Here is a 144,179-nt window from a genome sequence, read left to right as displayed (position 1 = left end):
AAATAAACAAATGAAATTCAGTATTTATCAAAGGAATATCAAGATCTATATAAATATACTACATGTATACATAAGCACATCGCCACGATGCATTTGGGCAGTACATATACATGTAACGCAGGCAGTAAACACACGTGGGCCTTTTTTTAGCGGCTATATCTATAGGAAAGCTTGGTCCCTGTGGGAGCTATAACTGTTTTTTTACAGCAGCTACTAGCGGTAGTTGTACAGAGCTAAATCATCATTATACACACACGATGTATAGTTACATAAATAATCAAATTATCCGTGACGAGGATTTACACTCCTGAATGAAATAAAGGCATTCAATTGAGCAATTTCCATAGATTAAACGTAAACGATTTCGAACTCCCGTGGCAACGTCTCGTATATTTCCGCTTTGAGTTCAACAATGATCGTAATTCCACGAAGGACGTTTTACAATGGATGTGTGCCGTTAACACATAGGCCTACCTAATCTTCAGTTTTATCGCTAACAACGAGTAAAGTCTTCGTGAACATTCTTCAGATAGAGTTATTTAATGGACATTGTTTTCTTTTTGTTTTTTTAACAAGTGTTATCTGAAACAACCGATGTGGTATTGATTTTATTAAGTAACTACAATTGTAATTTATGTATAGGATGTGTTAAATCATTCATCGTTAACAGCTATTCCAGAAAACATTGGCAGAGAAATCGATTTCGAGGACGGACAGTATGTTTGTAGCAATGACATTGTGTTGTATTATTCTAAATTAATAGTTTATGGAACACATACTTGTCTCGATCACAGGGACCTGAGAATTTGTTAACGTCCACATGTATTTGGATCTTACCTCGTGTGTATAGCACATTTTGAGACGCGTTGGGGACTTGATTAAAATTGACAACCCCTGAATATTTTTGTGTTTTGTTATTGTTGTTGTTTTTTTTTACCGAATTTTAATCTAACATACCGAAACGTCCCAAAATGTGCTATACACACGAGGGAAGGTCCAAATACATGTAGACTATTAACAAATTCTCAGGTCCCCGTGTTCTCGATCGTCCATTTAACCAATGGAGTATCAGTTAAGCCTACTGAGGAAATACTCTAATATAAAACAGGATAAAACGTAGGCCCAAGTACGTCAAAATTTGTTTATAATTCGGATATTTACATCAAACAAATCGTTTATGATACAATACGAAGAAAATAAAAGCCAGTGGGTGTTGCGACGTTGGCAACTACGGCAACAACTTTGTTGTTTTTGTTTGATACCTTTTACGTTTTTAATTAATTGATATATTCACAATCCACAATTTCCATCTCGGATTAACTATGGTTGTCAAGCACAGTGTGTATTGACACGGATTTAGTAGTGACGTGTTCAAATTTTCTCTTGGAAATGTAAGCTTCAGCATTTCGTTGTTAACTTACCTCATGGAGAAGTTAACTATGCACTCATTTCCGCAAGATTCAGTTTAGTTCTTAACAGAATACTCACTTGACGTCAGCTTTTTGTGTAGAGATCATCGGGTAAGAGGAGAACACGCTAAAATTGCATTGATCAGTTCCTTCAAAATGGCGCCGTCTAGTCGACGTTCCGGTAACGTCACAAATAGGCGACGTCATCATTATTTACCGATTCCCGCGCTTATATATCCGCCGAGCCCTTTTTCACTGCGTATACTCTAATTTATTCGAAGTCAGAGTTTACTAAGCTGAAGAAGTGAGAGATGTAAATATATTGTAATGTTGGATGTAGAGTACGTGAAAGTAATAACGAAATATGACATCATTGCATAAAAATCGCTTTTAACGTCATCTGACCCGAAAGGTCAGGTTCAGATCAGAGTTTACTAAGGTAAAGAAGGGAGAGATGTAAATATATACTTAAGTTCATCGGACAATACAATATACAACCTATGACGCGTTGTACTTATTTATAATATGGAATCGTTCGTTATTTACAGATGTGCGTAGAATTATTCTTCATAGGTAGACGAAGCGCGAATCAACCTAAAGAAGAATTAACTGTGAGATGAATATGGTTCTTGTAGAGAATGTCTATATAGAACATAAGTTTTTGTTATACATATATATATATATATTTCTCTCGGTACAACTACGACAGGAAATTCAAATCTATATCTTCGGATCACCAACACATAGTGTATATGATACACTGTGCTAATAAATAGATATATAACTTAGAAACACAAATGACGAAGGGAGACAATATATATATATAATTAATGTAGAAATATTTATAATAGATGTACAATTCGTATCCATGTATGTGAATACGTTGAGATCCTGGTATTCATATCATCTAATAGACGACTTCCACAATGATCATGTATGCAGGGTATCGGGCCGACCATCACTGCGCCAATGAGACGTTTTTTAAAGAAGCTGTGGGTATTTCTGGCTAGGCGATTGGGTGCCGTAGATCGTGAGTTCAAGGCCCGGTCAGGACACGAGTCAAAAAGTTGTCGTCCTTCGTCATTTGTGTTACTATATTATTTATCAGAAACAATAATCTACTCTGTAGGTAATACGCCTTCTAACTACACTAGTATACAGAAAGAAAGGTTGATTTCTGGTTTATGTAGACATTACCTTCCAGATGTAAAGAAATAAATCTCGCTTCCTTGACTAATCGATAAAATGAAACAGTTCTATTCAACACCGTTATAACAAGCTCAATGCTTTTATTTTAAATTGCATAAATTGAAAACAAGACTGTTTACCAATAAACGGAAATTAAATGAGATGTGTTGCGTTCACCTCTGTAAACTATGTGAACTATTTTGGAAATGTCTGCTATGTGAATGGGGCCGATTAATTTATGTTTACATGTACCAAATGAACCTATCAATTAGGCTGTTATTGTGCGACTGGTTGGAACCACGGGCATACCTAAGTAGTGTACCATATACATGTATTTTGGACGTATTTATCTGTATATCTAAGTAGAGTACTATATACATGTATTTTTTGACGTATCTATATATCTGTATATCCAAGTAGTGTACCATGTATATGTATTTTGACGTACTTACCCGTATATCCAAGTAGTGTACCATATACATGTATTTTGGACTTATTTATGTATCTGTATATCTAAGTTATGTACCATATATATGTAATGTCGGAACTAGGAAATATCTTAAGTAAAACAACGATTCACTTTTATCTTTTTTTCTTATTATTAGTTCTTGAATCTATTTTTCAATATCGCATTGATTTTCATGTTGACCAGTCAGACGCGCGAAATTTACCAGAAACAAGCCACTTTACGTTGCTAGCATTCCAATTAAATGACATCGACGGTCACAAACGATTTGTATTTTAGCAAACTATTAAAAATGAACCCCATACACACATGCACAAAACAAGGGAAGATAATTTTGTGACTCGTGCCCCGACAGGGCCTCGGACTCCGATCTACGACACTAATCGCCTAGCCAGAAATACATGTAGCTTAAAAAAGTTTCGCTATAAAACCCTTTTATTTATAAATATAGATCCCTTATTCTATATTGGTGTGGATGTCATCAACAGGTACATGTCCTAAATACTGGTGGTTATCTCTTACAACCCAACCACACAGATAGGTATGGCTGATGACTAGGTACCTTGAAAATATACCACAGGCACAAATGGGTGGCCGACAGACCAAAAGGAGTATATAATACAACTCTCACTATCCCTGTTACGGATTATATAATACAACTCTCACTATCCCTGTTACGGAGTATATAATACAAATCTCACTATCCCTGTTACGGATTATATAATACAACTCTCACTATCCCTGTTCCGGAGTATATAATACAACTCTCACTATCCCTGTTACGGAGTATATAATACAACTCTCACTATCTCTGTTACGGAGTATATAATACAACTCTCACTAGCCCTGTTACGGAGTATATAATACAACTCTCACTATCCCTGTTACGGAGTATACAATACAACTCTCACTATCCCTGTTACGGAGTATATAATACAACTCTCACTATCCATGTTACGGAGTAGATAATACAACTCTCACTATCCCTGTTACGGAGTATATAATACAACTCTCACTAGCCCTGTTCCGGAGTAGATAATACAACTCTCACTATCCCTGTTACGGTGTATATAATAAAATCTTACCAAAACTTACGTGGCGTTATATGTATGAAAACAAGGGCCCAATGGGCCCGAATAAACATAATTAATAATAGGTGTATCAGAGACCATCTATAAGATCCAAGGCCAATTTAACTCTTTTAAACTTAAATTATGATCAAGGTCATTCATTTGAACAAACTTACAAGGCTTCATCCAAGAAGGCTAAACCCCAAATATAAGGTCTCCGGACCTTTCAGTTATTGAAAATAAGTCATGGAAATATTTTTGCTTATTTGACTAATCTCACCTTGAAAGGTCACAATTGAAAAAACTTGGTAGCCCTTCATCCCAGCATGCTACAGACCCAATATCAACTCCCTGGGACTTTTGGTTATTGAGAAGAAGTCGTTTAAAGATTTCAGCCTATTTGATCCCTGTGAAGGTATTCATTTGAACAAATTTGGTAGCCCTTCATCCCAGCATGCTACAGACCAAATATCAACTCCTTGTGATTCTTGGTTATTGAGAAGTCGTTGTTTAAATATTTCAGCCTATTTGATCCCTGTGACCTTCAATGAAGGTCAAGGTCATTTATTTGAACAAACTTGGTAGTACTTCACCCCAGCATGTAACAGACCCAATATCAACTCCTTGTGACTCTTGGTTATTGAGAAGGCGTTTAAAGATTTCAGTCTATTTGATTCCTGTGACCTTGGATGAAGGTCAATTTCATTCATTTGAACAAACTTGGTAGCCCTTCACCGCAGCATGCTACAGGCCCAGTATTAGGTCTCTGGGCCTCTTGGTTATTGAGATGAAGTTGTTTAAATGGAAAAGTTTACACCGGACGGACGCACCCCGCACCACGGCATAAGCTCACTTGCCCTTCGGGCAGGTGAGCTAAAAATAAGGCAAACAGAAATGCATCTTGAGAAAGCCTCAGTTTATATTGCAACAACTACATTAGACAATCATGACACACACTCAGGCAGCCGTGAAACTGTAACTTTCTGTACTCCAAGTAGGTTCTTCAATGAATGAAATGTTACAAGATGAAGTTGTTCATTTCTTACGTGGAAACCTGGTGAAGTTATTTTTCTTTTGCACAGGTTCAAAAATTAAGTAATCGCAAAAGTAAGCCAAATTCCAACAACCTATTGTTCATTTCCTGGTCATTCTAATACTACACACATATGGTAATAATCAACTGTTCTTCAAACAACGTGTTACAATTTATAGACCTGGACTATGATTTTTGTTATTTTGAATTATTTTGCATGATCTTATTCATTAGCTGTTGTTACATATGGTTAAAATTTTATTTCATTTTGATATAATTCAAAATCCATGGAGCTTCATGGATGATAGTATGTGTGGCACTATAGCCCCACCTTTAAGGTAGCATCAATTTTACCAGAAAGCATTTGCCCATCTTCAACTTCTACACTTTATAAATTCAAAGTAAATAACTATTTTATTTCATCTTATACATAATGTGATATGTAATTCCTCCCAAGTGTTGTTCATTAAGAGATCAATATGACATAACACTTATCATCCGTGTGTTATGTGTAAGTTTTTCAGTCCAATATCACTAGTAGTAAGTATTTACAGAAAGATAAAAGATCCTTCTCTGTATCACATAAGATAACAATAATGCGTTCTTGGTATCCAGCGATGTAGTATTACTGGAAATCCTAAGGTTTTTTATCTGTAATGTGCCAGATTGAAACTTTTCAATATTAGCACACATTGAGAATTTTAAACAAGTTTTAAATAGATGTTAAAATGTTATAACTCCAGTTATAGATTTGATATTGTAATAATAATCCATGTTGACCTGCCATAATTGACCTTGATTTCATTACATTTTTAACAAAAAATTACATATATGGTGCTTATAATTAAAACAAATGTATGTACAGTTTACGATTCCTAGAGGTAGGTTACACAGTATAAATCAAACATTCATCTTCGTTGTTATATCAAGTAGTAAAAAAAAAAGTATAAAAACAATTGATAATAAAATAATAAGCTAGGCATTTGCTGAACACATCATTGAGATCAAAAATAAGATTACTACCAGTACATTATAAATCTCCACATACACCATACACCACACTGTGTCGTCACACTCACCAATCATTTCCTATCCATGTGGGAAAATGTTTGTTAATTTAGGGCATATCAAAAAAAATTATATCTTTCTGTCGAATTTCTCATTTGTACTTTACTAAATATGAGAAACGTATTCTGGTATGTGGCCAAATAAAAAGGGGAGTATTGGATCTCTGAAGTAATCATTTAACTGGGGACATATCTTATCTCGAGTGATCATAGTTATAACAATATTTTCATATATAATATGATCAACATATATTTGTATTTGGAAAATTTATAATTTCTATTTAATTAACAAGGCGAGGTGAAAATTTTGGTAAAAAATGTTTCTGAAACAAAGTACACTGCCAATAGTTAACATATCCTTGTCAATAAAAGTTTGAGATGTTATCATTAATATTAAAGAGGCTAGCCCGCAGAGAGATCAGAAAAATTGGCTAATAGAAAAAGATTTTTTACACATGACAGATCGTTGGAATTGTTGAGTTTTTCATTTTATTTTCCTTATAAAACGCTGAAAAGTGATATTAAAACCTCATTTTTTAAATATTATTTATTTAATCGCAACCCGCAATAAGTCCCCGCTATAAAGTGGAGTCTAATTTGATTGATACATCAAAGAAACAAGCACGTGCACAGTGCCGCAGTGATAACTTCAAAGGCAGGGGCAATTTTTCCGTTATATTCCATAAATTTCCCTCTCAGGTTGAGTTTTAAAACGTCTTTTAAATACATATTCTGTAATTGTTTTCAAGAAATGAAGTCGGAAAGCCTGTAATTTTGTCACATAGAAACGTGTACTGAAGTTTATTTAGTGATCGGAGATGTGCCGTTTACCGGTCCGTCTGCGGGTAAGCCTCTTTAAATCACAAACACCAGTATACTGTGTCAATACACAATCAATTAAAGTTTGAGTTGTTATCATAAATATTAAATCACAAACACCAGTATACTGTGTCAATACACAATCAATTCAAATATCAATTGTGTTGATACACAATTATTTTTTTTAAATCCCAATTGTGTTAATAATACACAATCACACAATCAGTTATTTCAAATCTCCATTCTTTTAATACACTTAATTTTTTTGTCCCCAATCATGTTAATACACTATCATTTTATATCCCAATTGTGTTAATACACAATCATTTTATATCCCAATTGTGTTGATAGACAATCAATTATCTCACATTTTTTTGTATATCCCAACATTTAAGTGGGGTGTGTACACAATTAGGTACAAGTGTTTGAATCAATATCAGAATTTATATGATGCATATACATGTTGAATTCATGTATTTCAAGTGTTTTTATCTTGTATTTATTCTTCAATAATCACACAGCTCTGTGGGAGTTATACGTTTTATAGTGTCTAATCCCTTTTCTACAATTTGCAAAGCTTATAACTTAAACACATTTTGTTCCAATTTTGTTGTCGTACATTTTCTAAACATCCACATATATCTTATGACATTTCTTTGCCTCCTTTTACACCGTTCTTTCATCCAGGAAAATAATCATAGCCTACTATATTACTAACAAGTCACTCAGAACAGTTTTTTTTTGGAAGAGTATCAACGCTAATCAACGATAATGAAACATAAGTCCGAATTCATTTACATGCTAAATATATATGGCAGATTTTTTTCAGCGAGATAATCTTTCAGAAAGTTTGGTAGCACTACAAAACTTGGAGTTGTCATTATTTTACATTTTTCTTCCAAATTATGTCGTCATCCAGAACTTGTCTCTCACAGCATTCTGATTGCAGAATGAGTTACAGACTTCGAAGTGCTACATCATTTAAAAACAACATACAGACTTCATTATACTGTCAAATCACACACACTTAAGCACAGGAGTGCAATGGAAGGCATTCTTCTATAAGAGTTCAAGCTTTATCTGTTGAACAGTTCAAAATCAAACAAGCACAAATGCCATCCCATCAAATTATTTTTGTTTTGAATTGCTGATGGTTGTCAAGACAGCAAAAACAAATTACTGACACACAAGGCCAAGAGTAGTAGAACAACGTTACAGAATGGAATGTAAACAGAAATCAGCCCTTATATTTTTTATATTTGCTCAATCAGGATAGCAGAATTGACACATTACTAACAAATGGTCCATAAGGTATATATGCATGAAAATTAGTGGGGAATTTTGTATACCCTTTGGTCAGAAATGGCCAATCTGAAAGCTTTCTACTATGGTTTACGTAAAATCACTCTTAAATTACATGCTCAACTTTTCATTCATTATCATCAGGTAATGACTGTCTGTGGGTGTGTTAACAAATCTTTCGAAACTGACACACATTCAATGAACACGTATATTGAGGACAATAAAACTCCTAACTACAAAGTAACACCAATAGTCTGATGGACTTTAGATAACAAAAACATCCGTCCTGATGACCAATTTGTAAGGGAGATAAACAGTTACTAGTTTTTCTATCTGATGAGTGCCGACACCCTTAAAAGCCTGTGGTCATTGAAGAATTGGTTTAAAACCCAATAAACATGAGAGTAAAGCTTTTCAGAGATTTTTTCGGGAGTAATAATGAGCTTAAATCCCAAATGAATGATTAAAAAAAACTACATTTTTGTAGAGGATTTTGACAGAGAAACATCAGATATGGAAGGCGTGGAAGTTGGGAGGCATTCAGATATACCATCTGACATCGCCTTTTACCACAATCTCTAAATAAACCATGAATACTGTAAATTGTTATACAACCCCAGTAGATAGCGTCTTACTAAGTCTACCACACCCACACAATACCATTGCACAGCAACTATGCACTTTCCTCTCAAACTTACTTTACAGTTAAAAATATATAAAACTATAATGAGCAAATATACATCGAATACTAAAGTATTAACATACAACAAAAATATGTTAACATGTCAAAGACCTACACAGCATAGTTTTACTGAATAATTTCCATACAACCCTTCAAACAAGGGGAGGTAATTCAAATAATCCTGCTCACATAAATCAAGTACAATGGCCATTCAGATTCTGCCTTATGATTAACAAAACAAGTCCCTTAACATGCCTACATAAATGTCATTTCTATATTATAACATCTTTAAAATAACATCATCTTAATGCACCAAATTCAACATAACTACAACCTGGGTTTCACAAAGCTTCCTAACTTACAAATTTGCGTAACTTGCGTAACTTTTGCATATTAAATAAAGTCAAATTTACGAAATACTAAGCCTTTCACAAATCTTTAAAACTTACAACCATCCCTAACTATGTCAAATTCACCATCTTAACTTACAAAATCAAAATAATATTGTATGAAATCAGATAATGATGTACACAAATACAAACTTTTATAAGAGACCTACTCTGCCTTATACCTCTGTGTTGTCTGTTTTTTTCAGGTGACACAAAAAATGTGTTGTTACCGTTTGTTTACTGCATGATAAACAATACCCAATTGGAATTTTACAGAAAATTTGATTTACGATTATGAAAAATGATTTGGTCTCAAGGTACAAAACACCTTTTTAAAAAGGACTTGCGAAATGTACAAATTTTGCGTAACATTTTCATAAATATTTAAGTTATGAAGTTTTGTGAAATGTGCAACAAACAACACTACCAAATGCATCCATTGATTCTACCTAATGTATGTATATTAAACAAATTAAAAGTCTTAATTATATTCTCCAACATTGGCGGAACTAGCAAATAGTATCCTGATGTAATTTCGATTTGGTACAATGTTCATGAAATGTTAACAAGGAACTTATAAAGTAATATGTTGAGAAGTTCTATGTTACACACACTACTACCAAACAGGTGGGGTTCATATTAAAAAGGATATGTTCACACCCAATGATTTATTTCTGCTATACAGACATCATTGCTTCAATTCTTCTGGAAAACAATACTTCAAAGAGTTTTTTCTTTCAATTTAATGATAATGACACTAGCTGATATTAGCAGAAACATATTTCTAAGGTCGAAGATCTTTTTGTTTTGAAAACAGATGATTGTATACAAAAGAAATATATCCACACTGATTCCTTTACACAAAACCAGTAGAACTCGCTCACAAGGATTTGACCCAAACATTTGAAGATAAGAAAGCAGGGAATTTATCAGTTATGCTAATGCTACCCTTCATGATGTCTATGGTGGTCATAATTTTCTCTGTATACAGTAGAAAAGTGGTGGGACACTCTACCTTAACAGGAAAATAACTTATGAAGGCCTGTATACAATAGAAAAGTGCTGGGACACTCTACCTTAACAGGAAAATAACTTATGAAGGCCTGTATACAGTAGAAAAGTGCTGGGACACTCTACCTTAACAGGACAATAACTTATGAAGGCCTGTATACAATAGAAAAGTGCTGGGACACTCTACCTTAACAGGAAAATAACTTATGAAGGCCTGTATACAGTAGAAAAGTGGTGGGACACTCCACCTTAACAGGACAATAACTTATGAAGGCCTGTATACAATAGAAAAGTGCTGGGACACTCCACCTTAACAGGAAAGTAACTTTGTATGAAGGCCTATATGCAAGGGAAAGTGGTGTGATAAAGTGTCTTAACACAATAATTACTAATGAACGCCGGTATACAGGAGGAAATATACATATATACTTGGCATATACCAAGAGCTGCATACAGTTGACAAGTATTACTCTACCTTAATTACCAATACAAAATACTGGCTTTTATATCATTAGACACTATGACACGCCTGTGCCTCACACAAATGTTTTAGACTGTCTCCATTGAGGCAAATCCGTTTTACACAAATTTTATATAACTATCATATGACTGAATAGCACGACACCTGAATGGAAAATCTGGCTATTGTTGAGTATAGATAACTACAAGGAATGGAAAAGTATGGATAATCATGTTAGATTCATCTGATTAGAGCATGGAACAGGTGTCATACATTGTATTCATCATGAGGATATACCTTATTGCATATTAATTACCTAATTAAAAGATGGCTTAACGACATATATATTACCTAGTAAAATCACTGCATGATGACAACAGAGTTACACAGGAAACAAGAGAACACTACACTGTATATTCCATCATCAATTATAAAACATTCAGTTTTCTTGATAGCACAGTACCTCACTACTTTGAAAAACAAATAGGAAATTCTTGACAAAACACTTAAGCAAGCACAACTATATTAGATTAAGTTCTTACTGTCACAAATGAAAGAGCTACAAATATTATAAAACCATATTAATTTATTGTTTTTATCATGATTTCATCAATCCATATGATAACTAATACTGGTAAGATACATACAGCTATGTAAATAAAACTTCTTACATTATGGGTTTATTCCATAGTATCCCAACTTGCAGTGTTTATTTATAAGCTTATCTTTGGAAAATAAATACTTGTAATTTATAACTATAGAAAACATGGTAATTTCTGTCCATATCTTGCCAAGTAAACAAAATTCCACAATTGATAAGTATACTTCTAGTATATTTCTACTTTGACAAGCCAGATTATCAGAAAAGAGCAAAACACCAATATTTGGTTTCTGAATGACAATGATTCTACAGAAAGTTCTTATATTAAATAACATATATGACCATTAACCATAAAATTTATTTGAGCATGTCAGGTTATTAACATAAAATGAACTTATCACCGGTAAAAACATGCTACAGGAACATCGGTCATAGCTATGGCTTTTAAAATGGAACAAATCACATATCAATTATAAAAAGAAAAGATAAAAATTTTAACTATTCAGAGGATCGTGGTCAACTGTCCTCCAAATCAAAACCAGAGGTCTGTAGCTTCATCACATGTTGGTACATCTTGAGGGCAGGGACCTAATTTGATTGACAAGCCTGTTAGTACATCGCTCCTCTTCATCAACAGTAGGGACTGTCCATCAATCTCCTGTACATAAATGTGTAATTGTCCAGTCATAGTTTACTCATCAATTATTGGTGAAATAATAAATCTACTTAACAAGCAAAAACAATGCAACTTTCTTGTCATAACTATAGACATTTACACTTAAACTAGCAACATTTTTGTTTTAATATTATGTCAATTTTCTTCAAATCTACTGCAACATGACCTACTGTATTGTTTCTGTTATCAAAGCCGTTAGGTAATACTCTTGTTTTCAAGGTCCAAACTATTATGACTTTCCCTTTACTGTACAACAATACCTGTTTAATACTTATTATTGTCTTCAGTTTAAAACAATTATATGCATTTTTAATACCAAATTAGGTTTGATTACATATGAACTTTAACACACATCATCATATGGTTTTAACCAGTATATATCAGCATTGCCACATGTTAACAACTACTTATACTAACCTGTTCTTTAAGAGCCTCTGCCTGCTCCCGAAATCCTACATTCACAAAAAAGTGCACAACATCTTCCACTTTCCACTTTGAGGCATCTGGATACTGGCCATTATCAATACTGGTGTTTGTTTTCTCATTTTTATCACCCTTTTTTCCCTCTAGATCCAAAGATTTCTTCCTTCCCTCTGCTGTTTTACGTTTCCTTGGAAGAGGTTCAATTCTATGAAAAAAATAATGTAATGATCTGTGAAAATGCTCAAGGAACAGTCAAATATCTACTTTGATGCACACATAAAATATTTTCATATCGATTCTGCAGTTTACAGAAATCTGATTTTTTTTCACAAAATGTCCAAAATGGACAGACGATTTTATTTCCTTACTTTTCTTCTTCCTCGTCTTCCTCCGAGGCTGGAGAATCACAGGGTGTGGGTAAACAGGAGGCACCTCCCCCATCTGTAACACCCAAAAACAGGAGGGTCAAAACATAGTAGTGGGGAATTTTGTCATAAATGAGCAAGTTTTCTACTATAGTTTTACATACCAAACAATTTCAGGCCTTATGTTGTACATACAAATTACACACTCTGATGTGGTGTCAAACATCTCATTAGCTGGATGTTAATCTCACAAAATCTGGCGATATTTCTATATCAAAATCTAATAGTTATAATTAAAACAACAGCACATGTATGAATGAATATTTAACCTATTTCATACTATGACCTTGGCAATACAATACCATAGTTACCACACAATGTGCCCATCAATATATATATATATATTGCTGCTAACTAGAATTACCAACAAATGCTGTTTCACTGTCCTGTATTAAGTCCCGAGTTAGAGGTTGTGTTGGTCTCCTGGGCTTAATGCAGGAGAAACACAAAAATTATACTTGATCTTGACCACCTATGTCTAAATCTAAAGTTTTTAAATAAAGTCTGATTTGTGGAACTATTTTATGAAAATGAATTACGTAGTATGAAAATGTAACAGCTTTGACATAATATTAATCCCCTGAGTTCTACCTTCTGCCACAGAAAGAGACAACACAACCAGCTCTCTTGGTCCTTTTGATGCCTTTCACACCATTCACCAAAAATAATTCATTCCAAACCCGGTAAGTAATAGTTAACCTCACAGTAAGCCTGAAACCAAATATTAGAACTCTAGTACAATTATAAAGGAGTTTACTGATGCCTTTCAACACCTGCATCAAAACCTCAACCTTTGGAAACCGATGCTAATGCAGATGCCGACACTTGTGTGACAACATATAAGCTCCCCCTCTCTTCCAGAGGCAAGCTAAAAATTGAACAAAAAGTATTGTTTCATAATTTCATCTGGATGCTCATGCCTGAAAACTTTACCTGTGACTTGACTGTCATCCATGACATTGGATTCTTGCAAGTCTTCTCCCTCTGAAGATGTTTCCATGTTTTTTTCCAGCACACATTTACTACAGACCCAGTTACCTAGACAAACAATAACACAATACAACAGATTTGGAACAAAATATATCTCAATGTTGATATGATCCTATTTACCTGTAATAAACAGAGTACAATTTGAGGTGTGTTTTTATCAAATTATGAGAAAAGATACTTCACAATTGACCTGAATCCACATAATCTGGTCATATTCTTAATAACTTAATTCCAAACAGTGCACAATATTTACCTAAAGGTTTCTTCTCCAGTGGAGGGTTATGGCAGTTCATGTGGTATCCCTTGTCACAGGCATCACAAAATAACATCATTTCCTGAAATCAAGAAACCAATTTGTCCGGAAATCATCACTTAAATCACGAATCATTTCACTTTCTGGGAGTTATTTGAAAAAGAAAAGTAAATGATATATTTAGACAACAGACATTTCCAAGCTGTATGGTGTAGTGTCCTAGTACAGTCAGCTTAAAATCATTAATCAGAATATTGTTTAGAGAGCTTTTCAATACTGTAAGATTTTTGTTATCTCATGAAATTAAAATTATCTCCCTTTGACCAGGACTACACCAATGTATGTTTTTAGTTGGAACAAAATAATGTTTGGTTCATCACTTACAGGGTCACCCGAATCCTCGCACACGAAGCAGGTCTTGCAGTCGATGCATTGCCATGGCGATTCCAGTGCACGCCTAGCCAGACTTTCACAGTAACCCATACAGGAGGGATGGGCTGTTAAGATATCAAAGATATTCAGGTTATTTTATACACGAGGTTCTCTTGTCTCATCCTTTTAATACTACTGGTTTAATATTGAATCTAGAAGGACAGATGCTACTAATCTCCTCATAGACCAAATAATTCTTTAACAATTATCTCTTGACAAAACCATTGAGACTACAATGAGGAATCACAATTTATACAAACTTGAACAGGTTTTTATCATAACAGTGACCATTTGGACCTCAGACATGTCAGAATCAACAGAAAGCCAGTAAATAAACAAGTCTGACTACAAATTAATCAAATGCTACAGGTTTGCTTAAACAGATTGTGGAAATCGAAAATTTAATAAATAAATGATTCCATTAAGTATTCTTAAGACTTATTTACAACTTACAGTTATCCATTTGTACATCAGGACTGTTTGGAATAATCTGTGTTAGTGTTAGGTTCAAAAATATTTCTAGTAAAATTTGGAGCAGGCTGACACTTTGCTGTCTATGATAAATGCTGTCCTATAAACACAGGTCAGAAGACTGATGTATCACACTACAAAACTGTTCTCCAACGTACGAGGTATTTACCTGTCGCTTTGCACTCCTTGCATGTTAATAGTCCTTCAGAAAAGGAGGCACTGCTTGTAGCCTTCAAACAATAGTCACAAATGGAGGCCTCTTCATCATCAGAGTTGTTTTTTTTCTTGACAGATTGAGTCTCAAAGTCTGGTCCATGCGTCTTCCTGAACTTCTGAAAAAATTAAAATTGGTTAACATATGACTTTTCTTGATAAAGTCTTGAATACAAAATTTAATTTCAATAACATAAATGAAGTGATTTACTTTCATTATGTAATGCGAGAATCTAAACATGACAGAATTCAACATTCATACAAGATCTCAGCACACAGCATCCCTTAATCATCATTTTTAGTTAAATAACTAAATAACTAAATAACTTAATTGCATAAACTACAAGACATGATTGGAGTCTTGTAACTCATATGAAACAAAAACTTGTTTATATCTTTGTCTTGATAAACTCCTGTATACATATTATATATAATCACATGTGTCTGATGGTTAACAGGAATGGGATGATATAGGTAAACATTTTTTATGACATTTTTTTTAGAAATAAATTGCAATCTCTATTAATCTGCATGGCAAGCACGTTTGATTTAAATATTCTGAGAAAAAATCTAAAGGTAACTAGTAATAAACAATAACATGTTGCAATATTCTAATGAAGAAATGTTGATTATCCATGAAAGCCCATTTCAGATAATCTATGCACGTAGATACACTGAATTGACTGATATGGTATAAAATATTAAGTTATGTGCTAAAATTTATGAAAGTTTCTGTCCAAATAACAACTGCCTCATTGCCTCATGTTCATCCCTATGAGAAGGGTTGGGGTTCTTGACCCTGTCCCAGACACATCAGAATCCATTAAAATGACACCAGAAGATTTTAGAACCAAGATTTGTCTGGTGCAGGATTTATTTGCGTAAATTTCATTGAGAAAATAGTACATATAAAATTTCGAAATGGGATCAACTCCATTTTCATAATAAATAAATATTATATAATTATTGATCAACTTGGTTTTATATACATGTTTGTCAACTAAATATTTTTTTCACAATTTAATTAAAAGGACAATGCAGTAAATAAGTCACCCAACAGATTTGAAATTTGTCAAAAATACAAAGAATTAATCCATAAAATAATTGGACATCAAATGTTTGAAAGACCAACTGTATTTGACAACTGAATAGTTGCATTTATTTGGTTGCATAAATGCAAGTGAATTCAGAAATACTAGTTTTATTAAGCAATATCAGAAGTTCAGTGCAAATGAACCAATGCAGCATGCCCCAAGTAAGGTAAATCATGCCTTGAACGACGAGTTTCAGTGAACAAAGCTCCGACAAACTTATTCTTTAATGCAGATCAAAGGTCAAAATGTAGGTCAGTGACCTTACTGACCTACTTTTGGTATACGCATGCCCCAACGTGAAGTTTCAGTGAAAAGTAGGGATGAGTTCGAGTCATGACAATTTTTCCAATGATATAGCTACAAAGGTCAAAATGAAGGAGTGACTTACCTATGCCCCAGTTACAGTGATAAGAAGTATTATTATAAGAGACCAGACAAACTTTTTGTTTGATGTAGGTCAAAGGTCAAAATAAAGGTCAGAGTGACCTACTTTTGAAACATGACACAACACTTTCTCCTAATTGAACCCATGACTTAAGTATGAAGTAACAGCGACAAGTATATGAGATAGAAACTGGAAAAGATTAAGTGCAGAAAGACGGACACAAGTCAAAACAAAACTGTAAGTCCGAAGTGAGAATAATCATATCCAGAAAGGTCAGGTCTCTAAATTTGATTCATTCACCGAACAATTAGATTAAAACTTCCATAGAAATTTGGAATGGTCTTAAACTAGATGATCAAATTCTTATTTGATGAGATTTGTTGCTGTTGATCACTCCAACTGAAAGCTATAGGAGATTGAGGGGCTAGGCTTCCTTGGAGATTAAGAACTTGGATTATGGTTGTACTGAAGGAAAGAGACATGTAAAAGTAGAGAGTATATGTATAAGGTCACCTTTCTAGCTCAGACTAGCAGGAATTTCCATTTAACCTAATGGTAGGATGTTTGCCTTGAGAGCGAAAGGTCGCTAGTTCAAAGCCTAGCACCAGCAGGGTATTTTTCATTCCTCCTTCCTATTACAGATTTGGTGCTGTTGACCACACCAAGTGAAAGCTATATATAGGAGATTGAAAGGCTTCATTGTAGCAGAACTGGGCTGGGATGAACGCTGGCGAGCAGGTAGCTCAATTGGTACAGCATCTGGCTAGTGTTCTGAGGTCTCGGTTTGAACCCCGGTCTGGCCATGCATTTTTCCTCTCCCATTACATATAGCGCCCAAATAAATACCCACGGCGGTGGTAAAGGGTCTCGTGTCTTCGGGGGCAAAGACTTTGCTGAAGGAGGAAAGGAATATAGCTGAACTGGGCTGGAATGAACACTGGCGAGCAGGTAGCTCAATTGGTAGATTTTGGTTTGTTTTTGTTTAACGTCCTATTAACTGCCAGGGTCATTTAAGGACGTGCCAGGTTTTGGAGGTGGAGGAAAGCCAGAGTACCCGGAGAAAAACCACCGGCCTACGGTCAGTACCTGGCAACTGCACCCAATTGGTAGAGCACGCAGCTAGTGCTCATAGGTCACGGGTTCAACCCTGGTCTGGCCGTGCATATTTTTGCTCTCCTTTTAGGATGTATACTTATGTGTTACTTGTTGTATTCTCTATCGAAAACCAGACAGTCAATAATTGTGTTAAACAAATGTTATAATTTGAAATTAAAACCTGCAAGGACACAGGAAAGAAGAAGTTATTAAGTGGTGACCATGTTGCAGTGTTTTGGGCCTCCTTTGATAGTTTGTAGGCTCTGGGTTCAAATCCCTTCTTGACTGTCGAACATTTTCCCCATTTCAGTTACCGAATTTTTTTTCCTGACATAAATTGAAATGTGCTTTTTTTGCAAATATCAAAATGTTGTTTACAAAATGTGTTTATCTATAAAAAAAAAAGGTAAATAATATACATTGTTTTCTGTTTGTTCAATCAACACAAACAACCCGTTTTATAATAATGTACCCCGCAGATACAAAACAAGTGATCAATTATTCTTTTACGATTACTCAAACTAATTAACATATACCATCATTAAAATAACAATTATACCTAATCCTATTTTACTCAGATCATTCTATGATGAGCACAAAAGTTCTAATGGCGCTACAATCAGCTTAATGTGTATGTTATCATTGACCATACAAATGACGTCAAAGTGCGTAATGCATATTAAAATTGACGCCATTTGCCTCATGGCACTTCTATTAGATCTATCATCTGCAAAAAGTAAATTGTCACTTGCACAGAAAATCATTATTATAACACGCCAATTAAGTACATTAAGTTACAAATCTAAACATATTAATTATTAACCTTGCGCTTTGACGGAGGACGTCCGCGTTTAAATTTCGGACTTGTAACTGAATTCGCCGTCTCAGTTTTCTCCGTTTTGTCGGGCTTACTGGACGTCGCTGTCGCAACTTGCTGTTTTTTCCGTGCTGCGGTTTTAGACTTGTTTTCACCTCCCTTATTTAACACGTAGTTTCCATTCGACAATTTTTTCAAGCTTCCGTTGTCAACTTCCCTCCCAATCGCAATGAGAAGTTGATTTTTCGTCAGGTGACTCTCCGTTTCGGCCGTGAGCCATTTCTCAATATCTTTCGCTGACGCACCTAAGTCTTCGCTCCCCAGTTCCAATAAAGCTTTGATTGCCATTCGAATGTTTTTGTTCGTACAGTTGGAATTAAGAAGTTTTCTTCCAAAAGGCTTCTTTTTCCATTTAGAAGCATTCCTGTAACTTACATTGCTTTTATAATCTACTTTAACTACAATACCCAAATCGACGAGCTTCTCCAACTGAGCTTCCGTATCCAAGTGTTTAGTGCCATATCTGCGTAAAGCCATGTGGCAGATTCGATTCAAATCTGGCCGTGCTTTTCGCATCCGCAGCTGATCTATTATTTGCAAAATCGTGTCCCGATCTTTTACAGACGTCATTTTGTCTTCGGATTCCTTTTCCGTCGATGTATTGGCGTTTGTATCGATGTTTTCAAAGTGATCGGTGTCTTTCTTCGCCTGAACTTCCATCGTGCGCATGCGTACAAATGAAAGCACAAAGAATTATGGGATACTATGAGGCCTAAAATGGGAGTCTTATTAAAATAATAGCGTACCCCTAATCAATATGTTACGACACTTAAATCGTTTATACCATGTCATTTTAATCAAAACAATGTCTTTGTCATATTTCTATATTTATTTAACATATAATATTGATCAATTTGTGGTAAATTACTACATAAAATAATTTGTTAAAGAAAAAAAGGTAAATTTATTTACAATTGAATTTCATTTATTTCCCTTGCAATGCCCCATGGTTTAACAGTATGAAGTAGGCGTGGCCTATTTCTAAATTGAAAGTATGTACTGAAAGGTGTACAGTATATGTCGCGACAGTACTGTATATTTTATGTGTCGTTATGCTTCATATCGGAGTTTGATCTCCTTCGAAGAGACGTTCATACTCAAGATACACATATGATACATTGGCCAATACTACGTGTACTATTGCGTCAAGTATAAATAAATTAAGTGACTGTTTAAACAGGAACGGGATTATGTTTCAATCACTGGTCCTGCATTAACGTTGTTATCAATGCACGGCAGGCACACCAGGATCATTTATATATGTGACGGGTTTTCTACCAACACGTATAGTCCAATACGCGACATGTTTAAGCTACGATATTTCACAGAGCTGTGCATTATTAAATTAATGTCTATTTAGCCGGCATTCAAAAGGTAGCGAGGCGCGACGTTTACTATAACTTTAACCTTCAACCATTGCGACATCACCGATAAGTCGCCGTTCCCACTCGTTGGTCATCTATCGCGTACCATCTTGGCGTCGACTACTAAACTATCGCACAGCTAAATGTGCGTAGATGGAAAGTTATTAATGTGTAAACGGAATTGCGTCGCTAACTTAAATATCCAGATTCAGCGCACCATCCACGTGCAATGGTGCACAAGGTTTCGCAACTGTATGTCTTTTGTATATAGCGGTATCGCTTTCGTAACTATAGGCATACCGGGAATGCGCCGAAAGTTTACCAGTATACGTAAGCGCCTGTGCAACGGTATAGCTATAGGTTTACACACGTATAGCGCGATCACACTGAAACGCGATTTAAACAGCGGATAGCGCGTTCATCACATTCCACGCGGGCTAGCAACTAGATTGCGATCTGGGATAAAATTATACGCAAAGCATACGGATAATACATTTCAAGCGTAATTAACGCGCGTATCATTTTCGCAAAGTTAACGTAAACAAAAATCTTATCGATAGCAGAGACGAAGCGTATCGCGCTCGTGTACGCATGTTCATACGTACTCATTAAAGAGGAGATGCTCATCTCGTCGCCTCCGATTTCATTTCATTCGAAGCAATCTTCTTAATTGCTTATACAAATCGCGCCAGCGCTCGATCACATTGGGGGTCAAAGGTGAATCGTATCGCCTCTCGGCGATTAATTACAATTCATCAAAACTACCAATGCGTAGGAAACGATCGGACATCGCGTCCGTACCAACAGCCAAACTAAATACGAATGTTCATCGTGCAATGCCCCCGCTTATGCATAATACACGTGACGTCATCTGCCGGATAAAAATAGCAATGCATAGTAGACATGAAACACGCATTACAGAGATAAACGTGCTTCGGGTACACACATCATAGTGAACGCTCGACATGGTCAAAATACCAAATGCATCAGAGACGGGACATGTCGATCGCATTTGCGTACGACCACATCCGTCCACAAATGAGTTAATTATGGTGGCTCGTTAGGGCCAAATATCAAATCTCGCATTAATTCTTGCGTTTTCGACGCGAGAATGCGAAAACGCGACGGCTAGGGAGCGAAAACGCAAAATGTGAAAGAGAGGAAACGCGAGAATGCGAAAACGCGAGATTAATCTCGCACTTTAGCCGTCGCGATTCCGCTCCCTCACTGTCGCGTTTTCGCTCTTTCGCATTCTCGCGTTTACGCTTCTTCGCCATCGCGTTTTCGATCTAAAGTCGAGAGAGCGAGAATGCGAGATTTAATATTTGGCCCTAACGAGCCACCAAAGTTAATACACATTGCAACTATACGCATACGCAACGTTGTGAAAATGCTGCATATCGCATACTACGCATCGCGTCTGTTTACATGCATGCTTACTACCGCATAAAATGGATGAGGTGCGTAGCGTCGCGTGCACATGTACTCAACGGATAACGCGCTTCCCGTTTGTACCCGTGTACACACATTAAATGGAAACGCGCTTCGCGTGCACGTATAATATTTGTGTACATGTTTCAGAGACGAGACGAGACGCATGGACCGCCACATTGATCAGAAGTTACTAAGCTTAGCGTCCGTACTACCATTTAATCCATTAATTATATCCTGGGTGAGACGCATAGCTTTGGCGCATAACACACTGACGACTTAAAGGGGCATTCCTTCGTTTGAATAAAGTTTAGGTCGTCAAAATCAAACTTACTGGAAAATACGTATTTTTTTCCAAGTAGTAAAGGTTATAATTTTTACATTAATACGTCATTTTTATTCTCAAGATAAACCAAAGTTCTTCGAGTATTAAGTCCTAAACATTCTTAATCCGAAGTATCACTATTACCGCACAGACATACGGTATTTGTCAACAATACTCCTTTTCCTGCACATTTCGGCGTTAATTCCATTACTTGTAGACAAAAACCCTCATATAATCATCGTTCGGACATACCTTTCATCAATAGAAATTGTGCATGTTTCTAATGTCCGAAAGAAAGGAATGCCCCTTAAATAACAACCACTGCCAAAACACCAATTAACGCTTGTAGCAAAGACACGACGCTTCGCGTCCACGTACAAACACATTTTGGAGTGTTTACACCGGACTTGTCTGTACATAAAAAGACGCATCTCACTTGACAATGAACACATCCACAGGCCCATCAAATTCGAGTCGACAATGCGCGTTACAGAAATGAAACGCGCCGAAACGGGAGCCTATCAGTTCACCACCTTACAGCCAACACTTCCCTACGAGATGAAACACGAACGTGTTCAATCAGGTTTTAGTAAATATTATCCGTCCATAGTAGTACAAACGCGCTTGCTAATTGTTGGCCGAATTTTCTAGTATTTGGGCCGATAATAGGCGTTCATCTATTTCTTACAAAAGGATGCACCATTAAATTATTCGATTGTATCTTCCCTCCCCTATGGTGTTCCGTTTGGGCCAAACCAATATCGCTCCTTCGCTCCTTCGACCTAAACGCAAAGGAGCGAAAACACGATGGCGAAGGAGCGAAGTTCGATCGCTCCTTCGCCATCGTGTTTTCGCTCCTTCGCGTTTAGGTCGAATTAAAGGAGCGATATTTGAATCCCCAGAGCGCTAAGTATCTTCGTCAGCCAAGGTTTCTGAATGCGTTACACCCCACGAACGTGAACGTGGAGAGGCAGAGAACGAAATGTCAAAATGATAATCAGCAATTTTCGTCAGACATAAATACCAGGTTCTTGAATTTCATCGCCCGGATATCACTCGCGCCTGTCTGGTGGGGTACTACAGTTCACTTAGGCTAGAAAATGAAACTTAGGTTTCATATCAGTTGGATATATAGAGGATATCTAACAGTGTCTTCAGTAATACCAAATATATTTCACGAGTGGGGCTCATATTTTGATATTTTTCACGAGTGCGCAGCACGAGTGAAAAATATCTAAATATTAGCCACACGAGTGAAATATATTTGGTATTACTGAAGACACTGTTAGATATTCTGTTTATTACATTTTTTATCAACGGAAAACCTACCCCGTATGCTAACTAGGCCTACAGCGATAATTTGTAAACAAAAAATGTAGTTCCCCCTGTCCAGGTGCTGAGATATATGTCGGGCTTTCTGATTGGTCAATTATTTTGGTATTTTCTAATCATTAATTTGATTGGTCAAATCAGCAAAAGTGATAAATATCACTTTTATAGACTGAATAATTTTTGATATTTCACTGGTAAAAATGTAATAAAATTCAAACTTACAAGCATTTATGACGATTTTATAATTAAAAATCCTGAGTTACCCCCAGTCGATGAGGGGTGGAGTTCAAATGGATCAAAGTGTCTAAAATAATAATTAAAAAAAATGTTACAAGATATACATGCCACATTGCTTACTGCCTACACTGCTTACTGCCCACACTGCTTACTGCCTACACTCCTTATTATCTAAAGTGCTTACTGCCCACACTACTTACTGCCCACACTGCTTACTGCCTACACTCCTTATTATCTAAAGTGCTTACTGCCCACACTGCTTACTGCCCACAATGCTTACTGCCCACACTGCTTACTGCCTACACTGCTTACTGCCTACATTGCTTACTGCCCACACTGCTTACTGCCCACAATGCTTACCGCCCACACTGCTTACTGCCTACACTCCTTATTATCTAAAGTGCTTACTGCCCACACTGCTTACTGCCCACACTGCTTACTGCCCACAATGCTTACTGCCCACAATGCTTACTGCACACAATGCTTACTGCCCACACTGCTTACTGCCCACAATGCTTACAGCCCACACTGCTTACTGCCTACACTCCTTATTATCTAAACTGCTTACTGCCCACACTGCTTACAGCCCACACTGCTTACTGCCCACAATGCTTACTGCCCACACTGCTTACTGCCCACAATGCTTACTGCCCTCACTGCTTACTGCCTACACTGCTTACTGAACGCACTGCTTACTGCCTACACTGCTTACTGCCCTCACTGCTTACTGCCTACACTGCATACTGCCCCCACTTCTTACTGCCCTCACTTCTTACTGCCCACACTGCTTACTGCCTACACTGCATACTGCCTACACTGCTTACTGCCCCCACTTCTTACTGCCCTCACTTCTTACTGCCCTCACTGCTTACTGCCCTCACTGCTTACTGCCTACACTCCTTATTATCTAAAGTGCTTACTGCCCTCACTGCTTACTGCCTACACTGCATACTGCCTACACTGCTTACTGCCCTCACTGCTTACTGCCTACACTGCATACTGCCCTCACTGCTTACTGCCCTCACTGCATACTGCTTATTATCTAAAGTGCTTACTGTCAACTGCCTATTGTCGACACTCACGCTGTACTCCTTATTGTCTACTACGTACTTACTAGTTACAACGAATTGCCTACAATGTTGCAAGATAACACGACCACAGCCACGTGACACAGAAAGTCTGCACCTATACTCGCCACTAGGAGAGTGGACAAAAATATTATTAGTAGACAGTAGGCTGAAGCATGCAGTACGCAGTAGGCAAGGAGCAGTAGGCAATGGACAGTAGGTATTAAGCAGTAGGCAATGAGCAGTAGGCATTAAGCAGTAGGTATTAAGCAGTAGGCATTAAGCAGTAGGCAATGAGCAGTAGGCAATGAACAGTAGGTATTAAGCAGTAGGCAATGAGCAGTAGGCATTAAGCAGTAGGCAATGAGCAGTAGGCATTAAGCAGTAGGCAATGAGCAGTAGGCAATGAACAGTAGGTATTAAGCAGTAGGCAATGAGCAGTAGGCATTAAGCAGTAGGCAATGAGCAGTAGGCAATGAGCAGTAGGCAATGAGCAGTAGGTATTAAGCAGTAGGCAATGAGCAGTAGGCAATGAACAGTAGGTATTAAGCAGTAGGCAATGAGCAGTAGGCATTAAGCAGTAGGTATTAAGCAGTAGGCAATGAGCAGTAGGCATTAAGCAGTAGGCAATGAGCAGTAGGCAATGAGCAGTAGGCATTAAGCAGTAGGCAATGAGCAGTAGGCATTAAGCAGTAGGCAATGAGCAGTAGGCATTAAGCAGTAGGTATTAAGCAGTAGGCAATGAGCAGTAGGCAATGAGCAGTAGGCAATGAGCAGTAGGCATTAAGCAGTAGGCAATGAGCAGTAGGCAATGAGCAGTAGGCAATGAGCAGTAGGCATTAAGCAGTAGGTATTAAGCAGTAGGCATTAAGCAGTAGGCAATGAGCAGTAGGCAATGAACAGTAGGTATTAAGCAGTAGGCAATGAGCAGTAGGCATTAAGCAGTAGGCAATGAGCAGTAGGCATTAAGCAGTAGGTATTAAGCAGTAGGCAATGAGCAGTAGGCAATGAGCAGTAGGCAATGAGCAGTAGGTATTAAGCAGTAGGCATTAAGCAGTAGGCAATGAGCAGTAGGCAATGAACAGTAGGTATTAAGCAGTAGGCAATGAGCAGTAGGCAATGAACAGTAGGCATTAACAGTAGGCAATGAGCAGTAGGCAATGAACAGTAGGTATTAAGCAGTAAGGCATTAAGCAGTAGGCAATGAACAGTAGGCATTAAGCAGTAGGCAATGAGCAGTAGGCAATGAACAGTAGGTATTAAGCAGTAGGTATTAAGCAGTAGGCAATGAGCAGTAGGCAATGAGCAGTAGGTATTAAGCAGTAGGCATTAAGCAGTAGGCATTAAGCAGTAGGCAATGAGCAGTAGGCAATGAACAGTAGGTATTAAGCAGTAGGCATTAAGCAGTAGGCATTAAGCAGTAGGCAATGAACAGTAGGCATTAAGCAGTAGGCAATGAGCAGTAGGCATTAAGCAGTAGGCAATGAGCAGTAGGCAATGAACAGTAGGTATTAAGCAGTAGGCATTAAGCAGTAGGCATTAAGCAGTAGGCAATGAGCAGTAGGCAATGAACAGTAGGTATTAAGCAGTAGGCAATGAGCAGTAGGCATTAAGCAGTAGGCAATGAACAGTAGGCATTAAGCAGTAGGCAATGAACAGTAGGTATTAAGCAGTAGGCAATGAACAGTAGGCATTAAGCAGTAGGCAATGAGCAGTAGGCATTAAGCAGTAGGCAATGAGCAGTAGGCATTAAGCAGTAGGCAATGGACAGTAGGTATTAAGCAGTAGGCATTAAGCAGTAGGCATTAAGCAGTAGGCAATGAGCAGTAGGCAATGAACAGTAGGCATTAAGCAGTAGGTATTAAGCAGTAGGCATTAAGCAGTAGGCAATGAGCAGTAGGCAATGAACAGTAGGTATTAAGCAGTAGGCATTAAGCAGTAGGCATTAAGCAGTAGGCAATGAGCAGTAGGCAATGAACAGTAGGCATTAAGCAGTAGGCAATGAGCAGTAGGCATTAAGCAGTAGGCAATGAACAGTAGGCATTAAGCAGTAGGCAATGAACAGTAGGCATTAACAGTAGGCAATAATCAGTACCCAGTACGCTGTAGGCAGCTGGCTGTAAGCAGTACGAGTAGTCGAGACGTTATTGCTTATGAAATTCCATATACACGTATATGCTACAATCAAACTCTCTTCAACTTTAAATCGTACATAAGATATATTATTTGACAGGTTTTGACAGTTTACAGCAGTATAGAATAGTGTGTTTTGCCAATTTGTTGACAAATTCATAGTTGCTGTATACATCAGAACACGAGAGACCCTTAAGACCCGTGTACATCTTGTCTGTTCGTGTTTGATTTGTCCTCCCTTCAGCAAACAATTTGTTTAAAAAGTGAAATAACAAAGGATTGCCATTGCCTTGTCGTCGCATACGTCACAGGGAGATGTGTGATTGCTATGGAGAAGATAACTCTTTCTATCAATCGTGGGAGGCGACTAATGTGGACCCCTATCCTATAGACGCATGGCAGACTCTTCTATGTCTGCTTCTTTGATATGAAACACAAAGAAAGCATAATAGATCTTTAGTGCAAGTTACAACGCTGGAATTAATGTTTTCGTTGATGAAACTATGACTGTTTACCAAATGGTGCTATGGTCCTTTATTCATAACACGACATTTACTTTACAAGCACTGTTGGAATTCACGTTGTCAGATATAACGATACATATGTTATAGGGTCAAGTCTCCGTTATGATTACGTCATTTTATTAAGTTCCTTGAAAATCGTGGTTGTTATACTGAGATCGGTGACATCTTTAAATCGTCACATCAGATCAAATAGCAATCTGCATTGCAATGGGTAGGAGCACGTATATATAGATAAAATGAACACCGAGGGTGTCATTTTACCGAATTCTTATCTAACCCCCACCCCTAGCCCGAGTTTCCTCTGGTCCTGACACCATGTCTGGTGTCTGTCAGGACAAGAGGAAACTCAACCCCACCCCATCCCACCCCAGCCCGCATAAAAAGGGGGGGGGGGGGGAGTGCTAAACACACCAGGGAAGGTCCAAATACACGTAGACGGTAACAAAACCTGAGATCCCTATGGAGTATTTGGCTTGGTTTTATCGATTATGAGTTATGACGGTATCGTTATGTTATTGTTATGTTGTCAAGACAACATAATACAAATGTCAATTACGTAACCGTTGTAGTCTTTTAAATTATGATCTTCATAAAGTCTGAGAATGCGGTCACCACAGAGAAAACTCCTCTCATTTCCTATTACACTGGAAAAACTATATAATATCAAACCCATAATATCAAACCCGTAGCATAATGCTTCAATCGCTTAACTGGTACAACGGGATTATAGTGAAACATCTTCTTTTTGGGGACACAAATCTCGATACTAACCGTAATATTCTTATTTCACAGGCATGTACAAATGTTAATTTCAGGTTCTAAAATATGTTTAATATAAGTTTTCCAATATAATATCTAGGTAGCTAATTCTATTCTCTTCCTTTTCTATTTTTCTCTCCCTGCCACTCTCCTCCTAGCCAATCTAAACCCCTCATTCCAACACCAATTGTGTATTAGTACCAGTAAACTGTATCATTTATCGTATATATATCAGTAAATTTCAGGTCGTATTGAGTGTACCTGGTTTCACTGGTCTTGTCGGCGGAAGCTAAGGATATGTATTGGAAGCGAGACCAAAGGATTATGAGTCAATATTGAGAACGAACATCAGAAAGCAGAGAGATTTGTGTGATGGAAAAGCAGTCTACTTACGTCGACAAGACCAGATAAACCACATACATATTCTTCATCTTACAAAACTCTGTACAATTCCACATTCTATTTCTTGTTGGTATTCCTTTTATTCTGCTCCTTTCTCTCTTTATCCCTGTCTTCGTTAACATTTATATTAGTATAAATAAGCTGTTACGTGACCCATTTTGTAGATATATACGCCCTTGTTACGGAAAGGACGTAAGTAATTTGTATAACTTTTGTCCAATCCATTTGCTTTTACATGCAATACAATTGATTAAACTAACCTGCTGGAACCATTGAATTATTGATAAATTCATTTTTTTCTATTGTTATGTTTACTTGTGAACGGGTAGTCCAGTCAATTTACTCAAAATATAGCCCCAAATATCTACATTATCACGCTGTACATACAAGTAATACACTCGCGGGTTTGTAAGGTAATGTGCGGTAGAGGTACAGCGGTCGAAAAATCAGTATGGCCGCAACAAAAAAGGTTAGCACTAATTCATTAATTTATGCATATTTTTGACATTTTAGACTATACACTTTTATCTATGTACATACAGACATACTCTTCTTATAGAATTTAATATGAAAAAGTGGTTTGAAACCAAAGAAAGCCTAATTAGCGTTCTTGTCTTTGACTGTTGCCAGATTTGGGCACTGCTTTGGCGATTTTCACATCATTAAAGGTAATAATGAGCAGAGACTGTTGTGTATACAGAAACATACATTGTAAGTGGTAACATGTATTAATGGGCAGTAATTCAAGTAAAGTGATCGATCAAGCATCAATTCATTACCAAGATACTGCTCTGCGATGTGGATATTTGTTTGGGAGAGAAAACAGGCAGATTTCAGTACCAATCGAAACTTCACTGTGGGATGATACCAAGAGATATCTATGACAGAGGGAAACGATTGGTCATAGACGCTAATGATGATATCTTAATCACTGCGCGTGTTGGAGCTGTTGTTTACTTGTGCTTATTTCTGGGAGAATCGAGAACAAAAACTGCGCGTTGTTACCTTAGCAATAATGGAAATCAAGTTTAAAGAACAACGTTTCCCCGCATGCTCCGTATAGTTGCCGTTAGTTTAGAAATAATTAATTGTGAAACCTTCATATTTCGATTTACAACTTTGATGTGCAGTTTGTGATCATCTAAAAACCGCATAACACCTTAATAAAAAAAAACGGCAAGTTACTTTACTAATTGTATTTTCAACCGCAATTAACTTTACTATAAAACTTTCACAATAACTTTAATAAAACAATCGATTAACATAAATTATGTTCAGAATCCTAAAAGCTATGTAACTGTTACCGTTTCAAAACAAATAGTTGAGCCTGCAGTCGGTATGTTTATACGAAGAAACCAAAATTTTGCATGAAAAACTCTTAATTGACGCAAAAACCTAATTGTTTGAATTTCAGATTATGCATATGTATATATAGTATTTTCAAGTGTTACTCTTACAAGTTTCAAAGCAATACGACTCCCAATAACAAACAAGGATAACGATTTTCTCGTACCTCTTGAGGATGGCTGTACCTCAATTTCCATCCGTTACATAAATACACTAGAAATTGTCATGGACAATTTGACGGGCTTTTCACAACTTAGCATAAATGGCCTTAGGGCTTGGTATTTCCAAACATAAAAAAACTATTTTAGAACACTTGATAGGTCATCCACATTCTAGTTAGGGCTTTTCACCAAATGGTGAAAAGACCTATTGTTTTTGTTCTGTTTATTATTATTATTCTGCACTCGATTTTGTGTCACGATAAACTCCAAAATGGAAGGAGGTATATCAGTAACATTTATCTTGTATTATAAAGCATATGTTGAAGGGGTGTAGTCATCTATTATTAAGTAGGTCAAAAAGGCAATATGGCCGCTATGACGTCATACCTTAAAAGTTAAAAATGGCCATAACTCAAAAAGTATTTAAGATACAAGGTTCATTCTATGATATTATATTACATTCATTAAGGGGCTAACTTTTATATATCAACAAATAAGGAGTTGGACGAGGGGAGATAACAAGGCTGTACGAGTTATCTCCCCTCGTCCAATTCCTTTGTTGAAATGTCATATCTCAGATGCCAGATTAAATCAAAACTAGAAATTGTTGGCTAACAATTTGACGGGCTTTTCACCTTCTTAGCATAAATGACCTAAAGGCTTGGTATTTCAAAAGGTAAGAAAAAAACTATTTAAAAACACTTGATAGGTCATCAACATTCTAGTTTTGAATTAATCTGGCATCTGAAATGAAACGTTTCAACAAATGGTGGACGAGGGGAGGTAACTCGTACAGCACATTGTACGAGTTATCTCCCCTCGTCCAACTAACGTTATATCTCAGATGCCAGATTAATTCAAAATTTCGTACCGCGTTAATGGCAAATGTTACCGAAACACTAAAAATATCAAAATCATCAGAATAACATTTTGCATCATACTTAAATTTCTTTTTTTGGAAAAAGATTGAAAAATGAAGATTTTCTAAAAATAGACTTATTTGACCCCATAGCGAACGCTTTTATTTGATCTCTGACCCTAAAACTTTTGGTGAGTAAAAGCTAGAGCCAGGCATTAACTACAAATAACATAATTACATGACCCCTGTAAAATGAACACTTTTTGAATTATGGACATTTTAAGCTTTTTAATACATGACGTCATGGCGGCCATCTTGGATTTCAAACCAAGTTAAAAAATAACATAACTTGGCCAGGACAATCCAAGGATTATTTCAGCTAAGATTGACCTGAATGCCACTGGTGGAACTTGAGAAGAAGTTTGACATGTAACACACTTTTCTATATTGAAATATATAGGGGGGAATTAAAAATGGTGTACAACTGAAACCGTGTGTCACAAAAAACGTCAAATTCTTCAGAATGACATGCTGCATCATATTTCGAAAGCAGTTTTGAAAAAGAAGGGAAAATAAGGATTTTCTAAAAATAGACTAACTTGACCCCCAGGCGAGCTTTTTTATTTGACCTCTGACCTTAAACTTGTAATTTTATAAAAGTTGGCCCAGATTTTGTTTACAATAATATCATAACATGACTCTTGTATCTTAAATACTTTTTGAGTTATGTTGATTTTAAACATTTTAAGTATGGCCTCATGGCGGCCATTTTGAATTTTCTGCCCTACTTAATTTTGCTTTATCACCATCTCAAGACCTTGCTATAAAACATACCTACATCACTTTAAACATAACATATACCATATTTGCTGAACCTCTTTCACAAAATCGAATGCAGAAGAAGAAAAATAATAATAAACATAACAGAAACAATAGGTCTTTTCACCACTTTTGGTGAAAAGCCCTAATTACTTAACCACACATTGCCTTACAAAACCACAATAAGTGTATTACTCGGATGTAAAGCGTTACTATCCCCTGTCCAATGAAGTTGGCGGGGAATACAAATGGGTTCCGTCCGGCCGTCCGTATCCGCTTTCCGCATGATATCTTTTGATGGAATGATCGGATTTTGATGCTTGGTAGACTTATTACCTAATTAAATGCCTTGCTCAAGTTCGGTTATCGGCATATTCTGCACATATTTAATGAGGCTGCTGGGATCTGATTGGCTGATAGCTTTCCGCACGATATATCTTTTGAAGGAACGATCGATTTTTGATGAAACTTTCACAGGAACTTGATGACGGAACACTAATACATGTAGTGATTCTGAAATACTAACGGATGTCTTCCTCACACCAGTCCTCATACACTGGCTGTGGCAAGGACGTTAAAACCAAAAGAACAAAACAAACATAACTGTTTGATAACCTAATTCCCATTAATAATAAGGAGTCTAATATCATGGAGTAATCCACATCAAAATATTAAGGATAGTCTGAATCACATGGATAGAAGGGAATGATGGAATTCAACAGTAGAAGCACTTAAGATTTCAGATCAATTTCTCAAAATCTAAAGTTTTAAGCCCGAAAATACAACAAAAAAATTAAATTCATGTATCTGTAGGGTGTAAGATGTCCATACTATGGCAATGCAAGTATACTCAAGGTTTTTTTTTACAGAGACGTATATACTAAATATTAGTATATAGGTCTCTGAATTAACATCGATACTTTTAAAGATTCTGAGCTAAACACAGCATCCCATTATTTCCAGTCACTGGACAATAAGTTCAGGGCAGTATTCTGTAAATGAAGATCTAACTATATAACAAGTTTGGTTAAAATTCACCTTATGTCTTTTTAGCAATGGATATAAATGTAAAACTTTATAAAACACTGTCACAGAAACACTACAGTCTCACTTTGTGACTTCCTCCTACCAACAAGAGGCATTACCACAGGGTGCTCAACTTGTTTATAATGGTGTCAAAGCTGGATATTTATTTTTAGAGTAGGTGTTGTAAACCAATTATCAGATATTTCTCAATGACCAGATGGCTACTGTAAAGTGTACACCAATTCAAAAACAGTTGTATTAAAACTAAAGGTATAAAAACAAGAAGCGTGTATGTTTGTAAACTATAGTTTATTCATTAATATGATTCCAGAAATTATTTACACCTTGCATAATAAAATAGACAAGATACTACTAGTAGTACCATATACTATGAAGTAACCCTGGTAAGTGTTTCAAGAAGGAAGGTATGAAAATAACAGATACTCGACCAATCACACTGTATCTTTACTGGCAAAGTCTGTCACAACAAATCAACTGTCGACTATAAAATCATGACAAATTTCTTGCATTTTCAAAAGTTTTTTAAAACAGATGTCAATCATGGATAGGTTATAGCTTTTCTGAAAGCTAAACAATATTTGTCATGTATTAGTATTTAAGGTAACAACTGGGTGGAACAATGGCTGTAGGTGGAGATATCCTGGACAAGAATCAAATACTGAAAATTAATAATCAAAAAGCTTCAGAAAAAAACAACACAACTTTACTATGATTATCATAACAACCAAGTTGAAAAAAATTAGATCTCCGGACCAATAAAAGACAGGCGACCCCATACTTTCATACTCCTGTAAAATTTTGAGAGGCATATAAAAAGAATAGTCATAATGACTACAGTATGCTTTGTTACACTCAATTCCATGAAACAATTAATCCCATATATCATAATTAAAGTAAAGTTTTCAACAGAAAATTGCAGATCTCCGAAGATGAATTACCGAAATAAACAATGGGCCATAACTACTTAGATGAAAAGCAAACAAGCTTGATACTGTCTTGTTTCATTTGAACATTAGATCTGAAACAATATACAATTTTACATATGCATTGTTCATATACATTTGTAATCTGTTCGTTAGTTAGTACCAGTATCAATAAGTAACACATTAACAGATTTCTGTCTTTCTTATAACTTTTCTATTCATACCCTTTAGCATATTTTCAACTATTATAAGACTTTTGGTTATAAAACGGAAATCTAACCAGTCTCTTAAATTGTTAGTAAGTACTATCTAATATGTGAACCTAAACACTAGTTATCATTCAACAAACAAAACCAGTAAAAATATTTCGACTTGCCAAACATCGAGATACTTTTCATGTGATCAATGATTGTCGAAACGTATTTGTTATTATTTAATATCTTATGTTAGTAGCAACACTTTCAAGATATGTAATGATAAATAATAAAATAATGAATGTTTGACATTCTCTTTCAAAATAAATATTGTATCACCAATAAATTAAAGCCTTCCTGGTATCATTTGATGTTTTAAATTATTTCAAACAGATTAATGTATTTCTGTTATGGGTATAAATTATAGGTCCGAGAACCTATGGCACAATGTACTACTTAACTGACTAGTTTCACATCAAGACTGAGAACAATAGTCAAGCATTAACCTCGATATGAATTCGGAGAAAATCCAAACAATTTTTTACAAAGTTCCCTCTTTTGAATAATTATGGACCAAGCATGTAATTTAAATGACCTTGAACTTCAGCAAGGCTTTCAGCTTACCTTTGGCATTTAACAAATTCAGATTTTTGCATAACTCTCAAAACACACACTTTGACAGGCTTTTAGGTCAAAGCATGGAGGACACAATTATGACATAACACCAATGTCCAGTTAAACGATTTCTGATTGGTTCAGCAGAAGATCAAAGAAAACACCAGTGACCAAAGCAAATATATAATATGCGAATTCAATGGTTTACACCCCAATTATGCGATATACATGTATACAAATATCATATGCAGCAATTTATCAAAATACCCTCAGCAATTATAAATGTACCGAGTTGTGGTTGGACAGACAGATAATTCATGATGTTATCAATTTGGGTTTTAAGTGACCAGAGCCGATCTTAACTACCTATTGTCAGAATAAGGAATTGGACCCCGTGTCCTCATTATTTTAGGAATGCATGTTGGGGATTTCCTACATTCTTATACCCTAAAAATTGTTTACATGCAACCAAATCCTTTAAACTACCTGGTACATTAAAGTTATTCACTCCTACAATTTCACAGGTAATGCAACTGTAAAGTGGTACCAAGCAAATCATTAATGTCGGCCTACCATGTCCAGAACTGATAACACATGACAATTGACAACATCATTTCAGCACCATCTGTAAATACAAGCCCTGAGGTTTTCTTTCTGGTCTTCAAGAAGGTATAATAGATGTACCTGGATATCTTAAGTGTAAGTAATTTTTTAGCTCATCAAGAAAATGTTAAAATTCAGAATATAAGCAATATTGTGACTGTTTTCATTAACATGTGTTAATAATACTACTAAAAAAATAAAGGTATGGAAATATCAGATCATAAGTGGCACTTCTTGAAAAAGAAAGAAAAAGAATGGTTTGATAAAGGAAGTATTCAATAAAGGTACATGACACTGTATGTAAAAAGAAACTGTGTGTTTAGTTTTCACATTTTCACATCTTTTACACATGTGAAGCTGTGAGACTCTGGAAATACAATCTGCTGCATTAGACAAAACATAAAAAGCATGTAACATACATATGTATATATGTTTACATTATAAGCAAAATATGTAATGATGGTTTTAAAATGATTTCAAAACAAAAATAAAATAGAAAGCAGGGGATTAATCATAGAATATACAATATTCTCATTTAGCACAATACTTTTAGAAACAAAAAGATACGTTCCAACCCAAAACCAACGAAAAAAATGTATATCCTAAAATAGAAACCAAATTAATAGTCTAATCCGCTAATCATTTACCCATTGGGAGAAAACAAAGGTAAAACAGGTATCATCTAGGAAATTGATATCTTGATTGATAACTTTGAATGGTTTAATAAACTTCCAAACAATATATATTTTATGGAATGGTCCCACAACATCATTTGATGAAGATCTAAAGCCCTGTAGTTTGATTGAAGATATGCTAATCACAACAGTCACAATATCTGGTACCAGCCCCCTCCCCATATTATTATGACAACTCAGATTCCTCTAATCAGCACTTTGGCACTAGGACTTAAATCCATTTGGGTTTTGTGACTGCCATCGCCATAGATCTTCACCTGTAAAACATGAAACATAAAAACAGGTAAACAGCATCATAAGTAATGAACATTCAGGTAAACAAAATCAATATACAGGTAAACAAAATGAACATACAGGTAAACAGTGTCAACATACAGGTAAACAGTGTCAATATACAGGTAAACAGTGTCAATATACAGGTAAACAGTGTCAATATACAGGTAAACAGTGTCAATATACAGGAAAATTAGTTTAAACTTTATTTCTTTTCTTGATACAGAACATGATATTCAAGTAAGATAGAAAAAGAAATAGGATTCAGATACAATTATAGCCACTGTTTATTTATTTATTTACTTTACCAACTGTACACCACCTAATATGTTTTCTAATTAATTATAATAGGCCCTCAGTGAATTAATTATCAACCGAGGGGATCGTTTTCACGAAGATAACGATATTTTTAGTTGTTTACCTACTAAATTTGCGCAACTGTTCCATGTTCTATGTCTATATGTGATCATTTGTAATTTACTTGTGTCTTGATAAAAGGGCAGATTGCCTCAAAAATTTGACAATTTACTTGTCTACTGTCGTTATTGCTACATGATCAATTATCTATTTCCAGTAATACGCATCAAGCGAACATCTGTTTGGTAGGATCCAGTACCTATGTTGGAACATACCGTCGTTATAACGAATAAATCTTGCCTTAGTTGATATGATGGGATGACAAAATGAATTAGCCTTAAAACAAAAGTTAACTGCAAAGAATTTGTTTCAAGACTTATTCAATTAATCATCGCATGGACAAACATACAATCAAATATGCAAGCATGCACTCCTTATCTTTTAATATCAACCATACCTGTTTGTGTCCAAAGTGCATGTTCACAACTGTGAAACTACTAAGTACTTACACATTTCATCAAGACCCCTTGTGGCCTTCCATCCAAGTTCTTTCTCAGCTAGTTCTGCATTTGCATAACAAGAACCTACATCACCAGGTCGTCGAGGGCAGATTTTGTGAGGCACCTGGAGGATAAATATCTTAATTTACTAACTGATAATAAACTCAATACTAAAATCAAGATTAATATTAACACAAACTATTTTATATTAAAACGTAGAGGTCAGTCAGGAATATCACTCTGAAGGATCAATACATCAATGATTTGTAAATGACTTTGTGTCTATTCTCCAACTCTGCTTCTGAGCTTACACAAGTTCAGGACATCACAGTATCAATGCTTAAATTCGACAGAAATACTTTTTAAAAATTCCATTTGACTGTTTAGATTTGAAAAAAACAACTTAAATACAAATTAAAACTCTTAGGAATTTAATATTTACACATCTACTGAGTTTTCCACATGTATCCTCTTTTAGGGTATGTATCCCCTTTTAGGAGATACCCTTATGATCATTATGCAGATATGAACCATACAGGAGGTTTGTTGCATGATATTCAAACCAATAAGAGTGTACATGCACATCACGGGACAGTCAGGGATCTCATCTTCCTGAGAATCATAAACCGCCCTGATTCGGGATTGAACCACACATCTCAGATCTTCACACGAGATTGTGTTGGTCCAATGCTTTACATGTCTCAACTCTATAGTAAAGATATACTAACTTGTCTCTACTGAGTGACCCATCACAGCCCTCATGTCTCAACTCTACAGTAAAGATATACTTACTTGTCTCCACTGAGTGACCCATCAGAGCCCTCATGTCTCAACTCTACAGTAAAGATATACTAACTCTACTGAGTGACCCATCACAGTCCCTCATGTCTGAACTCTACAGTAAAGATATACAAACTTGTCTCTACTGAGTGACCCATCAGAGCCCTCATGTCTCAACTCTACAGTAAAGATATACCTAACTCTACTGAGTGACCCATCACAGTCCCTCATGTCTCAACTCTACAGTAAAGATATACAAACTTGTCTCTACTGAGTGACCCATCACAGCCCTCATGTCCCAACTCTACAGTAAAGATGTACAAACTTGTCTCTACTGAGTGACCCATCACAGTCCCTCATGTCCCAACTCTACAGTAAAGATATACTAACTCTACTGAGTGACCCATCACAGCCCTCATGTCTGAACTCTACAGTAAAGATATACTAACTCTACTGAGTGACCCATCACAGTCCCTCATGTCCCAACTCTACGTAGATACATTCTCTACTGAGTACCAAGCCTCATGTCAACTACGTAAAGACTTAGTACTCTACTGAGTGACCCATCACAGCCCTCATGTCCCAACTCTACAGTAAAGATATACTAACTCTACTGAGTGACCCATCACAGCCCTCATGTCCCAACTCTACAGTAAAGATATACTAACTCTACTGAGTGACCCATCACAGCCCTCATGTCCCAACTCTACAGTAAAGATATACCTAACTCTACTGAGTGACCCATCACAGCCCTCATGTCCCAACTCTACAGTAAAGATATACTAACTCTACTGAGTGACCCATCACAGCCCTCATGTCCCAACTCTACAGTAAAGATATACCTAACTCTACTGAGTGACCCATCACAGTCCCTCATGTCCCAACTCTACAGTAAAGATATACCTAACTCTACTGAGTGACCCATCACAGTCCCTCATGTCTCAACTCTACAGGTAAAAGATAGTACTAACTCTACTGAGTGACCCATCACAGTCCCTCATGTCCAACTCTACAGTAAAGATATACCTAAACTCTACTGAGTGACCCATCACAGTCCCCTCATGTCTCAACTCTACAGTAAAGATATACCTAACCTACTGAGTGACCATCACAAGTCCCTCATGTCCCCAACTCTACAAGTAAAGATATACCTAACTCTACTGAGTGGACCCATCACAGTCCCTCATGTCTCCAAACTCTACAGTAAAGATATACCTAACTCTACTGAGTGACCCATCACAGTCCCTCATGTCTGAACTCTACAGTAAAGATGTACAAACTTGTCTCTACTGAGTGACCCATCACAGTCCCTCATGTCTCAACTCTACAGTAAAGATATACCTAACTCTACTGAGTGACCCATCACAGTCCCTCATGTCTCAACTCTACAGTAAAGATATACCTACTCTACTGAGTGACCCATCACAGTCCCTCATGTCTGAACTCTACAGTAAAGATGTACAAACTTGTCTCTACTGAGTGACCCATCACAGTCCCTCATGTCCCAACTCTACAGTAAAGATATACTAACTCTACTGAGTGACCCATCACAGCCCTCATGTCTCAACTCTACAGTAAAGATATACTTACTTTTTTACCAGAAGCTTTTTCGAAGGCTTTCACCATATCTAACACAGATAAACCATTTCCTGTTCCTAGGTTGTAGAGCTGAAAATGAATAAACAGCTTTTTGTTACAAGAATACAGATATGGTTTTAATTTCCTTTTGACAAAGTATTATAATTACTCCATGTAATGAATATAATTTCCCTTTGACAAAGTATTATAATTACTCCATGTAATGAATATAATTTCCCTTTGACAAAGTATTATAATTACTCCATGTAATGAATATAAATCCTATCAAGCTTTCAAAAGAAATCATTGAGGAGGTAGACATCATTAACGTTACCATATCATGTCATATTTCCATACCTTACATCCACAATTCTCCTCAAGTTTCTTTTGAGCGGCTACATGTCCCAAAGCCAAGTCCACAACATGGATGTAGTCTCTCACCCCTTGAAACAAACAGAAAATAAAATGTTACCTAAAAGTATTGTAAGGAATACTAAATGAGTGGAAATTAGGCAGCCTCACTAGTCAAATACATATATATGGACTGACACATCAGTTTTTTATCTAAACAAGAGGCACATTGGCCTTAACGGTCACCTGCATTTTACTCAAATGACATAAGAATGTTTGCTATATTTTTTGTGGCAACTTTGAACAGAAAAATTATCTTCTTGTGCAACTTTTTTCTGCAAAACCACCGCAAATCACACTTCTGAAATGATACAGATGCACAAGAAAAGGTCTTGGAATATCTTAAATACCTGTTCCATCGGGTGTGTCATAGTCACTGCCATAAACACTCAACTCCTTTCGTTTGCCCACAGCTGTCTGTGCTATGTAGGGCATGAGGTTGTTGGGGGGTCCTTGTGGATCTTCTCCAATGGTGCCAGACTTGTGGGCTCCCACAGGATTAAAATAGCGTAGCAATACAATGTTCCATGTCTGAAGTAGATCATGTCAGGATTTATATGCCTTAGCAAAAACACTGAACACCACACCCAATTGTTGTTTTAATAACCGTTCTTTATTAAATCTGAATCTCTCTAAACTTGTTTTAAATGATTGTTTGATCAATATATAATTTATTGACTGTTATTTAGTTACTTCTTATATTTGTAGATATTTATGCAAAAATCAGTCATTTCAGATTAATTTTATCATTAATCTTATCTCAAATGAGGTTCTAATGTTGTGATTGGTCAGATTTAGTCACATGAAACAATATTGAAACCTGGAATGACCATGAGTCTAACAAGCAATGTTATTGGAAGATCAACATAAACAGCTACAGTAGTCATGTCAGGCTACCTAAAGTTGCTCTCTGAATCATAAATTCCTTCCCAATAATCTGATGTTCAACTTCTACTGACTTATGGTATCTCTACTGACCTTTAACTTTTATTATTGTAATTTGTAGTGAGAGTTCTTACATCTAATGATTCTTAATCAGCACAATCTAATAAAGTAATGACATACAGTCATGCATAGAATTCAGCTTAATCCTTAGACATAAACTGACTTGAGCTGTCAACCTCGTGGATTTATTTTTTAGCCATTTATTTATTCACAGGGTCAAAATTGATAAATTCATGCTGGAAACTTCTTTTCTTTATTACAAACCGGGGTATGATGATTTTTAACACAGGAATCAAATGCAGTATTCTATCAACTTACAGGGTCTGACGTTGAAAGGTCGCGGAGAATTTCTTCAATGAAAAACTTGGTTTTGCCATATGGATTTGTACATCCTCCTACAGGGTGTTTTTCATCAAGAGGAAGATACTGTGGTGTGCCATATACTGTCGCTGAACTTGAGAATATCAGATTCTTCAGATTGTTCTCTTTCATTACCTGACAAAATCAATTGTTTCCATTAATATCTGGTCATGGACAAATGAAATAATAAAATCCACAAATATTTCAAACTAAAAACATTTGAATTATAACAAACTTGAATATTTTGGTATTGGGTACAGAATTCAAATTGAAGGCTTTTGCATAGGTGACACTTTGACCATTAATGTTTGCACCAGTCATCAGCTACAATATGATATGAAAGCAGAACAGGTTTGTGCAATGTTAAAACTGTACTATTGTGCTTTAAATTCACCAGGAAAAAGTATTCTTGTTACTGGCACTTACCTCAAGGAGATTCATTGTACCTCCAACATTAGTTTTATAGTACAACAATGGCAGCTCACAGGATTCACCTACAGCCTTGAGGCCCGCAAAATGGATGACACTGGTGAATTTATGCTACATGAAAGAGAAAACAGCATAGGGTATATAAAATCAATTTTGGATCACTGATCATAAAATAATCATGAAGTTAAGTAAACTGTATATGTATATAATCATGAAGTTAAGTAAACTGTATATGTATGTAAATAAAAATAAAACATGTTACATCCTATTACAATGACCAAAGGGTGATAACTCTATATACTGGGTGTCTTACACCTGATCATAGTACATGATATTCTGTCACCCTAAGAAATTGTGTTTAGACTTTTGGCGGTTGAAATTTACTTGAAAGAGTATCTTCAGCATTGTGACTTAGAATCTGATGCATGGAAGGAGTGCTAATCTCCAGTCCCGATATCATACCTTTTTGAAGAGATCACGGAGAGCCTCCTTGTCCAGCAAGTCGACGGTGTAGGCTGGTATCACCTTACCAGTGATCGCCTCCACTCGCTTCATACTCTCTACATAAATCAATAATGATCGATGAGGCCATAACAATAGCATGACATGTACATATTCATGCATTTATTATGTCACAAAAAGCCAATCATTTGCTTAAATTGTTTTAGGAAATGGCCATTTGCATCACAAATGACCTCTGTTATATAATCTATAAATTATACTAGCACAGATTCATATACAATAGTCTAATGTCACAAAAGTGATACTGACTTCATGTGTATATCATTATCACAAAATATTAACCAGACACATGAAGGCTCTTGTCAAATTTCAAATTTAAAATTCCACCTACCCATGCTAGCATTGACAAGGTTGTCCAAAGCAACCACAGAATAGCCAGCAGCAACCAGCTCAACCACAGAGTGTGATCCCACAAACCCCGCCCCTCCTGTCACTAGTACACAGTTAGCCATGTCCTGAAAAACAAAAGATCAAATTCTACGATATGTATATACTGACAAACCAAATTTAATCCAGACTTTTGTTAGGAACGGTAGGTCCCCAAGCTTACAGTGCAACTATGAACTGTAGAGAAAACTGGTGTAGTGTATCTCACCAGTCTTCTCTAGAAGACTAATGAAGTGCTTCCGTATCAAAAAACCCAGCAGTGCAGCGATTACTCACTTTTTGTGGCTTTACATTGTGGGGTTCAGGATCAAACAGTCTGCTCTCTGACTCTCCGCAGAATGATTATGAGTTTCAACCAAGGGAGATAACTCCCCTGATTTTCACTACAATACAGCAGGAACAAGACCCAGGGCCTGGTCGTTTATGTGGACAAACCAATTTGTATGTATTAAATGTAATATTTAAGGCATATATCTTGATTGACCTACAGATGTTCATGTAGGCCTTGAGCTTCTTTGTCAAAGCTCGTCTGAAAACAACAAATATCACCAGGCCTGTCCTTATTTCATAACCGAACAACTGTGGTCCAAATGTCCAAAAGGTCCAATTGTTTGGACCATGATAAACGATAACATCCACATATTTTGTATAGATGTCACACAGATCCTCCGTATTTTGAAAATGTCACACTGATCCTTAATGCAATGTACATAAATACACAATAAATATACAAAATGTAGCAATAATATGGGTACTTCCTCATAAAGGGCAATAACTCTGTATAATAGAGAGCTTGAGGCAGTGATTTGTGTTAAGTAACCAAAAATATAAAACCGCCCATGTATCTGATATTACAGGGCCGGGCTTAAGAACGACGGTTGCGCATATATTGAACTAATTTAGATTGTCTCCACTGTCTTATCATTTATGCTAAATTTAGTAACACATTCTAAAACACGTGTATGCAGACGTGCATGCGCGTGTGCATGAGCAATAATATCACAGGTGTTTGGCGCGAAGGTCAATGTCTCTCTGGCGTTGTTAAGGCCAATACTACGTTAACATACACATACAACACAGATATATACTTTTCTTTAAATACTTTTCTTCTTGGTAAAGCAGGACGTTGAAAGGACTTGTGATTACATTCCACGTTGACCGGCTTACTCTGAATACGAAACTATTCACAAAAAGTGTCCGTGAAAGTCTTCCATCGGAAAAATATTCATATTTGAATCATTATATATTCCTTTATTATCTATCATTTTTTCATCGTCATTTGCTATCTTTGAGTGTGCTATTTTTCTTAAAAAAATAATACTAAACAGTGGCTATTTGTAAACAAACTAGTCCGAGTCTTTAAAATGTTTTAAATTCAATGGACAGTTCATTGGAGAAAAGCGTCTGCATTACTACGACTCGACGTAGAATTCACACAAATTGGTTTACATCCTGACATCTGTATTTTATCTTTATTTTACCTCATAGTCTTGAAATCTTGTGTAAAAGTAGGATGGGATGCGACGGAGGTACCATTCCTAGGCGAGACGAATTAGTCAGGGTTAAGAAGAAAGCCGAACAGGTAATCACTATACTGTTTTCGAGCGATCGCGACAAGAAAGCCAAAAAGATCAAAAAGGTTCCAAGATCATCTGCCACATAATTTTTATTATTTGTCGAACTTTGAACAAATAACAAAAATGTAAATATCCGATATTAGACGTAAAAAATCACGATATGTTAATATCCGATAATAAACGTAAAAAAAACACACGATAATACGGATATGACTAACAAAGTATATTGATAAAACAATAAAAAAGTATGTAAGTTCATGAAATGTAACACCACTTAAACAATATTTTCCCCTGACACACTACTTACAATTATAAACCATATCTTACGCTAGTTACTCATTATTAAAATGTTGAATATTGCTAATGTATTGAATATAATATGTAGCATCTTAATTATAAGGGGATAGGTTTTAATTATAGAGAGCTCGAGTGTTCATGCTGATAAGGTTGCCTTCTAGCTTCAAACTAGGGGAATTTCCCTTAAGCTCAGTCAGCAGATTGGTATACCAGTAAGTGGAGGGTTGCGGGGTTGATCCCCAATGCACAAAATAGCTACTCACAGTAACTTGTTTTATCTGTTACATTTTGGTGCCATTGATCCACTCCAATTGCAAGCTATAGGAGAATGAAATGCTTTGTTGGAGATAGAACTTTAAATTGTGGATTTAAATTTGAAAAAGGTAGGGGAGTAGTATGGCATGTTTTGATTGTAAATAGTGTACATAGTGATAAGGTCACCTTTAGCTCAGTAGGTAGAGTGGTGGACCAGAAAGCTGAGGGTTACGGTTCGATTCATGGTAGAGGCACATGTACACTACTCGCTTTCTTGTTACACATGTATATTAAAGTAACAGTAACATATCATAATGTGACTTGTTTTAATTGATAAACATAAAATCTCAAATGCTTTTAAATATGTTTGAAAGTACTGCAGCATTCAACATATCAAAATTTAAATGTAAATGGGGTGTGTTCACATGTTACCTTAGCAGATACGTACATGTATTATATTTCCAGTACACGACATGTACATGTACCGTATGAAATATAAAAGCTATGTATCTAGATAATAAAAAAAACCATTATTCTAGTATTTAGAATTCAGTGTTCTGAAAAATGGTAAGAAGTGTATACTCTTAATCACCTCTTTCAGAAAGATAAAGTTGCTGAACTTGATGCCAAGTGGAAACGCTGTGCAATTACACAAGAACCATTGCGTCAACCTATCATGGCTTGTGAGCTTGGAAAGTAAGTGGCCTTGTCATTAGTATCTCAGAATTAATCAACTTAAAAACTTAACTGGGAGAGTATCAAGAAATGGCATAGTGCCATCTTTTTCTTCTTCACAGGTGAACTTGATGCTGTACCCTTGTTTGATTCTACTTTATCTTTACTATTTCGTCACACTATTTTTGAACTTGGTGTCAATATAGGATCATGATTAAGACGAAACATCCTTCAGAGTAGATCAAATCTTTAACCCTCTCTGACACTACATAAGACATTGCTAGTACGCTTCACATCATTGGTCATAATTAGTCTGATGAAGGTGACACGTGTAGTCATCAAAACGTCACACTCTTAAATACAAAAAATGTATCATATTGGTTGTGTCATAAACCTTCTACATATCAACTTAAATACATTGTAATGCATATATCAACTTACTTGTTTTCCAAAACCATGAAATTTACATTCTCACATGAAAGTCAGTGCATGGTAAGCTTTTACAAAATCATTCAGGATAATGATTTACAATGTACAATTCAGTATTTTTAATAGGGTTTAAATCTGAATGTTATTTAAAGAATGGAATGGTTGCATTGTATCTCTTCTTCACCAGGTTGTACAATAAAGAATGTGTTTTGGAACTTTTGCTTGACCGAACCAAGTTTGAATGTGCATCCAGCTTTTCTCATCTTCGAGGATTCAAGGTAATGAAGTTAATGACTAAGAATTTATCATCAAATTAAGCTATTACATGTAAGTATGATACATAGATGGTGAAAGTGTACTACCTGTATAACTCATTTGTTGTGAGATATATTGTTCTTTAAGTGTAAAATAAATTAACATTGTACGTATACATTATTGAAAAATGTATTCTGGAAATGTCAAGAACTACCAGCTAGTTGCATTTGTTTTCTTAAAAAAAATATTCTTGGCCTGATCAGAGCACCTCTGTAACTGTGATATTGAATTAACTGTAATGTGATTGGATAGCATGATATACAATGTATATTACATATATCATGTTCAATGATAGAGCCATTGACATGAGAGTTATATGCCATATTTAATGTTCTGTACATGTTGATACATAGGATCTTAAAGAGCTGAATTTGACAGAAAATCCAGCATATGAGAAACCTAAGAATGAGAAGGGAGATGGCTACATTGATACAAACATTGCTCCTTACATCTGTCCAGTTGTTGGTATAGAGATGAACGGTAAACACAGGTGAGTGTGATCACATCTGGCCCAGAAACATTCTTAAGACTCTTTATGTAGAAAAGTAATAACATTGAAAATGTTTTGCTTGCTTTAGGTACCTTCAATCTTGACAGTTATTTTGTTTCATGGCCATTGTTTCCCTGGTGATAAAAAAAGAATTACCTGTATGTGTTTCCTAGAAAAAAAAGATTTCCAGGTAAAGTGTGATGAAAAATATCACTAAATTCAAGACATTGTTGGTAGCATTGCTCAATTCATTATTATGGAAAAAAAACTCCCCCTATACAAGTCAGTGTTAAATTTTAGCAAAAACAGCTATTTCAGTATTTCAAGAATAAGACACTTTCACCTATGTTTCATGTATATTCAAATTGTTAAAAAGGAAAAAAAGGAAACAATTTGGTACCTGTGTCTATATACTGTTTGGAAATACACCAACTCAAGTAAGATAAACTTGAAAGCCAATCACCCCTCATTGAAATACCTCAATTAAAGCACTAGCTAAAGCAAGCAGTATTGGTTAATGGTCTTCCAATATTTTTATGTTGATAAACAATTGCAAGTACTGAATTTTTAGCTCACCTGCCCGAAGGGCAAGTGAGCTTATGCCGTGGCGCGGCGTCCGTCGTCCGTCCGGCGTCAACTTTCCATTCAAGCAACTTCTTCTCAATAACCAAAAGGCCTAGAGACCTAATATTGGGCCTGTAGCATGCTGGGGTGAAGGGCTACCAAGTTTGTTCAAATGAATGACCTTGACCTTCATTCAAGGTCACAGGAGTCAAAAAGGCTAAAATCTTCAAACGACTTCTTCTCAACAACCAACAGTCCCAGGGAGTTGATATTGGGTCTGTAGCATGCTGGGGTAAAGGGCTACCAAGTTTGTTCAAATGAATGACGTTGACTTTCATTCAAGGTCACAGGAGTCAAAAAGGCTAAAAAAAAATTAGACGACTTCTTCTAAATAGCCAAAAGACCCAGGGACTTGATATTGGGTCTGTAGCATGCTGGGGTGAAGGGCTACCAAGTTTGTTCAAATGAATGACCTTGACCTTCATTCAAGGTCACAGGAGTCAAAAAGGCTAAAATCTTTAAACGACTTCTTCTCAATAACCAAGAGTCCAAGAGGCCTAATATTTGGCCTGTAGCATGCTGGGGTGAAGGGCTCCCAAGTTTGTTCAAATGAATGACCTTGACTTTCATTCAAGGTCACAGGAGTCAAAAAGGCTAAAATCTTTAAACGACTTCTCAATAACCAAGAGTCCCAGAGACCTAATATTTGGCCTGTAGCATGCTGGGGTGAAGGGCTCCCAAGTTTGTTCAAATGAATGACCTTGACTTTCATTCAAGGTCACAGGAGTCAAAAAGGCTAAAATCTTTTAAACGACTTCTTCTCAATAACCAAGAGTCTCAGGGAGTTGATATTGGGTCTGTAGCATGCTGGGGTAAAGGGCTACCAAGTTTGTTCAAATGAATGACCTTGACTTTCATTCAAGGTCACAGGAGTCAAAAAGGCTAAAATCTTTAAACGACTTCTTCTCAATAACCAAGAGTCCCAGAGACCTAATATTTGGCCTGTAGCATGCTGGGGTGAAGGGCTACCAAGTTTGTTCAAATGAATGACCTTGACTTTCATTCAAGGTCACAGGAGTCAAAAAGGCTAAAATCTTTAAACGACTTCTTCTCAATAACCAAGAGTCCCAGAGAGTTGATATTGGGTCTGTAGCATGCTGGGGTAAAGGGCTACCAAGTTTGTTCAAATGAATGACCTTGACCTTCATTCAAGGTCACAGGGGTCAAAAAGGCTAAAATCTTTAAACAACTTCTTCTCAATAACCAAGAGTCCCAGGGAGTTGATATTGGGTCTGTAGCATGCTGGGGTGAAGGGCTACCAAGTTTGTTCAAATGAATGACCTTGACCGTCATTCAAGGTCACGTCGATCAAGTATGCTTAAATCTTTAAATGACTTTTAGTGAAAAGCCAAAGTGCAGAGAGACATTATATTGGTCCTGTAGCATGCTTTCAAATAACTGCAGGATCCATATATGAAAAGATCACTGCATTGCAGGTGAGCGATTTGGGCCCATTGGGCCCTTGTTTTAGGTTTTCATTATTCAGCAGTTGTTTGTTTGCTTTGTAGATTTTCTGTGTTGTGGAAATGTGGATGTGTTTTATCAGATAGAGCCAATAAAGAGGTTAAAGGTCAGATCTGTCACAAGGTATGTACACTCGTATAATAATTGATTTAATATATTTTAATTTTGCTCGATTTTTATTAGCAAATTCCACAACTTTCAAGAAAAGCTTTCATTTATTATGAACCATTTAACAATGTGTAACCAGCTTGGTTTTGTTTCAGTGTGGAGCTCCCTTCAGCCCTGAAGATATTGTGATACTTAATGGGACAGAGGAAGAAGTCGATGAGTTGTACAAACGTATGGAGGCCAGGAGACTACAAGCAAAACTAGAAAAGGTAAGGTACTAATTTATCTTACTGACCATGGTCAACCTCGTAACCGTTCAAATTCTAATAAACACCAGATGTTATTGTAGTATTCTTTGTTGTTGGATATTTCCTTTTTGGTGATTAAAAACCCATTAAGATATAACAATATTAGACATTATTATGTCACAAAATTAAAAAAAGCATTAAGAGAAACAAGTAAAGTGTTTGAATATTTTGGACCTATGAACACCAGATAGTACACCAGGTATATAGTACACCAGGTATAATACACCAGGTATAGTACACCAGGTATCATACACCAGGTATCATACACCAGGTATAGTACACCAGGTATAGTACACTAGGTATCATACACCAGGTATTGTACACCAGGTATAATACACCAGGTATCGTACACCAGGTATATACACCAGGTATAGTACACCAGGTATAATACACCAGGTATAGTACACCAGATATAATACACCAGGTATATACACCAGGTATAGTACACCAGGTATAGTACACCAGGTATAATACACCAGGTATGGTACACCAGGTATAGAACACCAGGTATAGTACACCAGGTATCGTACACCAGGTATAGTACACCAGGTATCATACACCAGGTATAGTACACCAGGTATAATACACCAGGTATAGTACACCAGGTATAGTACACCAGGTATCATACACCAGGTATAATACACCAGGTATAGAACACCAGGTATAGTACACCAGGTATAATACACCAGGTATAGTACACCAGGTATAGTACACCAGGTATAAGTACACCAGGTATCATACACCAGGTATAGTACACCAGGTATAATACACCAGGTATAATACACCAGGTATCGTACACCAGGTATATACACCAGGTAAAGTTTAAAGGAAGGTAAAGTCCTGTTATGGTAGTACTAACCCTCTGTTTGTTTTGTAGAAATCTAAGAAGGCACAGAAACACAAAGTACCAGAGGCAGCTGCTGGATCAGCTAGCCAGGAGTTTGGTAAGTTACAAAAGTGATAGATTGACTGTGGATAACTGTAATATTATGATAGTATTTTATAACATCAGGGAATGGGTTGAAACAAATAAAGATGATATACATTGTGTAATATTATGCAGAAATGGTAAAAATCAGAAATGTTTGCCATATGTAAAACCTTAGTTAAGAATTTGGAGGAATGTTTGGATTATTATGAGACCAGGAAAAAATAAATATTATACTTACGTACAGTTTGCAAGGTCCTGTCAGTGACACTTCACCACAGCAGACTGAATTTTAGACGGGGATTCCATGGAAGTGGTAGTGTCACAAGTGGGACCTGAAGTAAAGAGAATTTTAAACACACCTACTGTAAAACTGTAAACTGCAAATGAAGGAACATATGTATAGGCACCGTCGAGTTGAGAAACTCATATTTATGAAATATTCTCTATGCAGAACATGAAAATCAACCAGAAAACCAGAATTTATCAGAAATTTTAGTTTGTTTTTTTCCCCCAAGTTGAAATATATTTTAATTTCCATTAACTGTTACAGAATCGGCAACAGCAAGTAAATTGTCCAGGATTGAACCTGGGACATCACAGAATGGTTTGACCAATGGAACCTCATCACACATTTCCAAATTGGCCAATGGGAAAGCAGATTCCAGATCAAGGCGTATGAATGGAAAAACTGAAGAAGCAAAAAAGCCAAAAAATGGTGGCAGTGTTCAAGATAACCCCAAAGCAAGCAAAGTGTATAAATCACTGTTTACAACAAGTGACTTGGCAAAAAACCAACAAAATGCACACTGGGTTACATTCAATCCACAATATAACTAGACAAGTTGAGCGTGACAGGTTGAGAAATTCACAGAAAATTTGGATTTAATCTATTTAAACATCATATTTTGTAGAAAAGATTATATTTGATATGTTGTACCAACATAGCATCCAAAGAATTGATGCTGCCAATTTCATTCTGGAATCTAAACATTGGCGTTTTCATTGCAGCATAATCGAAAGGGAGACAAACGTCTTATTACATAGCCATGTTGTTTTCACAACTGTAAATATATGACCAGAATAATAAGTTTTTATCAGGGAAAGTTCGTTCTGGACCCTTCACAATATTTATTTACTGCTTTACTATGTATATTTTGTATTTCTGAAAACTGACAAAAATAAATAACTTTTAACTTCAATATTTTTTCTGTTTATATTTTGTTGTCTTTTCCTGTGATTGTAGTCTTGTCAAAGCTACTATGACCAGTGCCGTTGTATAATAACACACAGGGCAGAAACAAGACAAGTACAACAGATAGATTATACTATCCAGATTCATGCAGGCATGCATATTGTATAGAGCTAAACAGCTATATACATAATTTAAATTTAGGTAATATTTTGAATGTTTGAAAACCTATCAAACAAGATGAATGAAGCGACCGGTTGGGTACAGCTTCGCTCCCAATGTCTGGCTGTGAGTGACTGGACATAATATATTTAATATGTTTATAGACATGATCAGTTTCGACTTAGAGTTAAAGCTCATCAGAGGTGCTAAGTTGAGTCAAATTGTCAGTATATTCCAGATAATCATTCCTGAATACCATCACTAAATGTAGTGGTAATCAAATCCTGTTTGGTCAACACTAAACCTACAGACACACATGGCTACCTACACTTCACCTCTCATCAGCATTGCAAAATGTCTCGTCCATTCAGCCAATTCATCCAGCTCAACTGTATCTGCTCTACATCTGCAGACTTTGAAAGACATGCTCACAAAGCAGTACAACACTACACAAGAAGAATATCTTATTGACCTCTTGAGAAACTTTCTGTAGCACGCTCCAAAAACCGATGGGACCTGCACCTAATGTACATGTTAAAAGGTTAAACAATACTGTAGGACCAACTTGAGTGGGGGCGACTTATATTGGGCGTACTTGAGTAGGGCCGACTTGAGTAGGGCCTGCTTGAATGGGGGTGACTGCAATGTGGGCAACTTGAATGGGGCCGTTAGTCAGATGTAAAAGTAGCCCAAGTTTCCTCTGGCCCTGACACCATGTCCTACACCAGACATGGTGTCAGGGCCAGAGGAAACTCGGGCTAATGTTAAAGGTGTTATTTGAAATAATACAAGAACAGATATTTAACTGACATCAACATGATTAAACATTTCCACTTAAGTGTTTCAAACCAACTGTACATTATAGTTTTCATGGTCTGGATGAATGTAATGGTTTAAAATGTCCAAATGTACATAATGGTTTTAACCATCTTCAGGATTCAAACCAACTTCTACTAAAGTAGTTAAACATTTCTAATTTCAAACAAGCCTTTACTTAAGTAGTTAACATTTTAATTATTTTTTTCAAACCAACTTAAGTACATGTCATTAACATTCATTCTTTAGTTTGTCGAACCAACTTTTACTGAAGCGATTCAAAATTTGAACTTATGTGTTTAAAACCAACTTATACTTACTAAGTAATAGGCCTGGGTATTGGAAAAGTCTCAACAATGATATTATTGAAATATGCTAAAACAATACACAATACATATTGTAAATATAGGGGTGTCTGCTAATTTTTATTCAAAGTGTGTAATGTCTTTCAATATCTTGTAAACGAAATTGCTTATTCCTTTTTATTTTATGTCTTAATGCTAAGACACAGATACTAGCCTACTAGGTATATAAATAAATGGTGTTTTACGTGCAAAATATTGAAGAAAACTTCTATATTTGATTTTGTTTATCCATTTCAATAAATGTTTACAATTCCATTTTTTTAAAGTACATGTATATGTTATTTTATTAACTTGTGCATCGCAGAGTAGGCACATTGCCTTGTTTTGTTCAGGGCCGTGTTTGAAGTGCAGCCACACTTTCGATTTTTTCCCCAGACATACCCCTGGTAAATGTTGGCCTGTCGTCTGTCACCGGCCACCTATAACTGCTTTCATTTTCTTAATCCGAGTTACAAAAACGCATTTCCGTTTCCGTCTTGATGATCTGGATTAGGACAAGTTTTTCCTGTTTTTGTATGCGTAGAAACGTTATTTGTTTAAAGTATGGTAGTTATATATGTTACATGTACATACTTACTGTTCTCATTACAACAAATAAACCACTCAACTTATGTTTAACTTTGTTCAGGAGTCTTTTTTAATTCTAATTTTTTCTTGATACAATATTAGTCATAAAAAATGTCTACCAAAGGTTTGAAATGTAAAATTTGACATTGGCATAAACCAAATGACCTTCAGCTTCAATCCAAATTTTCCTTATTGGATTCTGGTCAACTTTTTCACAAAAAATATTTACCAGTAACAAAATCTGACCTTTGGCCTCTTGACTTCACCTATATTTAGGCAACTTCTAATTTTGCCTGGTGCTTTTATCAGTTTCCTTCATAAATGATAATCTTAAATGTCATTGTTTATCAGAAGAAATATTTTATGTTAATACTTATTAGTGTGACCAATTTTCAGTGCACTTCACGACCACTGTGTGGCAACTTCATGAATGCATGTAGGCAGAAACTGTCGAAAAACAAAAGCATAGCAACACTCAAGGTTTCAGGGCAATATATCATGTCCAAAATATTCATGTAGTGAGCTAGATAAAGTCCATTAATAATTAGTACATCGCTTACAGAAACAAACAGAATTTTTTCTTTCGCAACAACACCAATGTGTCTTTGTTTGTTTTTGTTTAACGTCCTATTAACAGCCAGGGTCATTTAAGGACGTGCCAGGTTTTGGAGGTGGAGGAAAGCCGGAGCACCCGGACAAAAACCACCAATGTGTCACTGTTTGGACATCTGCTTTCTTTTTCTTTTAATTTTCAGCCATTCTAACATCTTCCAAATAACAAGGTCTTGTATTGTATAATCTTGTTCCATATTGAAAATATATCATAAATCAAACACATAATTTTAGGAACTAATGTATTTTTTTTATTTCCACAGACACATAACAAAGAAATAATGTTGTATGAAGGAAAAAAGAACAACAGAAACATGTTGATATTATTAGGATCCTAACATCTACAGACCTGGATTTACTGATTATTACACAAAACATTATCACAGTCATCATCGGCAGTCTATTTGACTTTAGGAACTAGTTGAGTCATATGTATACATTTACCAAGTCCTTTTTGTTTAAAACATTTTTTCTCCACAAAGATGTAGTGCATACTTTTAACTTGTATGTAGCAGCAAAAATATTTGTAGATTACATCGGACATTTAATTCCGGGAAAGAGAAATATTTTCAGCATCTATATCAGAAACGAGAGTTCTTGACAGTATATTATGACAATTTATGACACGTAGAATACATAAAATCTAAAGTAAAGCATATATCATATTACCGGTACTCCATATTAAGAATTAAGGTGCTATTAAAAAGACATGAAGAAAACATTAATTAACCTACACCAGTTTGCACAAAGCTGAGAATATTGCCTTGTATGAATTAAAAGTGTTTTGTATGGATCATACACAAGTTTCATTCCTGTCACATTTTAACATATCTAACAGTATTGGATCAATAAAAATTTCTTCTCATGTTATAATATACAACTTCATTCATATTGCTTGGCTAATTTCAAATATTCATACTGGACTGTTGAATATTCAGGTATTTATTTTAGAGAACTGTTCATTCAATATATCACAATGCACTATTAAATTTGAAAAGCAAAGCTCACAAGAACCAGTATTTAAAGAAAAAAAATCCCACATCTAGACATATGATTATTTACAATAGGCTAAAAATTCTGTACAAAAAATAAATCCTGTATAAATTTAATACAAGAAATCAAAAATGTTTCATTTCGTGTACAAAAAGGCAAGCCCCAGAAATAAATTCCAAATTAGTTTTTCTCCCAATCTTAATCCTTTCGATAAATACAGTTAAATACATCAAATACTTCTTTAATATCGAAACATTATTATCAGTAAATTTATATCGTTATTGAAGACAAACATGTAAATAAACACTTGATTATGAAAGCATGATACGAAAAAATTAAAACAGATGACCCAACTTCTCTTTATTACAATATTAAGCAACCATAATCAAGATTTTGTGGCAATGGTTTTTTTTTCAAACAAATTATTTTCAAAAATGTTGCCTTTCCCAGCCACATAATAAAGATTCAGTCCCTGTCTCTTCGATCACATCACATATAGCAGCTGGTTAATGGTATTGAGGATCACAAACGATCACATATCTAAGACCTAGTTCCTCCTCAGCACAAGGGTCTCATCCTCGGCATGGTTTAGGTTGAAGTGTAAGGGGGAGGAGGGTTCTGATCCACTGGCATCTTGATAGCCTCTTCATACTTTGGAGGAAGGAGCATCTGAAAATAATACAGGAGATTTAATGTGCCAGTATATAAATCCCATGTTTAAATTGGGATCTTTGGTTGCAGCCTTAAAATGAGAAATTAAATGTGTATTATCACTATTTTTTTTTAGTGTGATTGGGCCACAGCAGCAGCATACTGGTAATCTTAAATGTTCAACATTTTATAACTGGTTTTCCAAGGACAGACCGATAGATGGGGTGAAAAGAGATATTCTTTTTATCAGAAAAGTTAGTAAAAGGAGGTATTAAGACTCACTGGATAAAACCATATATATTTTGTAAGTTTCAGTATGCCAATGAAACACAAAACAATTGACATTTTAGAAATATGATTTTGAATCTAAACCACACAGAATCAAGCTTTGTTCAAAGTGTCAGGATTGATTTTGAAGTGAAGAGATTAATCAATACCACCATTCACATGCAAGATACATGTACAGTAGTAAATAGATATAAGTCGTAGAAACTGTTATTTTCACTGAGTATTAGTTCATTCCTCTGTGTATGTTAATAGTCATACAGCCATCCTCATGATATCACAATCCTTACCATGATACAAATTCACACAAATTTTACCACCCACTATGAGTCTATGACTTCAACATAGCAGGTTTGCTTCAGTAAATGAGAATCACAAGGGATCTGTAACACCTTTCTCTTTACCCCTATAGCAGACATATCCTATTCTCCACATAACATGGTCGTCTATATAACTCCCAGGGACCAAATTTGAACAAATCACATTTCATAAATCTAAGCTTTGAAAATGACTGTTAACCTTAATTAATGCTAATGGAATATTGAATCTCAAACACATAAAGCTTATTATGTTAAATCCAACATGAAGGACTGTTTTTAATGCTGGAAATTTACTTCAATATTTTTTTTATTAACTGGGAAATAAATTCATAAATTAGTTCCAAAATATTTTTGATTCTGATTATTATGAAGGATTAACCTTTCCAGCCTTAACCTAACCCACCACCACCTACCAACCAAATTCTTGCCTCATTGATCAAATGTCACAAAGGCCATGATGTAACTGTGATATCATGATGGTAGGGTTGAGAGGCTACAAGACATACATGCAGCAGGCTTAACACATGAGTTGTCTACCTTGTCGTTTCCGCATACCTCAGTGTCGGGATCAATGGAGTACTCTCGCACTGAGGAACGATGGACCAGTCTCATCTGGAGGTACTTATAACATGCCCACACCATACTAATCATGTAGGCCTACAGGGAAAAAGCAGTTAATATCATGTTATTTTTTTCCATCAAACAACTATAAATGTTGATGATATATATTGTACAGGGAAAAAGCAGTTAATATCATGTTATTTTTTTCCATCAAACAACTATAAATGTTGATGATATATATTGTAACGGTTTTTACTGTTGGTTTTACATGATGTTTGAAGTACAATGGAAGTATTTATCAAAGCGTTATGAAATTGATAATTATTTTCAAAATACATCATGCATGTTTCTAGCAACATTATATTCCATCCTTGAAAAACAGTGCGAGACTGAGTGCCCCTTAAAAATAACCTTTCAAGTATGTGAAGGAGACCAAATCCAAGCAAACAAAGTCAATATAAAGTCATGTTCTAAAATTGACATACATTTTAAATCCATATATATTGTACACATCTAAATTATAAATGTCGCATCACATAGCTCTATCAGAACTCCTATTTGGCTTTAACAGAGTTTCATGTAGCAACTTTAAATATTATCTGAAAATAGTAGGAACTTGAATATGTACATATAAACATCTATTCAGTAAGGCAGATTTTATGATTGCTACTCCTTACCTGTAACAATTTCAGAGGAAATACATTAAAGTTTTTACTAGTCAAGGCTATAATCAAAGGCAACTTGACATGGTCTGGGTGTCAAGCTAGTGGGATTGAAAATCTTTGTCAATGCAATGTACGTTTTCAATATCAGTTATGTCTGGTATACTAAAATATTACCATTTTTTTTATCCAGAACAAAATCTACCATCATAAATTTTGTCAACAACTAATAAAATTGTCTCAATACTCACCTTCAAAGACAGGAAAAGGACAAGGAAGAGGAGACATAACAACATCAACCAATCTCCCTGGATGTTGGCCACACTGTCCAGACCAGGCATACATGACTATAAAACAAATACAAGTCTAAATATTGTACATGAGTAATTTTTGATAATATTAATAATTTGGAGTTTTATATACCACTATATTACAGCAGCATAACCGTACTAAAGCGGTTCACAAATTATAATCTGTGGCTATTGCACCTTTAGCAACCAGCCAATTTCTTTCTTAACTCCATGGGGCGTGAGCATGAGCCGAAGCTAACATTTCAGTTCTAGTGCTAACAGCAGCTTACACAAAACATTTCTTGAACTGCCCTACCACATACTCATTTACAGCTGAGACAACTGGAATACTACTGAGTGAAGTATCTTGTTCAAGGATACAACACAGCACCCATGTCTGACTTGAACTAATGATCCTTTGGTTATGTAACCATGTGTTCTACCACTAGACCACTATGCCTTTGCCTCTTGATAAAGGAGCTAACTATGTCCTGCTCTACATAGTTAAACATATATCATGTTATTTGTTTTTACTGTTCTTATAAATAAAACCTTTTGTCCCAAATGAAATCTTTCTGGAATTCTAAATATCCTTATATTTCTATACTAGTTTTAAACATTCATGTGACAATTCCAATATATATACCTTGGTATGAATTTGTTTTCTGAAGTTGAGGTTGAAATATGATTACTCACCAGTCCCTGTTCTTTGAGCCAGACTTTGAAGTTTGGAGCATATGAGAAATATCCAACCACGGTGAGACAGGACAAGCAAAAATCAAACACTTGTAGACAGAAAAATGGCAAGAGGTATCCTGGGCGGTTCTAAAATGACAAAAGTAATTAACAAAATAACTTGAGTTGCATAAAATCTCTGTTTTTTGAACATCTACAGTTTGGAATCCATTGGAAAATAAAATTTTATCTTCCTGTATTTTTTTTATTTTTTTTACATTTCATTTGAACTTCTTCATATTCTAGCGAACAAATGTGGCAATAAAGACTAATGTAGTGTTTTACTAGCCTTTTCAAACCAATGGAATAATATCATTATTCAACGAAATAAAACGGTTCATTCCTTTTATGGCATATATACACAATTTTCAAATGGGTCAACCATTGAATTTTTTATCAAAACTCTGACACAAGGTATAGATAGGTTGATGCATGTGATGATGAAGATACACATTTAAAAAAGTTACTCACTCTGATGGTGCCGTACAGCAGGAAAAGAGTAACAGTCAGTGTACATAGTGTAATGGCAAATCCTACACAGAGATCCTCTGTAACGCAAGAGACAGACTTGACTTATTTATCATCATGTCAGTAATCACTTCATATCTTAAATCATCACAAATCCTCGGGCAAAAGTTATATGTATGTTCTATTGACTGTATAGCTCAAACACTTCATTGCAAATGTAAAATGAGTTGCACAGACTGATCTCTGTGCTGGGTGGAACAATATATGCCTTATAGTGGTATATACTATCTTGTTATGTATATTCTATTGACTATATAGCTCAAACACTTCCGTCACCTTTACTTTCACTTCACATGTTTAATTTTCTAACACTTTGATGAATACCAGTCATCAGGAGTTACTTAAGTAGTCTCCAACTCATTAAACATAACTTGACATCATGATTAAAATCCTACTAAGTTTCAAAGAAATCAATAGTAAAATGTAGGATTTCAGACCAAAAAATTAAAAACGGAAACAAAGGAGAATAATGTTTGCAATAGTAAAATCAAAATGCCTCTCAGGGAAACACAACTAAAAGTCATGATTATAAAGGCTTCCAAGTTTAAAAGAAATCAGTTTAAAAATGTAGAAAATCTCCAGACAAAAAAAATCAAATACCGAAAATAAACAAAAGACAATAGATTCTACTAAGTGCTATTCCAGTAAAATATCTACCCCACCCCAGGACCCAAGATTTCGTTTAGGGGTACCACCTAGCGGGTGCATAAACAAGAGGCCCAGAGGGCCTGTATCGCTCACCTGGTTTCATGAGATATGAAACAAGAATGATGCTTAAGTATATTTGTCGCTGGTATTGCTATGTCAATATATATCATAAGCATTTTATATGGGTACATGTACATTGGTTTTATTTTAATACTAAAAATGCCAAAAGGTACATTAATCCTTGAAATGAAATTGACTTTTGGCGCGACCCCATAGGGATGCTACCACACAAATGTGAGTGATATCCATTGCTTAGTTTCAGAGAAGATCTTGTTTAGACCAATTGGCCCCTTTTGACCCTGCCTTCTGCCCCCTGGGAGTCAGCTCCTTCCTTTATACAATTTTGAATCCCTACCCCAATAGGATATGACTAATAGTCAAATATGAGCTGTTTCAGAGAAGTTGTTCATATCAATTTAGCCAAATTGACCCCTTTTGGCCAAGCCCCTCAGCCTCCAGGGGGTCAGCCCCATCATTTGTACAATTTTGAATCCTTAACCAAAGTGAATGCTACCAGTCACATATTAAAGATATCCATTGCTTATTTTCCGAGAAAAAGTTGTTTATATCAATTTTGCCAAAATAACCCCTTTTGGCCCCGCCTCTTAGGTCCCCTGGGGTCAGCCCTGTCATTTGTACAATTTTGAATCCCTACCCTAGGGGGTTGCTACCAGGCAAATATGAGTGATATCCATTGCTTAGTTTCAGAGAAGAAGTCGTTAATATCAATATAGCTATATTGACCCATTTTTGCCCCGCCTCTCAGGCCCCTAGGGGGTCAGCACCACCATTTGTACAATTTTGAATCCCCACCCCATAGTGATTGCTTCCAGGCAAATAGGAGCAATATCCTTTGCTCGGTTTCAGAGAAGAAGTTGTTTATATCAATACAGCCAAATTTACCCCTTTTGGCGCCGCCCCTCAGGCCCCTTGGGGGTCAGTCCTGTCATTTGTACAATTTTGAATCCCTACTCTTGGGGGTTGCTACCAGGCAAATATGAGTGATATCCATTGCTTAGTTTCAGAGAAGAAGTTGTTTATATCAATTTAGCCGAATTGACCCCTTTTGGTCCCGCCCCACAGCCCCCAGGGAGGTAGACCCCACCATTTGTACAATTTTGAATCCCTACCCCAAAGGGATTCTCACAGTCAAAATTGAGCAATATATATTGCTTAGTTTCAGATGAGAAGTTGTTCATATCAATTTAGCCAAATTGACCCCTCTTGGCCCCACCCCTCAGGCCCCCGGGGGTCAGCCACACCATTTGTACAATTTTGAATCCCCACCCCAAAGTTATGCTACCAGGCAAATATGAGCGATATCCATTGCTCGGTTTCAGAGAAGAAGTCGGTATCATCAATATAGCTATATTGACCCATTTTGGCCCCGCCCCTCAGGCCCCTAGGGGGTCAGTCCCATCATTTGTACAATTTTGAATCCCCACCCCAAAGTGATGCTACCAGGCAAATATGAGTGATATCCATTGCTTGGTTTCAGAGAAGAAGTCGTTAATATCAATATAGCTATATTGACCCATTTTTGCCTCGCCCCTCAGGCCCCTAGGGGGTCAGCACCACCATTTGTACAATTTTGAATCCCCACCCCATAGTGATGCTTCCAGACAAATAGTAGCAATATCCTTTGCTCGGTTTCAGAGAAGAAGTTGTTTATATCAATATAGCCAAATTGACCCCTTTTGGCCCCGCCCCTCAGGCCCCTGGGGGTCAGCACCACCATTTGTACAATTTTGAATCCCCACCCCATAGTGATACTTCCAGACAAATAGGAGCAATATCCTTTGCTCGGTTTCAGAAAAGAAGTCGTTTATATCAATATAGCCAAATTGACCCCTTTTGGCCCCGCCCCTCAGGCCCCTGGGGGGTCAGCCCCATCATTTGTACAATTTTTAGTCCCCTACCCATAGGGATGCTTCTGACCAAATTTGGTCAAATTCTGATCAGTGGTTATGAAGAAGAAGTCAATTGTTGACGGACGGACGGACGACAGACGACGGACGACGGACGACAGACGACGGACGGACGGACGACGGACGCCACGGTATGGCATAAGCTCACCTTGGTCCTTCGGACCAGGTGAGCTAAAAATCCCAATTTTACTCCAAAATGTAAACCTTTTTGATATATATATATATATTGATAAAAGAAAACTTTCAAACGTATCTTTATTCCAAAACAATTTGTGATGTTAGGGCTAAAAAAATAAAACATACAAATGTACTATTTAATCCAAGTTGTCACCTTAAATTTTACTTCTTTAATAATTTGGAAAAGAAATTATCAGGCATGCCTACCCCTGGTCATGCGGTTAATGTAAGGATCCTGATATGTGTATGGCTGAGCTTCTGCCACTTTGAAACCACTTCCATTGTCAAAGGCAATCAACTCGAAGCCTTGCTGATTTCCGGTGTCACATTTCTGCAGTGTAGGTCTTAAGACATCCGGGTTGATAGATGAGTAAACAAGGAAAGTTACCACCATCAAATTTGCAAGCTACAAAATATATAAATAAGTTGAATATTAAGAAAACCTTGTTACAATGAATTCTGTTTCTTCTTTTAAGTACAGGGAGAGTTAAAACTCAGCGACTCTAGACATAGCCTATGCCCTAATCAGCTACTTGGCCACCGGTATTCAGTTCATTCAAGCTTCACTACACTCCTCCTTTCTTCAACAAAGTCTTTGACCCCAAAGATACACCTTATACTGCCTTCCGTTAGTATTAAATTTGGTGCCAAATGTAAAACTGACTCATTTCCCATGCAGATTTGCCCCCACATATAGGCGATATACAGTTAGACAAAACTTTTACTTAAAGTCGCTATCGACAGGGCATTTTTATCAGGGACATATTATAAGATTATATTAAATTATTATATGTCCCTGATGTTATACATGGACATTAGTCTACTTTTCAGGGGATTTATTTGTATCTTAGTATACAGTTTCATTTGGACTGTTATATGGCAAACCATATCTACAATAACCAATCTCATTTGTAACGATTCACCGACAGTCTAATTTATATATAGCCTACTGCGCCATGAAATACTGAAATCTTTTTGGGTGACTCAATTTCCTTCCTCGTAGACTACAGTATACGTAGTTGGACATCCCCACTTTGTTCTCATTAAGTTAAAACTGTGTCATGTAGCAGACAGATACTTATATCAGACACTAAATTTGATAGATAACTAGGCCACAGACATAACACTAAATGTGGCTATTGTGAATAGGTCTAGAAATTTATATTCGTAAAATTATTGGTTTCGTCATGCTGATCGCCATCAACACAATGACGAGTAACTGTTCCCTTTTCTTACCAAATGCCACACGCCAAGGAGAACAGTTCCTGTCCTAACATGGCAACATAGACAACAGCGAAAAGCACTGCTGTCTCTGTTGTCAAATGTCATTCGCATTGTTTTTCTTGTAGCAGTTTCGTTTCTCTTCAGTTTCTTTACAAAAAATAGTTCGTCGGTCGTCGGTCAAATTATTGCGCTGTCAATACAAAATGGTATTCTTAACAGTACTTATGGACTGAATAAACTCTCGAAATTGGAAATAGTTTGTACTGACATATTATATGGTATTGTACAGATCCTATATGGAAGAAATGTATAAGATAACAACTTTGTATTATGGACTACTTTTCATATGGCGTGACATCACAGGAAATATCATTCGGCTTACCTCGGCTGATTCCGGTACCCCTCATTGAGCCTCCGTCCATCGAAATCATCTGATGTAGGTACGGAATCTGCCGAGATGGGACGAGTGGGGGTTTTCATCAGAGATTTGAATTAATCTTGAGCATTTACGTCTGTCTCATGTAGATGAACTCGCATTAAATAAGTATATGCATTTTATCATGGTAAATAATGAGGAGAGCAATGGAATCATGACATCGACATCAGATATTTTTTAGCTATCTAATTACAATGTACAGTTTTAGATACAGAGAATACAACATTTTTGGTGCAAAATTAAGATTACAGCGTCGTATGAAAGGTCGTTGATGACAAAAACGAGGTATAAACATTATATTTAACGCGTTAAATGTTTACTTAGCATTTAAAATGCGTTTAAAAAACAGAACTTCGTTAATTAATTTAACCAGGGACATATATCTTATTATACGTCCCTGATTTAACGCTTTAAAAGTTGTAGCTTTTTTCAACGCGTTTAAATGACTAAAACAGACCAATCGAATTCGTTAAATTGTTACATCGTACGTATATTCATGTCTCCCATATGATTCAGTTTCGCTGTTCTCTGCTATAATAAATGCCTATACCAGTATAATTAAGTTAGTGAATATAATATATAGTCTATATTATAAAAAGACGCAAAACAAGATCAGTCAATCATTGGCATTATAGTCAGAACTAAAACCAATCAAGTTCACCTTTTTCCACACTCCTTCCCTGTTGGACTCCTCATACTGTTTCCAACCCGGAAGTGGCCGCGGTGGCTGAGTGCTTTACCCATGCACGTGGGACAGTTTCCTAGCTGGTACTGACCGTAGGCCGGTTTTTTTCTCCGGGTACCTCCAAAACGAGACACGCCCTTAAATGAACCTGGCTGTTGATAGGACGTTAAACAAAACAAACTAAACCAAACATCCAATTGTTATTGAATTACTTAAAGAATGAAATAAATAAATAAAAAAAACATGAAATATCATTTCGTTCCCACGCAATAATATTTCCGTTCCTATGCAATTGTATTTTCATATGATGTCCGTTCCCAGCCCCCGTAGTACGGATTTTTACCGAACTTGTGTAATTTTTTTTGGCGAACTTATGGTGTCAGATGATATCTAAATGAAGCGTTGGAGGCGTTGCTGAAGATGCAGAGCGGCAGAGTTTTGCGGATTTTCTGCACAAATATGATATTTATTCCATCACAGTTAATCATAAATCCGAGTGTAAGCTTCTTTTCTTCATTAATCTTATAAATTACTGTACAACATACATCTGGCATTCGAACGAAGGAATGCCTCTTTAGAAACAGCGATAGCAAACTTAAATTGCCAAAATCCAAGATGGCCGAAAACAAAATAGCCGATTATGACAGAGAAATTTGTTATTGATACATTAAAAGTTCTTAGACTTCATGTTAAGATTCCCCATGTTATGACATGATTAAGAGTAAAAGTCAAAAGAAGGTAAAAGTAGAAAAAAATGTTGGTCTTTCATAGGATTGATATTCGATGGTTGGTGCCAAGTTCCCTCTGTAATCTCTTGTTCAGAATAATTTGTTGATGGTAGTTTGATTTCATGCATATTGATACTGACTAATACTAAGGGGCTAGTGGGAGGGGCCAAAATAGGTCAAATCGACTGCAATTTCAAACAAAACATTCTCTGGAACAAGTCATTGTAGAATCAAACACTCTTCATAGATGGAGAAGTCTTGAGGTGCTTTACCAAAATTAGGAATTTTTTTAACCTTAGGTCTCGTGTTCCCCTGGGGAGGGGTAAAATTTACTGCAGTATATATAGGAAAATATTATTTTTGAGCATCATTTGTTGATTTGGCATTGGACATAATTCCAACTTGGTTAGAAATATGTAATAACGGCATTAATATTGGATGGCAGTTTGATAGTATGTAAATATTGGCCCTGATAGACCCCGGGAGTTAATAAGCGGGACCAAAATGGGTAAAATTGACTGAAACTTCAAATCATTTCTTCAAAGATCAACACACCAGGTATGTTTGAATCAAATACTCTTCATAGATGGAAGGGTCTTAAAGGTGCTTTACAAAAATTGTGAATTTCATTACCGTGGGACATGACCCTAGATTCTATATTATTTTTATGTCATTATAGCTGATTAAATAGCGTGTAACAAGCCAGCGCCTGACATGGTCCAATGACTCCAGAGAGAGTAAAGTACATCTTTAATGTTTCCACTACACAAAACATTATACTTCCGATTGCTGTCAAATACTACTCTGTGAAGAGTGAAATTAGCAAAGAACAAATTGTGGATATTTACCAAAACCTCTGAAACACAGGGCTCTTTGTTAAAATACCCGCGACAAAGGTGCAAACAAAGTAATAGGCTAAAAATTACCATCGACGCGTCTAAACGGAGAAGTGCGATCGAACTACAAAATGTATATAAAGAAGAGGTTATACGGGGACTGTAGTATGAGGATAAGACTTTCTTGATAAAGTTAGTTATAGTTACTTTTAATAATTAAATGATATATAATTACGCTTTTCACTATAATTTAATGTTTATGTAAAGCATATTATTTAATAAAACAAGCATTTTCATATTACAAATGTATCCGTTAGAGTTATTTCCCCTTGTATAGTACAAAACCAATTTTAGTTTTAGTTATGTCAGTTTACATAGTTATATAAATAGTTTTTAACGAAGAAAATCTAATTTAATGGGATGTACTAATACATTCAAAGACTAGAGAAACTATATAATTATCTTATTATTCAAGAAAACAAGATAGTATACATACTCATAACAGACACGCAGGTACTGTATTATGATATTTTTAAAGAGTTGGATGTTGTCAGCATTCATACCTAACGGATTCATAAAAAAAAATCAACTGTCACCTCACAGGCAAGCTACAAACATTCATTCCAACATGTTATCGCATGACCTTGTGCCTCTTGACTATTTGAACACATTTGTCTTCTTATCAAAGTACTATCTCCCGATATTACGTGACTTTGGGCCTCTTTGTTAATGAATATACAGAATGTAGTTTAACAATTAAAGACCCATATTACGACCTCGAAAGTAACCTACGACCGTGTATATAATATGAACATTTTGGGAAGCTCCTATATATATAATCCCAAATGCTTCTAACCCAATGCTAGTGGACCAGTTTCTCTTCCTTAACTTCAAATTTTCCATGTTATCCAGAAAGTATTGCAGAACTTAAGGACGATTCGTAAACTAAGATTTTGGGAGCTCTTTATTCCAGGAGGCTCCTGGCTCAATATCATGGCATTTGAACCCATCAACCATGAAAAAAAAAAAACAAGAACATTTCTGACCCAATGCCGTGACCTAGGGCATCTTGGTTTGATAGTAGATTTAAAAAAAAAAAGATTTTAACACATCTAACCCTTGTGAACTTCATATGAACATGCTACTGTTTGATATCCTCTTTCAATTATTGACCGACTTCTTTAAAACTGGATATGCGTTAGTATCATGCCAATCATGCCTACAGGAGTTTGACGTTCTATCAATAAAAATATATATAAATATATAATAATCCATAACAGGGTATTTTTATATGGAGAATTACATATCCTTATTGATAGAACGTCAAACCCCTGTGTCCCGACACTTTATCAGTAGCCTTCTACCTCTGGGTCCCACGTGGGACAGTACCGACACGGACTTTACATTGATAAAGTAAACTTCGGTATCTCGAGCCCTGATAACTCGAAAACTCTTCTGACCTGGAAGTTAAAATTCCGTTGTGACATCTAAGATTCTTTATGAGATATATCTGAAATACTCCGGATATCTCGATTTTTGTGATTCCACTCACTTCGAGAAAACGGGATACTGCTATATCTACGGTGCATACTCAAGTATGTGGTTACGACCAGCATTTTGATAGAGCAATTCTTATTCAGCATTTCATACATCATCAATGTCACTTTGGTATACGACGGGTGTATATTGTTCTCCGAATAATACAAAAATCTTTATACGGCCCGTAGAGACTGTTTATCTATTAAATACTCCACCGCAACAATAGACCTCGGTATATCATCTGCAGCTTCCTCTTGTTTTCACCGATAGCGTGGTAGTGGAATATCACACTACCTACGTATGTAACTTGTCGAGTTCGTGATATTTTAAGGCGATAACATTTCAGAATGATCACCTGAACCCACCATCTGTTTTTTATTGCGCTACATTTATATGATGTATTCAGGAAATGTTTAAATAAATACGATACGTGTTTGCTCTCTTTTCATACCATGTAATGGAAGTATTTTCATTATCAGTGACGCCTAAACCAACGCCATGGCTCCGTTTATGGGGTATACATAACATCATCAAATATAATCATATGAAGATGACATTTAACGAGCAGGAAATATGATGTCGGAAGGGAAGGGGTGTTTGAAATGTGTTTTTCAAGATGGCGGTCATGGTGGCCACCTTGGATTTCGGACCGACCAGGAAAATAACAAACACTTGGTCGGCTTAAGTAAGAAAAGTTTTTTCACACAGCGCACGGTGGACGAGGACGGACGAAGCAGGATGGCTATAGGTCAATCTGACATGAACCTGACCTTTCGGGTCAGACTAACGTAAAAAGCGATTTTTATGCAATTATGTCATATTTCGTCATTACTTTTACGTAATCTAAATTCAACATTGCAATATATATGACAAGAGTCTTGCTATAAGACCCTGATCTGCCTTGGTTTATATACCTTTATTATTTGATGAAAAGGCTGACCCTTTTTCTTTATTCCTTAAGGTTCCATAAACCTTGCCACTTTTTATGGAAACAGGCAAGACACTGTCTCTCTTTGGAATCTTTGGAATAACCAGAGAACTAATTATGTAAATATTTAGATCTCTGAAATAACCTTTATTGAAATCGCTCAACAGAAAGAAAAATAAAGTAGTGCATTTAATGAAAAGATGATGACAAGAAGTTATATATTTTTTCCATCCGATGAGTTTTCAAGACATTTAAAAGGATCTTGATTTTTACCCCCTTTTCGTGCTAATTGTGGTATTTCTTGTACATGCAGACAAGAGTCGGGGAAAAAAACTGACACTCGACCATGATTTGTCGCGTTATTGAACTAAGCTTATTTAAACTCATTAACACCATTTTCTGAATTAAGAAGGCAAGCTCCTGTCCTCATACCCGCAGACTCGGTGAAATGTAATAGGTTAATCACGTTTGGCTAATATTCCTGTCGCTAGAGGCTCCCAAGAGTCTGGTTCACTCATTTTGTACGGGCATCCTGAGACTGTTGTAGAAATACGTAGAGGGAATGTATGTAGTTCATTTAATTCAGTATGGGGAGAGTTAAAGAATGGAGAAATCAGAATCATAGTGCAGTTGAGGTAAGAATCCAAGTTAAGTGGTTAGACGCTACCAACTGCCCTCTCTCCCCATCCCCCCTTCCCCTCTCCCCATCCCCCTTCCCCTCTCCCCATCCCCTTCCCCTCTCCCCATCCCCCCTTCCCCCTTCCCATCTCCCCATCCCCACTCCCCACCCCCCCTCTCCCCATCCCCCCTTCCCCACTCCCATCCCCTCTCCCCATCCCCCCTTCCCCTCTCCCCATCCCCCCTTCCCCTCTCCCCATCCCCCTTCCCCCTATTAGCACGATAATTAGTACATCAGTGATCCCTATTAGCACGATAATACTCCACCCTAAAACTATTTAGATTAAGTAATACTCAACCCTGGTAAAACTATTTAGATACTGTATATAAGTACATCAGTTACTTTATCTGGAAAAGTTGACCGTCCAAACAGCTTCACAGAACGTGTTCCTTTGAGATAGCTTTTCATTGACAAATTTCTTTCATTATAAAACAAGAGACCTGAGAGTGATATTAGCACCCAACATTAAATTATCTAGACTGAAATTTTCTCATCTTTCCTCTTTTCCTCTTGGTCAATGAAAACAAGTGGAACTCACATATGTAGTATTATAAAAATCTACTCAGACTTTCTGATAAATAATAACTAACACCACTTACTCAAAATATGACTGTTTCTCAATCATTTTGTTGTAACATAGGACGGAGTTGGTCCCTCTGGCCTATAGCCACCAAACGAGGGATGATTGATATGTCGTGAGCCTCGTATTGAAGGAGGTACCCAAGGATGTTCTTTTAAAGTCCTACTATTCACTGACTATAAAGGGCCGTGTACCCAAGGACTGGTCTCATTTGGTTAGTTTATATCGACGAGGTAGCACCCTAAAGTAAACAAGACAAGCGGTGTTCGCAAAATGGACAAAATCGGTGAAAGAGCAGTGACCCAAAAGTTGCATAAAATAGGGTTAACACCTAATATCCATAATTATATGGTAGCAACACTAGGGAAAGATGCCCCTTCATACACTACAGTGAAAAGGTGGGTATCAGAATTTAAGCGTGACCGACAGAGCCTTGACGATGATCCCCGTCCTGGAAGGCATGTCAATGTTGCAACATCAGAAATGGTCAATAATGTTCATTGTATTGTTATGACTGACAGACGAGTTACAGAAAGATATATAGCCAGTGAAGTTGGTATTTCACAGGAAAGAGTACATTCCATTCCGACCGAGGATCTTGCAATGAGAAAGCTTTCGGCCCGATGTGTACCAAGACTTATGTCAGTTGATCAGAAGCACACCAGTCGCACATTATCGCGTGCTAATCTTGACATTTTTAAGGCAGATACTGCCAACTTTCTTCAAAGATTTGTCACTATGGATGAAACATGGCCATCTTGCTCCAGACGCCACACAACAATCGAAATAATGGAAGCACCCTGGTTCTCCCCCGCCAAAGGCAAAGACTGTTCCATCAGCTGGGGAAGGTTATGGCCTCGGTTTCCTGGGATGCAGACGGTATTCTGCTGATAGATTATCTCCAAAAGGGACACACAATCAATGACAATTCTATGCTTCACTTCTGAGGCAGTTACGGGAAAATATTTAACGCAAGCGACGCGGAAAGCTCAATAAAGGTGTGTTATTCCATCAGAGCAATGCTCATATTCACAAGTCTGTCGATCATTGCCATGGCTGACATTCACGATTGTGGCTTTAGATTGATTTAGCATCGCCTTTTTCACCTGATCACGCTCCATCAGACTTTCATCTATTTCCAAAACTGAAAGCAGCTACTGGTATTTCAGGCACCCACTTTCAGTCCGATGATGACGTCATACATGCAGTGGATGACTTTCTGAACAGCCAAAAAAAGGAGTTCTATAGAAGTGACATTGGGGCCTTGATATTGAAGGGGATGATGTTGAAAATTAATAGAATATGTTCGGCAAAATTCAATTCCTTCAATATAAGGCTCACAAGATATTAATCAGCCCTCTTATTTTGTCCAGCACGGTGCGTCGTTCGCCGTCTGACGTCGACATTTTTTCACATGTCAAAATTCCTCCCAAGTTCCACCTATTGGATTCAGCTAAAACTTGTCTGAAATGATCCCCAGATATCCTAAGTTTTGTTGTATGGCTACCATCCTGAAAAACACATTTTAAGCTTCTCTGTTCATAACTGATGCCAATAATAAAAGAAAGATCGAAGCCGACAGAGTCACAGTTTCCATTTTGTAACATGTTGCACAATCATGATTTTCCTAACAACACCTATTCCACCTGTTCCAACAGTGGGTTCAGTTGACACTTGAATAATGACAACATGATTCTGGCCAAGTATTGTTATCTTTGGGGACAACATGCGATATTGTACATTGGTCTCACTACGACTTTACTGCTACTGAGTATTCTTATCTGTGTATTGTAATCTTATTTGAGAATTGTAGTATATTCTGAGTATAACTTATCTGAGTATTCTAATCTAATCTGAATATTCTTATCTAATCGGATTATTTTAATCTTAGTATCCTTGAATGTGCTGAACTCTTTTTTCAGAAACAGGGCATCTTTATATGTGTGACCTAAAGCAAAATGAAAAGAAGGGAAACCAGCATTTTATCAAAACGTCAATGTAACTTAAATCTAAATTAAAAATTTCCTCTTCAAAGTGATAATTGACAAAATCAAACGATCTGTGATTTTCCTTTCAGCTAATTTAGATAATGCATTTAGCCATATTGATCCAGTTTTCTTCAAAATACCAAAGCAACATGCCCCGAGAGAGGTTGATTAATCAGGCCACCGGAGCGCTACAGGAGAGAGATTATGCCATTTCTGATGAGATAGGTGGTGTATGTTCTAAATTAATTACAGCTTAACAATAACAACAGTCAGGTTTAGAATTTTGTCACGTGCTAAAGTTCGATTGGTGCATTAGTATCCAACAGCATAAACATGCCCATAGTCGTCAGCTATTTCACAAAAGTAAATCAAATCATTTAAAAAAAATATGATTCTATTTTCACCTAATTTATGGAAGGCTTTAAAGAGGAATTAACGTTTTTTTCTTTGCTTCATCTCATCAAGAACAGAACACAGAGCCGCTCGAGATTTTATTGACCGTCACGGTATACGTCGCTGCTTTTATTTTGACCTTGTTTGACACTTCGCTGGTACAGTTTATCATATTTTTTTTAATGAAATATTCTAATGCTAAACCATGTCCTAAAACATCCTCTTTATTATACGAAGCTTCCATCCCAAACACTGTATAATAGCAACTACATTTATATATGTAGTTACACTTATATCTCGAGTGAGTCCTCCAGGTATATCAATGGGAGATTTCTGGTGCGATTCGTATCTGTACAACATGGCCGCCATCTACTTCTGTGTAATTTGCCTTTCTAGTATTGCTCCAATCAGGGTTTGTGTGTTGCATTATGGGAAAGATTTTGATGGAATATCATGATGATGCATGTTGCATGTTGCAAAGTGACCTTATTCAATAGAGACAGTACATTCATACAACGTGTTGCTTCATTAAATTCAAACACATGTGCTCATTTAATCAGTGGTATAGAGACATTAGAAACCAGGATGGGTAATTCATCACGATCGAAATGGAGGCAAACGCTAAAATATATGATATAAATAATGAAAATAATACTCTGTCTTTGGCTTTTATCAAAGCTTTATTTTGACACGACAAACACATAGGTAGTTGCATCATTATACACAGTTGCATATCAAAAGTTAACCAATGTACACAGAAATATAGTCAATAATACAAGCCTTACAACGATCTGTGATATAGCCTTACAATGACTAGACCTGTGATATAGCCTTACAATGACTAGATCTGTGATAGCCTTACAACGATCTGTGATATAGCCTTACAACGATCTGTGATATAGCCTTACAATGACTAGACCTGTGATATAGCCTTACAATGACTAGATCTGTGATATAGCCTTACAATGACTAGATCTGTGATAGCCTTACAATGACTAGATCTGTGATAGCCTTACAATGACTAGATCTGTGATAGCCTTACAACGATCTGTGATATAGCCTTACAATGACTAGACCTGTGATATAGCCTCACAATGACTAGATCTGTGATATAGCCTTACAATGACTAGATCTGTGATAGCCTTACAATGACTAGACCTGTGATATAGCCTTACAATGACTAGATCTGTGATAGCCTTACAATGACTAGATCTGTGATATAGCCTTACTATGACTAGATCTGTGATATAGCCTCACAATGACTAGATCTGTGATATAGCCTCACAATGACTAGATCTGTGATAGCCTTACAATGACTAGATCTGTGATAGCCTTACAATGACTAGATCTGTGATGTAGCCTTACAATGACTAGATCTGTGATTTAGCCTTACAATAGCCTTGTGGTTGATAAAACTATGTACACATATTTCTTTATATGGCATTTAATGACCTTGTCTTGTGACTAATTAGATGCATAAATAATGTTTCTTTATATGGACACTGAACAGCCTTGTGATTAATCAAAATATGTGCACATACATCCTTATATGGACACTGAACAGCCTTGTGATTAATCAAAATATGTGCACATACATCCTTATATGGACACTCAACAGCCTTGTGATTAATCAAAATATGTGCACATACATCCTTATATGGACACTCAGCAGCCTTGTGATTAATCAAAATATGTGCACATACATCCTTATATGTACATTGAAAGTAGTGTGATCATGCAATCAAATTATGAGGAACTGAACAACATCTTTATTTGCATATTGACCAACCAAGCTTGTGGTTAATCAAATTAAGTGCAAATATACCAAAGTTGCTGAGGAAAAGTCCTACAATAAAATAATCAATATCACTTGGTACAGAACATGTATGTGGAGGTGTGTTACAACACAAGTTTCTCTAATAAATCTGTACTGGATGTAACTTAATGAAGTATGTTGAATACCTCAGTATGTGGAACTTTAATTCAAGTAAAATATGTTTGTATGTTGCAGCTTGTTTCAAGTCTTTCATTTTCAAAATACGTATCCTTACTTTTTATGTAAGGAGCCCATGGATTCTCTTCAAGCTTGGCATATATTCAAGATTGAGTTATTCTCAAGATACTCTTCCTTAAAGGAGATCCATGAGTGGATTATTTTGGAGATCAGCTTGTTTCTAAGACCACCTTACTTTCCAGAATTCAAAACATCATTTAGGGCATAATTTTGTTTAGGACTAACTGCCATATGCTCTCTAGAGGAAATCTTTCTTTATCACCATGCAGCCATCTCCTCAATGATAACATGAATCACTTTTACCTGGATGAAAGAGCACTAATCATGGCATAAGCTCGTTGTCTTCAACCAACAGAGCTTGTGAAGTCATTAAAGGATAAGTATGTCTAGGGGTGTACAATGTACCATTGTAGGAATGGGTGACATAATATTACCTATGTAATAAAATCACAATATTTTCCCGTCAACACTAATTTCAGTCATTCAAACAGTAAATTTAAACATTCTCCAGCAAAAGTAAAAAGGGGTGAGATTTCCAGAGACAATATTCGTAAATTGCATACCAAAGCCACAAAAATGTATGCAGTAACATAATGTACTTTATATACTAACATATGTACACATGCATTTACACATGATAGGCAACAACATCATATTGAACACTTGGGTATAAAAATGGAATGAACATCATTGTTTGGGGGGGAAATATAATGGTAAATGTTGTTTATCATCAGAGTAGCAATAACAATAGCAAGATTAAGTTAACTGTCAAACTGTCGAGTATATATATATATACATACATCTTATATGTATATCCAAAAGGTTTTGAAATCTTTAATAAGCAAAGGAATAATGAAACCACATTATTTCTGTGAATATATAATAATATATCCCTAATGGTACTTATTGTCATAAATTTTACACAGGACGTCATGGCTATGAAATTATCCACAGAATGTCAGGAGTGTAAAATAATCCACAGAATGTCAGGAGAGCAAAATTATACACAGAATGTCAGGAGTGTAAAATAATCCACCGAATGTTAGGAATTTAAAATTATCCACCGAATGTCAGGAGTGTAAAATTATCCACAGAGTGTCAGGAGTGTAAAATTAGCCACAGAATGTCAGGAGTATAAAATTATCCACAGAATGTCAGGAGTGTAAAATTATACACAGAATGTCAGGAATGTAAAATTATCCACAGAATGTCAGGAGTGTAAAATTATCCACAGAATGTCAGGAGTGTAAAATAATCCACAGAATGTCAGGAGAGTAAAATTATCCACAGAATGTCAGGAGTGTAAAATTATCCACAGAATGTCAGGAGTGTAAAATTATCCACAGAATGTCAGGAGTGTAAAATTATCCACAGAATGTCAGGAGTGTAAAATTATACACAGAATGTCAGGAGTGTAAAATAATCCACAAAGCATCAGGAGTGTAAAATTATCCACAAAGCATCAGGAGTGTAAAATAATCCACAGAATGTCAGGAGTGTAAAATAATCCACAGAATGTCAGGAGTGTAAAATTATCAACAGAATGTCAGGAGTGTAAAATTATCCACAAAGCATCAGGAGTGTAAAATTATCCACAAAGCATCAGGAGTGTAAAATAATCCACAGAATGTCAGGAGTGTAAAATAATCCACAGAATGTCAGGAGTGTAAAATTATCAACAGAATGTCAGGAGTGTAAAATTATCAACAGAATGTCAGGAGTGTAAAATTATCCACAAAGCATCAGGAGTGTAAAATAATCCACAGAATGTCAGGAGTGTAAAATAATCCACAGAATGTCAGGAGTGTAAAATTATCAACAGAATGTCAGGAGTGTAAAATTATCCACAGAATGTCAGGAGTGTAAAATTATCCACAGAATGTCAGGAGTATAAAATAATCCACAAAGCATCAGGAGTGTAAAATTATCTACAGAATGTCAGGAGTGTAAAATTATCCACAGAATGTCAGGAGTATAAAATTATCCACAGAATGTCAGAAGTGTAAAATAATCCACAGAATGTCAGGAGTGTAAAATAATCCACAGAACTCAGGAGTGTAAAATTAGCCACAGAATGTCAGGAGTGTAAAAAAGTGTACAATAGTTACTGGTACTTCTGTCCATACAAGCAATTGTGATAACAGCAGACACATCATTTACCAGTACCAAATATGGAATGCTGAAAAAGAAACATTTATCCTATGAGAAAAAAAACAACCCAGTATGTGCCTCCAATCGGAAAAGGAATGTTTAATTTTGGGAAATCCATATTTTCCATTAGAGAAATAATGCTGATGTTTTGGAAATGAAATGTCCTTTGTTAAAACAGTGATTATTTAAAGATGGTTAATATCATTAAAATCTTCTACTCCAGAGCTCAGTACCTGACTATTCACAAACTCATTGCAGCTTTCCCTTATAGGCCTAAATGTATTATATAGAGTTTTGTCTAATGGAGAAAAATTCAAACTCTAACACAGCCGGGGTAAGTCCCAAACCAATTTTTTTTTCAGGTTCAATAAACACAAACCCAAACCGAAAATTAACCACTCTCAAACTTAAGATGATATGTGGTAAATGGCACGTGTTCATTGAAGAGTTATTTCCCTTGCTACTGACGATATTATTTTATGGGTAGAGGAAGTAGAAACATTTTGAGCTGTGGCTTTCATATTTTAAACAATGAATTACAACACATGGCTTTACCAGTGTCTTGAAAAGATAAACATTTTCTGCTTTTCGCACTCTATTTAGATTACTTAAAGCAGAAACTCTGTGACAAAAGTAAAAACAATGTTATATAGTTTTTGAGAAATTACTAGTTATTATAAGACATCATTGTCAAGTGATATATCAGACCATACAACTCCAGCCAGGCAAGGATGGGGGATGATCGATGCATGTATTTTTTGACAATTATACTACTTTTCTTACGTAAAGCCATCAAAGTCATGCCATGATATTCATTAACAATGGTTTGGGCCGATATCAAATTGGTGAATGAAATGATCAGTCAGACAGGATCTGAAATAAGAAAATAAAATGATTATCATGTTATCTTCTTAGAAATGAGCTGACAGTAGTACAGAAATCGCTTTATGTGGCAGTCCAAAAACATTATATGACGTTATTACATTGAAACTCAGACTAGTCATATGTCGACAACAATAACGTCATATTTTGATCAATAGGAGACATCATACCTTATACCACTGAGTAATAATATAAGATTAACCACAAGTTGTGTCCACTGTATCACTAAACACTAGGATGATCTTACAATATCACTGACCACTCCATGGCTATGTCCTTGACCACTGCCGTGATGTTAAATCTTTGACCATTTGAGAAGTTATACGAGTGACAAAATTAGATGATCATGACAAGCACATACAAACTGTCTCAGTACACTATACTGTAAAACGTCTCTCTTTAATCCAGTTTTGATTTGTCTCAGTCATTTACAATATTCTGTAGAACTTCTTCACTGTCCTTATTTTCTGGTTCCAGTTGGAGTGACGAGTGAGGTTCTGGTTGAACAACAACAACTATATTATCTTTATCACCAGGTTCATATTCCATTGTTTGTTTCATACTTCCATGACTTTCTGATGGTTTCAGAAAATTATTTGAGTTATCGATATCTTTCGCTACATCACTTAACTCCTTTTTCATGACCATGGACTCTTTTAAATCCAAATCTGACATGTCAGGCACCAGGGTATCAGTTTTAAGGTCTAGCACAGAACTATCTTCTTTATCCGAGTCATGTGTCGTCTGCATTTTCCATGTCTTTCTATCAAGCCTTGTCATCGAGATCCGAGATCCTGCACGGCAAATGTTGACATCTTTCTCTGTGTTTGTGACCTTGATCCGTTCGTGTGGGATACAGATGTACACAGGACGGTATATAATGAACATCTCAGTCTCATTCTCTTCCTCGTCACCGGTGTACACCTGGCCAACTTGGAACTCAGAACTGATGTACATCCCTCCTTCAACATTCTCAGCTGCTACATCTGTAAACACAGGTAATTGACAATTTAAGAAATAAACAGAAATAACTTCTTTATAGATTCTAATTCACATACAATTTTTATCATATTTGTGGACATTTTAATGGTAATGATAGGTCAATATGGCCCCAAAGCCATGCTCCCCCTCTTGGAATTTTATAGAAAACAAGACAATACCTTGACCTTCGACCTTGATGACCTTAACCTTTGACCTGATGACATTAACAGCTGGTCATTTAAGCCTTATCTGTTTAATTTGAAGCAACTTTCCTGAGACAAAAACAAAACATTTACCTTTGGTCAGATGACTAATGTTGGAGATGACCACCGAATTCACTTAATTCATAATGTGCAAGAAAATGTCTATCAGATAAAAGATTATACAAAACATGACATTGACCTTTAACCTAAGAACCTTATCCTTTAGTCAGATAACTTGTTGAATTTCAATAAACTACCTTTAATAATGTCATAACTAAAATGTTTATTAGTCAGAGGAAATTTTACCTTGATCTTTGACCTGATGACCTTGGGAATGACCCATAGACACAGAAAAAAACCCAATTGAACATCATTATACCACATTGCTTCATTATGCAAAATGTAAGAAAATTATGGCCATTAGGGGTTTTAAAGAAAATCATCGGAAATGAAACTGTGGATGGATAGACTCTCTATTTAAGAGTCCTAAATACATGTATTTTAATTTACTTTACTACTTAAATTTTATAAATCAAATGAGTCCACCAGAGTGACCGACATAAAACACCTGTTGTTTGTACGTATCATATTTTGTCAGGTCCATGAATGTGTAGCTTTCCAAGGCTTCAAATTTAGACTGCCCACAATTTCCCCAGTGGAAATCCAGAAAAAAATCCTTAATGGCCTTTGAGACAACATGATTGATGACTCCTGGTCCAATTTACAGTACTCATGCAACATTAGTCACACACAGAACTCGTAGCTCTATAAATAAAATCAACTCGCCTTTTTTATCATAAGACATTGATCTGGTCTAGATCTGCTGCTAGTTTCTTTGAAATCATATAAATCACAATAACAGAAAATGATGGGAAAACAAACAATAAATACTGAGTATGTATTCTCTACCTGCTCCCAAGTTCAATTCAGTCTAAAAGGATGATGTCCAACTGACTTTTAATTTGTATCATGTTCATGCAACCCAAATACCAAATCTAAGCTTGTAATATGTAAGAATGACACAAATGAACCAAGAAAACTCATCAGACAGACAGACAGACAGAGACGGTAAGTACTTACCATACTGCATGATGGGATAAGGGGCATTAGTGATCCTATAAGGGGTGGTTGCTATGGTCATTGGAAAGTTGAGTTCCAACACTTCTCCTGTGTCCTCCATCACAAGACCAACCTGTACAGAACAGTCAAATAATATTTTTTTCTTGATTATTTAGAATACATTGAAAACAAAATAATATCTTATTGATTTTTTGTTTTTCTGCCAAGAATGTTTTTACATTTTTAATGGACTTTTTTCTTTGCATTTTCATACTCTGGTGAATTTATAACGTAAGCTTACATATAGACATTATATCTGTAGAAATCAGAAAGACCAAATTCTCTCTAAACATTTGATCTTGTATGATAATATAACTCATGTCTCATTCAAAAAGATTTTACCACAATTTACATTAGCAAAAATAGTAGGTCAAATTTCATTTTTTATGATTTGTAAATTTTTTATCTATTTCACCCGGAGTAAACCCTTGTAGTCAGACAGGTGACCCCATATATATATATATAACTTTTCACTTCTGACCAGAAAATCAAGTGAGTTACCATGTACTGTGTCACTGATCACCCATCTGTTTTTGACAAGTCTCAGTCTTGTAAATCTAAAGGTCTGTAATTGTCCACAATTACCTGTAAAGTGTAGTAGATCTGTATAAGGTTACACACATCCACTAGTGTTGGAGGCATGACAGGAACCTGTAGGAAGTTCTGTAGGTTGTCAAACCTTTCCGTGTGATGTGGGGCCACACTGTCACCCTTATACTCCCAGACTCGGTGACTCACATCCTTCCGTAAACCAAGCACACCCTTGTTAATGAAATACTCCACATTCTGTCAAAAGTAGAAAGTTTCTTGTCAAAAACATTCATATAAATCATAAACTAACTGGTTAACATTAAACCTTCATATGATGCTCTTTGTTTACAGCACAAGAGACACTGTGTGACAGAAGGACTGTTCTAATATCCTGGATTTTTTTATGTGAAAGATTCATGAATTATTTTTTTCAAAACAGTGCCAGTTAAATAAATTTTGCAGTCGAAATTCAAGATGGCTTCCTATACACCTGTATGAGTAGACAGATGACCTATACACCTGTATGAGTAGACAGATGACCTATACACCTGTATGAGTAGACAGATGACCTATACACCTGTATGAGTAGACAGATGACAAATACACCTGTATGGGTAGACAGATGACCTATACACCTGTATGAGTAGACAGATGACCTATACACCTGTATGAGTAGACAGATGACCTATACACCTGTATGAGTAGACAGATGACCTATACACCTGTATGGGTAGACAGATGACAAATACACCTGTATGGGTAGACAGATGACAAATACACCTGTATGGGTAGACAGATGACAAATACACCTGTATGGGTAGACAGATGACAAATACACCTGTATGGGTAGACAGATGACCTATACACCTGTATGAGTAGACAGATGACAAATACACCTGTATGAGTATACAGATGACCTATACAGATATTCATTGTATGTGCAACGTAAAATAGCAGTAATGAAATATTGGCTGAAATTACTAAAAACCAATAATTGTGTTTTAAAATCATGTTATGACGCACTTGTCGAATTGAATAATAAAAAACCTAATTGTAAAAGTAATTGGGTTTATCATATTAAAAATGAGCTTTGTAGTTTAGGTTTTGGTTATATTTGGAACAGCCAATACGTTTTAAATGAAAGTCATTTTATGCAAGTATATGTCCAGCGTGTTCATGATGTATTTATTCAAGAATTACGCAGTGCGTTTGATATATCGTCGAAATGTTATTTATACAAACATATTGTGGATACCTTCAATACTCAATTTTATCTTATTAAGCCAATTAATTATAAATTTAAAAAGTTATTGAGTCAATTCCGTATGCAAGGACACAGTCTAAATATTGAATCTGGGTGCTACAATAAAATACCTAGAAGTCAAAGAGTTTGCACAGTTTGTCACAAAAATGACGTCGAGGACGAAGTACATTTTGTGCTTCTTTGTCCTGCATATTCTGAACTAAGAAAAACATACATCAAAAAGTATTATTATTCTCGTCCAAGTGTTTATAAACTGATAGAATTATTTTCCAGTAAAAGTGTTAAAACTTTGAATAGATTGGGTAAATTTTTGTTACATGCCACTGCAGAAAGAAAAACTCTCCTTGTAAGTAATTAAATTAAATGCGTTTTGGAAATTATGATCACAGTTTTCATATATAGTGTTCTTGTATATATTAGAAAGTATGTTATCTATATTGAATAGTACATAGTAAATTATGTCGTCATACTGTCATGACGTCATAGGCATGCAATACGTAAACGCTGTAATTGTTATGCATCAGTTACAAGTTTTCAAAATCATTATGTTATTCATTATTATGTGTCGTAAGTATATTGCCTGTGTTGTGCCCTCCGCCATCTTGTCATTCAAGTTGCAATATGTATACATATTATATGAATATTGTGTTATCCTATATGCTGTGTTGCATTTGGAATAAATAAATTGAATACACCTGTACAAGTAGACAGATGACCTATATACCTGTATGAGTAGACAGATGACCTATACACCTGTATGGGTAGACAGATGACCTATACACCTGTATGAGTAGACAGATGACCTATACACCTGTATGGGTAGACAGATGACCTATACACCTGTACAAGTAGACAGATGACCTATACACCTGTATGGGTAGACAGATGACCTATACACCTGTATGAGTAGACAGATGACCTATACACCTGTATGGGTAGACAGATGACCTATACACCTGTACAAGTAGACAGATGACCTATACACCTGTATGAGTAGACGGATGACCTATACACCTGTATGGGTAGACAGATGACCTATACACCTGTATGAGTAGACAGATGACCTATACACCTGTATGAGTAGACAGATGACCTATACACCTGTATGAGTAGACAGATGACCTATACACCTGTATGAGTAGACGGATGACCTATACACCTGTATGAGTAGACAGATGACCTATACACCTGTATGAGTAGACAGATGACCTATACACCTGTACAAGTAGACAGATGACCTATACACCTGTATGGGTAGACAGATGACCTATACACCTGTATGAGTAGACAGATGACCTATACACCTGTATGAGTAGACAGATGACCTATACACCTGTATGAGTAGACAGATGACCTATACACCTGTACAAGTAGACAGATGACCTATACACCTGTATGAGTAGACAGATGACCTATACACCTGTACAAGTAGACAGATGACCTATACACCTGTATGAGTAGACAGATGACCTATACACCTGTACAAGTAGACAGATGATCTATACACCTGTATGAGTAGACAGATGACCTATACACCTGTATGAGTAGACAGATGACCTATACACCTGTATGGGTAGACAGATGACCTATACACCTGTACAAGTAGACAGACAACTTGCATGTATGAGTTGACAGATTTATTACATACCTGCATGAGGCGACACAGGATCCATGCCTGCTGTCCACTGCCATTCTGCATCTCCACCTTGAGTCTGATGTTGTCACCACAACAATAGGCACTTCGTTCCAGGGTGGCATCCAGTGCCACAGGGCCCTTTGTGCAGCACATGCAGCATGTGTAACGTTTGTCAGCTGCTCTGGTAGGGGTCTGTGAATAGCAAAGTGGAAATTTGTCAAACAGCAGATGTAGTGTATGTGGACAACACAATGAAACTTATGCTGTATGGTAGCATTGCTATCATTCAATATACTTATGTACCTTGTTTTGACAGAAAATGTTTTCTGAAAATGAAAATGAAAAAAAAAAATAAGAATGTTGAGATAAATATCTAATCAATGTATTTTAAGATTGTTGGGGTTAACCTAACTAGAGCATGTGTTAAATTTGATGACCCTGTCACCAATACCAATTATATTGACACCTATAGTACATTTACTACCGTTTTTATCCACAAATAACCCCCTGCCAACAAATAAGCTTCCTTCTTCATTTTTGCAAAAAACAGTAAGCTAAAAATGGTCAACAAATAAGCCCCCTCCCCAACTTTGATACTTTTATACTAGCTAAGGGGCGTATTTGAGGATAAATATGGTACTAAACTTTTACACTAGCTAAGGGGGCGTATTTGAGGATAAAAATGGTACTAAACTTTTAAACCAGGTGAGGGGCTTATTTGAGGATAAATATGGTACTAAAATTTTACACCAGGTGAGTGGGCTTATTTGAGAATAAATGTGGTACTAAACTTTTACTGTCCCTCCAAGGGAGGTGGCTTATTTGAGGATAAATATGGTACTAAACTTTTACACCAGCTAAGGGGGCTTATTTGATGATAAATATGGTACTAAACTTTTACACCAGGTGAGTGGGCTTATTTGAGAATAAATATGGTACTAAACTTTTACTGTCCCTCCAAGGGAGGTGGCTTATTTGAGGATAAATATGGTACTAAACTTTTACACTAGGTGAGGGGGTTTATTTGAGGATAAATATAGTACTATCCTTTTGATGTTTTTTGAGGAGGATGAATGTCTGTAATCTATCATACTTACCAGGAACCGTTCATCCATACAGTCAATGTGTGGTCCTATGATAGAAAAATACTTGACACTTTGAGGTGACGAGGCGTATGGGATGTCCATTGTACCCCGTACATAGTACCGTATTGTACCCATCTTACTCTCCAGAGAGCAGGGGAGGGCACTCTCAGGCAGTTTGAACTCAAACGGATATCTGTGATTCCCTCGGGGCATGATTGGGGCAGGTCCATCATCCTTCTTGTCTGTGATATATAAATTGATTAACTAAATATAATGCCAGAAACCCACCCAAATCTCACTTTAGTAGCCCTTATATTGAACCAGCTTTGTACATAAATCAGATCCATTGATTTACAAGACTACAGATTACACTTTCCCTGTTGTCTGTATCTAACTGCTATACCTAATATCAATGTTGATTACATAGTGCCATCAACCAGAAGTAATCAAGTAATAGGTAACCTAGCTTGATAAATCAAACAGTAATCAAGTAATAGGTAACCTAGTTTGACAAATCAAACAGTAATCAAGTAATAGGTAACCTAGCTTGATAAATCAAACAGTAATCAAGTAATAGGTAACCTAGTTTGACAAATCAAACAGTAATCAAGTAATAGGTAACCTAGCTTGATAAATCAAACAGTAATCAAGTAATAGGTAACCTAGTTTGACAAATCAAACAGTTATCAAGTATTAGGTAACCTAGGTTGACAAATCAAACGATAATCAAGTATTAGGTAACCTAGTTTGACAAATCAAACAGTAATCAGTTATCAGGTAACCTAGTTTGACAAATCAAACAGTAATCAAGTATTAGGTAACCTAGGTTGACAAATCAAACGATAATCAAGTATTAGGTAACTTAGTTTGACAAATCAAACAGTAATCAGTTATCAGGTAACCTAGTTTGATAAATCAAACAGTAATCAAGTATTAGGTAACCTAGTTTGACAAATTAAACATAAGGGCAATACCGTCTTTGAGAGTGATCAGTTCATGGGCCAAACAATTATATCAATAGGGTTTCAGGCCAGTTCACCCCATGTTCAAACTTTACAATGTTTTAAAATACTGAAAAACTGTAATTTTCATTGGGTTCAATCTTTCTCTATTTAATAGATATTATTTCCATGAAAATCAAATTACCAGAGAAAGGTAGAGTTTGTTTCATAAATTCCATCAAAGAAAATTAAAAAAAAAAAGAACCATTAAAAATAATATCAACAGAAAGTTGCCTTTATTCTTTAAGGGAGGGGATTCATTAGGTTATCCTCTACACTACTACCAGACCTGATGGCTAGGTAGTGGACAATTAGTATGGTCTATTAAACGAGAACTCCAATGAAACATATGGGCTGTATGTAGTAAGATCTCTGTGACAGTCTTCTCTGGACTGGACACTTGACTTAGATTTTTTGATGGCTAGATGTCAGAGATATTGAGTTGGTATCAAGTTACAGACTGAGATGTTGAATATTTCAGTAACCTTCAACTTTTTCACAATTCCTTCTCTGTGATAGATCAGGCCGGCCCTATCACCATTAGATTTCCCTGTACTCACAGCTAGTTACTGTCTACAACACAGCTAGTTACTGTCTACAACACAGCTAGTTACTATCTACAACACAGCTAGTTACTGTCTACAACACAGCTAGTTACTGTCTACAACACAGCTAGTTACTGTCTACAACACAGCTAGTTACTGTCTACAACACAGCTAGTTCCTGTCTACAACACAGCTAGTTCCTGTCTACAACACAGCTAGTTACTGTCTACAACACAGCTAGTTACTGTCTACAACACGGCTAGTTATTGTCTACAACACGGCTAGTTACTGTCTACAACACGGCTAGTTACTGTCTACAACACAGCTAGTTCCTGTCTACAACACAGCTAGTTACTGTCTACAACACAGCTAGTTACTGTCTACAACACAGCTAGTTCCTGTCTACAACACAGCTAGTTACTGTCTACAACACGGCTAGTTACTGTCTACAACACAGCTAGTTACTGTCTACAACACGGCTATTTACTGTCTACAACACAGCTAGTTACTGTCTACAACACAGCTAGTTACTGTCTACAACAGATAATGTAACTAACACAACTCACTACCAGTGAGTTAGGTATTGATAAATCTTCCATTCCACTGGGATGTAGGGCTAATTCCTCTACTGAAGTTTGGAATAACACATGCTAGCTTAAAACCTATTTATTATTTATATGAAATTGGCTTCTGCTTCATCGTATGTCATTATTTCTCTCATTATTACATAATTCACCCAAAGCATTTTTATCATTTTATATGCCATATATCAGGTATTGGAGTTAGGATTTAGTATCCCTCCTATCAAGTTGTGGAGTCTAGTCACATGATAGGTCAGTTTCTTCTCAGCAGTTCTTAGTATGGCTTGTCAGATTTGTAATCATCAAATTTGTAAACTGACCTATCATGTGACTATAGACTGACCCGATAGCTACAAAATGTATAGATTGGTGACCATATAAGTGACCAGTCACATGACCAGTCACATGACCAGGCTTACGACTCACTGGCTATATGCTACAGAAGCAAATATCTTAGCTGGATTAGAAATAAAATGTCTATGTTTCAATACATAAATTTTAACCCATCAAGTTGTGGAGCTATAATTAATGATCCCTCCCATCATGTTGTGGAGCTATAATTAATGATCCCTCCCATCAAGTTGTGGGGCTATAATTAATGATCTCTCCCATCAAGTTGTGGAGCTATAATTAATGATCCCTCCCATCAAGTTACAGAGCTATAATTAATGATCTTTCCCATCAAGTTACGGAGCTATAATTAATGATCCCTCCCATCAAGTTACGGAGCTATAATTAATGATCCCTCCCATCAAGTTACGGAGCTATAATTAATGATCCCTCCCATCAAGTTACAGAGCTATAATTAATGATCTCTCCCATCAAGTTGTGGAGCTATAATTAATGATCCCTCCCAAACTTGAACCTTTAGCGAGCTTATTTATTTGACCTCTTACCCATTTGGTAATGAAAAAAAGTTAGCCGCAGACATTATCTACCAATAATATAATTACATGACCTCTGTATAATTAATACTATTTGATTATAGCCATTTTTAAACTTTTCAGGTATAATATCATGGTAGCCATATTGGATTATGTGACCTACTTTTAAATGATTTCTTGAACACCTTCATACTTTAGAGGCCACAAATAGTCTGTTCACCAAAAAAAAAACAAAGAAAAAAACACTGAAACAAAAATTCTGTTGAAGACCCTGTATTTTGATGGATGTAACACCAAAAGGCCAAAATCATACCTAGTATTCTACACGTCTATCAAATCAATTTACCAAGCAATCAGTCACTCCAACCAAAATCCGAGATTGATCAGTCGGAGTGGACCTGTTACTATGGTCGACACAACTGATTGAGTTTTATTTGTGTATTTTGCTATCAGCCATTGTTTGAACGGTCTGCCATACTGTATGACCGTTGGGACCATTAAGTCAATATTCATCAAATCAGCTGGATGGAAATGCCATCGACAGCCTGTTGAGTTTGAATAGACACTAATTGGTCCACAGGTGTATGATCATATTCTGATTTGGAGCTCTGATGACCTTTAACCTTTTGATGTTACATATTAAATGGCAACATACTATATTTCTCAGCTGCCTGACTCATAATATTTGAGCTTCATTGCAGAAGAGCTCGGATTATGATCTTTCCAAAACTGGACTTTCCAGATATCAAAACGATACAGACTCTTTCCTGTAATGGTTGCGTCACTCTTTCAAGTGATGTAACCATGCTGTCATCAACCACTAGATTTACCAAGATGGACAGTGGCAGTCGAAAGCTCTCTTAAACTTGAAAGGCAGTGTTGTGAGCAAAATGTTAAATCTATACTTATAATGATAGAGAGTTTCCTCTTTATCTTAAAATTTCATAAAATGTCTGCTCTTTTTGGTACAGAGACCATATTTATTATGCCTGAACATCAAGAGTATCAATGGTACAGTAGAACACTACATATCAGACAGCTCAGGGTACACCCATTTTACTCGGTTACGCTGTTCAGATATGTGATTTCATTACAATGTGTAATTTCGTTATGTAGGGGTCATGGCTGCAGTTTGGATTACTGAGATTTTGGATATGTTGTATCAATGTTCAGCATAAGCAATGAAGAAATTTAAATACAGCTCAAAATCATGTGACCTGATGGAGCCCAGTAAATTTCAACACAAGAAAACCAGCTTTATAGTTCAAAGTCATACATTTGGTGAACTTAATTATAATTAGAAGCACTTTATGATGACCAGCTATAATGCATGACCACACATTTGTCTACAGCAGTTTAGACATTTTTCAGGAAATTATATACTTTTAATGAAATAAAAAAACCTGTGACATTGAATAGAGGTCAAGGTTATTCCTTTTAGCCTTTAACACCTACACCATGTTAACAAGTCACTGGACAAGTATAATGATTAATCACTTCACAGAAGTTGTTGAGCTTTACATATAACTAATTCGACCCCTGTGAACTTGAATATAGATCAAGGTCATTTTTAAGTAAGGCTTGACATCTCAGGAAGCTACAAACCAAATATCATCACGACACATGATCATTAGAAATAGAATACAAGAGGCCCAAAGGGCCTTAACGGTCACCTGAGATTTGAAATATTTCGTCCAACTAAATTGACCCTTTTTGGCCCCACCCATCAGTCCTAATGGGGTGGGTTTATGAAGAGTATTTGATTCTAACATATAGTAGATAAGAAGATTTTTGAAATTTCAGTCAATTTGACCCTTTTTGGCCCCGCCCACCAGCCCCTGGGGTCAACTAGGGCCAACATGTACATAACATCAAACTGTAATCCCATGATGATAATTTGAACCAAGTTAGAATGAATTCCAATACAAATCAAACAAATAATAGTCAAAAATGTGATTTCGCTATATAAACTATAGTAAAGTTTACCCCCTCCCCAGGGGCAAACGTGAGACCCCAGGGTCATGAAATTCACAATTTTGGTAAAGCACCTTAAGACCCTTCCATCTTTGAAGAGTATTTGATTCTAACATATCTGAGAGTATAGAGAAAGATTTTTGAAATTTCAGTCAATTTGACCCTTTTTGGCCCCGCCCACCAGCCCCTGGGGGTCAACCAGGGCCAACATGTACATAACATCAAACTGTTATCCTATGCTGATAATTTGAACCAAGTTAGAATAAATTCCAATACAAATCCAACAAATAATAGTCAAAAATGTGATTTCCCTATATAAACTATAGTAAAGTTTACCCCCTACCCAGGGGCAAACGTGAGACCCCAGGGTCATGAAATTCACAATTTTGATAAAGCACCTGAAGAGCCTTCCATCTATGAAGAGTATTTGATTCTAACATATCTGAGAGTAGAGAAGAAGATTTTTGAAATTTCAGTCAATTTGACCCTTTTTGGCCCCGCCCACCAGCCCCTGGGGGTCAACCAGGGCCAACATGTACATAACATCAAACTGTAATCCCATGCTGATAATTTGAACCAAGTTAGAATGAATTCCAATACAAATCCAACAAATAATAGTCAAAAATGTGATTTCCCTATATAAACTATAGTAAAGTTTACCCCCTCCCCAGCGGCAAACGTGAGACCCCAGGGTCATGAAATTCACAATTTTGGTAAAGCACCTTAAGACCCTTCCATCTATGAAGAGTATTTGATTCTAACATATCTGAGAGTAGAGAAGAAGATTTTTGAAATTTCAGTCAATTTGACCCTTTTTGGCCCCGCCCACCAGCCCCTGGGGGTCAACCAGGGCCAACATGTACATACCATCAAACTGTCATCCCATGCTGATAATTTGATACAAGTTAGAATGAATTCCAATAGAAATCCAACAAATAATAGTCAAAAATGTGATTTCCCTATATAAACTATAGTAAAGTTTACCCCCTCCCCAGGGGCAAACGTGAGACCCCAGGGTCATGAAATTCACAATTTTGATAAAGCACCTTAAGACCCTTCCATCTATGACGAGTATTTGATTCTACCATATCTGAGAGTAGAGAAGAAGATTTTTGAAGTTTTAGTCAATTTGACCCTTTTTGGCCCCACCCCTCAGGCCCTTGGGGGCTGGGGACCATATAATTCACAATTTTGGTTGACCTTCAGCCATAGAAACTTTCTGCCAAATTTCATTGAATTTTGTTAAGTGGTTTTGGAGAAGAAGTCGAAAATGTAAAAAGTTTACGGACTCACGACGGACGATGCACGACGGACGACGGACGACGACGGACAAAAGGCGATTAGAATAGGTCACTTGAGACTTCGTCTCAGGTGACCTAATAAAATAGAAACAAGAGGCCCATGGGCCTTAACGGTCACCTGATTTTTGAAATATTTCAGTAAATTTGAATGAAAGAATGAATTTCAAAACAAATAAAACAAATGATAGTCAAAAATGTGATTTCCCTATAACTATAGTAAAGTTTATCCCCTCCCATGGGGCAAACGCGAGACCCCAGGGCTAGGAAATTCACAATTATGGTAAAGCACCTTAAGACCCTTCGATCTGTGAAGAGTATTTAATCCTACCTTATTTGGGTTGTAAGAAGAAGATTTTTGAAATTTCAGTTAATTTGACCCTTTTTGGCCCCGCCCATCAGCCCCTGGGGGTCAGTCAGGGCCAACATGTACATCAAACTGTCATCCCAAGCTGATAACATTAACGAAGTTAGAATGAATTCCAATAAAAATCCAACAAATAATAGTCAAAAATGTGATTTCCCTATATAAACTATAGTAAAGTTTACCCCCTACCCAGGGGCAAACGTGAGACCCCAGGGTCATGAAATTCACAATTTTGGTAAAGCATCATAAGACTCCTTCATCTATGAAGAGTATTTGATTCTAACATATCTGAGAGTAGAGAAGAAGATTTTTGAAATTTCAGTCAATTTGACCCTTTTTGGCCCCGCTCCTTCAGCCCCTGGGGGTCAACCAGGGCCAACAAGTACATAACATCAAACTCTAATCCCATGCTGATAATTTGAACCAAGTTAGAATAAATTCCAATAGAAATCCAACAAATAATAGTCAAAAATGTGATTTCCCTATATAAACTATAGTAAAGTTTACCCCCTACCCAGGGGCAAACGTGAGACCCCAGGGTCATGAAATTCACAATTTTGGTAACGTACCTTAAGACCCTTCCATCTTTGAAGAGTATTTGATTCTAACATATCTGAGAGTAGAAAAGAAGACTGTTGAAATTTTAGTCAATTTGACCCTTTTTGGCCCCGCCCACCAGCCCCTGGGGGTCAACCAGGGCCAACATGTACATACCATCAAACTGTTATCCTATGCTGATAATTTGAACCAAGTTAGAATAAATTCCAATAGAAATCCAACAAATAATAGTCAAAAATGTGATTTCCCTATATAAACTATAGTAAAGTTTACCCCCTACCCAGCGGCAAACGTGAGACCCCAGGGTCATGAAATTCACAATTTTGGTAAAGCACCTTAAGAGCCTTCCATCTATGAAGAGTATTTGATTCTAATATATCTGAGAGTAGAGAAGAAGATTTTTGAAATTTTAGTCAATTTGACCCTTTTTGGCCCGCCCCTCAGGCCCCTGGGGGGTGGGGACCATATAATTCACAATTTTGATTCACCCTCAGCCATGGAAGCTTCCTGTAAAATTTCATTGAATTTAGTTCAGCAGTTTTTAAGAAGAAGTTGAAAATGTAAATTGTTTACGACGCACGACGCAGGACAAAAGGCGATTGCAATAGGTCAACTGAGACTTCGCCTCAGGTGACCTAATAAAATCCAATAAAAATCAAACAAATGATAGTCAAAATCATGATTTCCCTTTATAAACTTAACTTAAGTTTACCCCTCTCATAAAACACATTAAGACGCTTCCATATATGAAGAGTATTTGATTCTACCTTACATGGGTTTTGAGAAGAAGTTTTTTGAAATATCAGTCAATTTGACCCTTTTTGGCCCCGCCCATAAGCTCCTGGGAGTTGATATGTCACCTTTGCAGAAATTTGGATGATAACAAGAGTTATAACAAAGAGACAGCTTTTCTATTTATAGTGAAAGTAACCTTGACCTTTGACTTTGAACCAGTAAAGAAGCATATCCATGCAAGCACTTGTGGTAAGGAAAAACTGCATGAAAACTGTGTTTGATTGGCCAAAAGGAAAGAGTGTATCATAACATAACATATGACCTTTTTTTAGTAACAGATTTTCTGTTGATAGTTACGGTGACCTTGACCTTTGAACTTTGAACCAGTAAAAAAGCATACCCATGCAAGCACTTGTGGTAAGGAATTACTGCATGAAAATTGAGTTTGATGGGCAGAAAAGAGAGAAATATCATAGGGTAACAAATAATTTATTTCAATAAAAGATTTGATATTTATAGTAACATTTGACAATGACATTTCATCTTTGGACCAGTAAAAAAACATTCCCAAGCAAGCACCTGTAGTAAGGAATGAAAAGGAAAAGGAATGAACAGCATGAAAATTGAGTTTGACGGTCCCAAAGGAACTTGAGTTATCAAAAGGAAACATATTTCTTTTTTTTTAGTATTAGTGACCTTGACCTTTGACTTATGGACCTGAAAAGCAATCTCACTGGTGGTAAGGAAGATCTGCATTAAATTTGAGCTTGATTGGCCCAAGGGTACTTGAGTTATCGCATGGAAACCTCTGTGTGGACGTCGACACCAACACCGACGCTGCCGACACTGACGTAGTGATACCTATATATATATGTTGCCTGTGTTTTGCAGGTGCCACAAATAGCCCTACAAACTTTTCATTAAGGTAAAAATTTCATCCACAACTAATGCAATATTTCAGTGAATTGCATATTGATATTGCCATCAATGAAATTGACTATAAAGTCTGGTAGTGCAGCTATTTCAGTCTGAGTGACTGGTCCCCTGGAGAACCTCAGGCAGTTGATGAATGATGACAACTTGGTTGTGTATATAACACTACCGCAATGCTGGAACAAACTGCTGTCAGCAGAAGCACCAATCACATATCCATTTTAGTTAAAACATGGTTAGCATTTTCTCCTTCTTTGTAAATTTTAAGAAATGGTGATAAGATTTATGAGATACAAAGTAGGCCATTGTCAGAAAATAATAAACAACATTTTCGTTAATGGTAGCCTTCTGTGTAACTTCTCCAGTTTTATGTGACACTTTGAAGATTTAATGTCACTGTGTTTTAATACCAAACCTACAGTTCACAGAGTTGATTTCCACATCCACACTAAACAACCAATCACAATGCGATTCACACTTAAAATGCCAATATCGATGATTCTCTGCAGAACCCATATAAAGGCAATTTGTAAAGTCAGGTGATAAAAAATATTCCTTGGTACAAAAAGGTTCTCCATAAAAACAATACATATTCAAACCTAATTAGGCCCAGGTGCTCTAGTTCTATCACCAATATAATACTACACGATAACAGACATTTTCAAGTATACAAACTTCAATTTTTTTATACCTCCAACAGTAATACTGAGCATGAAGATGGCTTCTCACCATATTTTAACAATATTTGGTCATTGTTCAAAGCATCCAGGTGATTTTTTTCATTATAATTTGGTTTTTGCCTCAGACTCTCATAGATCAACATATGCTGAAGCTGGAATTCAAATCTGTCCTGACTGACCAAACGATTTCATGACCTCATTTAGAAATAGTCTAGTTCCTTGTGTGATGTTAAGTCTGAGGTGTTTGTTGCTTGTAGATATGCCAAGTTAGGTTCAATTGTCACCACCCTAGATCTCATTTTGAAAATGTGACTTAGCCGTGATTTGACCTAGATTTGTATGGCAGGTGTCGTCGTGACCTAGATTTGTATGGCGGCTGCTGTCATCACCTAGATTTGTATGGCAGGTGTCACCATGACCTAGATTTGTTTTGCGGGTGTCATCGATGAAGCAGAAGACGCTTACTCTTCCGGAACACCTGGTCTTATTCTCTTTGTACTTTTTCAAGAGAGATGGAAATTTAGAATTTTGGTTCGTAGTTTGCCGTAATCTTATTGATTTTGAATTATAATTACAGTTTTGTTTGAATGTCTGTTCTTTTGTCAGACTAATTGGAACCTACAGCCATCCAGAAATGCTGCAAGATAATATACCCTTTTCATTACATGTGGATTTGGTTATCACTTCAGCGGGCTTTTTAGCATTGTGATAATTGTGTAATGAATATTTACATTGTCCACAAGGTTCATGGTCAGTAAGGATAGACTTGTATATATGATGTTGTCTCTGCTACTGTGGTGGGCATTTATCAGTTACTGACCAGTAGACTGGTATATATGATGATGTCTCCACTACTGTGGTGGGCGGTTATCAGTTACTGACCAGTAGACTGGTATATATGATGTTGTCTTGGCTACTGTTGTGGGCATTTATCAGTTACTGACCGGTAGACTGGTATATATGATGTTGTCTCTGCTACTGTGGTGGGCATTTATCAGTTACTGACTGGTAGACTGGTATATATGATGTTGTCTTCGCTACTGTGGTGGGCATTTATCAGTTACTGACCAGTAGACTGGTATATATGATGTTGTCTTGGCTACTGTGGTGGGCATTTATCAGTTACTGACCAGTAGACTGGTATATATGATGTTGTCTCTGCTACTGTGGTGGGCATTTATCAGTTACTGACCAGTAGACTGGTATATATGATGATGTCTCCACTACTGTGGTGGGCGGTTATCAGTTACTGACCAGTAGACTGGTATATATGATGTTGTCTCCACTACTGTGGTGGGCATTTATCAGTTACTGGCCAGTAGACTGGTATATATGATGTTGTCTTGGCTACTGTGGTGGGCGGTTATCAGTTACTGGCCAGTAGACTGGTATATATGATGATGTCTCCACTACTGTGGTGGGCTGTTAGCAGTTACTGACCAGTAGACTGGTATATATGATGATGTCTCCACTACTGTAGTAGGCATTTATCAGTTACTGACCGGTAGACTGGTATATATGATGATGTCTTGGCTACTGTGGTGGGCATTTATCAGTTACTGACCAGTAGACTTGTATATATGATGATGTCTCCACTACTGTGGTGGGCATTTATCAGTTACTGACCAGTAGACTGGTATATATGATGTTGTCTTGGCTACTGTGGTGGGCATTTATCAGTTACTGACCAGTAGACTGGTATATATGATGTTGTCTTGGCTACTGTGGTGGGCATTTATCAGTTACTGACCAGTAGACTGGTATATATGATGTTGTCTCCACTAATGTGGTGGGCATTTATCAGTTACTGACTGGTAGACTGGTATATATGATGTTGTCTTGGCTACTGTGGTGGGCATTTATCAGTTACTGACCAGTAGACTGGTATATATGATGTTGTCTTGGCTACTGTGGTGGGCATTTATCAGTTACTGACCAGTAGACTGGTATATATGATGTTGTCTTGGCTACTGTGGTGGGCATTTATCAGTTACTGACCAGTAGACTGGTATATGATGTTGTCTTGGCTACTGTGGTGGGCATTTATCAGTTACTGACCAGTAGACTGGTATATATGATGTTGTCTTGGCTACTGTGGTGGGCATTTATCAGTTACTGACCAGTAGACTGGTATATATGATGTTGTCTTGGCAACTGTGGTGGGCATTTATCAGTTACTGACCAGTAGACTGGTATACATGTATATGATGTTGTCTCCACTACTGTGGTGGGCATTTATCAGTTACTGACCAGTAGACTGGTATATATGATGATGTCTCCACTACTGTGGTGGGCATTTATCAGTTACTGACCGGTAGACTGGTATATATGATGTTGTCTCCACTACTGTGGTGGGCATTTATCAGTTACTGACCGGTAGACTGGTATATATGATGTTGTCTTGGCTACTGTGGTGGGCATTTATCAGTTACTGACCAGTAGACTGGTATATATGATGTTGTCTTGGCTACTGTGGTGGGCATTTATCAGTTACTGACCAGTAGACTGGTATATATGATGTTGTCTTGGCTACTGTGGTGGGCATTTATCAGTTACTGACCAGTAGACTGGTATATATGATGTTGTCTTGGCTACTGTGGTGGGCATTTATCAGTTACTGACCAGTAGACTGGTATATATGATGTTGTCTTGGCTACTGTGGTGGGCATTTATCAGTTACTGACCAGTAGACTTGTATATATGATGTTGTCTCCACTACTGTGGTGGGCATTTATCAGTTACTGACCAGTAGACTGGTATATATGATGATGTCTCCACTACTGTGGTGGGCATTTATCAGTTACTGACCAGTAGACTGGTATATATGATGATGTCTCCACTACTGTGGCGGGCTGTTAGCAGTTACTGACCAGTAGACTGGTATATATGATGATGTCTCCACTACTGTGGTGGGCATTTATCAGTTACTGACCAGTAGACTGGTATATATGATGATGTTTCCACTACTGTGGCGGGCTGTTAGCAGTTATACTGGCTACATGATTATGGTTAGGAGCAGAATCTCTAGCTGAACAGCTGCCTCCTGGGAGAACAAAAAGAGCATTGCATGCCCTTGTGATTCAATACAGTCCTTGACCGACTGTATTAATATGTGATTATTTTGGTCATACAACTTCATTAATTAGACAGAATGTCCATTAGTTTCTACTCTATATCAGTGGGTGAATACATCACGTCTCCCGAAACAATGTTGTAAAATTATGATGATTTGATATAAAATTACACAGTAACAAAGTCTGTGTTCCCTATTGTATGATGTAGATATCTAGCCACAAATGGTTTATTCTTACTGAATACGTGGATTATTGATTTTTCAGCCATATCTGACGGTGAAAATGTTTTGATTCAGAAGTAGAATATCAATGGTAATCAACAGAAAACTGTTAATTACTTGGCTCGTTATATTTTCTTAAGTCTAAATTGTAGAAAATGACACCATAACTAGCAGCAAGATTGCTTCAGAACATCAGAATGTTTTTTTATTCATCTTATGGGATGTCCGCTTTTAATGTCAGTACATTACAACAAAGTGAATGTTTTAAAAACACACATTTTAATTTTTTATTTTCAGCTTTCTGATTGGTTGTTGTACTGATAAGCTTTGTATTATATGTTTTTATTGGTTCAAGTCCAATGTGTTCTAAATATTTTGATCTACTCTCTAAAAAATACATTCAATTAAGTATTAATTATCTATTTTGATATTTGCAGTGAGTAATGAAGGGGAGTGAACCTCGTATAAATGAACTACATTTTGTATAGATTATGGTGTGAAGTGATTTTAATACGCAGAAAATCGTGTTATTCCTGATTTTTTTAACACTTCCACGGTGGAAAAAACGTGTGAATGACACAAGGGTTGTATTTGTAGAAAATCTAAATTACAATTGAGTTTTAAAACTCGCACAAAAGGAAGCATGGGAGTGTCGGGTCACTACAACTCACCTTTGCCCCAGACAATTCTCTTCTCATCAATATAGTATTCGTCATCTCGAACATTTCTCCTTTCTCCAGCCTTGTTGATTTTCCATTCTACGTGAGCTTTGCCACGCAACACCAAACGAATACCTGTAAAACAATTTTTAAATAAATCTTAAACTTTTACATTTCCCTGGAAGTTTTTGATAAAAAAAGGACATCAGCAGTTCAGTGAGGTAAGCAACCTTTAATGAATCACACATGTCCCCTTCACCAGAAAAACTTGTAGGGGAGTGTTTATATTGGGTGTATTATTAGCTCAAATATGGTATCATACTTATACAAACAAGGGCCCAATGGGCCCAAATTGCTCACCTGCAATGAAGTGATCTTTTCATATATGGATCCTGCAGTTATTTGAAAGCATGCTACAGGACCAATATAATGTCTCTCGGCACTTTGGCTATTCACTAGAAGTCATTTAAAGATTTAAGCATACTTGATTGACGTGACCTTGAATGTGAGTCAGGGTCATTCATTTGAACAAACTTGGTAACCCTTCACCCTAGCATGCTACAGACCCAATATCAACTCAATGGGACTCTTGGTTATTGAGAAGAAGTCGTTTAAATATTTCAGCCTTTTTGACCCTTTTGACCTTGAATAAAGGTCAAGGTCATTCATTTGAACAAACTTGGTAGCCCTTCACCCCAGCATGCTACAGACTCAATATCAACTCCCTGGGGCTCTTGGTTATTGAGAAGAAGTCATTTAAAGATTTTAGCCTTTTTGACCTCTCTGACCTTGAATGAAGGTCAACTTTATTCATTTGAACAAACTTGGTAGCCCTTCACCCCAGCATGCTACAGGCCCAATATTAGGTCTCTGGGCCTTTTGGTTATTGAGAAGAAGTTGCTTGAATGGAAAAGTTGATGCCGGACGGCCGGACGCCGTGCCACGGCATAAGCTCACTTGCCCTTCGGGCAGGTGAGCTAAAAATGGATTATATTTAACCTGGATTTTTTAGATTTGACAATGGAATCAGGGTTTATTTTCAATGTTGATGTGGATGTGAAGTAAAAAAAACATACAGACTTCAATTCTGTGCAGTTGTTGTATTGACTATCTAAACATGGTGTCATTGAATTGTTTTCATTGTGAAGACAAAATTAAGACTACCATCCACAGAGAAAACAAAGGATGACAATTTCTCACCAAATTTCTCACATAGGCAACCACCTAGTTTCTCACATAGGTAACCATTTGCATTTTAACTGAAGAAGATTATTGAAGTGAGAAAAAGAATACAAGTAGTGATGATTTTTACAGGCATGATATAGAACTATCTATCATGTCGCTCTCCCCATGGAACTCTTCTGTGATGCTGTCTGGGGAGGTGTGAATGCTCGGACACTTTTCCTCCCTAGACAACACTTAAACAAACAGTTCCCTCAGGAGATCAACATAATAGATTTACTACATCACATGATTGTAAAGCTTGCCTAATCTCCTGGGAAATATATCTCAAGTAATTGTTTCTGACAATAGATGGATAAACAGAAATAAACTGTTCAATCCAGTAGATTTACATGTCTTATCAGCAATCAGCCCATATCCCATGTCTATAGTGCTTCAGTATATAGCAATCCTGTATATGGCCATTCATTTTAAAGCCATTCAGTAAAATAACAAACAAATGTTATTTCATTGTCTTTTAAGACCTCCCCTGACTTTGAGTTGATAGTTATGTATAGCCTAACTTGTTACCCATCCCTGACTTTGAGTTGATAGTTATGTGTAGTCTTACTTGTTACCCACCCCTGACTTTGAGTTGATAGTTATGTGTAGTCTAACTTGTTACCCGACCCCTGACTTTGAGTTGATAGTTATGTGTAGTCTAACTTGTTACCCACCCCTGACTTTGAGTTGATAGTTATGTGTAGTCTAACTTGTTACCCACCCCTGACTTTGAGTTGATAGTTATGTGTAGCCTAACTTGTTACCCACCCCTGACTTTGAGTTGATAGTTATGTGTAGTCTAACTTGTTACCCACCCCTGACTTTGAGTTGATAGTTATGTGTAGTCTAACTTGTTACCCCATCCCTGACTTTGAGTTGATAGTTATGTGTAGTCTAACTTGTTACCCCATCCCTGACTTTGAGTTGATAGTTATGTGTAGTCTAACTTGTTACCCACCCCTGACTTTGAGTTGATAGTTATGTGTAGTCTAACTTGTTACCCACCCCTGACTTTGAGTTGATAGTTATGTGTAGTCTAACTTGTTACCCACCCCTGACTTTGAGTTGATAGTTATGTGTAGTCTAACTTGTTACCCATCCCTGACTTTGAGTTGATAGTTATGTGTAGTCTAACTTGTTACCAACCCCTGACTTTGAGTTGATAGTTATGTGTAGTCTAACTTGTTACCAACCCCTGACTTTGAGTTGATAGTTATGTGTAGTCTAACTTGTTACCCACCCCTGACTTTGAGTTGATAGTTATGTGTAGTCTAACTTGTTACCCACCCCTGACTTTGAGTTGATAGTTATGTGTAGTCTAACTTGTTACCCACCCCTGACTTTGAGTTGATAGTTATGTGTAGTCTAACTTGTTACCCATCCCTGACTTTGAGTTGATAGTTATGTGTAGTCTAACTTGTTACCCACCCCTGACTTTGAGTTGATAGTTATGTGTAGTCTAACTTGTTACCCCATCCCTGACTTTGAGTTGATAGTTATGTATAGTCTAACTTGTTACCCATCCCTGACTTTGAGTTGATAGTTATGTGTAGTCTAACTTGTTACCCCACCCCTGACTTTGAGTTGATAGTTATGTGTAGTCTAACTTGTTACCCACCCGACTTTGAGTTGATAGTTATGTGTAGTCTAACTTGTTACCCCACCCCTGACTTTGAGTTGATAGTTATGTGTAGTCTAACTTGTTACCCCATCCCTGACTTTGAGTTGATAGTTATGTGTAGTCTAACGTGTTACCCACCCCTGACTTTGAGTTGATAGTTATGTGTAGTCTAACTTGTTACCCCACCCCTGACTTTGAGTTGATAGTTATGTGTAGTCTAACTTGTTACCCACCCCTGACTTTGAGTTGATAGTTATGTGTAGTCTAACTTGTTACCCCACCCCTGACTTTGAGTTGATAGTTATGTGTAGTCTAACTTGTTACCCACCCCTGACTTTGAGTTGATAGTTATGTGTAGTCTAACTTGTTACCCACCCCTGACTTTGAGTTGATAGTTATGTGTAGTCTAACTTGTTACCCATCCCTGACTTTGAGTTGATAGTTATGTGTAGTCTAACTTGTTACCCCACCCTGACTTTGAGTTGATAGTTATGTGTAGTCTAACTTGTTACCCACCCCTGACTTTGAGTTGATAGTTATGTATAGTCTAACTTGTTACCCCACCCCTGACTTTGAGTTGATAGTTATGTGTAGTCTAACTTGTTACCCACCCCTGACTTTGAGTTGATAGTTATGTGTATCCTAACGTGTTACCAACCCCTGACTTTGAGTTGATAGTTATGTGTAGTCTAACTTGTTACCCACCCCTGACTCTGAGTTGATAGTTATGTGTAGTCTAACTTGTTACCCCATCCCTGACTTTGAGTTGATAGTTATGTCTAGTCTAACTTGTTACCCACCCCTGACTTTGAGTTGATAGTTATGTCTAGTCTAACTTGTTACCCACCCCTGACTTTGAGTTGATAGTTATGTCTAGTCTAACTTGTTACCCACCCCTGACTTTGAGTTGATATTTATGTGTAGTCTAACTTGTTACCCACCCCTGACTTTGAGTTGATAGTTATGTGTAGTCTAACTTGTTACCCACCCCTGACTTTGAGTTGATAGTTATGTGTAGTCTAACTTGTTACCCACCCCTGACTTTGAGTTGATAGTTATGTGTAGTCTAACTTGTTACCCCACCCTGACTTTGAGTTGATAGTTATGTGTAGTCTAACTTGTTACCCACCCCTGACTTTGAGTTGATAGTTATGTCTAGTCTAACTTGTTACCCACCCCTGACTTTGAGTTGATAGTTATGTCTAGTCTAACTTGTTACCCACCCCTGACTTTGAGTTGATAGTTATGTCTAGTCTAACTTGTTACCCACCCCTGACTTTGAGTTGATAGTTATGTGTAGTCTAACTTGTTACCCACCCCTGACTCTGAGTTGATAGTTATGTGTAGTCTAACTTGTTACCCACCCCTGACTTTGAATTGATAGTTATGTGTAGTCTAACTTGTTACCCCATCCCCGACTTTGAGTTGATAGTTATGTGTAGTCTAACTTGTTACCCAACCCTGACTTTGAGTTGATAGTTATGTGTAGTCTAACTTGTTACCCACCCCTGACTTTGAGTTGATATTTATGTGTAGTCTAACTTGTTACCCACCCCTGACTTTGAGTTGATAGTTATGTGTAGTCTAACTTGTTACCCACCCCTGACTTTGAGTTGATAGTTATGTGTAGTCTAACTTGTTACCCACCCCTGACTTTGAGTTGATAGTTATGTATAGTCTAACTTGTTACCCACCCCTGACTTTGAGTTGATAGTTATGTCTAGTCTAACTTGTTACCCACCCCTGACTTTGAGTTGATAGTTATGTCTAGTCTAACTTGTTACCCACCCCTGACTTTGGTGATAGTTATGTCTAGTCTAACTTGTTACCCACCCCTGACTTTGAGTTGATAGTTATGTCTAGTCTAACTTGTTACCCACCCCTGACTTTGAGTTGATAGTTATGTCTAGTCTAACTTGTTACCCACCCCTGACTTTGAGTTGATAGTTATGTATAGTCTAACTTGTTACCCACCCCTGACTTTGAGTTGATAGTTATGTGTAGTCTAACTTGTTACCCACCCCTGACTTTGAGTTGATATTTATGTGTAGTCTAACTTGTTACCCCACCCCTGACTTTGAGTTGATAGTTATGTGTAGTCTAACTTGTTACCCACCCCTGACTTTGAGTTGATAGTTATGTGTAGTCTAACTTGTTACCCACCCCTGACTTTGAGTTGATAGTTATGTGTAGTCTAACTTGTTACCCCATCCCTGACTTTGAGTTGATAGTTATGTATAGTCTAACTTGTTACCCACCCCTGACTTTGAGTTGATAGTTATGTCTAGTCTAACTTGTTACCCACCCCTGACTTTGAGTTGATAGTTATGTCTAGTCTAACTTGTTACCCACCCCTGACTTTGAGTTGATAGTTATGTCTAGTCTAACTTGTTACCCACCCCTGACTTTGAGTTGATAGTTATGTCTAGTCTAACTTGTTACCCACCCCTGACTTTGAGTTGATAGTTATGTATAGTCTAACTTGTTACCCACCCCTGACTTTGAGTTGATAGTTATGTGTAGTCTAACTTGTTACCCCACCCCTGACTTTGAGTTGATAGTTATGTGTAGTCTAACTTGTTACCCACCCCTGACTTTGAGTTGATAGTTATGTGTAGTCTAACGTGTTACCCACCCCTGACTTTGAGTTGATAGTTATGTGTAGTCTAACTTGTTACCCACCCCTGACTTTGAGTTGATAGTTATGTGTAGTCTAACGTGTTACCCACCCCTGACTTTGAGTTGATAGTTATGTGTAGTCTAACTTGTTACCCACCCCTGACTTTGAGTTGATAGTTATGTGTAGTCTAACGTGTTACCCACCCCTGACTTTGAGTTGATAGTTATGTGTAGTCTAACTTGTTACCCACCCCTGACTTTGAGTTGATAGTTATGTGTAGTCTAACTTGTTACCCCATCCCTGATTTTGAATTGGAAGTGATGTGTAGCCTGTCTTATTTTTTTTTATATAAGAACAAATGTTTTTTCATTGTCTGGTTTGTATTTTCCATTATCTTACCAATTAACAATAAGACCATGTCTGTAATAAGCCAATCTATGTATACTGCAGTAATATTTGTATATACCTGTAATACACTGTTTGAGTCAAGCTGATATGTTGGCCCCAAGGCTAAGTATAGGATACGATACCTTTCTGTACATTTTAAGTAGATATAACTTTTATGATGGCCTTGGTCAGTACTTCTACACATTCAACATAAGTTGAATTGTTTCATTCTAAAATTCTGGACCATCTAACAAATCTAATATAATTCCATTGCTTGATTGTGTGACTGTTTAACAGGACATTGAGTGATCATGCTTCTACCAGGGATCGAACCCACGACCCCCTGTTTGCCAGCCTGCCATTCCACCATTCGATTCCCTATAATAGTACAAAGCTAGCAGGTGACTGACTATGACGATCGACACTATACTATTAAGATCTGCCACACTAACCCGCCTTCCCCTTCCTTTTGTGTTAGCCTGGAACAGCATATCATCCCAGGTTCTATTCCCAATGATGCCTCTCAATCTCCGGTTGCTTGCATTGGAGTTGTCAATTTTAATAGGAACCAGTAATGAAAAATATCCTGCCAATGATCGGGCTTGAATTGGCGACCTTTTGCTTTCTTGATGAACACATTGCCTTTCAGCTAAAGGGAAATTCCCACCGCTCAGAGCTGGTAAGGTGAGCTATACTCTCCACTTTCACACCGTAATGGTGTTCAGCCTATTTGTCTGTATACTGAAATACAATTTAATGCTGACGTCTCTGTGGTGCTGTACAGTGAGGTCACCGAGGCATCCACATAGCCAGGTTCTCTGGAGATGTACAGAAGAGCCATTCAAAGCCTCCATGAACCCAACATTATATCTAAAGTCTATATTAGATCTCAAAAGTGATATATAATAGGCTCGACCTATCTGTACCAATGAACAACAACAAAACAGAAAATGATTACGCTGACAACAAAAAAATACAAAAGGAAGTTTCTTAATGAATCATTAACAGATCGAGCTTAACTTCAAGGCGTCTAATAAACCTACAACGACGGGAAAACTACTTTTGACCTTTGTAGACTGTGACAGTGAGATTATATTACTATAAAATACAGTGGTCTGTTGGCACCATTAATGTCTTGTGTGACTTTAAAACCTCAATAATACCAACAGTACGCTTCAATTAATGCATTTTTAAAACCTTAACTTCTTGTGTATAGGTCTCTGGCTATATGATTTAAAACAGTAAAAATGCCTTCTGCAGGTTATCTGATGAAGTGTTCTATCTGACAAAATAAATGTTTTAATAATTACATCGAAAGTGCGTCTATACAATATTTGGCAAATCCAAGTAAACTTTTTGTCTTTCACTTGTGAACTACAAGGTACCCCCATCCCATACATTTGAGTGTTGGCCCCCTGTGTTAAGTCTCTGATGTAACCCTACCCCATACATTTTAGTGTTGGCCCCCTGTGTTAAGTCTCTGATGTAACCCCACCCCATACATTTGAGTGTTGGCCCCCTGTGTTAAGTCTCTGATGTAACCCATCCCCATACATTTGAGTGTTGGCCCCCTGTGTTAAGTCTCTGATGTAACCCTACCCCATACATTTGAGTGTTGGCCCCCTGTGTTAAGTCTCTGATGTACCCCCACCCCATACATTTGAGTGTTGGCCCCCTGTGTTAAGTCTCTGATGTAACCCCACCCCATACATTTTAGTGTTGGCCCCCTGTGTTAAGTCTCTGATGTAACCGTCCCCATACGTTTGAGTGTTGGCCCCCTGTGTTAAGTCTCTGATGTACCCCCATCCCATACATTTGAGTGTTGGCCCCCTGTATTAAGTCTCTGATGTAACCCCTCCCCATACATTGGAGTGTTGGCCCCCTGTGTTAAGTCTCTGATGTAACCCACCCCATACATTTGAGTGGTGGCCCCCTGTGTTAAGTCTCTGATGTAACCCACCCCATACATTTGAGTGTTGGCCCCCTGTGTTAAGTCACTGATGTAACCCCTCCCCATACATTTAAGTGTTGGCCCCCTGTGTTAAGTCTCTGACGTAACCCTACCCCATACATTTGAGTGTTGGCCCCCTGTGTTAAGTCTCTGGTGTAACCGTCCCCATACATTTGAGTGTTGGCCCCCTGTGTTAAGTCTCTGATGTAACCGTCCCCATACATTTGAGTGTTGGCCTTCTGTGTTAAGTCTCTGATGTAACCGTCCCCATACATTTAAGTGTTGGCCCCCTGTGTTAAGTCTCTGATGTAACTCCACTCTATACATTTGAGTGTTTGCCCCTGTGTTAAGTCTCTGATGTGACCCTACCCCATACATTAGAGTGTTGGCCCCCTGTGTTAAGTCTCTGATGTAACCCACCCCATACGTATGAGTGTTGGCCCCTGTGTTAAGTCTCTGATGTAACCCCACCCCATACGTTTAAGTGTTGGCCCCCTGTGTTAAGTCTCTGATGTACCCCCACCCCATACATTTGAGTGGTGGCCCCCTGTGTTAAGTCTCTGATGTACCCCCACCCCATACATTAGAGTGTTAGCCCCCTGTGTTAAGTCTCTGATGTAACCCACCCCATACATTTGAGTGGTGGCCCCCTGTGTTAAGTCTCTGATGTAACCCACCCCATACATTTGAGTGTTGGCCCCCTGTGTTAAGTCTCTGATGTAACCGTCCCCATACATTTGAGTGTTGGCCCCCTGTGTTAAGTCTCTGATGTAAAACACCCCATACATTTGAGTGTTGGCCCCCTGTGTTAAGTCTCTGACGTAACCCTACCCCATACATTTGAGTGTTGGCCCCCTGTATTAAGTCTCTGATGTAACCCCTCCCCATACATTGGAGTGTTGGCCCCCTGTGTTAAGTCTCTGATGTACCCCCACCCCATACATTAGAGTGTTGGCCCCCTGTGTTAAGTCTCTGATGTAACCCACCCCATACATTTGAGTGTTGGCCCCCTGTGTTAAGTCTCTGATGTAACCCACCCCATTCATTTGAGTGTTGGCCCCCTGTGTTAAGTCTCTGATGTAACCCACCCCATACATTTGAGTGTTGGCCCCCTGTGTTAAGTCTCTGATGTACCCCCATCCCAAACATTTGAGTGTTGGCCCCCTGTGTTAAGTCTCTGATGTAACCCCATCCCATACATTTGAGTGTTGGCCCCCTGTGTTAAGTCTCTGATGTAACCCCTCCCCATACATTTGAGTGTTGGCCCCCTGTGTTAAGTCTGATGTAACCCCACCACATACATTTGAGTGTTGGCCCCTGTGTTAAGTCAGCTCTGTGTTAAGTCAAACCTATGTGTCAAGTCGGCCCTCTGTGTTAAGAGAGCCCCCTTTATCAAGTCGGCCCTCTGTGTTAAGTTGGCCCCTTTTGTTAAGTTGGCGGTCTGTGTTTAGTCAGCCCTCTTTGTTGAGTTGGCCCCTGTATAGGGTCAGCCCCTGGGCTTATTACATGATACAAGTGGTAATAAAATCCTAGAAATAATTGATGTCTGTTATGTACAAGGAGTCAAACTGTATCAGTATCATGGTCAATGACACTTTTGTTTCCAACTCTTGGTGTCTTAATTGATAGTGGCAAGACGGTCAAGTCACAGACCTATGTACAGTGGCATTAAGTCATAAATAGCAACGTATATCAATAATTAATAAGGAGAAAAGTGTTCAATAAAACCATGAAAAACATGACAGTATCATGATGCCAGGAAAAAATAGTGAATCTTCCTTGAACTGAGAGTAACTCAATGGTCACAACGACAAGTAGCTATCAGCCTGCTGAGGCTCAAATATTTACTCTATATAATGTACATGGTTGTCTGTTGTCACATCAGTAACACCAGATGGTTGTCTGTTGTCAAATCAGTAACACAAGATGGATGTCTGTTGTCACATGTGTAACACTGGACGGTTGTCTGTTGTCACATCTGTAACACTGGACGGTTGTCTGTTGTCACATGTGTAACACCAGATGGCTGTCTGTTGTCACATGTGTAACACCAGATGGTTGTATGTTGTCACATATGTAACACCAGATGGTTGTCTGTTGTCACATCAGTAACACTAGATGGTTCTCTGTTGTCACATGTGTAACACCAGATGGTTGTATGTTGTCACATGTATAACACTAGATGGTTGTATGTTGTCACATATGTAACACCAGATGGTTGTCTGTTGTCACATCAGTAAAACTAGATGGTTCTCTGTTGTCACATGTGTAACACCAGATGGTTGTATGTTGTCACATGTATAACACTAGATGGTTGTCTGTTGTCACATGTGTAACACTGTATGGTTGTCTGTTGTCACATGTGTAACACCAGATAGTTGTTTGTTGTCACATCAGTAACACTCGATGGTTGTCTGTTGTCACATCAGTAACACTAGATGGTTGTCTGTTGTCAAATCAGTAACACTGGATGGTTGTCTGTTGTCACATCAGTAACACTGGATGGTTGTCTGTTGTCACATCAGTAACACTAGATGGTTGTCTGTTGTCACATCAGTAACACTAGATGGTTGTCTGTTGTCAAAACTGTAACACTAGATGGTTGTCTGTTTTCACATCCGTTACACAAGATGGTTGTCTGTTGTCACATATGTAACACCAGATTGTTGTCTGTTGTCACATGTGTAACAGAACATGGTTGTCTGTTGTCACATCAGTAATACAAGATGGTTGTCTGTTGTCACATCTTTAACACTAGATGGTTGTCTGTTGTCACATCTGTAACACTGGACGGTTGTCTGTTGTCACATGTATAACACTGGACGGTTGTCTGTTGTCACATATGTAACACTAGATGGTTGTCTGTTGTCACATGTATAACACTAGATGGTTGTCTGTTGTCACATGTATAACACTGGATGGTTGTCTGTTGTCACATCAGTAACACTGAATGGTTGTCTGTTGTCACATCAGTAACACTGAATGGTTGTCTGTTGTCACATCTGTAACAATAGATTGTTGTCATCATGTGTCGGTTGTCAGGTTCCCTACAGTATTTACAGAGTCTATTGATCCCCCATAGCGTGCTATTGTCTCACTGCAAACTTTAGATGAATCAACTGCCCATTATCAGGAGAAATGGATTGTTTTAGATCGAGATGAATTATTTCCTTCCCGACAAGAGGGTCTGTTTTTTACTGCCGAATCCATATTGCTAAAAGTACAGTAACACAATTTATAAGGCCTGTATATCTATCCCTGAAGAGTGCAAAAGAACACTTGATTCATATAATTACAGCTACGCTTTAGACTTGTCCAGCGGTGTATATCCGAACTACGAATGAGGACTCACGGAAGAGCAATGTCCCGGAATTTTCCTAATTAGTCCAGCTGGAAAAATGCCAAATTCTAAAGCCAGGTTCAAAAACAGAAACAATGGTTGCTCTGCAAGAAATTTCATGGAAAACAGAATGGAAACATGAGATGTATTGTAGAAAAATAATTAAGTAAAATACAGGTAACTAATTAACATTAAATAAGCAAATAGGTACAGAATGTGATGTAATTATGTCTCCTCTTCTAATAGGTACAGAATGTGATGTAATTATGTCTCCTCTTCTAGTAGGTAGAGAATGTGATGTAATTATGTCTCCTCTTCTAATAGGTACAGAATGTGATGTAATTATGTCTCCTCTTCTAATAGGTACAGAATGTGATGTAATTATGTCTCCTCTTCTAATAGGTACAGAATGTGATGTAATTATGTCTCCTCTTCTAATAGGTACAGAATGTGATGTAATTATGTCTCCTCTTCTAATAGGTACAGAATGTGATGTAATTATGTCTCCTCTTCTAATAGGTACAGAATGTGATGTAATTATGTCTCCTCTTCAAATAGTTACAGAATGTGATGTAATTATGTCTCCTCTTCTAATAGGTACAGAATGTGATGTAATTATGTCTCCTCTTCTAATAGGTACAGAATGTGATGTAATTATGTCTCCTCTTCTAATAGGTACAGAATGTGATGTAATTATGTCTCCTCTTCTAATAGGTACAGAATGTGATGTAATTATGTCTCCTCTTCTAATAGGTACAGAATGTGATGTAATTATGTCTCCTCTTCTAATAGGTACAGAATGTGATGTAATTATGTCTCCTCTTCTAATAGGTACAGAATGTGATGTAATTATGTCTCCTCTTCTAATAGGTACAGAATGTGATGTAATTATGTCTCCTCTTCAAATAGGTACAGAATGTGATGTAATTATGTCTCCTCTTCAAATAGGTACAGAATGTGATGTAATTATGTCTCCTCTTCTAATAGGTACAGAATGTGATGTAATTATGTCTCCTCTTCTAATAGGTACAGAATGTGATGTAATTATGTCTCCTCTTCTAATAGGTACCGAATGTGATGTAATTATGTCTCCTCTTCTAATAGGTACAGAATGTGATGTAATTATGTCTCCTCTTCAAATAGGTACAGAATGTGATGTAATTATGTCTCCTCTTCTAATAGGTACAGAATGTGATGTAATTATGTCTCCTCTTCAAATAGGTACAGAATGTGATGTAATTATGTCTCCTCTTCAAATAGGTACAGAATGTGATGTAATTATGTCTCCTCTTCAAATAGGTACAGAATGTGATGTAATTATGTCTCCTCTTCAAATAGGTACAGAATGTGATGTAATTATGTCTCCTCTTCTAATAGGTACAGAATGTGATGTAATTATGTCTCCTCTTCAAATAGGTACAGAATGTGATGTAATTATGTCTCCTCTTCTAATAGGTACCGAATGTGATGTAATTATGTCTCCTCTTCTAATAGGTACAGAATGTGATGTAATTATGTCTCCTCTTCAAATCAATGCGGACATCGGTTATGGTTCTTTCTTGTCAAGGCCATAACTTCTAAACTGTTAAAGACTTAATGAAAGTTGCTGTATCACCCAATGATGAAGTGTAAAGTGCCCTGTCAAAGGTCACAGAAGTGCACATTTTCCCAATAATATCTTGTCCAGGCGATAACTTTTAAACTGTCATAATAATTTTCAGGTCAAAGGACAATCAAATATAAATATTTTCAATGCCTAGTTAGGGACAAGGGGAGAAATATGGTCTTGTTCACAAAAGCAATTATCTTGTCAAAATCAGTTACATTTCTCAATTTAAGGAAACAAAATCTCTAATCCTTTTCAAGGTTACACACAATTTGATTGTATCTTTGGTTTACAAACCAGCACTCTATACCATGTGGATTCTCTTTTCTTCACAGTATAGCTTTGTAATGCTGTTTCAGGCCATGTATCTGTTGTAATACATGAATATATGCATGGATTCATTTTCTGTTCGATAGCTTTTGTATTCACTGTGTTTCAGGAAAGTATTGATTCTGAGAGTCATCATACCCAGGTAATGGTGGTCACATCCGACCACTCAACCACCCATTAGTTTAGTGTTATTTAAACATTTATTTATCCAGCCTCTCCATACCTAAATTAAAACATAATTTACTTAACCTGATGATGTTTAATTTTAATATCAATCTTTTTTGTTTTAAAAACTTCCCAATAATTTTTAATCCCATATGGTATATTATACATAAAGTAATAACATCTAACTAGTTTCTGCAAAGTCAGTCCATGTGTTACCCCTAGTAACAACCCTTCCATGTGTTGCTCCTAATAACAACCCTTCCATGTGTTACCCCTAGTAACAACCCTTCCATGTGTTACCCCTAGTAACAATAGTAACACCACCATATACCCATCCATGTGTTACCCCTAGTAACAAAAGTAACATCACCCTTTACCCATCCATGTGTTACCCCTAGTAACAACCCTTCCATGTGTTACCCCTAGTAACAATAGTAACACCACCCTATGCCCATCCATGTGTTACCCCTAGTAACAATAGTAACACCACCCTATACACCATCCATGTGTTACCCCTAGTAACAAAAGTAACATCAACCTATACCCATCCATGTGTTACCCCTAGTAACAGTAGTAACATCACCCTATACCCATCCATGTGTTACCCCTAGTAACAATAGTAACACCACCCTATGCCCATCCATGTGTTACCCCTAGTAACAATAGTAACACCACCCTATGCCATCCATGTGTTACCCCTAGTAACAGTAGTAACACCACCCTATGCCCATTCCATGTGTTACCCCTAGTAACAATAGTAACATCAACCTATACCCATCCATGTGTTACCCCTAGTAACAATAGTAACACCACCCAATACCCATCCATATGTTACCCCTAGTAACAATAGTAACATCAACCTATACCCATCCATGTGTTACCCCTAGTAACAATAGTAACACCACCCTATACCATTCCATGTGTTACCCCTAGTAACAGTAGTAACATCACCCTATACCCATCCATGTGTTACCCCTAGTAACAATAATAACACCACCCTATACCCATCCATGTGTTACCCCTAGTAACAATAGTAACACCACCCTTTTCCCATCCATGTGTTACCCCTAGTAACAACAAGAGGCCCATAGGGCCTGTATCGCTCACCTGGTTGGATTTGACCAAATGTCAAAATAATGTTCATGTTCAATTCCTTTTGTTTGTTAACCTTAAACAATGCTATTTATGGTTATAGCGTGGGGATCCCAACTGCTTTAAAGAAATAATGAAGTCCAGACTCTCTGAGTTTACAACATGCATTTATAACTTTATGACTAGTAGTGATTTAAAGGAATTACCTCTATTTCCCATATGGGGCCCTGCCCCTTTTGCCCCTCGGGGGTCAGAGTCACCATTTATGCAAAATCTGTTCCCCTTCCCCCAAGAATGTTTCTTACCAAATTGGGTTCAAATCCATTCATAACTTTATAACTAGTAGCGATTTTAAGGAATTACCTCTATTTCCCCATTAGGCCCCGCCCCTTTGGCCCCTTTGGGGTCAGAGTCACCATTTATGCAAAATCTGTTCCCCTTCCCCAAAGAATGTTTCTTACTCAATTGGGTTCAAATCCATTCATAAATTTATGACTAGTAGCGATTTAAAGGAATAACCTCTATTTCCCATATGGGGCCCCGCCCCTTTGGCCCCTCGGGGGTCAGAGTCACCATTTATGCAAAATCTGTGCCCCTTCCCCAAAGGATGTTTCTGACCATATTGGGTTCAAATCCATTCATAACTTTATGACTAGTAGCGATTTGAAGGAATTACCTCTATTTCCCCATTAGGCCCCGCCCCTTTGGCCCCTTGGGGGGGTCAGAGTCACCATTTACGCAAAATCTGTTCCCCTTCCCCAAAGGATGTTTCTGACCATATTGGGTTCAAATCCATTCATAACTTTATGACTAGTAGCGATTTAAAGGAATTGCCTTAATTTCCCCATTGGGCCCCGCCCCTCAGGCCCCTTGGGGGTCAGAGTCACCATTTATGCAAAATCTGATCCCCTTCCCTGAAGGATGTTTCTGACCAAATTGGGTTCAAATCCATTCATAACTTTATGACTAGTAGCGATTTGAAGGAATTACCTCTATTTCCCCATTAGGCCCCGCCCCTTTGGACCCTTGGGGGTCAGAGTAACCATTTATGCAAAATCTGTTCCCCTTCCCCAAAGGATGTTTCTGACCAAATTGGGTTCAAATCCATTCATAACTTTATGACTAGTAGCGATTTGAAGGAATTACCTCTATTTCCCCATTAGGCCCCGCCCCTCTGACCCCCCAGGTGAGCTAATAATAACACCACCCTATACCCATCCATGTGTTACCCCTAGTAACAGTAGTAACATCACCCTATACCCATCCATGTGTTACCCCTAGTAACAATAGTAACACCACCCTTTACCCATCCATGTGTTACTCCTAGTAACAATAGTAACACCACCCTATACCCATCCATGTGTTACCCCAAGTAACAAAAGTAATATCACCCTTTACCATTCCATGTGTTACCCCTAGTAACAATAGTAACATCAACCTATACCCATCCATGTGTTACCCCTAGTAACAATAGTAACACCACCCTATACCATTCCATGTGTTACCCCTAGTAACAGTAGTAACATCACCCTATACCCATCCATGTGTTACCCCTAGTAACAATAGTAACACCACCCTATACCCATCCATGTGTTACCCCTAGTAACAATAGTAACACCACCCAATACCCATCCATGTGTTACCCCTAGTAACAATAGTAACATCAACCTATACCCATCCATGTGTTACCCCTATTAACAATAGTTACACCACCCTATACCATTCCATGTGTTACCCCTAGTAACAGTAGTAACATCACCCTATACCCATCCATGTGTTACCCCTAGTAACAATAGTAACACCACCCTATACCCATCCATGTGTTACCCCTAGTAACAATAGTAACACCACCCTATACCCATCCATGTGTTACCCCTAGTAACAATAATAACACCACCCTATACCCATCCATGTGTTACCCCTAGTAACAGTAGTAACATCACCCTATACCCATCCATGTGTTAACCCTAGTAACAATAGTAACACCACCCTTTACCCATCCATGTGTTACCCCTAGTAACAATAGTAACACCACCCTATACCCATCCATGTGTTACCCCAAGTAACAAAAGTAATATCACCCTTTACCATTCCATGTGTTACCCCTAGTAACAATAGTAACATCAACCTATACCCATCCATTTGTTACCCCTAGTAACGATAGTAACACCACCCTATACCATTCCATGTGTTACCCCTAGTAACATCACCCTATACCCATCCATGTGTTACCCCTAGTAACAATAGTAACACCACCCTATACCCATCCATGTGTTACCCCTAGTAACAATAGTAACACCACCCTATACCCATCCATGTGTTACCCCTAGTAACAATAATAACACCACCCTATACCCATCCATGTGTTACCCCTAGTAACAATAGTAACACCACCCTTTTCCCATCCATGTGTTACCCCTAGTAACAAAAGTAAAACCACCCTATACCCATCCATATGTTACCCCTAGTAACAGTAGTAACATCACACTATACCCATCCATGTGTTACCCCTAGTAACAATAGTAACACCACCCTTTACCCATCCATGTGTTACCCCTAGTAACAATAGTAACACCACCCTATACCCATCCATGTGTTACCCCAAGTAACAAAAGTAATATCACCCTTTACCATTCCATGTGTTACCCCTAGTAACAAAAGTAATATCACCCTATGCCCATCCATGTGTTACCCCTAGTAACAATAATAACACCACCCTATACCCATCCATGTGTTACCCCTAGTAACAATAGTAACATCAACCTATACCCATCCATGTGTTACCCCTAGTAACAATAGTAACATCACCCTATACCCATCCATGTGTTACCCCTAGTAACAATAGTAATACCATCCTATACCATTCCATGTGTTACCCCTAGTAACAAAAGTAACATCACCCTTTACCCATTCATGTGTTACCCCTAGTAACAAAAGTAACATCACCCTATACACTTCCATGTGTTACTTGTTCCAATGCTACATTTGTTGTCCTTGGTAACCGGCCCTTATACCCTCTAATTCCTTGCCCCAAATTAAAAACTTACCGTGTACTTTGATGTTTTCTGTTACCCGGGCGATGACACTTCCTGTCAGCACCTCACCAGCATAATACACATCCTTGTCAAGTTCAATCTCGAACTTTTTCACATAATCCATGGCGTGTACGCTACTCATTCAGACGGTGGTCACTTTTACTGGTCAGCTGCTGATGTGGTCTGGTCAGTCTACATCCTTATCATGTCCAGGTCTTACTGGCTCTACAATAAAGAAGACAATGTTTAACAGAGGAAATTGTCAAATTTTATCAATTTTAACTTCACCATTGTTATCAAGATATCTCGACCCAGAAGTCAGTAACTTTTTTTCTTTTAATCTCATTTTCCCCTTTCAATGGCAATTCCTTCCAAGATAAATGATGATAGGACTTTTTTAGAACAATAATTCAAGTGACTAGTTGTATTTTATATCGACAATGTGTTTTCTTTCTGGGTTTGTCGCCCCAGGAACAGCCAGGATCATTTTGAGGTGAGGTATGCTTGTAGCAGCTGCATGGTGACTACAGTACATCATTGAACACAAATTGTCAGATGCTACCATGAACGATTTGGGTAAGATGCCCAGGATGTTCAATGATCTCAGCTTACTGAGAAACTTCCCTGGGTAGGGATCGAACCTGTCAGCTCTCAATCTGAGGAGAAGACGTTAGCTCTGTGATGACAGAGCTGTCATGATCCCTCTGTGGTATTCTGTATAATATAGATCAGTGTGCAGTAATTTGCTTACCAATTTTTCTAAATTTATAGTTTTCTCTATAGAGCACACAGGCATTTGGCCAGATATCAGCGCTGGCTATACATGTATGTGAACACATCTGTGAACTGACAACTGAAATCTAACAATAGTGCTGATGACTGATATGTTGATAAATGATGTATGGTTATTCGATACCAGACAATGGACCAATCAAATATTAGATAACAGCTAATTCATGTTGTTTTGACAGATTAAGCATTATATCTGCTAATATCATGTTTCAATTGGAAAAATATGTCAGGAATTTGTGAAATCTATATAAAAGCCCTTCTGGATTTTTGCCAGTAACATGTCCTGAAGATGTACTACCATTGTCAGTAACATGTCCTGACGATGTACTACCGTTGTCAGTAACATGTCCTGACGATGTACTACCATCGTTTGTAACATGTCCTGACGATGTACTACCATTGTTAGTAATATGTCCTGACGATGTACTACCGTTGTTAGTTACATGTCCCGACGATGTACTACCGTTGTTAGTAACATGTCCCGACGATGTACTACCGTTGTCAGTAACATGTCCTGACGATGTACTACTGTTGTTAGTTACATGTCCCGACGATGTACTACCATTGCTAGTAACATGTCCCGACGATGTACTACCGTTGTCAGTAACATGTCCTGACGATGTACTACCGTTGTCAGTAACATGTCCTGACGATGTACTACCGTTGTTAGTAACATGTCCCGACGATGTATTACTGTTGTTAGTAACATGTCCCGACGATGTACTACCGTTGTTAGTAACATGTCCTGACGATGTACTACCATTGTTAGTAACATGTCCCGACGATGTACTACCATTGTTAGTAACATGTCCTGACGATGTATTACTGTTGTTAGTAACATGTCCTGACGATGTATTACTGTTGTTAGTAACATGTCCCGACGATGTACTACCGTTGTTAGTAACATGTCCTGACGATGTACTACCATTGTTAGTAACATGTCCCGACGATGTACTACCATTGTCAGTAACATGTCCTGACGATGTACTACTGTTGTTAGTTACATGTCCCGACGATGTACTACCATTGTTAGTAACATGTCCCGACGATGTACTACCATTGTCAGTAACATGTCCTGACGATGTACTACTGTTGTTAGTTACATGTCCTGACGATGTACTACTATCGTTAGTAACATGTCCTGACGATGTACTACCATTGTTAGTAATATGTCCTGACGATGTACTACCGTTGTTAGTTACATGTCCCGATGATGTACTACCATTGTTAGTAACATGTCCCGACAATGTACTACCGTTGTCAGTAACATGTCCTGACGATGTACTACCGTTGTTAGTAACATGTCCAGACAATGTACTACCGTTATCAGTAACATGTCCTGACGATGTACTACCATTGTTAGTAACATGTCCCAACGATGTACTACCGTTGTTAGTAACATGTCCCGACGATGTACTACCGTTGTCAGTAACATGTCCTGACGATGTACTACCGTTGTTAGTAACATGTCCTGACGATGTACTACCATTGTTAGAAACATGTCCTGACGATGTATTACTGTTGTTAGTAACATGTCCCGACGATGTACTACCGTTGTCAGTAACATGTCCTGACGATGTACTACCGTTGTTAGTAACATGTCCTGACGATGTACTACCATTGTTAGTAACATGTCCTGACGATGTATTACCGTTGTTAGTGACATGTCCAGACAATGTACTACCTTTGTTAGTAACATGTCCTGACGATGTACTACCATTGTTAGTAACATGTCCTGACAATGTACTACCGTTGTTAGTAACATGTCCCGACGATGTACTACCATTGTTAGTAACATGTCCCGACGATGTACTACCATTGTTAGTAACATGTCCTGACGATGTACTACTGTTGTTAGTAACATGTCCTGACGATGTACTACTGTTGTTAGTAACATGTCCTGACGATGTACTACCGTTGTCAGTAACATGTCCCGACGATGTACTACCGTTGTTAGTAACATGTCCCGACGATGTACTACCGTTGTCAGTAACATGTCCCGACGATGTACTACCGTTGTCAGTAACATGTCCTGACGATGTACTACCGTTGTTAGTAACATGTCCTGACGATGTACTATCTTTGTTAGTAACATGTCCTGACGATGTATTACTGTTGTTAGTGACATGTCCAGACAATGTACTACCAATGTTAGTAACATGTCCTGACAATGTCAATGTTAAATTTTCCTACTGACTGTACAGTTCAGTTTTACGCTGTGAGTTAATGCGTTTGCAGTTTACAAATTCGAAATATGATTTTTTACCTGCAAATTAGTGACATTTTTCATAGACATGAAAACCAATAATAATAAGATTGATATCCAGTAAACAATCCAGTAGTTCCCAAACCTATAGGTAAACTAAAGGGGAGACATCATCTGATATGAGAAATTACATGGATGGCTTTTCATTTATGTTATGTGTCATTCACACCAAAACTATAGCTTCCTGAGATAACTTCAAACTTTAACCCGAGAAAACTTCAAACTTTAACCCGAGATAACTTCAAACTTTAACCCGAGAGAACTTCAAACTTTAACCCGAGAGAACTTCAAACTTTAACCTGAGATAACTTCAAACTTTAACCTGAGATAACTTCAAACTTTAACCTGAGATAACTTCAAACTTTAACCCGAGAGAACTTCAAACTCTAACAACTATATCAACAATGGGATTAAAACCTCCATTAAGATTTCCTGGTCAGTTGTCATAGTCCTGAAATTAAATAAAAATTGACATTTCTAAAAGTTTCTGTCTAATGTAAGGTCGAGGTGAACATGATCATGGAAACATGTTATTGTGTGATACCTATTGACGCATGTGGCCCCACGCGTATGGATCAGTGTGATACCTACACACTTGGCCCCATGCGTATGGATCAGTGTGATACCTATCGACTCACGTGGCCCCACGCGTATGGATCAGTGTGATACCTATCGACTCACGTGGCCCCACGCATATGGATCAGTGTGATACCTACACACATGGTCCCACCCGTATGGATCAGTGTGATACCTATAGACACGCGTGGCCCCACGCGTATGGATCAGTGAGATACCTATCGACTCACGTGGCCCCACACATATGGATCAGTGTGATACCTATCGACTCACGTGGCCCCACGCATATGGATCAGTGTGATACCTACACACATGGTCCCACCCGTATGGATCAGTGTGATACCTATCGACTCACGTGGCCCCACGCATATGGATCAGTGTGATACTTATCGACTCACGTGGCCCCACACATATGGATCAGTGTGATACCTATCGACTCATGTGGCCCCACGCGTATGGATCAGTGTGATACCTATCGACTCACGTGGCCCCACGCGTATGGATCAGTGTAATACCTATCGACTCATGTGGCCCCACGCATATGGATCATTGTGATACCTACACACATGGTCCCACCCGTATGAATCAGTGTGATACCTATCGACTCACGTGGCCCCACGCATATGGATCAGTGTGATACCTACACATGTGGCCCCACGCGTATGGATCAGTGTGATACCTATTGACTCACGTGGCCCCACGCGTATGGATCAGTGTGATACCTATCGACTCACGTGGCCCCACGCATATGGATCAGTGTGATACCTACACACGTGGCCCCACGCGTATGGATCAGTGTGATACCTATCGACTCACGTGGCCCCACACGTATGGATCAGTGTGATACCTATCGACTCACGTGGCCCCACGCATATGGATCAGTGTGATACCTATCGACTCACGTGGCCCCACACATATGGATCAGTGTGATACCTACACACGTGGTCCCACCCGTATGAATCAGTGTGATACCTACACACGTGGCCCCACGCATATGGATCAGTGTGATACCTATCGTCACACGTGGCCCCATGCGTATGGATCAGTGTGATACCTATCGACTCACGTGGCCCCACGCGTATGGATCAGTGTGATACCTACAAACGTAGCCCCACGCATATGGATCAGTGTGATACCTATCGACTCACGTGGCCCCACGCGTATGGATCAGTATGATACCTACACACGTGGCCCCACGCATATGGATCAGTGTGATACCTATCGACTCACGTGGCCCCATGCATATGGATCAGTGTGATACCTATCGACTCACGTGGCCCCACGCGTATGGATCAGTGTGATACCTATCGACACACGTGGCCCCACGCGTATGGATCAATGTGATACCTATCGACTCACGTGGCCCCACGCGTATGGATCAGTGTGATACCTATCGACACACGTGGTCCCACGCGTATGGATCAGTGTGATACCTATCGACTCACGTGGTCCCACGCGTATGGATCAGTGTGATACCTATCGACTCACGTGGCCCCACGCGTATGGATCAGTGTGATACCTATAGACTCACGTGGCCCCACGTGTATGGATCAGTGTGATACCTATCGACTCACGCGTATGGATCAGTGTGATACCTATCGACTCACGCGTATGGATCAGTGTGATACCTATCGACTCACGCGTATGGATCAGTGTGATACCTATCGACACACGTGGTCCCACGCGTATGGATCAGTGTGATACCTATCGACTCACGTGGCCCCACGCGTATGGATCAGTGTGATACCTATCGACTCACGTGGCCCCACGCGTATGGATCAGTGTGATACCTATCGACACACGTGGCCCCACGCGTATGGATCAGTGTGATACCTATCGACTCGCGTGTATGAATCAGAGATGTAACACATGAACCCCAATACTGACAACTGTCAAATGCGTTCAGACATTTTATTGTGATGACCTAGAAGTTCCATACATGATCATTGAGGTAAAGTGCGGTTTGACATTAGTGATTAATTATTTAAATAAATCCAAGCATTGCCAATGCTTTTAGGAGAAAGCCCCTTATATTACTTTGCAAGAAATAATGATAACAAACTTCAATTGTCAAAATCAAACATGACTGCATGTCAGTCATTTTATTTTATTTTTGTGAATACACTAAAAATTGAATTGGCAAAACTTGGGACCAAGGTATAGCCTACATGTGAAGTTTAGGGGAAATCCTTCCAGTACTTCTCAAGTAATAGTGATAACAAGGATTGTTTATACATTTTGTGTAGATGGACCACAGACTATGCACAAGGGACAATTTGAACAGCCCTGCAGTGGTGAAATTTGAAAGGTATTTGGGAAGCAAGTATAATGTAACTACTTTGCAAAGCAAAACAAACACTTTTACTCTAAATAGAATCAATATTGATAAAAGACAAAAGAGAAAACCCATGTGTGCATTGTATATGTCAGATAAAATTTGAAGGCCCAGATGGAGGAGGAAAGCACAAAAAAGGAGTGATGTTTTTGATCAATAAATCTGAAAGGCTAGCAGACGGACGGCAGCTCCACAGCATATGGCTAATTTTTAATCCTTATAGGTTAACGGGTGTTCTCAAATTGGGAATACTCATCCAGTGAAATAGGATGTGTTTGACATATACATCAAATAATGTAAAAAAAAAATGCCAGATGCAATTTGATTTTATATGAAAGATTAATGCAGATTCAAGGAAAAAACATCTACGGTTGTTTTATGATGTAAAAGTAACCTTTTATATACACAATAACATTTCCGTGTATCCTGTGATGGTCGTTGGGATTTTATATCACAGCATCCAATAACAACACTTATGAATAATTAAAAAGCTACTTAGACAGCTAGTTGGACAGTGATACTCATTGTGGTGGTTTAGCCTATCTGTGTTTGAATAATGTTCCCTGATTTGTATGGTTCCATCAGAAGGAAAATGGTGGAAGCTCAAATGGTGGAACCTCTAATGGTGGAACCTTAAATGGTGAAACCTCTAATGGTGAAACCTCTAATGGTGGAACCTTTAATGGTGGAACCTCTAATGGTGGAACCTCTAATGGTGAAACCTCTAATGGTGGAACCTCTAATAATGGAACCTCTAATGGTGGAACCTCTAATGGTGAAACCTCTAATGGTGGAACCTCGAATGGTGGAACCTCTAATGGTGAAAGCTCTAATGGTGGAACCTCTAATGGTGGAGCCTCCAATGGTGGAACCTCTAATGGTGGAACCTCTAATGGTGGAACCTTTAATGGTGGAACCTCAAATGGTGGAACCTCGAATGGCGAAACCTCAAATGGTGGAACTTCTAATGGTGGAACCTCTAATGGTGAAACCTCTAATGGTGGAACCTCAAATGGTGGAATCTCAAATGGTGGAACCTTAAATGGTGAAACCTCTTATGGTGGAACCTCTAATGGTGGAACCTCTAATGTTGGAACCTCTAATGGTGGAACCTCAAATGGTGGAACCTCTAATGGTGGAACCTCTAATGGTGGAACCTCTAATGGCGAAACCTCAAATGGTGGAACCTCTAATGGTGAACCTCAAATGGTGGAACCTCTAATGGTGGAACCTCTAATGGTGGAGCCTCCAATGGTGGAACCTCTAATGGTGGAACCTCTAATGGTGGAACTTCTAATGGTGGAACCTCTAATGGTGGAATCTCAAATGGTGGAAGCTCTAATGGTGGAAGCTCTAATGGTGGAACCTCAAATGGTGGAACCTCTAATGGTGGAACCTCTAATGGTGGAACCTCAAAGGGACACCCTTTTCTAATCGTTAGTAGTCTATCATCATATCCATCAGAACCAGTCAGTAAAAATATAGAAGTACGTTATTTACAGTATGTACTGTATTTACTGTATTTATCCACAAATAAGACCTTGCTCACAAATAATCTAATGTCTCCTTTTTGGCAGAATCAGCAATTTTGAAATATTATAACATGGAATGCCTATAGATTAGTTCACACTATCGGTGGAATGCTTATAGATTAGTTCACCCTGTTGGTGGAATGCCTATAGATTAGTTCACCCTGTTGGTGGAATGCCTATAGATTAGTTCACCCTGTTGGTGGAATGCCTATAGATTAGTTCACCCTGTTGGTGGAATGCCTATAGATTAGTTCACCCTGTTGGTGGAATGCCTATAGATTAGTTCACCCTGTTGGTGGAATGCCTATAGATTAGTTCACCCTGTTGGTGGAATGACTATAAATTAGTTCACCCTATCGGTGGAATGTCTATGGATTAGTTCACCCTATCACTGTCGCATTGCTGCCTACTGATATTCAAAACCTCAAACAAATTTTAATGAAAATGTAGAGTTGAAACTTTTTAATTACTTGACGTATTTTTAACTTTTGAGATCATAAAAAAAGAATCAAGCTTGAGGGAATAATCAATTTCTGTGGTTTTCTTTTTTAAAAACTTTGAACAATTCATTAATAGTTTCCCTAAAATGATAAAGTAAGAAGCATGCTGGGAAGAAGAGATCCCAACTCTGTCCACTTTGACCCAAGGTCACACACACTTCTACACTGCTTATAGATATCAAAATTATCAAAAACATATTATTTTTAAGTTACCATTAGTTCCAGGTCAATGACATTTGGGCAATAGCAGGAATTCCATTGAATGAATGACCTTGACCTACTTCCAAGGTCACAGAGCTCAAATGTATCAAAATCTTCAAAAAACGGCCTAGAGTCATGATTCAGTTTGAGAAATAACACGCACAGGAATGAAAGGCTAGTTTTGTAGAAAAACTGAGTATCTCTACACAAACTTAGACTGCATGAGGAAAAATAAAAATTTAACAGATTCAAAAGGTAAAGAGCAATACAATCCAGAAAACTTCCATAACATCAATACATAGAATATATACAGTCAAACCTCTTGATTCAAATTTTCTCATTACTAACGAACCTATGAATGATTTAAATATTTACAAATAGAAGTTTTCGATGTATCAAACTTTTTTCATACACCGTTAGCTATAATATTATAGGTAATTGACATCTCACGATTCACGATTCGAAGATAACCTGTACTGACCACAGGACAGGTGTTAGTCGTGACTCCCGCGGCAAGATTTTATACCTCTTCAAAGACACCCTGACTGACAATAGGGATATTATGATTGCATGTGTTGTCTACTCCCGATAATGGGATTAATAATCAGGCCAAATTTATGGATTAATTGTGTATTTAGAAGCCATGGCATTTAATTACTCTGGTAGAGCATACCGGTAGTCATCTTTGATGATTGCCACCGCCATTAAAATCAGCGGTCGGTGAATAAATTTTACAGAACAGTAAAACAAGCGGATAAGTTAGAATGCTTTATCTGTATAGTGATGATGTTCAATAAAAGCAAAAGTGATATGAGTAACAGGTGAGTGATGCAGACCCATTGGGCCTCTTGTTTTCTGTAAAACAAAAAACCTTAATATATGCCATATAGGTATATACATACCTGGTATATCAAGTTGACTTTGTGAACTTTGAGGAAACCCACAATCTCACCCCATGTGGTCACTAAAGTTTAGTCAATCAACTTTTGGGAGGGAGTCTTTTTTAAGAGGGACAATACAACAAACAGCTGTGATGGAAATAACCACCATTTGTCAAATACCTATTTTTAAAAAATCATACTTCAAAATATTGCAGGGGAAGAAGGAGGTTGACAAGGCTCAAAGGTACAGTACTTTGTTCCAGGTGAGCTAATTACTGTTATATTTAATTTTTTCAAATGTTCACAGTTTTGGGAAGCAATATTAGATTTCACTCATGCAACAATCCAATTTTGGATGTGAAAGTATAAAAAAATGTTCACAACACCAAAACATTCAGATTTTATGTAACATTGGCTTGTCAGCTAATGTATTTTTATGTCCTTATTTCCCGCCTGTGATCGACTCTAGTACAAATAACATCTGCGCTAATTAAGAAACCAATTAACTCGAAGAATGTTGAGCACAGATTAAGCACTTCACACCCATCATCGGGGCCAGACAGAGCCAGGTGTTACCATCAGTGAGCCTTAGTTTCGTATAATTGATAACTAATCACATTGATCTTATTGGATTTTTTTTCTACAGCAATAAATATGTGTAGATTTCTCTATTATCCTGAAAATGGGGTGTGGATTTGCTGACGCTATAACAAGGTTAATACGGGAAAAATCTTAAAATAGGCATCACATTGGTCAGTCATCAAAGCTAATCTATAATCACATTGGTCAGTCATCAAAGCTAATCGGGCATCGCATTGGTCAGTCATCAAAGCTAATCTGGCATCACATTGGTCAGTCATCAAAGCTAATCTGGCATCGCATTGGTCAGTCATCAAAACTAATCCCGCTTCATATTGGTCAGTCATCAAAGCTAATCTGGCATCACATTGGTCAGTCATCAAAACTAATCTGGCATCACATTGGTCAGTCATCAAAGCTAATCTGGCATCACATTGGTCAGTCATCAAAGCTAATCTATAATCACATTGGTCAGTCATCAAAACTAATCTGGCATCACATTGGTCAGTCATCAAAACTAATCTGGCATCGCATTGGTCAGTCATCAAAACTATTCTGGCATCGCATTGGTCAGTCATCAAAACTAATCTTTGATTTGTGAAGCTTTATAAAACGGAATCCAATTCTGAGAAAATAGCAGATATATCATTTCAACCACATTAAGTCCCCAAATTTAGTAGCATTTATGCAAGGATCTTTATAATCCAAAGCAGATGCAGTTTACTAAAGAGTGATCAATGAAAAAGTGTCTCACAAGCAGACAAGACAAGATAACAGAATCAGTATCAAATTCTCTTACTGACCAAATGATTGTGAAAATGTAGGTTACTAGTGTAGCATGTAGGTTACTAGTGTAGTATGTAGGTTACTAGTGTAGTATGTAGGTTACTAGTGTAGTATGTAGGTTACTGGTGTAGTATGTAGGTCACTTGTGTAGTATGTAGCTTACTGGTGTAGTATGTAGGTTACTAGTGTAGTATGTAGGTTACTGGTGTTGTATGTAGGTTACTAGTGTAGTATGTAGGTTACTGGTGTAGTATGTAGGTTACTGGTGTAGTATGTAGGTTACTAGTACAGTATGTAGGTTACTAGTGTAGTATGTAGGTTACTGGTGTAGTATAGGTTACTGGTGTAGTATGTAGGTTACTAGTGTAGTATGTAGGTTACTAGTGTAGTATGTAGGTTACTGGTGTAGTATGTAGGTTACTGGTGTAGTATGTAGGTTACTGGTGTAGTATGTAGGTTACTGGTGTAGTATGTAGGTTACTGGTGTAGTATGTAGGTTGCTGGTGTAGTATGTAGGTTACTGGTGTAGTATGTAGGTTACTGGTGTAGTATGTAGGTTACTGGTGTAGTATGTAGGTTGCTGGTGTAGTATGTAGGTTACTGGTGTAGTATGTAGGTCACTGGTGTAGTATGTAGGTCACTGGTGTAGTATGTAGGTTACCGGTGTAGTATGTAGGTTACTGGTGTAGTATGTAGGTTACTAGTGTAGTATGTAGGTTACTGGTGTAGTATGTAGGTTACTGGTGTAGTATGTAGGCTACTGGTGTAGTATGTAGGTTACTGGTGTAGTATGTAGGTTACTGGTGTAGTATAGGTTACTTGTGAATCTCAACATAAAGTGATAATTTAGGACTGGAATCATTCATCACAACCTACATATATAACGGGATTATACCTGATGTCACATCCTACAAATATAAATGGATTTTACCTGATGTCACATCCTACATATATAAAGGGATTTTACCTGATGTCACATCCTACATATATAAAGGGATTTTACCTGATGTCACATCCTACATATATAAATGGATTTTACCTGATGTCACATCCTACATATATAAAGGGATTTTACCTGATGTCACATCCTACATATATAAAGGGATTTTACCAAACATCACATCCTACATATATAAATGGATTTTACCAGATGTCACATCCTACATATATAAATGGATTTTACCTGATGTCACATCCTACATATATAAAGGGATTTTATCTGAATCACAGAAACTACATTCAGAAAGACAACCAAAACAACACAAAGAAATCAAATCTGTAGCTACACCAAGAAAGAAAGAAAGAACAAAAGAAATACAGAAAGAAAGAAAGAAAGAAAGAAAGAAAGAAAGCAACAAGGAATTTTTCCATCTTAAAGGGATCTTGGTACTAACCATCATAGAATTTTCATTATTTAGTTCTAATTGTTTTTTTCTGTTTTGATTCTGTCTCTATCTATTGAACTGATAGTCATGTAAATGATATGGGTAAATAGGTCATCCGGCCATTACATGTCAACTCTCCCTAATAGGAAGACTCACATTTTTGACCCGACCTTTAGACACGAGTTATCAGTAAATCTTCTTCATTGTCCATAATTCTAAAAAAAAATCATCTCTAATAGCATGCTGGGTAAAGGTACTGTTTTCAGTTTGTAAAGGACAAGCTATATTTGAAAACATCTGCAATCTACCCCATGAAAATTGAAAGAGGTTGGAAAGTATGCAAAGCCAGGCCCAAATGTCATTGGTGTCACTGGTGTTGTATGTAGGTTACTAGTGTAGTATGTAGGTTACTGGTGTAGTATGTAGGTTACTGGTGTAGTATGTAGGTTACTGGTGTAGTATGTAGGTTACTGGTGTAGTATGTAGGTCACTGGTGTAGTATGTAGGTCACTGGTGTAGTATGTAGGTTACCGGTGTAGTATGTAGGTTACTGGTGTAGTATGTAGGTTACTGGTGTAGTATGTAGGTTACTGGTGTAGTATGTAGGCTACTGGTGTAGTATGTAGGTTACTGGTGTAGTATGTAGGTTACTGGTGTAGTATAGGTTACTTGTGAATCTCAACATAAAGTGATAATTTAGGACTGGAATCATTCATCACAACCTACATATATAACGGGATTATACCTGATGTCACATCCTACAAATATAAATGGATTTTACCTGATGTCACATCCTACATATATAAAGGGATTTTACCAGATGTCACATCCTACATATATAAAGGGATTTTACCAGATGTCACATCCTACATATATAAAGGGATTTTACCAGATGTCACATCCTACATATATAAAGGGATTTTACCTGATGTCACATCCTACATATATAAAGGGATTTTACCAAACATCACATCCTACATATATAAATGGATTTTACCAGATGTCACATCCTACATATATAAATGGATTTTACCTGATGTCACATCCTACATATATAAAGGGATTTTATCTGAATCACAGAAACTACATTCAGAAAGACAACCAAAACAACACAAAGAAATCAAAGCTGTAGCTACACCAAGAAAGAAAGAAAGAACAAAAGAAATACAGAAAGAAAGAAAGAAAGAAAGAAAGAAAGCAACAAGGAATTTTTCCATCTTAAAGGGATCTTGGTACTAACCATCATAGAATTTTCATTATTTAGTTCTAATTGTTTTTTTCTGTTTTGATTCTGTCTCTATCTATTGAACTGATAGTCATGTAAATGATATGGGTAAATAGGTCATCCGGCCATTACATGTCAACTCTCCCTAATAGGAAGACTCACATTTTTGACCCGACCTTTAGACACGAGTTATCAGTAAATCTTCTTCATTGTCCATAATTCTAAAAAAAAATCATCTCTAATAGCATGCTGGGTAAAGGTACTGTTTTCAGTTTGTAAAGGACAAGCTATATTTGAAAACATCTGCAATCTACCCCATGAAAATTGAAAGAGGTTGGAAAGTATGCAAAGCCAGGCCCAAATGTCATTGGTGTCACTGGTGTTGTATGTAGGTTACTAGTGTAGTATGTAGGTTACTGGTGTAGTATGTAGGTTACTGGTGTAGTATGTAGGTTACTGGTGTAGTATGTAGGTTACTAGTGTAGTATGTAGGTTACTGGTGTAGTATGTAGGTTACTGGTGTAGTATGTAGGTTACTGGTGTAGTATGTAGGCTACTGGTGTAGTATGTAGGTTACTGGTGTAGTATGTAGGTTACTGGTGTAGTATAGGTTACTTGTGAATCTCAACATAAAGTGATAATTTAGGACTGGAATCATTCATCACAACCTACATATATAACGGGATTATACCTGATGTCACATCCTACATATATAAATGGATTTTACCTGATGTCACATCCTACATATATAAAGGGATTTTACCTGATGTCACATCCTACATATATAAAGGGATTTTACCTGATGTCACATCCTACATATATAAATGGATTTTACCTGATGTCACATCCTACATATATAAAGGGATTTTACCTGATGTCACATCCTACATATATAAATGGATTTTACCAAACATCACATCCTACATATATAAATGGATTTTACCTGATGTCACATCCTACATATATAAATGGATTTTACCTGATGTCACATCCTACATATATAAAGGGATTTTACCTGAATCACAGAAACTACATTCAGAAAGACAACCAAAACAACACAAAGAAATCAAAGCTGTAGCTACACCAAGAAAGAAAGAAAGAACAAAAGAAATACAGAAAGAAAGAAAGAAAGAAAGAAAGAAAGAAAGAAGCAACAAGGAATTTTTCCATCTTAAAGGGATCTTGGTACTAACCATCATAGAATTTTCATTATTTAGTTCTAATTGTTTTTTTCTGTTTTGATTCTGTCTCTATCTATTGAACTGATAGTCATGTAAATGATATGGGTAAATAGGTCATCCGGCCATTACATGTCAACTCTCCCTAATAGGAAGACTCACATTTTTGACCCGACCTTTAGACACGAGTTATCAGTAAATCTTCTTCATTGTCCATAATTCTAAAAAAAAATCATCTCTAATAGCATGCTGGGTAAAGGTACTGTTTTCAGTTTGTAAAGGACAAGCTATATTTGAAAACATCTGCAATCTACCCCATGAAAATTGAAAGAGGTTGGAAAGTATGCAAAGCCAGGCCCAAATGTCATTGGTGTCACTGGTGTTGTATGTAGGTTACTAGTGTAGTATGTAGGTTACTGGTGTAGTATGTAGGTTACTGGTGTAGTATGTAGGTTACTGGTGTAGTATGTAGGTCACTAGTGTAGTATGTAGGTTACTGGTGTAGTATGTAGGTTACTGGTGTAGTATGTAGGTTACTGGTGTAGTATGTAGGTTACTGGTGTAGTATGTATGTTACTGGTGTAGTATGTAGGTTACTGGTGTAGTATGTAGGTTACTGGTGTAGTATGTAGGTTACTGGTGTAGTATGTAGGTTACTGGTGTAGTATGTAGGTTACTAGTGTAGTATGTAGGTTACTAGTGTAGTATGTAGGTTACTAGTGTAGTATGTAGGTTACTGGTGTTGTATGTAGGTTACTAGTGTAGTATGTAGGTTACTGGTGTAGTATGTAGGTTACTGGTGTAGTATGTAGGTTACTAGTACAGTATGTAGGTTACTAGTGTAGTATGTAGGTTACTGGTGTAGTATAGATTACTGGTGTAGTATGTAGGTTACTGGTGTAGTATGTAGGTTACTGGTGTAGTATGTAGGTTACTGGTGTAGTATGTAGGTTACAGGTGTAGTATGTAGGTCACTGGTGTAGTATGTAGGTTACTGGTGTAGTATGTAGGTTACTGGTGTAGTATAGGTTACTAGTGTAGTATGTAGGTTACTAGTGTAGTATGTAGGTTACTGGTGTAGTATGTAGGTTACTGGTGTAGTATACTGGTGTAGTATGTAGGTTACTGGTGTAGTATGTAGGTTACTGGTGTAGTATGTAGGTTACTGGTGTAGTATGTAGGTTACTGGTGTAGTATGTAGGTTACTGGTGTAGTATGTAGGTTACTGGTGTAGTATGTAGGTTACTGGTGTAGTATGTAGGTTACTGGTGTAGTATACTGGTGTAGTATGTAGGTTACTGGTGTAGTATGTAGGTTACTGGTGTAGTATGTAGGTTACTGGTGTAGTATGTAGGTTACTGGTGTAGTATACTGGTGTAGTATGTAGGTTACTGGTGTAGTATGTAGGTTACTGGTGTAGTATGTAGGTTACTGGTGTAGTATACTGGTGTAGTATGTAGGTTACTGGTGTAGTATGTAGGTTACTGGTGTAGTATACTGGTGTAGTATGTAGGTTACATGGGTAGTATGGTGAGTAGAGGTTACTGGGGTAGTATGTAGGTTACGTGGTGTATACGGTGGATTTTCCCGGTGTAGTATGTAGGGTACTGGTTGGTTTAATGGGTACTGGTTTGTGTATGGAGGGATGGTGAGTATGTAGGTTTACTGGTTGTCGTATGAGGTTACTGGGAGATGTAGGGTTACTGGTGGATGTGGATTTGGTAGTTGTGAGGTACTGGGTAGTATGTAGGTTACTGGTGTGAGTAGGGTAGGTTACTGGGGAGTATGTAGGTTACTGGTGTGTTTTGGGGGTTATGGGTGTGGGTAGGGTTACGGGTGTTCGGGGTAGTATTAGGTTATGGTGTAGTATGTGGTTGGTGTAGTATGTAGGTTACTGGGTCGTATTGTAGGTTACTGGTGTAGTATATGGTGTAGTATGTGGGTTTTACTGGTGTAGTATGTAGGTTACTGGTGTAGTATGTAGGTTACTGTGTAGTATACTGGGTGATGTAGGTTACTGGTGTAGTATGTAGGTTACTGGTGTAGTATACTGGTGTAGTATGTAGGTTACTGGTGTAGTATGTAGGTTACTGGTGTAGTATGTAGGTTACTGGTGTAGTATGTAGGTTACTGGTGTAGTATGTAGGTTACTGGTGTAGTATGTAGGTTACTGGTGTAGTATGTAGGTTACTGGTGTAGTATGTAGGTTACTGGTGTAGTATGTAGGTTACTGGTGTAGTATGTAGGTTACTGGTGTAGTATGTAGGTTACTGGTGTAGTATGTAGGTTACTGGTGTAGTATGTAGGTTACTGGTGTAGTATAGGTTACTTGTGAATCTCAACATAAAGTGATAATTTAGGACTGGAATCATTAGTATATACACGTAGATCTACCGATGTTTCTAAGTTATGCTGTTTTTACTGAGATGGTGTCAATATTTCAATAATGAAGTAGTGTTAACACATAATCAATACAGAGTTATGCTTTTTTTAGACCAGTCACTCAGTTCACAGTAATCAATTTTCCATTTCCTGTGGTTTGGGAATTCGGCTCCCCTGGTAGTGCCACTAAGCACCCAAGCCAGCTTTGTATTTTACCCAAACAAAGCACAGTGACTAAACTGTCATGAACTATATGTGTATGTATATATCTGAAGGGGATATGGCAACTGTGTGCCTATAATTACCTCCTTTATTCCAATACTAGGAGTTACATCTTAAGGTTGTTAATTACACTTGATGAGTTCTAATGTTTAATTAAGTCAGTCAATTAAACATACATAAATGGATTTTACCAAACACCACATCCTACATATATAAATGGATTTTACCAAACACCACATCCTACATATATAAATGGATTTTACCTGATGTCACATCCTACATATATAACGGGATTTTACCTGATGTCACATCCTACATATATAAAGGGATTTTACCAAACATCACATCCTACATATATAAATGGATTTTACCTGATGTTACAACCTACACATATAAAGGGATTTTACCTGATGTCACATCCTACATATATAACGGGATTTTACCTGATGTCACATCCTACATATATAAATGGATTTTACCAAACACCACATCCTACATATATAACGGGATTTTACCTGATGTCACATCCTACATATATAAATGGATTTTACCAAACACCACATCCTACATATATAAATGGATTTTACCTGATGTCACACCCTACATATATAACGGGATTTTACCTGAATCACAGAAACTACATTCAGAAAGACAACCAAAAACAACACAAAGAAATCAAATCTATAGCTACACCAAGAAAGAAAGAAAGAATGAAAGAAATACAGAAAGAGACAAAGAAAGAAAGAAACAAGGAAAGATTCCATCTTAAAGGGATCTTGGTACTAATAGGTCATCCGGCCGTTACATGTCAACTCTCCCTAATAGGAAGACTCACATTTTTGACCCGACCTTTAGACACGAGTTATCAGTAAATCTTCTTCATTGTCCATAATTCTAAAAAAATCATCTCTAATAGCATGCTGGGTAAAGGTACTGTTTTCAGTTTGTAAAGGACAAGCTATATTTGAAAACATCTGCAATCTACCCCATGAAAATTCAAAGAGGTTGGAAAGTATGCATGGTAGAATGTGCTGTATGACATCAACCATCTAAAGCCAGGTCCAAATGTCATTGGTCGATCTGTCTGCTATATTTGTTTCTTCTGGTCAGTCTGGTCAGTCTGATCAGTCTCAAAATTAGACATGCACATCTAATGACAAAGGAAACTTTATTAGGAAATCTGAAGATCAATGTAAGTACTGTATACGCTAAAAATAGTGACAACATTTAAACTGTCAAAGATGACTACCAAACACAGCGTTACCTTACTTATCTAGTAAGTCTCAACATACTAAGTATTCATTACAACAGCACCAAAGAGGAAATCTGAGAAACAGCTCTTTACTGCTATCCTGAGAAGTGGTGACTACTTATCTTTGCCAATAAAATCCAAACTGGCTGACTTTTGGCCATGTAATCAAGTTATCAATCTTGCATATTACTTTAAAGAACAAATGGAATATACACAAACATTCAGAAATACATTGCTTCCTGAAAAGCAGTGATAAAAATCATTTTCTGTCAGAGTCCAAGATGCCCACCCAATATGTAGACAGAACATGATTTAAGGAAAGGTGATGAAACCTGAGGACTAAATATCATCAGGATTATCACCTGTGTGACAGGCCAAACACCAATGTGTGAGACACCTGTGTGACAGGCCAAACACCAATGTGTGAGACACCTGTGTGACAGGCCAAACACCAATGTGTGAGAAACATTATGTAACCCAGCTGATGATGTTCCAATGTACCAGTTTGGCCTTGACCTTTGAACTAGATTTATTTAGAAACATAGAACAAAAAATAAAACCAAACCAAACCCAGACCTGATCCAGAGACTGTAATGAATAAAAAAAACCACTTCGACTGCTCTGAAGTATTGAACTTACACAAACAATGGTGCACAACAATGGTGTTTCTTATCTCCCAAGTTTCAATATTGATTATCAGTAACTCAGGATTGCAGGAGAGCATGGAGGAATCAATCTTGGGTTGCCTCGCTCCAGATAATGATATTAGTGCCTTCTCCAGTGAGACATTGTAATGTCAAAAGGCACCCTCACAGAAACATGTCCTTGTTAATTTCATCAATGGACAGTGGATTGCCCCTAAAATTTGGTTTGACCTCCCGAAGTGCACATCATGATGTAACTGAAAACCCACTGAGGGCCCAGCATGAAAGGTTGAAATCTCCAAAAGGAGAACTCTAATCGGTAAAATTGACATCGAATTCCAAAGAAATCCTCAAAATACAAAAAGATATATTTAGGTATTTGTAATGTAAAAATGGAGAGTATAGGTCACCTTACTAGGTCTAGTGGGAATGGAGAGTATAGGTCACCTTACTAGGTCTAGTGGGAATGGAGAGTATAGGTCACCTTACCAGGTCTAGTGGGAATGGAGGGTATAGGTCACCTTACTAGGTCTAGTGGGAATGGAGGGTATAGGTCACCTTACTAGGTCTAGTGGGAATGGAGAGTATAGGTCACCTTACTAGGTCTAGTGGTAATGGAGAGTATAGGTCACCTTACCAGGTCTAGTGGGAATGGAGGGTATAGGTCACCTTACTAGGTCTAGTGGGAATGGAGTGTATAGGTCACCTTACTAGGTCTAGTGGGAATGGAGAGTATAGGTCACCTTACTAGGTCTAGTGGGAATGGAGTGTATAGGTCACCTTACCAGGTTTAGTGGGAATGGAGGGTATAGGTCACCTTACTAGGTCTAGTGGGAATGGAGGGTATAAGTCACCTTACCAGGTCTAGCCAGTGGGAATGGAGGGTATAGGTCACCATACTAGGTCTAGTGGGAATGGAGAGTATAGGTCACCATACTAGTTCTAGTGGGAATGGAGGGTATAGGTCACCTTACTAGGTCTAGTGGGAATGGAGGGTATAGGTCACCTTACTAGGTCTAGTGGGAATGGAGAGTATAGGTCACCATACTAGTTCTAGTGGGAATGGAGGGTATAGGTCACCATACTAGTTCTAGTGGGAATGGAGGGTATAGGTCACCTTACTAGGTCTAGTGGGAATGGAGGGTATAGGTCACCATACTAGTTCTAGTGGGAATGGAGGGTATAGGTCACCTTACCAGGTCTAGTGGGAATGGAGGGTATAGGTCACCTTACTAGGTCTAGTGGGAATGGAGTGTATAGGTCACCTTACTAGGTCTAGTGGGAATGGAGGGTATAGGTCACCTTACCAGGTCTAGTGTGAATGGAGGGTATAGGTCACCTTACCAGGTCTAGTGGGAATGGAGAGTATAGGTCACCTTACTAGGTCTAGTGGGAATGGAGGGTATAGGTCACCTTACTAGGTCTAGTGGGAATGGAGGGTATAGGTCACCTTACCAGGTCTAGTGGGAATGGAGGGTATAGGTCACCTTACCAGGTCTATAGGGAATGGAGGGTATAGGTCACCTTACTAGGTCTAGTGGGAATGGAGGGTATAGGTCACCATACTTGGTCTAGCTAGAGGGAATGGAGAGTATAGGTCACCTTACTAAGTCTAGCTAGTGGGAATGGAGAGTATAGGTCACCTTACCAGGTCTAGTGGGAATGGAGAGTATAGGTCACCTTACTAGGTCTAGCTAGAGGGAATGGAGAGTATAGGTCACCTTACTAGGTCTAGTGGGAATGGAGGGTATAGGTCACCTTACTAGGTCTAATGGGAATGGAGAGTATAGGTCACCATACTAGGTCTAGTGGGAATGGAGGGTATAGGTCACCATACTAGGTCTAGTGGGAATGGAGAGTATAGGTCACCATACTTGGTCTAGTGGGAATGGAGAGTATAGGTCACCTTACTAGGTCTAGTGGGAATATCCCTTAATATAGAGGTAGGATCTTTATTTACAAAGCAAGAGATTGCTAGTCAAGTCCTAGATCCAGTAAGACATGTTCATTTACTCGTCCTGAACATACAAAAGTTGATCATACTAAAAGATGGGCATATTGTAGCAATATATGGTTTGTAGGAGTTCATGGTTTGCATAGGTATAAATAGGGGCAGGTGTATGTATAAGTATGGAGTATGTAGGAGTAAGGTGTGTGTAGGAGTATGGTGTGTGTAGGAGTATGGAGTATGGTGTTTGTAGGAGTATGGTGTGTGTAGGAGTATGGTGTGTGTAGGAGTATGGTGTATGTAGGAGTATGGAGTATGTAGGAGTAAGGTGTGTGTAGGAGTAAGGTTTGTGTAGGAGTATGGTGTATGTAGGAGTATGGAGTATGTAGGAGTATGGAGTATGTAGGAGTATGGAGTATGTAGGAGTATGGTGTGTGTAGGAGTATGGTGTGTGTAGGAGTATGGAGTATGTAGGAGTATGGTGTGTGTAGGAGTATGGAGTATGTAGGAGTATGGAGTATGTAGGAGTATGGTGTGTGTAGGAGTATGGTGTGTGTATGAGTATGGAGTATGTAGGAGTATGGTGTGTGTAGGAGTATGGTGTATGTAGGAGTATGGTGTGTGTAGGAGTATGGTGTATGTAGGAGTATGGTGTGTGTAGGAGTATGGAGTATGTAGGAGTATGGTGTGTGTAGGAGTATGGTGTGTGTAGGAGTATGGTGTGTGTAGGAGTATGGTGTGTGTAAGAGTATGGTGTGTGTAGGAGTATGGTGTGTGTAGGAGTATGGTGTATGTAGGAGTATGGTGTGTGTAGGAGTATGGTGTGTGTAGGAGTATGGTGTGTGTAGGAGTATGGTGTATGTAGGAGTATGGTGTGTGTAGGAGTATGGTGTGTGTATGAGTATGGTGTGTGTATGAGTATGGTTATATAGTAGTATTGTGTGTGTAAGAGTATGGAGTATAGTGTGTGTAGGAGTATGGTGTATGTAGGAGTATGGTGTATGTAGGAGTATGGTGTGTGTATGAGTATGGTGTGTGTAGGATCATGGTGTGTGTAGGAGTATGGTGTATGTAGGAGTATGGTGTGTGTAGGAGTATGGTGTGTGTAGGAGTATGGTGTGTGTAGGAGTATGGTGTATGTAGGAGTATGTTGTGTGTAGGAGTATGGTGTGTGTAGGAGTATGGTGTGTGTAGGAGTATGGAGTATGTAGGAGTATGGAGTATGTAGGAGTATGGAGTATGTAGGAGTATGGAGTATGTAGGAGTATGGTGTATGTAGGATATGGTGTATGTAGGAGTATGGTGTATGTAAGAGTATGGAGTATGGTGTTTGTAGGAATATGGTGTATGTAGGAGTATGGAGTGTGTAGGAGTATGGAGTATGTAGGAGTATGGAGTATGTAGGAGTATGGAGTATGTAGGAGTATGGTGTATGTAGGAGTATGATGTATGTAGGAGTATGGTGTATGTAGGAGTATGGTTATGTAGGAGTATGGAGTATGTAGGAGTATGGTGTGTGTAGGAGTATGGTGTATGTAGGAGTATGGTGTGAGTATGGAGTATGTAGGAGTATGGTGTATGTAAGAGTATGGTGTGTGTAAGAGTATGGAGTATGTAGGAGTATGGTGTGTGTAAGAGTATGGTGTGTGTAGGAGTATGGAGTATGTAGGAGTATGGTGTGTGTAGGAGTATGGTGTATGTAGGAGTATGGTGTGTGTAGGAGTATGGAGTATGTAGGAGTATGGTGTGTGTAGGAGTATGGTGTGTGTAGGAGTATGGTGTGTGTAGGAGTATGGTGTGTGTAGGAGTATGGTGTGTGTAGGAGTATGGTGTGTGTAGGAGGATGGTGTATGTAGGAGTATGGTGTGTGTAGGAGTATGGTGTGTGTAGGAGTATGGTGTGTGTAGGAGTATGGTGTATGTAGGAGTATGGTGTGTGTAGGAGTATGGTGTGTGTATGAGTATGGTGTGTGTATGAGTATGGTTATATAGTAGTATTGTGTGTGTAAGAGTATGGAGTATAGTGTGTGTAGGAGTATGGTGTATGTAGGAGTATGGTGTATGTAGGAGTATGGTGTGTGTATGAGTATGGTGTGTGTAGGATCATGGTGTGTGTAGGAGTATGGTGTATGTAGGAGTATGGTGTGTGTAGGAGTATGGTGTGTGTAGGAGTATGGTGTGTGTAGGAGTATGGTGTGTGTAGGAGTATGGTGTATGTAGGAGTATGTTGTGTGTAGGAGTATGGTGTGTGTAGGAGTATGGTGTGTGTAGGAGTATGGAGTATGTAGGAGTATGGAGTATGTAGGAGTATGGAGTATGTAGGAGTATGGAGTATGTAGGAGTATGGTGTATGTAGGAGTATGGTGTATGTAGGAGTATGGTGTATGTAAGAGTATGGAGTATGGTGTTTGTAGGAATATGGTGTATGTAGGAGTATGGAGTGTGTAGGAGTATGGAGTATGTAGGAGTATGGAGTATGTAGGAGTATGGAGTATGTAGGAGTATGGTGTATGTAGGAGTATGATGTATGTAGGAGTATGGTGTATGTAGGAGTATGGTTATGTAGGAGTATGGAGTATGTAGGAGTATGGTGTGTGTAGGAGTATGGTGTATGTAGGAGTATGGTGTGAGTATGGAGTATGTAGGAGTATGGTGTATGTAAGAGTATGGTGTGTGTAAGAGTATGGAGTATGTAGGAGTATGGTGTGTGTAAGAGTATGGTGTGTGTAGGAGTATGGAGTATGTAGGAGTATGGTGTGTGTAGGAGTATGGTGTATGTAGGAGTATGGAGTATGTAGGAGTATGGTGTGTGTAGGAGTATGGTGTATGTAGGAGTATGGTGTATGTAGGAGTATGGTGTATGTAAGAGTATGGTGTAAGAGTATAGTGTATGTAGGAGTATGGAGTATGTAGGAGTATGGTATATGTAGGAGTATGGTGTATGTAAGAGTATGGTGTGTGTAAGAGTATGGAGTATGTAGGAGTATGGTGTGTGTAAGAGTATGGTGTATGTAGGAGTATGGTGTATGTAGGAGTATGTTGTGTGTAGGAGTATGGTGTATGTAGGAGTATGGTGTGTGTAAGAGTATGGTGTTTGTAGGAGTATGGTGTGTGTAGGAGTATGGTGTATGTAGGAGTATGTTGTGTGTAGGAGTATGGTGTGTGTAGGAGTATGGTGTTTGTAGGAGTATGGTGTATGTAGGAGTATGGTGTGTGTAAGAGTATGGTGTTTGTAGGAGTATGGTGTGTGTAAGAGTATGGTGTGTGTAGGAGTATGGTGTGTGTAGGAGTATGGTGTGTGTAGGAGTATGGTGTTTGTAGGAGTATGGTGTATGTAGGAGTATGGTGTATGTAGGAGTATGCTGTAGCATCATGAACTTTCTTACTAAGTAGAATGCCAGGCATCTTAGCTGACTTAACGATAATTCAAGTACCTTTAGAATATTTGTAAAAGTCGCACTAAAAGGACAGTGTCAACACAGGATAAATGACATTAACTGTGACGTCATCTTCTATTTCGGTTAATTGTTTTCAACAGCCATTATCTCACCGCTGCCATGGTTTCCTAAGCGATTATGATAAGGAACATATAATATCCAATACAAAACATTCTAGTTTTTTACACGATAATTAGGAAGACTCCTATCTGTTTTCATATGATAAATAAGAACTCTCATTTTTTTCATGCGATTACAAGGAACTCTCAAGTCATTATAGATTTCATTGAAAATGGTGTATCTTACCACAAACTTCCAATAATGATTGAAATCGTGACAAAAGAATCCCAAACCCCCTCAAACTGTAATATGTGTCATGTACTTCTCCTTAACCGTGCAAAAAATTGGGGACGTGCACGTGTTCTGTCGATATAACAAGCTTAACAACAAAGACAGCTGTAGGGCGATGACAATCGGTGAGGAACAGATACGACACACATCAGTCAGAGTAAATCTACAGCTGTCAATACGGCATTGGAACCACTTTATCAAACATGAAGACAACAGAGAGCACAATTAATCATATCGGGACTTTAAAGTGGCGACATGTTTACAGATAAACGAGAGCTTCGTGCCGTTTACCATGGAAACAGAGAACGTGATTTTTGGAGTTGATGAGAGGGATAGGAGCTATCCGAGTCCGTGGTGTACAATGCCATACCATTTCACATAATATCTCACCTTTTTGTCAAGCTGTCGCCACGAGACGATGTCCAGAAGTCGTAACGTCAATGACGATATTTAGTCATTGTAATCCTCCTCAGCCACACCCGACAAAGACTGGAAACGTCCGGGTGTTACACACAATCAGGGCAGTCTGTACTCCGTACAGCACTAGCCTTTACATAAACGATCGATTTTCACTATGGTTGAGGAGAGACATTGGTGAACATGGCGTTAGCCGTGTACATCTGTTGCCTCTTCAGCTACTATAACACAGACACACGAATCGGCGGTGTAACACTCTTTGAATGACACTTATACATACCTTGAAAACAGCCATACCCATATCGTCGCACCGGAAATGATTATCATGTAATTCGTCGAGATGACATCCCCGTATTATCTCGTGGCTGGTATTTTTGTATTACAGTGTACTTCCAAAAGACCGGGTTAACGGCGCGGAACAACCATGCTTATAGACTCGGCAGTCACACACACGGAATACTCAACGCCTAATGAAAGATACATCGATAATCATAAAGTGAGCGGTGCACGTGATCACACCTGCTTGCTGTCCGGTAATGTTTATTGGATTCAGTCTCTGATTAATTTACACCGTTATATCCTGGTGTCTGACATGATTATGGCCTACTAATGGAGTGGTACTACACGAGCTCGCAATAAACAGGCTGCACGGACACTCGTGTCCAATTGAAATAAAAACCTATTGTTTTACTGGGAAATCATTGCGTTTCAAAGCTTTTGGCTTATTACAGTAATCAGCTGGCATTGTTTTATCAAACAAGATCATGTAAATTACATTAGAATTATATAGAAATATTCGAATAAATATGTAATTGTGTAATTCTATTACAACTTGGTGCTCAATAGTTTATCAAACCTGAAGCTGTACGGCTCATATGTATAATACAGTAGAGCCAAACAATGATATTTCGTCCTTTTAAGGACTTGTCAGTAATGTTGGAGACATTTACAACTGTTTCGTCCTTCTTGGACTCGTCAGTAATGTTGGGAACATATCGTACAGATATCTAGTCCTTCTTGGACTCGTCAGTGATGTTGGGGACATATCATACATACAACTATAGTCCTTCTTGGACTCGTCAGTGATGTTGGGACATATCATACACAAGTTTAGTCCTTCCTGGACTCGTCAGTGACGCTTAAGGTCCCAAGTGTTAATACCTACATAAACGAGGAGGTGTGATAGCTACATAAATCAATACATTTCATAATTTTCAATGATTTCTTTCAAATGAACGTCAAGCACACGTGTTTTAACAACACTTCACTTTCTTTATTTATTTTTCTTCCTCTCTTTCTTTCTTTCTTCCTCTCTTTCTTTCTTTCTTTCTTTCTTTCTTTCCACGTATTTATTTTGTTTACAGTTATAATTATGGTTGTTGTTGGACTAACGTTTCCCCATTATTTTAAGTTCAAACAGCTGTGATGATTATAACCGGAACCATACGAGGTAAATAGTAGATAATTGAATTAGTTAGAAAATACTGATTAGTGAAAACTCTTATTATCTAATAAAAATAATTAGTATCTAGGTCCCGATGGATATTTTACACGCAAAAACCAGATAATTAGTAAATGCTGATTAGTGTATACTGTATGATTAATAGTACGTAACAGATACAGCAGGCTACGGTTAGGTTAATTAGTGCGCGTTCCTGACATTCCCATTTAGTTAACCTTCATTAGTTTCAAAATTCTAGCTAACCACCTGAAAGAGGCAGCTTAAATACTTTATTTCATTATATTAGTGAGTACGTTAATATCCATTATATTATTTTGAGTACCTTAATCCATTATATTAGTGAGTACGTTAATCCATTATATTATTGAATACCTTAATCCATTATATTAGTAAGTACGTTAATCTATTATATTATTTTGAGTACTTTAATCCATTATATTAGTGAGTACGTTAATCCATTACCTTAGCGAGTACGTTAATCCATTATATTAGTGAGTACGTTAATCCATTATATTATTGAGCACGTTAACCATTATATTAGTGAGTACGTTAATCCGTTATATTATTTTGAGTACGTTAATCCATTATATTAGTGAGTGCGTTAGTCCATTATATTATTTTGAGTACCTTAATCCATTATATTAGCGATTACGTTAATCTATTTTATTATTGAGTACCTTAATCCATTATATTAGTGAGTACGTTAATCCATTATATTATTTTGAGTACCTTAATCCATTATATTAGTGAGTACGTTAATCCATTATATTATTTTGAGTACCTTAATCCATTATATTAGTGAGTACGTTAATCCATTATATTATTGTATACCTTAATCCATTATATTAGTGAGTACGTTAATCTATTATATTATTTTGAGTACCTTAATCCATTATATTAGTGAGTACGTTAATATCCATTATATTATTTTGAGTACCTTAATCCATTATATTAGTGAGTTCCTTAATCCATTATATTATTGAATACCTTAATCCATTATATTAGTGAGTACGTTAATCCATTATATTATTGAATACCTTAATCCATTATATTAGTGAGTACGTTAATCCATTATATTATTTTGAATACCTTAATCCATTATATTAGTGAGTACGTTAATCCATTATATTATTGAATACCTTAATCCATTATATTAGTGAGTACCTTAATCCATTATATTAGTGAGCACGTTAATCCGTTATATTATTTTGAGTACCTTAATCCATTATATTAGTGAGTACGTTAATCCATTATATTATTTTGAGTACTTTAATCCATTATATTAGTGAGTACGTTAATCCATCATATTATTGAATACCTTAATCCATTATATTAGTGAGTACGTTAATCCGTTATATTATTGAATACCTTAATCCATTATATTAGTGAGTACCTTAATCCATTATATTAGTGAGTACGTTAATCCATTATATTATTTTGAGTACGTTAATCCATTATATTAGTGAGTGCGTTAATCCATTATATTATTTTGAGTACCTTAATCCATTATATTAGCGATTACGTTAATCTATTTTATTATTGAGTACCTTAATCCATTATATTAGTGAGTACGTTAATCCATTATATTATTTTGAGTACCTTAATCCGTTATATTAGTGAGTACGTTAATCCATTATATTATTTTGAGTACCTTAATCCATTATATTAGTGAGTACGTTAATCCATTATATTATTGTATACCATAATCCATTATATCAGTGAGTACGTTAATATCCATTATATTATTTTGAGTACCTTAATCCATTATATTAGTGAGTACCTTAATCCATTATATTATTGAATACCTTAATCCATTATATTAGTGAGTACGTTAATCCATTATATTATTGAATACCTTAATCCATTATATTAGTGAGTACGTTAATCCATTATATTATTTTGAATACCTTAATCCATTATATTAGTGAGTACGTTAATCCATTATATTATTGAATACCTTAATCCATTATATTAGTGAGTACCTTAATCCATTATATTAGTGAGTACGTTAATCCATTATATTATTGAATACCTTAATCCATTATATTAGTGAGTACGTTAATCCGTTATATTATTGAATACCTTAATCCATTATATTAGTGAGTACCTTAATCCATTATATTAGTGAGTACGTTAATCCATTATATTATTGAATACCTTAATCCATTATATTAGTGAGTACGTTAATCTATTATATTATTGAGTACCTTAATCCATTATATTAGTGAGTACGTTAATCCATTATATTAGTGAGTACGTTAATCCATTATATTATTGAGTACCTTAATCCATTATATTAGTGAGTATACGTCATTCCATTATATTTAGTAAGTAAGTTGTTAACAATGGAAGGGAGATAACCTTAAAACTTATTTTCGCGAAGTATCTAAAATTATAAATGAATAATAAGAATGAATGAAATAAAATAGAAATTTAATGCCTCCGTCAAAATATCTGAAAATTACCCAGGTGGGGATAAACTTCAGTAATTGTTAGTTTAAAGAGCTCACAACCCCACCACTGTAAAAAGTTCTTGTTACTGTAATTTCTCAAGGTCTAACTCCCATTTACCTTACCCCAATTCTTTGTTTATTAGCGATATTAAAGAATCGGCATTACAAAGGCTTGCATATTCATGTGATGGCATTTCGGCTAGTTCTTTTTACTTTAAACATGTTAATTCTGAGTATGTTTTAAATTAAATTAATAAACTTTAAACTAGGAAGGGTACCGGTGTTGACGGTGTCTCCACAAGACTCTGTAGAAGTCAAGTGCAGATTCCCTCTCACATCCGATAGCCTCACTAATTAATTACAGCATGTGTGTTTTCTTGCTTTCCTCGTAGTTTGAAGACGGCTCAGGTAACATCCATCTATAAAAAAGAGACTCGCTTGATAAGCAGAACTATAGACCAGTCAGCATACTACCACCATATCCAAGTTTTGAAAGGGTGACGCATGACCAGTTATAAGCGGGTTCCTGGAGAAATTCCATCCTTTTCTGGCTGCCTTCATACGTGAAGCCAATCGAACATGCTACGTCTGATGGAGGACAGCAAACAGTCCGCTGACCGGAACAAGGTAGTCACTGCGATTCTTCTGGACCTGTCGAAGGCTTTCGACTGTGTTCCACGCAATTTGCTTATAGTTAATCTAGAGGCACATGGTTTGTGTGGGAGGGCAGTTAGACTCCTTCGCGGATAACTTGAGAATCGTCAGCAACAAATTAAACGGGGCACCAACGTACGCTGCCGGGAGCAATTAACCACAGGTGTTCCTCAAGGCTCAAAACTCGGGCCTTTTTTGTTCAATGTTTTTATCAATTGATATTTCAACTTAATTAACAACTCTGTTGTATATAACTATACAGACGATAATAATGTGTCTTATGCCCACCTGACTGTCATGTCTTGAAAACTGTTCTTGAACAAAACAGGGAAATTTTAATAAGATTCAGACAATTTTATGAAAGCAAACCCCGACAGGTTATTTGATCAAATTAAGTCTTTCGATGTCTGCAACACAGAATTCAGTGTGTGGATAATGTTACATTTTAAGAAATATAAAAACAATATAGATTTTTTACTGAAGTTTGATGGTCATGTCTCTGAAGTCTGTAAAAAGGCCTCTCGACATTTAGCAGCCTCAATATTAAAAAGAATAGGAAGATTCTGAACTAAACAGGGTAGACTCATCATCTTAAAAGTTTCATTTTATCTAATGTTCACTTCTGTTCTGGTGGCATTTGTGTAACCAGAGGAGTACTAAGAAGATCGAAACAATCTAAGAAAGGGGTTTGATATTTATTTCGAGAAGATTATACCTCGCTTATAAA

At 37.3% G+C, this 144,179-nt stretch overlaps 6 protein-coding genes across 13 annotated transcripts; 2 read left to right on the top strand and 4 right to left on the bottom strand.

The window, feature by feature from the left end:
* Positions 1 to 7,446: 7,446 nt before the first annotated feature.
* On the bottom strand, positions 7,447 to 19,491 carry LOC117325417 (histone acetyltransferase KAT6B-like). The gene is given in 9 exon segments (XM_033881602.1): positions 7,447 to 12,082; positions 12,084 to 12,155; positions 12,591 to 12,801; positions 12,965 to 13,037; positions 13,955 to 14,059; positions 14,265 to 14,346; positions 14,649 to 14,761; positions 15,337 to 15,499; positions 18,778 to 19,491. Coding segments are annotated over 9 exon segments (1,602 nt in total). The 3' UTR covers positions 7,447 to 12,013.
* A 13,416-nt stretch (positions 19,492 to 32,907) lies between these two features.
* Positions 32,908 to 43,406, bottom strand: LOC117325414 (UDP-glucose 4-epimerase-like). Of its 3 annotated transcripts, none has more exons than XM_033881594.1 (10): positions 43,299 to 43,406; positions 42,155 to 42,278; positions 41,764 to 41,861; positions 41,299 to 41,412; positions 40,831 to 41,007; positions 39,918 to 40,098; positions 39,514 to 39,599; positions 39,169 to 39,246; positions 36,808 to 36,922; positions 32,908 to 35,925 (listed from the first exon to the last, which is right to left on the bottom strand). In XM_033881594.1, exons 2-10 carry the CDS (start codon positions 42,273 to 42,275, stop codon positions 35,873 to 35,875), a joined length of 1,023 nt encoding a protein of 340 aa, XP_033737485.1. In that variant the 5' UTR covers positions 42,276 to 42,278; positions 43,299 to 43,406; the 3' UTR covers positions 32,908 to 35,872. The 3 variants fall into 3 exon arrangements, with proteins under 3 accessions (XP_033737485.1, XP_033737487.1, XP_033737486.1); XM_033881596.1 differs by having other exon boundaries at positions 43,313 to 43,363; XM_033881595.1 differs by lacking the exon at positions 43,299 to 43,406 and adding an exon at positions 42,487 to 42,708.
* A 179-nt stretch (positions 43,407 to 43,585) lies between these two features.
* On the top strand, positions 43,586 to 50,884 carry LOC117325415 (replication termination factor 2-like). 2 transcript variants are annotated; one of them, XM_033881597.1, is made up of 8 exons: positions 43,586 to 43,792; positions 44,941 to 45,035; positions 45,631 to 45,721; positions 46,112 to 46,248; positions 48,381 to 48,459; positions 48,600 to 48,713; positions 49,630 to 49,696; positions 50,234 to 50,884. In XM_033881597.1, exons 1-8 carry the CDS (start codon positions 43,724 to 43,726, stop codon positions 50,518 to 50,520), a joined length of 939 nt encoding a protein of 312 aa, XP_033737488.1. In that variant the 5' UTR covers positions 43,586 to 43,723; the 3' UTR covers positions 50,521 to 50,884. The 2 variants fall into 2 exon arrangements, with proteins under 2 accessions (XP_033737488.1, XP_033737489.1); XM_033881598.1 differs by lacking the exon at positions 43,586 to 43,792 and adding an exon at positions 44,155 to 44,467.
* Positions 50,885 to 53,622: 2,738 nt separating this feature from the next.
* On the bottom strand, positions 53,623 to 62,651 carry LOC117325416 (lysosomal-associated transmembrane protein 4A-like). Of its 2 annotated transcripts, none has more exons than XM_033881599.1 (7): positions 62,469 to 62,651; positions 61,440 to 61,638; positions 58,363 to 58,439; positions 57,853 to 57,981; positions 57,118 to 57,213; positions 56,181 to 56,300; positions 53,623 to 55,056 (listed from the first exon to the last, which is right to left on the bottom strand). In XM_033881599.1, the coding sequence occupies exons 1-7, from the start codon at positions 62,565 to 62,567 to the stop codon at positions 54,976 to 54,978; spliced, it is 801 nt and encodes a 266-aa protein (XP_033737490.1). In that variant the 5' UTR covers positions 62,568 to 62,651; the 3' UTR covers positions 53,623 to 54,975. The 2 variants fall into 2 exon arrangements, with proteins under 2 accessions (XP_033737490.1, XP_033737492.1); XM_033881601.1 differs by having other exon boundaries at positions 54,728 to 55,056; positions 56,199 to 56,300.
* A 9,480-nt stretch (positions 62,652 to 72,131) lies between these two features.
* LOC117325413 (arrestin domain-containing protein 3-like) lies at positions 72,132 to 139,331 on the bottom strand. Of its 4 annotated transcripts, none has more exons than XR_004532251.1 (9): positions 139,164 to 139,331; positions 114,008 to 114,220; positions 96,637 to 96,759; positions 83,127 to 83,356; positions 82,042 to 82,221; positions 79,184 to 79,384; positions 78,560 to 78,671; positions 72,325 to 77,281; positions 72,132 to 72,275 (listed from the first exon to the last, which is right to left on the bottom strand). XR_004532251.1 is itself a non-coding variant. In XM_033881592.1 (8 exons), the coding sequence occupies exons 2-8, from the start codon at positions 114,135 to 114,137 to the stop codon at positions 76,716 to 76,718; spliced, it is 1,542 nt and encodes a 513-aa protein (XP_033737483.1). In that variant the 5' UTR covers positions 114,138 to 114,220; positions 139,164 to 139,331; the 3' UTR covers positions 72,132 to 76,715. The 4 variants fall into 4 exon arrangements, 2 of the variants coding, with proteins under 2 accessions (XP_033737483.1, XP_033737484.1); XR_004532252.1 differs by having other exon boundaries at positions 72,407 to 77,281; XM_033881592.1 differs by having other exon boundaries at positions 72,132 to 77,281.
* LOC117326422 (uncharacterized transmembrane protein DDB_G0289901-like) lies at positions 118,710 to 123,342 on the top strand. Its single transcript, XM_033883171.1, has 3 exons — positions 118,710 to 118,799; positions 120,550 to 121,400; positions 123,294 to 123,342. Exons 1-2 carry the CDS (start codon positions 118,710 to 118,712, stop codon positions 121,396 to 121,398), a joined length of 939 nt encoding a protein of 312 aa, XP_033739062.1. The 3' UTR covers positions 121,399 to 121,400; positions 123,294 to 123,342.
* Positions 139,332 to 144,179: the final 4,848 nt, after the last annotated feature.

This window comes from Pecten maximus, chromosome 4 (genome assembly GCF_902652985.1).
Source record: "Pecten maximus chromosome 4, xPecMax1.1, whole genome shotgun sequence".
NCBI lineage: Eukaryota > Metazoa > Mollusca > Bivalvia > Pectinida > Pectinidae > Pecten > Pecten maximus.
This window is presented reverse-complemented; position numbering and strand designations above follow the sequence as displayed.

Bases quoted from the DNA above. Each gene is read 5' to 3' on its own strand.
- LOC117326422 (XM_033883171.1), top strand. From the start codon at position 118,710: ATGGATCAGTGTGATACCTACAAACGTAGCCCCACGCATATGGATCAG. The intron at 118,800-120,549 runs GTATGATACCTA...TGGTTCCATCAG, and splicing joins GGCCCCACGCGTATGGATCA to AAGGAAAATGGTGGAAGCTC.
- LOC117325414 (XM_033881594.1), bottom strand. From the start codon at position 42,275: ATGGCTAACTGTGTACTAGTGACAGGAGGGGCGGGGTTTGTGGGATCA. The intron at 41,008-41,298 runs GTAAGTGCCAGT...TGATTTTGTCAG, and splicing joins GTACAATGAATCTCCTTGAG to GTAATGAAAGAGAACAATCT. The intron at 39,600-39,917 runs GTATTTAAGATA...GTTTGTTTCAAG, and splicing joins TGACACACCCGATGGAACAG to GGGTGAGAGACTACATCCAT.
- LOC117325416 (XM_033881599.1), bottom strand. From the start codon at position 62,567: ATGCGAATGACATTTGACAACAGAGACAGCAGTGCTTTTCGCTGTTGT. The intron at 58,440-61,439 runs GTAGGCATGCCT...CTTGCGTTACAG, and splicing joins CATTAACCGCATGACCAGGG to AGGATCTCTGTGTAGGATTT. The intron at 57,982-58,362 runs GTGAGTAACTTT...TTGTCATTTTAG, and splicing joins TGCTGTACGGCACCATCAGA to AACCGCCCAGGATACCTCTT.
- LOC117325415 (XM_033881597.1), top strand. From the start codon at position 43,724: ATGGGATGCGACGGAGGTACCATTCCTAGGCGAGACGAATTAGTCAGG. The intron at 43,793-44,940 runs GTAATCACTATA...CACCTCTTTCAG, and splicing joins TTAAGAAGAAAGCCGAACAG to AAAGATAAAGTTGCTGAACT. The intron at 45,036-45,630 runs GTAAGTGGCCTT...CTTCTTCACCAG, and splicing joins ATGGCTTGTGAGCTTGGAAA to GTTGTACAATAAAGAATGTG.
- LOC117325413 (XM_033881592.1), bottom strand. From the start codon at position 114,137: ATGAGTAGCGTACACGCCATGGATTATGTGAAAAAGTTCGAGATTGAA. The intron at 96,760-114,007 runs GTAAGTTTTTAA...ATTGTTTTACAG, and splicing joins AGAAAACATCAAAGTACACG to GTATTCGTTTGGTGTTGCGT. The intron at 83,357-96,636 runs GTGAGTTGTAGT...TATATATCACAG, and splicing joins GAGAATTGTCTGGGGCAAAG to ACAAGAAGGATGATGGACCT.